The sequence below is a fragment of the Thermobia domestica genome, chromosome 17, assembly GCF_964235325.1.
Source record: "Thermobia domestica chromosome 17, izTheDome1.hap1.1, whole genome shotgun sequence".
NCBI lineage: Eukaryota > Metazoa > Arthropoda > Insecta > Zygentoma > Lepismatidae > Thermobia > Thermobia domestica.
Window position 1 is genome coordinate 88,142,739 of NC_137470.1, and position 144,179 is coordinate 88,286,917.

General features: G+C 37.1%; 1 protein-coding gene across 1 annotated transcript; it reads right to left on the minus strand.

The window, feature by feature from the left end:
- Positions 1-28,723: 28,723 nt before the first annotated feature.
- On the minus strand, positions 28,724-90,590 carry LOC145674565 (uncharacterized). Its single transcript, XM_081744752.1, has 2 exons — positions 90,445-90,590; positions 28,724-30,180 (listed from the first exon to the last, which is right to left on the minus strand). Exons 1-2 carry the CDS (start codon positions 90,503-90,505, stop codon positions 28,907-28,909), a joined length of 1,335 nt encoding a protein of 444 aa, XP_081600878.1. The 5' UTR covers positions 90,506-90,590; the 3' UTR covers positions 28,724-28,906.
- Between the last annotated feature and the right edge of the window lie 53,589 nt (positions 90,591-144,179).

Sequence of the window (144,179 nt, forward strand, 5' to 3'; positions counted from 1 at the left end):
CAATCGTTTGTCCATCCTTTATGCAGAAATGTGTAACGTGTGAAAATGGTGTCAAATCATTGTACGTCATTTCTGCAAAAAGTGAAACACATTTTTTCTGTGTGCAACAATGAACAATATGGAAAAACAAAAACAAACTCGGTGCTGTCAAAACGGAAGTGCTCAACCTTGTCAAAATTGGTCGAAAATGGTGTCAATCATTTGTCCATCATTTGTGCATAAATATGCAGCACAAATTTTGGTTTGTGCAACAAAGATTAGCGACGTAGAAGTAAAACAAAGTGGGCGGCTGTCTAAACGGTAAACCCACCCTGTCAAAATTGTTCGAAAATTGTGTGGAACGTTTGGACATTGTTTAAGCAAAAATGGGTAACATAAATGTTCAACATAAATGGCTACAATGAACAATAAGGTAGCACGGAAAGAAAGTGGGAGCTGTCTAACCCGTAGCCCCCAGCTTGCCAAATTGGTGAAAAATGGTGTCAAAAACCTGGGCGTCTTTTATGCAGAAATGTGCAACACAAATTTTTGTCTTTTCAAGAAAAAACAATGAGGTAGAACTCAAGAATAAACAATGAGGTAGAACCAAAACAAAGTGGGATTGCGTCATAACGATAGCCCCCTACCCTGTCAAGATTAGTCCAAAATGGTCTCAAACATTTGGGCATCGTTTCTGCAAAAGTGTTCAACACAAATTTTCGTTTGCGCAACAATGAACAATGAGCTAGAACCAAACCAAGCGGGGGACATGTCTAAACGTTAGCCTCCCCACTTTGACTAATTTGGTCGAGAATTGTGTGAAACGTTTGGGCATTCTTTGTGCAGAAATGTGTAACACTAATTTTTGCTTCTGTGACAATGGACAATGAGCTAGAACCAAAACAAACTGGGGACATGTCTAAACGTTAGCCTCCCCACTTTGTCTAAATTGGTCGAAAATTGTGTCATATCCTTGTGTATCATTTGTACAGAAAACGCAACACAAATTCTTGTTTGTGCAACAATGAACAATGAGCTTCAACCAAAACAGAGTGGGCGGCTGTCATCACAGTAACCCCTCACATTGTCAAAATCATACGAAAATTTTGTCAATCATTTGTGCATCCTCTGTGCAGAAATATGCAACAAATTATCGTTTGTGCAAAAATGAACAGTGAGCTAGAGCGAAAACAAAGTCGGGGGCTATCACAACGGTAGTAACCCCACCTTGTAAAAATTGGTCGAAAATGCTGTCAATCATTTGTGCATCGTTTGTGCAGAAATGTGCAACACATAGTTTCGTTAGAGCAATAATTAACACTGAGATACAGTGAAAACAAAGTGATGGGCTATCTAAACGGTAGTCCCCACCTTCTCAAAATTGGACGAAAATTGTTTCAAACATTTGTCCATCGTTTGTCCAGAAATGTGCAACAAAAATTTTCGCGTGTGCAACAACGAACAATGAGCTACAAGCAAAACAAAGTGGGAGCTGTCTAACCGTTAGTCCTCTACATTGTCAAAATTTGTAGAAAATGGTGTCAATCTTTTGTGCTTCCTTTGTGCAGAAACGTCCAACACAAATTTTCGTTTGTGCAACAATGAGCAATTAGCTAAAGCGAAATAAAAGTGGGAGGTTGTCTAAACGGTAGCCCCCTTGCAAAATTGGTCGAAAATGGTGTTAAACGTTTGTGCATCGCTTGTGCAGAAATGTGCAACACAAAGTTTCGTTTGTGCAACAACGACCTAGAAGCAAAACAAAGTTGGCGGCTGTCTAAACAGCAAACCCACGCTGTCAAAATCAGTGGAAAATGGTGTCAAACATTTGGGCATCGTTTAAGTAGAAATGGGCAACATAAATATTCCTTTGTTCTACAATGAACAATGAGGTAGAACGAAAACAAAGTAGGAGCTGTCTAAACCGTAACCCCCAGCTTCTCAAAATAGATCGAAAATGGTATCAAACATTTGGGCATCGTTTAAGCAGAAATGGGCAACATAAATGTTCCTTTGTTCTACAATGAACAATGAGGTAGAACGAAAACAAAGTAGGAGCTGTCTAAACCGTAACCCCCAGCTTGTCAAAATAGAACGAAAATGGTGTCAAACATTTGGGCATAAATTGTGCAGAAATGTGCAACACAAATGTTTGTTTTTTAATAATAAACAATGAGATAGAACCAAAACAAAGTTGAATGCTTTCATAATATTATCCCTTCGCCCCGTCAAAATTAGTAGATAATGGTATCAAAAATTTGGACATCGTTTGTGCAGAAGTGTGCAACACAAATTTTCGTTTGTGCAACAATGATCAATGGGCTAGAACCAAACCAAGATGGGGACTGTCTAAACGTTGCCTCGCACTTTGTATAGATTCGTCGAAAATGGTGTCATTTGCTTGTGCTTCATTTGTAGAGAAAAGCGCAACACAAATTCTTGTTTGTGCAGCAATGAAGAATAAGCACGAAACAAAACAAAGTGTGCGTCTGTCTTAAGAGTAACCCCTCATCTTGTTAAAATCGTGCAAAAATTTGTCAATCATTTGTGCATCGTTTGTGCAGAAATGTGCAACACAAATTTTCGTTAGGGCAACAACGAACAATGAGTTACAGTGAAAAGAAATTGGGGGCTATCAAAACGGTAGTACCACCACTTTGTCAAAATTGGTCGGAAACATTGTCAATCGTTTGTGCATCGTTTGTGCAGAAATGTGCAACACAAATGTGAAAACATAGCGGGGAGATATCCAAACGGTAGCCTCCCACCTTCTCAAAATTGGCCGAAGATTATGTCAGTCGTGTGTGCATCGCTTTTGCAGAAATATGCAACACAAATTTTCGTTTGTCCAACAATGAAGAAGGAGCTAGACCGAAAACAATGTGGGGGGCTGTCTAAACGGTAGTTCCTTCATCTCCTCAAAATTGGTCGAAAATGGAGTCAATCGTTTTTGCAGAAATGTGCAACACAAATTTTTGTTTGTACAGCAACGAACAATGAGCTAGAGCTAAAACAAACTGGTGGGCTGTCTAAACGGTAGCCCTCCCACCTTGCAAAATTTGGAGAAAATGGTGTAAAACGTTTGTGCTTAGGTTCTGCTCGAATGTGCTGCACAAATTTTCGTTTTCGCAACAATGGACAATGAGCTAGAACGAAAATGAAGTGGGTCTATATAAACGGTAGCCTTCACCTTCTCAAAATTGGTTGAAAATTGTATCAACCGTTTGTGCATCGTTTGTACAGAAATGCGGAACACAAATTTTCGTTTCTGCAAGTACGAACAATTCGCTAGAGCGAAAACAATGTGCGGGCTATGTAAACGTTAGCCTCTACACTTGGTTCAAATTGGTGGAAAATAATGTGAAAATTTTGGGTATCGTTTGTGCAGAAATGAGCAACACAGACTTTCCTTTGTGCAACAATGAACAATCAGCTACAGCGAAAACAAAAGGGTGGGGCAGTCCAAACGGTAGCCCCCACCGTGTAAAATTAGTCGAAAATTTTGTCAATTATTTGCGCATCGTTTGTGCAGAAATGTCGTACAAAAATTTTTGTTTGTGCAACAACGAACGATGATCTGGAGCCAAAACAAACTGGCGACTGTATCAACGGTAGTCCAAACTTTGTCAAAATTGTTCGCAATTAGTGCCAATCGTTTGTGCATCGTTTGTGCATCGTTTGTGACAACAAATTTAGACAACATGGGGAGGCTAACCTTCAGACAGTCCCCCACTTTATTTTCGCTCCAACTCATTTTTTCTTGTTGCACAAACGAAAATTTGTGTTGCCGATTTCTGAAAACACGATGCCAAAATTTTTGGCACAATTTTCGACCAATTTTACAAGGTTGGAGGCTGCCGTTTAGAAAGACCCTCACCTTGTTGTCGCCCTCGTTCGTTTTTCGTTGTTGCACAAACGAAAATTGCTGTTGCTCACTTCTGCACAAACGATACACAAACGATTGACACCATTATCGACCAATTTTTGCAAGTTAGGGGACTTATGTGTAAACAGCCCCCGCTTTGTTATGGTTCTATCTCATTGTTCATTGTTGCACAAACGAAATCTTCTGTAGTACATTTCTGCACAATCGAAATCTTGTGTAGTACATTTCTGCACAAACGATGCCCAAATTTTAACACCATTTTCGACCAATTTTAAGAGATTGGGTGCTAATGTTTATTCAGCCCCCACTTTCTTTTCGCTCTAGCTCGTTAGTTGATACTAGGGATGGCCAATTCCGGAATTTTTACTTTCCGGAATCCGGAAAGTAAAACCGGAAAATTCCAGAATTCAGAAAAATTTCGGATTTTGGAAAAATTCCGGAAGTCAGAAAAATTCCGGAATTCAGAAAAATTCCGGATTTCGAAAAAAATTCCGGAATTCGAAAAAATTACGGAATTCGGAAAAAATCCGGATTTCAGAAAAAATCCGGATTTCGGAAAAATCCGGAATTCGGAAAAATTCCGGATTTCGGTAAAATTCCGGAATTCGGAAAAATCCGGAATTCAGAAAAATTCCGGAATTCGGAAAAATTATTTTTTCTTTTTGTAATCCTAAGAATTTTGTTCAAATGCAAACGAACAAACTTCCCTTTTGTAATCCTAAGAATGTATGATGCAAGTTAAGCTGAAACTTACATTCTAAAGTATACACTACTCAATCTTCCCATGGTTAATAAGATGTAGTCCAAAAGTACGATGCACTACTAATATTTAATTTTTGTTTTACTGTGATATTGTCCAGAGGTAATACATATATCACACTGAGATAAACAACTTGACATAATGAAGATGTTATCATACGTAGTTTTCCAGAAAATCGTGACAAACGAATTTTTATGAAGTTAAAATATGCGTCGCTTGTTGCCAGTGTGATGCAATTCATAACTTTTATGCTGGAATAGTCTTATTATTATTATTATTATTATTATTATTATTATTATTATTATTATTATTATTATTATTATTATTATTATTATTATTATTATTAATCGTTTATGTACTGTAAAAGAAAAATATGAACCCTTAAGTAGTAGATTTTATATGTTGTTTTTTGATAGCTTCTAACAGTAATAACAAACTGCTTGTAAATACGCAATGATTATCAAGGACAATGGGATATTAATGTAAGGACTACTCTGTAGACTAGCAATAAACAATAAACAATAGTTGCAAAAAAAAGTAACTAACTTGGGCATGTCAGAATGTTCGCGAGAATATAGGGACGCATTGAGACTCTAGCAAAGAGCGTTGTGTTATTATTACTCAAAGGGCCGTACGATGGAGGCATTAACGCTAATGTTAATGGCACTAATGAGCACTTACTTGCTCTAACGGTTAACCTCATTTTTGAGATGACTCTTAGAAGTGGGCGTGTTTGCATGCAGTTAGAAGACTTATATCCATTATTTAAAAAGCACACGTTATCTGTGGAGTACTAACGATTTGCGTCACTATCGAATACTAACATAGCACTAGCGACGTTTAAAGTCGGAATTGGAGTCTGACATAAGTGGCTTGTCAACTTCACGGACATTATATTTTCCTTGAATGCGAGAATTTTGCGCCCGGGAAATTTGCGCCCTACCACAAAAATAGGAAAAAATGCGCTCGCAACAGATTTGCACTGGGATGTTAGCGCCCTACAATTCAACTTATTTTTGTATTGTGTAAAGTAACTTCCACTCACACTTGAACTAGGCTTGCCTCTCATCGTCTCAGTGAGTTACTCCATCCGTTATAATATTCCGAACAAATGAAAAAAATACAATTTTAGTTCACTAAAGGGCAATTCATACAAATACAATTTTTCATTATACTACAAAATTTACAATAAAAGTATAAATGACTGATATATAATTATTTATTAATATAATCAAATTGCATTATTTAATCTACAAAAGGCTGTTTGGCTCTACCCAGATATCTCTGTTCACAATCCTTGCGAGTTGTTTGGCTTTTTAGGACACAAAATATAGAAAAGAAAATGTAAAGTGAATGTAAAATCAGGTCAGTAATATTATCAAGAAAACTATGTACAGTGTGTTTACTTGCTGGAATTACACTTCAAACACACAATTGCGTTCAGTCGTTCTTTCAGAAAAAATGTTCCGGCGGGCACACTTAGTATTCCGGGGGGGTCACTGCTGGTACTATTCTATTTATTATTATATTATAGACGTATTATTTTGATCTCCTCCGAGGGGGCACTCTGAGAGCTCTGGGGAGACCAGTGTTCCCCCAAAATCATCTCTGGAAGAAGCAGTGATTGCGTTGATCCGTTGTGTTCTTTGGCTTATATTGAAGTTTATTCTCCCCTTATATAGCCACAATGAAAATAAATCACAAATGGCATGGTTGTGGGGGGAGGATTGTTTATGCTGTAATGTCAGCCCCTCCGAGCAAATGCGTAAGCTCCAATAGGTTCTTTTATTTCGCAGGGCTCAAACTTCCCGGGGAAGGTACATCGCAGGCGCAATTTTCGCTGTTCTTGAGGTAGGGCGCAAATTTCCCAGACGCAAAATTCTCGACACCGTTCGAATGACCTCGGAAGACGATATCTTTTTCAATACTTTTTAATATATTTTTACTCGAGATTTCTTCATAGCTTCTTATTAAAATACTTACTGATATATCCTCATTTTATTGTCCTAACCAATCAATATGGGTATGTTGTCAGTAAAATATTTAGATTGATCGAGCCTCTGGTGTGTAACCACAGTATTTCATATCATCCCTCCATTAGAAATCTTGGCTAAACGAACCAATATATGTTGCCAATAAAATAGTTTAGAATTATTGAGCCCCTGGTAAATAACCACAGTATTTCGTGACAGACCCCCCCTTCCTATTACCATATTCTAGCTACGTGCCTGACTCAGCTAATTCTCTACATTCTTTACCAAGCACACATTTTCTAAAGCGGAAAATGCTCTCTAAATACCTAAGCTCATTATTTTCAGCAGATGCACAAATTGGGTAACATTCTATCTACATAAATGTTATATATGTCGATTACTGGAAACCGCTTCTCGCTATCTATTACCATATTTACTATATAATGATTAACGTTAAAACCGGAAATGGTTGATTTGTACCGCTTCCGGTTTGAATATTACATTCATCAGGGAATTTGATTCTTAACTATTGACTCTGTACATCGTGGCCAAAATTGATGGTAATCCATCAGATAGTTCTTAGACTGTTTGTTTCACTGACGGACAGAATGAATATATGGCTATAGAGTTTTGATAAACTAAATTCGTTAATGAGTGATGATGGAACAAATATAAGAAAGGGAACCAAGAGTAGGCCTACCACCGGAAAAATTTTCGAACACAAAATTAGCCATCGAAAACCCACTTGTCCTGGGTTAGAATACCATAGATGAAAACTCTACCACTGAGTCATCAATCACCCGCTTATTAGTTTTATTAATTATTAAATTAATATAAATTAATGAATGCCTGCTTATGTTAATTATTGAACAATTAAACTCGTAAAGTCAAAAATTATAAATTTGTATTTACTGTACATACAGTGAGCGCAGAAAGTGTTCGTACACCTATGCTATTGAAACGAGAATGCCTGCGAAAAAGAAACAGAAAATTTAAGAAGTGTAATAACACACACAATATGAATAATGAAAACTAAGCTTTATGAATATATCAATAAAGAACCACAAAGACAAGTTTAATGGTCAGAAAGTAAATAAATTCCGTAGAAAGTGTATAGAGTAGACGCAAAAAGAGATCGTACACCTGACGTACGAATACGAAACAAAGATACCACAACTGGGGTTCACTAGTATTCACCTGAGTATACATCTCTGTCTAGCATGACAAATAACAGAATGAGTTTAGTTGTGAATAGGAGTGAAAAAACTGCACGGTGGGCTGTCAAAATGGGAAGCAACAGAACAGAAACAAATGAGGAGACAAGAAAAGTAATTATTAAATTGCATAAGAAAGGTAAATCTTTGAGAAAGATAGCAAACCTTGCAGACAGGCCTCGTTCAACAGTACAAACAATAACTGCGATGTATAATGTTTCTATCACTGTGCGAAAAAAAAACTAGAAGACCAAGAGTGTTGAGTGAACAAGATAAACGTTACATGGTCGGATACCCAAGAAAATGTTGTGGGTGAACAAGACAAATCGTATAAAGAGACTAAAGTTTGAAAAGGGTATAAAGATAAGGGATCAGGCTTCTTTCTGGAATAGGGTCATATTTTCGGACGAAAGTAAATTTAATCTTATCGAATCCAATGGGAGGCGTATGGTATGACGCGAGGTGAATACAGAGATGAATCCTCAAAATCTCGTCCCTAAAGTAAGACATGGAGAAGGGTCCGTGCTCGTCTGGGGTTGTATGAGTGCCTCAAGAGTGGGTCGTCTCCACTTTATCGATGGAGTGATGATCCACAAAGTGTATATTAACATATTAAAGGAAAATCTCCATACTAGTGCGCAGAAAACAATTTATTGTTCAGCAAGGCAACAACTCCAAACATACAGCGGAAAATACTCGATTGTGTCTACCCTATAATACCTTGAAACAACTTCGCACACCTCCCCAATCCCCAGAAATGAACCCCATAGAACATCTATGGTCTGTTCTGGAGACAAGAATCAGAAGGCACAGCTTCTCTACTAAAGAAGGCCTGAGAAAAGCTATTCAAGAAGAATGGGACATAATCAGTCCCGAAGCTACAGAACTACGAACTACTACAGGTGAAATCAATGCCACGAAGACTACAGACAATCATTAACGCACAGGATAATTACACAAAATATTAAATAACGTAATATACTTTATAAGCATTAATTCAATCATAAGTGTACGGTGACTTTTTGCGTTTACAAAAAAGGAATTCTTTCCTTTCTTCTGAACAAAACAGTGATTGTCTTTGTTTGGCCTTTCTCTTGTATATAGAAATAAAATGTATGAATGTGTAGTCTTAATTCTGGTTATATATATATTTTCCACCTCCCGTTCTCATGCTAGCTGTTTTCAATATAAAGTATGCACGGTGTACGAACACTTTCTGCGCTCACTGTAGGTATGTTGACAATAAGCGAATGTTTTTAGAATATTTGTTGAGATTTCCTTCACTGCATTTCGCCTGGTTAAAAACTAGTTTGCAGTGCTTTTGAGCAGCTGCAGGTGGGAACGCGATAATGTTTGAGACATACCGGCAAATTTTTTGTGTGTGAAAATAAGACCTTCCTCATAAAGCAGTAAATAACTGCAGTAGCAATTGTCTACGTAAGTGATAAAGACATATCCAACTACAAGAAACTAATACAGTATATATATTCATTATTGTGTTTCTCTTTTAACAGCTACTAGCTAGGGATGGCCAATTCCAGAATTTTTACTTTCCGGAATCCGGAAAGTAAAATCGGAAAAATTCCGAATTTTTTCTAAATTCCTGATTTTTTCCGAATGTCGGAATGTACCTGAATTCCGGAATTTTTCCGAAATCCGGATTTTTCCGAATTCCGGAATTTTTCTGAAATCTGGAATTTTTTTGAATTCCGGAATTTTTCCGGATTCCGGAAAGTAAATTTTCCGATTCCGGAAAACAAAATTTCCGGAATCCGGATTCCGGAAAATTTTGGCCATCCCTAGTTGATACGCAAACGAAAATTTGTGGTGCACATTTGTGCACGAACGATGCACAATTGCTTGACATATTTTCGACAAACTTTCACAAGGTAAAGTGCTAACGTTTATTGAATCCCAACTTTGTTTTGGTTCTAGCTCAATGTTCATTTTTGCACAAACGGAAAATTGTGTTGCACATTTCTCCACAGACGACGCCCAAACTTTTGAAACCATTTTTTACAAATTTAGACAAAGTGGGGAGGCTAATGTTTAGACAGCTCCTTACATTGTTTTAGCTTTAGCTCATTGTTTGTTGTTGCTCAAAAGAAAATTTCTGTTGTTCAACTGCATGAACAATTCCCAAATTTTGACACCATTTTCGACCAATTTGAGTATTTAGTAGCTAAGTTTAAAGAGCCCACACTTTCTTTTCGGTCTAGCTCGTTATTCGTTGACTTAAAAACGAAAATTTGTGTTGCACATTTCTGCACAAATGATGCCCAAACTGTTGACACAATTTTCGAGCATATTAGACAAAGTGTGGAGGCTAACGGTTAAACAGCCCCGACTTTCTTTTCGCTCTAGCTCATTGTTCGTTGTTGCAAAAAAAAAGTGTTGCACATTTCTGCACAGACGATGGACAAACGATTGTCACAATTTTCGACAGTTTATGGATGGTTGGGCTACCGTTTAGGCAGGCACTTCACATTATTTTCGCTGTAGCTCATTGTTCATTCGCACATTTATGGACAAACAAAAATTTGTGTTGCACATTTCTGCACGAACAATGCACAAAAGCTTGACACCATTATCGACCAGTTTTGAGAAGATATGGTGCTAACCTTTAGAGACTACCAACTTTGTTTTAGTTCTAGCTCATTGGTCACTGTTGCAGAAACGAAAATTTATCTTCCACATCTTCACAAACGATGCCTAAACTTATGACATAATTTTCGACCAATATAGACACAATGTGGAGGCTAACGTTTAGACGGCTCCTTACATTATTTTCGCTCTAGCTGATTGTTCGGTGCTGCACAAACGACAATTTGTCTTGCACATTTCTGCACAAACAATGCACAAACGATTGACATTATTTTAGACAAATTTTGTGAAGGTGGCGGGCTACCGTTTAGATAGCCATCCGCATTGTTTTCGGTGTAGATGATTGTTCATTGTTGAACAAACAAAATTAGTGTTGCACATCTGCACAAACGATGCCCAGACTTTTCACACAATTTTCGAACAATTTAGTCAAAGTGTGGAGGCTAACGTTTATACAGCCCTCACTTTCTTTACGCTGTACCTCGTTGTTCGTTGATGAACAAACGAAAATTTGTGATTCACATTTCTCCACAGACGATGCACAAACTTTTAAAACCATTTTCGACAAATTTAGACAAAGTGGGGAGGCTAACGTTTAGGCAGCCACCACTTTGTTCATGCTCTAGCTCGTTATTCGTTGATGCACAAACGAAAATTTGTAGTGCACAACTGCATGAACGATGCCCAAACTTTTGACACCATTTTCGACCAATTTTCAGATTTCCGAGGCTAACGTTTAGACAGCCCTCACTTTCTTTTCGGTGTAGCTTGTTGTTCGTTGACGCACAAACGAAAATTTGTGTTGCACATTTCTGCACAAATGATGCCCAAACTTTTGAAACAATTTTCCAGCATATTAGTCAAAATGTGGAGGCTAACGTTTAAACAGCCCCGACTTCCTTTTCGCTCTAGCTCATTGTTCATTGTTGGACAAACGAAATTTTTTGTTGCATATTTCTGCAGAAACGATGCAGAAACAATTGACATCATTTTCCACCAATTTTCACTAGATGGGGACTAACGTTTAGATAGTCCCCACTTTCTTTTCATTCTAGCTCATTGTTCATTTTTGCACAAACGAAAATTTATGTTGCACATTTGTCCACAAACGATGCCCAAACTTTTGAAACCATTTTTTCAAATTTAGACAAAATGGGGAGGCTAATGTTTAGACAGCTCCTTACATTGTTTTAGCTTTAGCTCATTGTTCGTTGTTGCTCAAAAGAAAATTTGTGTTGTTCATCTGCATGAACAATGCCCAAATTTTGACACCATTTTCGACCAATTTTGAGAATTTAGAGGCTAACGATTAAAGAGCCCCGACTTTCTTTTCGCTCTAGCTCATTGTTCGTTGTTGCAAAAAATTTATGTTGCACATTTCTGCACAGACGATGGAGAAACGATTGACACAATTTTCGACATATTTTGGGATTGTTGGGCTACCGTTTAGGCAGGCACCTCACTTTACCTTCGCTGTAGCTCATTGTCCATTTGCATATTTATGGACAAACAAAAATTTGTGTTGCACATTTCTGCACGAACGATGCACAAAAGATAGACACCATTATCGACCAGTCTTGAGAAGGTATGGTGCCAACCTTTAGAGAGCACCAACTTTGTTTTAGTTCTAGCTCATTGCTCACTGTTGCAGAAACCTAAATTTTTGTTGCACATCTTCACAAACGATGCCAAAACTTTTGACATAATTTTCGACCAATTTAGACAAAATGTGGAGGCTAATGTTTAGACGGCCACTTACATTATTTTCGTTCTAGATGATTGTTCGTTGCCGCACAAACGACAATTTGTGTTGCACATTTCTGCACAAACAATGCACAAACGATTGACATTATTTTAGACAAATTTTGAGAAGGTGGCGGGCTACCGTTTAGATACCCACCCGCATTGTTTTCGGTGTAGGTGATTGTTCATTGTTGCACAAACAAAATTTGTGTTGCACATCTGCAAAAACGATGATCAGACTTTGACACAATTTTCGAACAATTTAGTCAAAGTGCGGAGGCTAACGTTTATACAGCCCTCACTTTTTTACGCTGTACCTCGTTGTTCGTTGATGAACAAACGAAAATTTGTGATGCACATTTCTCCACAGACGATGCTCAAACTTTCAAAACCATTTTCGACAAATTTAGACAAAGTGGGGAGCCTAATGTTTATACAGCCACCACATTGTTTACGCTCTAGCTCGTTCTCCGTTGATGCACAAACGAAGATTTGCGTTGAAAATTTCTCCACAGACGATGCACAAATTTTTAAAACCATTCTCGACAAATTTAGACAAAGTGGGGAGGCTAACGTTTAGGCACCCACCACTTTGTTCATGCTCTAGCTCGTTGTTCGTTGATGCACAAACGAAAATTTGTGGTGCACAACTGCATGAACGATGCCCAAACTTTTGACACCATTTTCGAACAATTTTGCGAATTCCGGGTCTAAAGTTTAGACAGCCCCAACATTCTTTTCGGTGTAGCTCGTTGTTCGTTGACACACAAACGAAAATTTGTGTTGCACATTTCTGCACAAATGATGCCCAAACTTTTGAAACAATTTTTGAGCATATTAGTCAAAATGTGGAGGTTAACCTTTAAACAGGACCGAGTTTCTTTTCGCTCTAGCTCATTGTCCATTGTTGCACAAACGAAAATTTGTGTTGCACATTTCTGCAGAAACGATGCACAAACAATTGACATCATTTTTCACCAATTTTCACAAGATGGGGACTAACGTTTAGATAGTCCCCACTTTCTTTTCATTCTAGCTCATTGTTCATTTTTGCACAAACGAAAATTTATGTTGCACATTTGTCCACAAACGATGCCCAAACTTTTGAAACCATTTTTTCAAATTTAGACAAAATGGGGAGGCTAATGTTTAGACAGCTCCTTACATTGTTTTAGCTTTAGCTCATTGTTCGTTGTTGCTCAAAAGAAAACTTGTGTTGTTCATCTGCATGAACAATGCCCAAATTTTGACACCATTTTCGACCAATTTTGAGAATTTAGAGGCTAACGATTAAAGAGCCCCGACTTTCTTTTCGCTCTAGCTCATTGTTCGTTGTTGCAAAAAAATTTATGTTGCACATTTCTGCACAGACGATGGAGAAACGATTGACACAATTTTCGACATATTTTGGGATTGTTGGGCTACCGTTTAGGCAGGCACCTCACTTTACTTTCGCTGTAGCTCATTGTTCATTTGCACATTTATGGATAAACAAAAATTTGTCTTGCACATTTCTGCACAAACAATGCACAAACGATTGACAGTATTTTAGACAAATTTTGAGAAGGTGGCTATCGTTTAGATACCCACCCGCATTGTTTTCGGTGTAGATGTTTGTTCATTTTTGGACAAACAAAATTTGTGTTGCACATCTGCACAAACGATGCCCAGACTTTTCACACAATTTTCGAACAATTTAGTCAAAGTGTGGAGGCTAACGTTTATACAGCCCCCATTTTCTTTACGCTGTACCTCGTTGTTCGTTGATGCACAAACGAAAATTTGTGGTGCACATTTCTCCACAGACGATGTCCAAACTTTTAAAACCATTTTTGACAAATTTAGACAATGTGGGGAGATTAACGTTTAGGCAGCCACCACATTGTTTACGCTCTAGCTCGTTGTTCGTTGATGCACAAACGAAGATTTGCGTTGCAAATTTCTCCACAGACGATGCACAGACTTTTGAAACCATTCTCGACAAATTTTGACAAAGTGGGGAGGCTATCGTTTAGGCAGCCACCACTTTGTTTATGCTCTAGCTCGTTTTTCGTGGATGCACAAACGAAAATTTGTGGTGCACAACTGCATGAACGATGCCCAAACTTTTGACACCATTTTCGACCAATTTTGAGAATTTCAGGGCTAACCATTAGACAGTCCCCACTTTCTTTTCGGTGTAGCTCGTTGTTCGTTGACGCACAAACGAAAATTTGTGTTGCACATTTCTGCACAAATGATGCACAAATGATTCACACCCTTTTCAACCTATTTTCACAAGTTGGGGGGCTATCGTTTAGACAGTCACCACTTTGTTTTGGTTCTAGGTTATTGTTCATTGTTGCGCAAACGAAAATTGGTTTTGCACATTTCTACACAAACGACGCACAAATGATTTACACCATTTTCGACAAATTTTGGGATTCTCGCGCTACGGTTTAGACAAGCCCGTCACTTTATTTTCGCTGTAGCTTATTGTTCATTCTTGCACAAACGAAAATTTGTGTTGCACATTTATGGACAAACCAAAATTTGTGCTGCATATTTCTGCACGAACGATGCGCAAAAGATTGACACCATTATCGACCAGTTTTGACAAGGTATGTTGCTAACGTTTAAACAGAACCAACTTTCTTTACGTTCTAGCTCATTGTTCGTTGTTGCACAAACGAAAATTCGTCTTGCCCATTTCTGCAGAAACGATGCACAAACGATTGACAATATTTTGGTCCAATTTTTGAATGGTGAGTGCTACCGTTTAGATAGCCCCCGGCATTGTTTTCGGTGTAGCTCATTGTTCATTGTTACACAAACGAAAATTTGTGTTCGACGTTTGTGCACAAACGATGTACAAATAATTGACACCATATTTGCGCAATTTTGAGAAGGTGGGTCTATACTTTAGACAGCCTCCCACATTGTTTTGGTTCTAGGTCATTGTCATTGTTGCAAAAACGAAAATTGAGTTGCGCATTTCTGAACAAATGATGCCCAAACTTTTGACACAATTATCGACCAATTTAGAGAGAGTGGGGAGGCTAATGTATAGACAGCCACCCACTTTTTTGTTTCTAGCTCATTGTGCGTTGTTGCACAAACGAAAATTTGTGTGTCATATTTCTGCCCAAGCAACATAGAAACGTTTGACACCATTTTCGACCAATTTTGAGAAGGTGCGGGGACTACCGTTTAGATAGCTTCCACTTTGTTTTCGCTCTAGCTCATTGTTTATTGTTGTACGAACGAAAATTTGTGTTGTACAATTCTGCAGAAACGATGCATATACAATTGGCACCATTTTCCATCAATTTTCACAAGGTGGGGAGCTAACGTTAGGCCAGTGAACTTTGTGGTCGACAAGAATGTGTGTGTGGGTTTTCTCGGGGTTCTCCCGTTTCATCCCACTTTCTTCATTTCAGTCATTACTAATCATCACCGCCTCCTTTCGACTAACCGGTATAATCATGGGACGTAAAACTCAAAAAATTCATTTCGTTTCTCCACAGACGATGCTTACACTTTTGAAACCATTTCCGACAATTTAAGACAAAGTGGGGATGCTAACGTTAGGCAGCCCATTACATTATTTTCGCTCTAGCTCATTGTTCGTTGTTGTACAAACGCAAATTAGTGTTGCACATTTCTGCACAAACGATGCACAAGCGTTTGACTCAATTTTCGACCAATCTTGCAAGAGGGAGGCTACCGTTTAGATATACCCCGACTTTTTTTCTTTAGCTGATTGTTTGTTGTCACACAAACGAAAATTAGTGTTGCACATTTCGGCACAAACGATTGACACCATTTTCGACCAATTATGAGAAGGTGGGGGCTTTGTTTAGATAGCCAAGACATTGTTTTTGCGGTAGCTCATTGTCCATTGTTACACAAACTAAAATTAGTGTTTCACATTTCTGCACAAACGGTGCGATAACGATTGACAACATATTCGACCAATTTTGACAAGGTGGGCAGCTAAAGTTTAGACAGCCTTTCACAACCCTTTGCATCTAGTTCATTATTAATTGTTACATAAACGAAAATTTGTGTTGCACATTTCTGCACAAACGATGTCCAAACGTATGACACCATTTTCGATCAATTTTGAGAAGGTGTGAGGGCTACCGTTAGATAGCCTCAACATTGTTTTCGCTCTAGCTCATTGCTCATTGTTGTACAAACAAAAATTTGAGTTGCACATTTCTGCACGAACGATGCTTACACTTTTGAAAACATTTTCGACAAATTTAGGCAAAGTTGGGAGGCTAACGTTTAGACAGGCTCTTACATTGTTTTCGCTGTAGCTCATTTTTCGTTCTTGCACAAACGAGAATTTGTGTTGCACAATTCTGCACAAATGATGCACAAGCGTTTGACACAATTTTCGACCAATCTTGCAAGGGGGCGGCTAACATTTAGATACACACCCACTTTGTTTTCTCTCTAGCTCATTGTTCATTGTTGCACAAACGAAAATTTATGTTGCAAATTTCAGCAGAAATGATTAACACCATTTTCGACCAATTATGAGCAGGTGGGGGCTACCTTTTACACTGCCCCACCTTATTTTCGCTGTAGCTCAATGTTCATTGTTGCACAAACGAAAATTTGTGTTGCACATTTCTGTGCAAACGATGTACCAAATTTTACAGAAGTAAATCCCCACGTTATCGGGTTTGCATAACCAGGCTCCTAACTATGAAAATATTTACGATCATTCCAACCCCAATCATTTCACAGATTCAACCTGTTGTATATAAGTTATTAGGACGTAAAATTGAATGTAGTTTATACGAAAAAATCTTTTATGCATTGGAAGACCCGTAACGCCCAAATATTCACCACAAACTTATAGTCTTATCCGCATAAACAAACAAAAGTGTTGAGCAGGAAACACTTTACATAAATGTCTAAAGAAGCTCAGTAAAGACGTACAAACTGGTCGAGTGGTTTGGGTCAATAGTCTATCAATCATAAGTTTATGTGTTCAAACCCTGTGTGTAGTATTAGTTTTCTTTCTTTTTTCTTAAAAGTGTGTCCCTATTTTCATCAGAGGACTGAGAACATTTTTTTGAATAAATCTTTGGCTATTACTTTTCTCTCAAACTCAATTACAAGGGAACATTATATGAATTGCAAATCTAAAATCCAAAGTTGAAAACAAAATATTAAGTATGTTCAATATTTCATTATTATCCTTTGATTTGTAATGAAAACTAATTATAAGCATTGATGATTACAGAAGATTCTCCCCGGGTAATGGCCAATATATGAATGAGAGAAAACTGAGAGAACATTATTAGTCCACTTTGAGCATGATCGAAGATATGGTCACAGGAAATTTATGTCGACAGGGTCTCAAATTCTCCCACAGGCCATGCCCTGAAATCATCACTGTTTGAAAGGTTTCCTTAACAAATACCTAGGTAGAATATTACATTTATTTCTCGTTCTACGTTTTGAAATGACAAAATCATAATTTGAAAGATAATTACAATACGATAAGCATAAAGGTTTATAGAACTAATGAAGTAAATAGTATTGTGTAAGTTATGGGTTTCAAATCGGATTAAAGCTCGAATATTCGTTTGCTTCGCACTTTAAAGTAAATCCTCTCTATATATAATTCTTACTGGAAAGCATGTTTAATTCCAATTACTTTATCAATAGTTTTAATAATACATTTTTATTGTAATATTTTTGCTATTGAATGTAATATATTTGCTACGCAATTTTTATCATTTTTATACAACGATTTCAATCAATTTTATGAATACTGAGGAACTGTTACTTGATCACCGATATTTGTTAAGAACGGAAAATTTTCCGGAAAAATATAGAAGAAAATTTTCCATCTCACATCACTGCTAAACACCGATGTAGGAATAAGTGGAGTATGTTATTATGAAGCGGAAAATTTTCAGTTTCAAAATTTTCCGGAAAATTTTCATCACTGTACAGGACAGACAATTCTTCGATTCATGAAAAATTGTTTCACTTGTACCTACATAGCACTGAAAATTGTCTGAGCCATGAAAATTTTCAGATTCTTTAAACAATCTTTCAATTTTTAACATTTCTACACATGATTTTAATCAAATTATGAATACTGAGAAATTGTTACTTGATCACTGATATTTACTAAGAACGGAAAATTTTCCGGAAAAGTATAGAAGAAAATTTTCCACCTCACATCATGGTTATACAACGATGTAGAAATAAGTGGAGTATGTTTTTATGAATCTGAAAATTTACCGGAAAATTTTCCGTTCCAAAATTTTCCGGAAAATTTTCATCACTGCTTGCAATGCATAAAACTCTTTTTGGTATAAACTACGTTCAATTTACGTCCTAATAACTTATATACAACAGGTTGAATCTGTGAAATGATTGGGGTTGGAGTGATCGTAAATGTTTTCATAGTTAGGAGCCTGGATATGCAAATCCGCTAACCGTGGAGATTTACTTCTGTTAAATTTGGTACAAACGATTGACACCATTTTCGACCAATTTAGAGAGAGTGGGGAGGCTAACGTTTAGACAGCCCCCTACTTTTCTTTCTCTCTAGCTCATTGTTCATTGTTGCACAAACGAAAATTTCTGTTGCACATTTCGACATAAACGATGCCCAAACTTTTGACACAATTTTCGACCAATTTTTATAATTTGGTGGCTAACGTTTAGACAGCCCACACTTCCTTTTCGCTGTAGCTCGTTCTTGGTTGACCCACATACAAAAATTTGTGGTGCGCATTTCTGCACGAACAATGCACAAGCGCTTGACACAATATTCGACCAATTTTCCAAGGTGGGGGGCTACCGTTTAGACAAACCCCCACTTTGTTTTCGCTCTAGCTCATTGTTCATTGTTGCACAAACGAAAATTTGTGTTGCACATTTCAGCACAAACGATTCACCCATGTTTCGACCAATTATAAGAAGGTGGGGGTACCGCATAGATAGCCTCACTTTATTTTCGCTACAGCTCATTGTTCATTGTTGCACAAACAAAAATTTGTGTTGCAGATTTCTGTACAAATAATGAACAAGCAATTGACACTATTTTCGACCAATTTTGACAAGGTGGAAGGGCTAACGTTTAGACAGCCTTCAACATTTTTTTGGTTCTAGCTCATTGTTCAATGTTGCACAAAAGAAAATGTGTTGCACATTATTACACAAACAAACAACAAACAATTGACACTGTTTTCGACCAATTTTGACAAGGTGGGGAAGGCTAACGTTTAGACAGCCTTCAACTTTGTTTTCGCTCTAGCCCATTGTTCGTTGTTGCACAAACAAAAATTTGTGTTGCACATTTCTGCACGAACGATGTACAAGCGTTTAACATCATTTTCGACCAATTTTGCAAGGTGGGAGGCTACCGTTTAGACAGACCCCTACTTTGTTTTCTCTCTAGCTCAGTGTTCGCTGTTGCACAATCAAAAATTTGTGTTGCACATATCGGCGCAAACGATTGACACCATTTTCAACCAATTATGAGAAGATGGAGGCTACCGTATAGAAAGCCCTTACTTTATTTTCGCTGTAACTCATTGATCATTGTTGCACAAACAAAAATTTGTGTTGTATATTTCTGTACAAACGATTGACAGAACACAAACAATTTTCACAAGTGCGGGGCTGCCGTTTATACAGCCCCACAAATTATTTTCGCTATAGCTCATGGTTCATTGTTGCACAAAGGAAATTTTGTGCTGCACGTTTCTGAACAAACGATTGACACCATTTATGCCAATTTTGACAACATGGTGTGGCTACCATTCAGACAGTGCCCGCGAGTTTATTTTTGCTTTAGCTCATTGTTCATATTTGCACAAACGAAAATTTGTGTTGCACATTTTAGTACAAACAATACACAAACGATTGACACCATTTTCGTCCAATTTTCGCAAGGTAGGGGGCTACCGTTTAGATAGACCCCTACTTCTTTTTGCTCTAGCTAATTGTTCATTGTTGCACAAACGGAAATTTGCGTTGAACATTTCTGAACAAACAATGCGCAAACTTTTTTCACCATTTTCGACCAATTTAGAGAAAGTGAAGAGGATAATGTTTAGACAGTCACCCACGTCCTTCTGGTTCAACGACATTGTTTATTGTTGCATAAACAAAAATATGTGTTGCACATTTCTGCAGAAACGATGCACAAACGATTGACACCATTTTCGACCAATTTTGACAAGGTTGGGAGGTACCGTTTAGATAGCCCCCACTTTGTTTTCCCTCTAGCTCATTGTTCATTGTTGCACAAACGAAAATTTCCGTTGCATATTTCTGCACAAACGATGCCCAAACTTTTCAAACAATTTTTGACCAATTTAGACAAAGTGGGGAGGCTAACGTTTATACAGCCACCCACGTTGTTTTGGTTCTAGCTCATTGTTCACTGTTGCACAAACGAGAATTTGTGTTGCGCATTTCTGCACAAACGATGCGCAGATGTTTGACACCATTTTCGACCAATTTTGCAAGGTGGGAGGCTACCGTTTGAACAGCCTCCACTTAATTTTCGCTGTAGCTCATTGTTCGTTGTAGCACAAACGAAAGTTTGTGTTGCACATTTCTGTACAAACGATGGTCGATTATAGGACGAATATCGTAGCTGGGGAGTGGTGACGGTTGGTCAGGTCCTGTAAGGGCAGCTTCTTTGGCAACATGGTCCGCACGCTCGTTCCCTGGAATACCAGCATGGTCAGGCACCCAACAAAATTAGAGATCGCAACCTGCAACACGTAAAGAATGGCAGGAGAGTAGAATTTGCTTAACTATAGCGTGCACAGTTGACACATTAGTGAGACTATATAAAGCGCTGCTGCGATCAGAGAACAGGAGAACTTGTTGAAGGTGGCGTCGACGAATATAATGCAGAGTTTCCAGAATAGCAACCAATTCAGCAGTGAACACAGTGGAAGTAGGATGGAGCTTGAAGCCAGCGCTATGATCATCCGTGACGAAGGAACAGCCAACAGAATCTTCATGCTTCGAACCATCTGTGTAGAAGATAGCGTAGGTACTTTACGCATCCAGAAAAGTGAAAAACTCCTGACAAAATTGTTGATTGCTGGTGACAGACTTCTTAAATTGTTAGATGAAAGCTGATAACTGGTGGAAGAAAAGTCCACGGAGGAATGGGCAGGAAGCCCAATGGACAGACGGCAGGGCACCCAGTCCAAGAGAAGCCACAAGGACTATAGCGCGAATGCCAAAAGGACGAGTAGCAGTAGGTCGTGTTTGATATCTGTCATAGCGAGCACCAGCCTCAAGGACAAAGGCTGAAGGATGATCTGGTACGGCACGGATATGAATGTAATAGCGTAGGAGCAGGCAGTCCCGACGGTGGGAAAGAGGTGGTTCATGAGCCTCGACATAGAGACTAGGAATAGGGCTGGTTCGGAAAGCTCCAAGCGCCAAACGAAAGCCAAGATGATGGACAGAATCCAGATGACGTAGGATCGAAGGTCGAGCAGAACCATATGCAACACAGCCATAATCAAATTGGGAGTGGATAGGGCTACGATATGGACGCAGCATCACCACACAATCAGCACCCCACGAAAGATGAGACAGCAAACGTAGTAAATTCATAGAGCGGAGACAGCGGTACTTCAGGTCTCGAACGTGAAAAGCCCAGGCAAATCTTCGGTCAAACTCCAAGCCCAGAAAACGAACATGATCCACATATAACAATCAAGAACAGCCAAGGAACAGCTCAGAATCATAGGCACAGTGACGAAGGCGACGAAAATCTACCCAGTGTGTTTTATGAGAGAAAAGCTGAAACCAGTAGTGGGAGACCATCGGTGAAGGCGGTTGAGCGCTAACGGCAACTGTCAAGTAACTATATGGAGATCACGTGAGCGACAGTAGCTACTAAAGTCATCCACATAAAGCAGCCCATTAACACAAGGGGAGAGTTGCGACATTACACTGTTCACTACTACGACAAACAATGTGACACTCAACACACTGCCCTGTGGAACGCCATTCTCCTGTGGAAACGGAGCAGAAATAGTAGTTCCAAGCTTGACTGTAAAAGAACTTTGTTGGAGAAATTTCTGGATGAAGAGAGCCAAGTGGCCACGTAAGCCTCAGAGATGGAGTTGGCGTAAAATGTCATAACGCCAAGCGGTGTTGTAGGCCTTTTCAAGGTCAAAGAAGACTGCTATCAGATGTTCTTGATGACGAAAGTCATCCTGAATAGCACTTTCAAGATGAGCCAGATGATCAATAGTGGAACGGAAGCGCCGAAAGCCACACTGAAGATTGAAAATGATGTCATGGTGTTCAAGAAACCAGACTAAGCGGGTATTGATCATCTTCTCCAAAAGTTTACACAGACAGCTAGTCAAGGCGATCGGGCGGTAGGGTCCACTGGATGTGGCAGGTTTGGCAGGCTTCAAAATAAGAATAATGTATGCTTCACACCAAGCAACAGGGAAGGATTCTTCAAGCCAGATACGATTGTACAGGTCAAGAAGATGTTGCTTGGCATCGTCAGGAAGGTGCCTGAGCATAGCATAACATATGCCATCAGGGCCAGGTGCCGTGTCCTTTGTAGAATCCAAACCAGCAGGAAGTTCAGCAGTAGTAAATGGCACAATAAGGTTCAGCGGTCTGGGAGGGGGGCCTGAATTGGCGTACGTTCGGTGCGTTGTTTATGAGTGAAGAATTCAGCTGAGTAGTGAGTAGAAGTGGATACATCCGCAAAATGACGTCCTAATTCAGCAACAATTCTATCCTGATCAGTGACCATTACACCATCTATGACAAGGGATGGAACCGCAACGGAGGAAACATGGAGAGTACGAATCTGCGACCAGACCGCTGTCATGGAGCACCCAGCAGTAAGGAAAGAAACATAAGTGCGTCAGCTATGGCCTTTAGCTTGCTTAATCAGATAGCGGGCGCGAGCACGAAGAAGACTTAATTGAGCCAAATTATCAGATGTAGGAGCACGATGAAAAGCACGGAGTGCTCGACGCGGGGCCAGAATATCGTCACGAATCTCCTCAGACCACCAGGGAATGGGTACGTTTACACCGGGAACCAGCATAGATGGGAAGAGAGTCCTCTGCAGCTGCCAGGATACTCTGCTGAATGGCCTTACAATGATCATCAACAGTATAAAGTGGTTATAAAGTGAAATGAAAAGTTGCGGGAAAATGACCTCAGTCTCCTTTACGTAGATTATAGGCAGTGAACGGAGCGGAATGGATGATCGGAAGGTCATTGACAATAATAGGAAAGTGATCACTGCCACAGATATCGTCACGCACGCGCCAAGTAAGATGGGCACCAAGTTGAGGACTACAAATTGAGAGGTCCAAATGATAGTAGGTACCAGTGGCAGTAATAAAATGTGTGGGACTGCCATCGTTTGGGAGCAATGAGTTAGTTTCAAGGAAAGTGGCAATCTCTTGACCTCTAGGCTCATTACGAGGTGAGCCCCACAGTGCATAGTAGGAGTTAAAGTCACCCACAAACAGAATTGGGGATGGAAGCTCTCGGGCAGTCAATTCAAGATCGATAGCAGTAAAGGCGTCATGGCGCGTAAGGTAGACACAATAAAAAGTAAAAGGTTGTCTTAAGAAGACATGAATAGTTATAAGCTGGAAAGCACTTTTCACATGTATGAGACCAGAGTGGTAGGCATCAGAGACACCGACTGCCACACCACGTGCTGCACGACCTGCAGTAAGCTGATGATGACGATATACAGTGTAACCGGAGAGAACTGTGTTGATAGTAGAGATAAAAAGCGTTTCCTGAAGCCAGAATATGTTAGGATGAAACAATGTCAATAACTGCTTAAATTTCTCGTAGTGAGTGGAATAGCCATTCAAATTCCATTGACGAAGAGACATATTCAACAAGCGTTGAGAACAAGAAGCGAGGCACTGCGCTTTCCTTTTTCATGGCCTTCCACGGGGGTAAAATTATCGAGATTCTCATCCACCATATCACCCATAACAAATTCATCATCACGAGATGGACTGCGTGATATATGCTTCTATTTCTTCGGCCCAGAAGGGCTAAAAGACTGGGTGCGTGAAGATTTCTTCGGTGGCTTGGCAGAAGTAGCTGTGGGGGAGGTGGAGGCAGAATTGGAAGCCTGAGCCTGGAGCTGTTTTTCCGTTCCTTCTTAGTGAGTGGTTTGGTAGGAGGCTGGCTGATTGACTGCTTAAAAAGCTGAGCTATGGATTGACTAGGGGCAGACGAGGTAGAGCCAGCAGCCGGAGCGGCAGAAGGCTGAGAAGCAGGAATTGACTTAATGATTCGTGAAGGCGAAGGATCAGTCAATGGAGGCTTAGGCTTCGAAGCGGTTGATGACCTTTGCTTCGTGTGGGATAGTCCTGAGTTCACAGAAGAAGCAGTGGCACGGGTCGCCTTGGAAGAGACGGGCACACTGGAAGCCTCAACATCAGTCAGATTAGAAGAATCTACTGTCTGAGTACCTTGTGATCTGCTGGTCTTCAGAAGAGAAGAGAAACTAGTGCCAAAGGTAATCTTCGGCTGTATCCTTTGTTTAGCCTCGGCTGCTGATATCTTCTCTATTACCATCATTTCACGGATCTTCTTCTCAGCCACAAAATGAGGACAATCACTTGACAAAGCTGGGTGACCACCTTTACAGTTAGTGCACTTCGGCGGGGCCGCACATAGAGCCTGGCCATGAGCTGCGGAACTACAATTGCCACAGATGGCAGAGGCATTAAAAGAAGGGCTGAGTGGTAAAAATGTTGGCAGTTAAAGCATCGTAAGGGTAATGGTATGTACGGCCGGACCTTCAAGCGGTAGTAAGCGACGTTCAAATGCGTTGGAAGGTCAGGTAGAGCAGAAGCAAGGATATATGAATCCGTGGGCTGCACCGTACCATTTTTCTTCGTGGTAATTCGATGGACGTCAGTAACATGACCATCCTTAAGTTCGGAACATATTTCCGCCTCTGGTAACTACCTCAAATCGAAACATGTGATAACTCCTTTGCTGGTATTTAATTGCCGATGAGCCTCAACCAGAATAGGAACAGGTCCTAACTGTATACTAGTTAATAGTAATTTAGATTGTTTATCTGAGGTAGTTTGGACAAGTGACGTCCCATTTCGTAATTCGCGAATATGTCCAGAAGGAAACGTTCGTGTGGCAATATGATGTAGCTGACGATGTATTACAAATGGTGTCAATTTACATAACGCTCCAACTGTGTCATTTGATTTGTCCTTTATAATTAAATATCTTTGTGCAAGACCAAGCTATTCCTCTCTCTGCTGCATGCCAGTATCCTGGAAGGGTGGTTGATGCAGATCCATAGTTTAAGAAAGCTCAAAATGCTCTCGGCTTCCCCGTCTTGGTTTGAAGCGGCCAGCGAGGCTGGCAGGTTCTACCTGCATGACCCTTGTCAGCAAGCTGAGCTGTGACACCAAGTCAAAACGACAAGGAGGCAGAACCAATTGCACCGCCGACTGACGAGTACTTTTGAGAGGACCTACATCCCACCGTGTAGGGGGAGGAACCAATGGTTCATTGGAGATCCCCACACCGCAGACTCCCAGCATTCCCTTTCAGGGCATCACTCCTTGCGGTCCTACTGGATGCGTATGCGCTTCACTCCTCCGTCCCATGGCCCCGGGTCCAGCGTCATCCAATCAAATCCAAGAGCAAAACAAAGTCCATAGCAACGTTGTCTTCTAGGAAGAGCAGTCCATATCCGGGGGTTATATTTTAACGACGCTCGATCGCAGGTTTTATATGCCGGATGATCGGCCCGGCACAACTCTCAACCTGGAGGACTCGTGGCTGATTGCAGTTCCGAAGAACTGGGCGATCGGGCGAACTTAATTAAGAAAAGCAAGTCTGATCACAGGTATACGCGAACCCAACTGAGAGAAGTAAACCTGAGCGCGAGTAAGCGCGAGCTCAATTGAAAGAAATGAGTCCAAGCGCGAGTGTCTGTGAGCGAAATTAAAACTAGTAAGTCCGAACTCCAGCTCAGAGTCGAATTGAAATTTGTCAGCGTTAGCCCAACTGAAATTTCTGAACACAAATCCTAGACAGCAAAACCCCAATTGAAGCTAGAGAGAAATGAAATGAAATCTATATATGCCGGTTAGGCTAAAGGAGACGGTGATGATGAGAGATGAGTGAAATGGTGAAATGAAGAAAGTGGGAGGAGAGGGGAGAACCCCGAGAAAACCCACGAGCACAGTGTTTTTCCACCACAAAGTCCACACGGAACGAACTGGGATCAAACCAGGGACCCCAAGCGCCAGAGGTGAACGCTCTACCACTGAGCCACCGCGTCCCTCTGAAGCTAGTGTGTGCAAACCCGAGAGAGAGGAAGAGTTCAATTGACAGAAATGAGCCCGAGCAGGAGTGATTGAGAGTCAAGGTGAGATTACTGACTGCAAACTAATAATGCGATTTGCTTTGAAATAAGCATATCACGTGAAACATTCTTGTGAAAATAGATCTTCACTAAAAAGCTTTCGGGGAAAATTAGGAGCATTCTAGCTAGTTCTAAGAAGCTCTTAACTAATAATATTTGGTCGATTGATTAATTTTAGCGTCATTTTCTGCAGCGAGGTTATCTGAGACGTAGATCTACAGCTCAACATGGGATCTGCACCAAATGAGCTTCACAAGAAATTGAACCAAGTCTTCCGCTTCAAAGACCATTACCCTAATCTCATGGCAACAAGAAAGCCAAAAAGGTAGCAGTGGCTCAATTTAGGCGTTCATCACAGGTGTGTTGAGTGCCTGGTTTGCTTTAAGCCCATGGCAATTGAAATTTCTGGTGGACAAACACCATGTGTGGGGTATTCTTAAAATTCTCTCGTTTCTTCCCACTTACTTCATTACACTGTTATCATCTATCTCACCACCATGGTCTTCTTTACCCTGGGTATATAGTCCTGGGCCAAACTCAAAAAGAGAAAATACGAAAGAGCTCAATATACTGCATATGTAGTGTATCAAAGAAATGTGTTTAAAACTGTTCTTCCAAATTTAATATTACAGTAACTTTAAAAGTCTTATTAACAATTTAGTTTCACTAATATAGAGTAAACAACGACCTTTACAGGACTTTAGTATTAATGGAGTTAACAATTTTAGCTTTTTGGAAATGAATGATTATTAAACTAATTTCTTTCTGAATTATAATATACGTGTAGTTCAATATATTCCTTGTAAAATTATCAAATTAATGAAAAAATTCTAGATGAAAAAAAAACAGAAATTTTACTTTTCCAAAATAATTTAAGGAAATATTACATTACACACTTAACACAATAAATCTTACATTATATACGGAATTCGCTTTACATTACGCATATAACTGAACAAAGCTCATATTATGTACTTAACACAATAAATCTTGTAGAAATTATATTTGGGGAAGGGAACAATTTCTATAATATTCAAATTTTCAATTAAAAATTATAATTGTTACATAATTTGACACTATATCACAGTATGACTGAAAAATAATATATCAGCAGGATATGTGAAAATTACTTTATAAATTATTATTATTTTATTATTATTAATTTAGCCAAGAAAACTTTTATTTTTGAAGTTAATTCGTGTTATACTTTAGTTGTTATGGAACTATTTGTTTATGAAATACAGACCAAATTGTATGAGTCTTTTCCGGGAAAACCGTCCGAAAATATCACAAGTATAAATTACTCCACGTAGATTTATCAGGAGAAATGATTTATGCCATATTGCAGCCTTGTTAATTTAACATTTATTTATGAATATGAACAAAATCGCCCCGGAAGTTCTTGAGAAATTATTCGAAATGGACTTACCTCCAAATCAAAGTTACCACTTCTGGATTTTTTCCAGGGGATGACATCAAATTAAAGGATTAATTATTGATTTATAAAATATGAACAAAATTATTAGAGCTGTTTTCAAGAAATTAAAAATGTTCCACCCTTTAGCAAAGTGTTCTTATTTTGGGTGATAAGAAGAAAAGTGTGAAAAAAAACTTGAGGAATCATATGATAACCTTAAATAATTTGTTCTGGATACGTTGAATGGGTGTACATGCCTCTCGATACGCCTCTAGGTGAGTGTACATACATTGAGAGGAAAAAAAAACAAACATACAGATCAAAAAAGGAATTGTATGTAGACTCAAACTCGATTAGCTTTCACGATTATCACACTTTCTTCTTTCCTATCGTCGCTGTAAAATATTAAAAAAATGGAATATTTTTTCTCTTCTTCTACCCAAATACTTGTTCGAGTCGCCACAAGTAATATCATATATAGATATTGCTGATAGATTGCTTTGTCAATCTAGTAATGAAAGCATTCTTGTAATTTCTGTATGTTCGGAACTACCCAAGAAATGTGTCTGACTTAAAATGTAAGATGTAATGCAAAACATGAAATATAATTGAGTTAATGAACTGGTCAATCTTCAAACATATTTATTAGATATTATCAGTTAAATTGTTAACAAAATATGTTGCTAAAATGCATAACCAACGAAATTTCAGCCAATTTCAATTATTAAACATTTTGGTTGTAGTATAGTTTAAGGGTAAGTTTATCGTATTGTATCTCAATTGATTAAAGGAATAACAAATTGATTTATCTCAAGTATAATCAGTTCAACATCCCGCAGCTAGAGAAAGAACACATTAGACAGATCAAAAACACAAAAACAATTTTAAATAATATATATGTGTATATAGTTGTTCATTTTATATTATTCCGAGGTTATATTATCATCTGTTGAGATACCACTATCTGAAAGCTTTCCCTCGCGATCACCAAACGCAGACACCTTCTGGCACATAGCAAATACTCGCGTCTTAATAGCTTCACTTTCATTTTTTTGCTGTTGTAGTTGCTCCTCAAGTAATTTATTTTTCCCTTCCAAACTTAAGCTTTTCTTGCGTTCTTCATTAAGACATCTAGAATTTTTCAATGACTCCTCAGCAGCTTTTTTCAACCAGGCTTGTATCTGTAATCTTCTGTTATGCTCCTCCACCTTCTCTTTCCTTAGTATATTTGTCTCTTCTTGTAGTTTTTTTATTTGTTTAGTTAGAGACTGCTTTATACGTCCGTCGTTCATAACTTGTCTTTTCAAGAGTTCTTTAACTGCTGTCATTGTCTCTAAAGTGCTCCTCATGTTCTCAACTCGCTCTTGCCACTCTTTGAAATTTGCAAGTTGTTTCTCCATTTCTAACAACTCATTAGTGGCCAGTGTTCGTTCATGTTCAGCCTTATCTAGAGTTGATTTTAGTTGTTCAATTTTCGTTTGGACATTATTAAAACCTTCGGCGTCATCTAGAGTTGATTTTAGTTGCTCAGCTTTTGTTTGCACATTATTAGAATCTTCAGCCTTATCTGGAGTTAATTTTAGGTGCTCAACTTTTGTTTGTACATTATTAGAACCTTCAACCTCATCTAAAGTTGATTTTAGGTTCTCAACTTTTGTTTGAACATTATTGGAATCTTCAGCTTTATCTAGAGTTGATTCTAGTTGTTCAACTTTCGTTTGCACATTACTAGAACCTTCAGCCTTATCTAGAGTTGATTTTAATTCCTCAACTTTCGTTTGCACATTATTAGAACCTTGAGCGTCATATACATTTGATTTTAGTTTTTCAACTTTCGTTTGGACATTATTAGAACTTTCATCGTGAATAATTTTGTCCGGTTTCTCGGAGTCTCCACTATTATCTAAGGGCTCTGAAACATTCTTCCTTGTTTGATCAATTCCTTCTAAACTGTTTTGTAAACAAAACCTCGCTCTCACAAGTTCATTTAGTACTTGGATAATTTCTCTCTGAATATTGTCATTTGATTGTTGCCATTCCTTCTCCTGTGATTTCGATGCTGCAACCAAATCAAAATAGCCTTGAAGCTTTAAGATAGGGCTTAGTTCAAAATAAGAATTAACCATATAAGTCATAATAAATATAGCAAGTGGTAAGGTATACATGATTACAGTCTTAGCGTCCAGTGCAGAAATTCCTGGAAAAAATCATCAATATACTATTAATGACATAAAACAGGTTATTTAATGGAAAAGCCAATAGTTATTGCTGAAGTAACTACTATCATTCCACTTAAGCTAAAACAATCAAAATAAACTCCATTATCCTTCCCCTCTTTGCAAATCAATAAGATTATTCTTTCCCTTCCAAAACATCAGAGAGGACTTTTGCAGATACATTACCTTATAAAATCTAAATTTCCATCCCAATTAATTCGTATTTGATCTTAAGAAGGCATTCCTATTCCATTTAACCAATATCAAACTGTGCTACCAACAATAACTATATTTAACACTCGTTTAAATTAATCATTTATTATTTATGTACAGTGCAAAAGATCATATTTTAGTCTATTTTAAAATAGAATTTCTAGAAAGAAAGAATCATATATGAAAAAGTTAATTTCACTGTTTCTTTCGTGTATATGTGTAGCTGAGATTCTGCTTTTGTTTCAAATTTTAAAAAAGGTACAATATGAATTGAATCAAAGATAAAATCTCAAACGAATGTATAGTGACAGGGGTGCCAACTAGGAATCGAAAATCGAATCCTGACCATTGGAACAGAACAAAAAGATGTGCACAAACTGCTGAAAGTAATTCGTGACATAAAACTAGTTAAATGTGGCTATGAACATCAGCAAAATGGTACAGTAGGCATTTACGCAAACAGAGCTGACTCAGCCAGCAGGATCAGCCTTGTAGTTGATGGTACTGCATCCTGGCTAAGATTATACGTGCCTCAGGCACAGTTATTGCGCATAAGAATGAAACGGGAGAAATACGATGAAGAAGCAGAAAGCCAATGACTGAACAGAAAGGAAAGACAACCAACGCACACTGATGGGCGATTTCAAGTGATACGCACTGTGCACGAATGATGCTATGTGCAGTAATGATGATCAATAATGTAAACGCCGGTCAGAATACGAGTAACCGATAGCAAATATACGTACACACAGCACACTGCACATTATGCTTACCTCAAGTGGACCCAGAGTAGATGTTCGAAATGTGTGCATGTACCTCCCCAGAACAGCATGTTGACTTGCGAGGATATTGTCAAACACGTGACGCCAAAGATATTCTCTGTTACATCAAGTGGTCCCGGGAACATAATCCGTTCGAGAGATCATCCCAAGTTGCATCAATATCTACTGGTTTGCTATCTGATGAAAATGTAAATTGTGATTAGGCATTGTAAGTTCAACTTGCTGCAAAGAAAACGATTGAGGTAAAGCAATTCAGTGAACTTCATCTGAAACACAAGTCAAGTGTGAAGTCTTTGGGCAGCTTAACAAAATCAGTGACTGTGCGTAATGAAGCGATCTGTGTAAGCCCAATCCAGCTTCTACAACATATGGTATGCACACTTAGGTCTGAAAAACAATTGTTTGAGATCTTCAAATGTGAACTATCTGCGTATCTTCCATCCTTATTTGATGGATGAGGAAAGGTACAAAATCATCGATAATATCCATTTTGTCCAGAACTTCGACCCAGAAGACAAGCAACGCCTCAAAACAGGGTGTATCCTACATAATTGATGGTGAGCATCTCCTGCATCGTGTTGTAAAGCAGCGCCCAGCTACTTTCAAAGAAATATGTCAACAATATACTGCTTGTGTTGTTACACATTACCAGAAAACTCTCGTGGATTTCGATGGATATAGACCAAGTATAAGCATAAAAGGTGAAGAGCATCTGCGACGTGCAAAAAAGACTTGCCACGTAGATATAAAAGTAGAAGATAATGTTATTGTAGGACAGACTGAATTTCTCCTCAATGACAGCAACAAAAAAAAAAAGATTTATCCATCTTTTGAGTAAGCATTTCCAGAAATCAGGATAGAAGGTACTCGAGGCCAAGGCAGATGTTAATGTGGTTATTGTAGTCACGGCTATTAAAGAGGCCAAAGAAAGCGTTGAAGTTACTTTGATTGGTGAAAACACAGATTTGTTGGTTCTTCTAGTTGCCCTTGGTCCATCAGACACATCTTTCAAAATGATGATACCAGGAACGAAGACTTGCCCAGATAAGATTCACCACCTTGGAGCTATTCAAGATGTTATATAGTAGGTGATATGAAGGACTTTCTTTTAACTGTATTCGGCTTCACAGGTTGCAATTCAGTTTCGACAATTTACTGAAAAAGTAAAATATCTGCTTTCAAAAATTTCAGAGTAATAAGGAACTGAGAGAACAACTAAATTTTTCAATAATTCTCGAGTGTCAGCTGACGCTGTAGCTAAAGCTGGCGAATCTTTCTTTCTGTCACTGTATGGTCAAAAGAAATCGGAAATTTGGACATCTTATGTCACCAACTGTATGTACAATATAAAGCATGTGAAGACAATTTCCAAGCAGCCTATATATTTGCAGTTTAACTTAGCTGTACTTCTGCCTACAACAGCAGCCGCTCGCGAGCATTCACTCCGAGTCTTTCATCATGTACAGAATGCCGTGGTGTTAACATTGATCCTTTACGCTGGAGTTGTAAGATCGAAGTTGGTATGGGACGTACATAACCATTGACTAAGTCCACTGCTCCTGAAGACCTGCTGCATCTTATCTATTGTACCTGCACTGACGACTGTGAGTCAAACTTTCGGATTTTTTTCCTTTTCCCTTTCCAAACACAGCGTACGCGTCTTTGGCGTAGGAGACCCGGTTTGATTCCCGGCGGGAGCTCATGTGGTTAGGATTTCACGTTAATCAGTAGATCCCGTCCCATATGGCCTCGTTACTGAACGGGACGTTAAACTCAAAATCAACTCAACTCAACCTTTCCAAACACAGTCAACGCCTGGGTTTGTAAGATATATTAAAACCTTTTCAAATGCCTATCCATTGATAACTTCACTCAAAACTTGTAGATGTAAAGGTGAAAATTATACAATATTTGGCCAAGACGGAATTTAATGCATTACGTGAATCTAATTTTAAAATCCCAGCTTTAGAATATATTATGTATCGTTAATGTTTTACTGAGAATGGTTTAGCCAAAAGTTTTCACATATTTTATCTTTCTTCTTCCTACAATATTGTAAGAAGGATACAAAAACTCAATTTTTCACTTCCATCCTGGGAAATTTTGTGGAAGTTCCCCTTTTTCCCTTTCGAGAAACTGTAAATTTCCTCAATTTTTGCACAATACGAACAATTTATTAAATACCTTTTCAAAAAGGTATAGTTTATATTTCTGCTGTGTTCACAGTCTGTATTATAGTGAGTTAAAGTAAATGTTATGGTTTTCGCGAAAACTATTGGCATTGAAAATAAGCTACCCAATATGGCCGTCATAGTGACCAAACCCGATGTGGGATTTTTTGAGACTTTCTGTGAGTTGATGAATAGAGTATCATGATCATTTTAGAAAAGGTTTCAGCTTGTTTCTTTGAATGTCCGGGTTTAAACCTAATTGCACTGTACTAGGTCAACACCAATATGCTTACATCATCCTCTATTTAAAATTACTAACAATGCATTGGTAGATTTACCGGCCCTTAGTAATATGTCATACTGATGTAATTTTGGTTCTCTTCTTGGTCTATGCTTAGTTATCCAAATTGCCACAGGTTTATTTCTAGCAATACATTATGTCTCAAGAATTGAATTAGCCTTTCATAGAGTAATTCACACTTGTCGAGATCTTAACTTTGGGTGATTACTTCGCACGCTACACGCCAATAGCGCACCCTTCTTCTTTAGTTGCCTCTATCTGCATGTCGGACGAATGATATTTATGTTTTTTTATGTTTATCTTCCATGCTGTTTTCTAGAGACTGAGCAAAGGATGGTGTCCCGAGCACATAGGAAGAGAAACGAAAACCCAATATAAACCCTGGATAACAGCATAAATATTGGAAATGATGGAGAAGAGAAGACATTTCAAGATAACAGACAAAGAAGAGGAATACAGAAGGTGCAGAAATCACATCAACAGAGAAGTAAAGAAAGCCAGAGAAAACTGGATAAACAACTTGTGCAAAGAAATTGAGGAAAATATAGTCAAACGCAATTCAGAAACGTCATATAGAAAGGTTAGAAAACAGTTCGGTGAGAAAAAAATCACAGACATTATCATAGACAAAGACGGCACATCGCTAATAGAAGAGGAGCAGATAATAAGAAGATGGAAGGAATACATTGAAGAACTCTACAAAGGAGACAGAGTGAACGAAGAAGAGATAGACAAGGAAGAATACGTCGACGAAAAAGAATTAGGACCATCAATTTTACAGTGCGAATTTAACAATGCTTTGGAGAAAATGCAAGATGGTAGAGCCCCAGGAATAGATCAAATACAAACGGAAGTGATTAAGAATCTCGGAACAGCAACAAAGAAGAAACTATTTAATCTTATTAATGAAATATACATCTGAGGAAAAATACCAAGAGGCTTCCAGAAAAACATGCTGGTACACATCCCGAAAAGAAGAGGCGCACGGAAATGCGAAGAACACAGAACGTTCAGTTTGCTTTCCCGTGCATCAAAAATAATGTACCAAATTATCGTACAACGAATAGACGGGAAAATCGAAGAACGGTTATCGGAGGACCAGTTTGGATTCAGGAGGAAATGGGAAACAAGGGAAGCAATGCTGAGTCTAAGGTTGATCATGGAACAGCACGTCAGAAAAAACGAACCAATTGTGATAGGATTTGTAGATATAGAGAAACCTTTTCACAACGTACATTGGAATATCATGTTCAGAGCGTTGAAGAATTTGAAAGTGGATTACAGAGACGGAAAAATATGCCAACTTTATAGGAACCAGACAACTGTTATAGGAAGAAATCAGAAGGAAGCAAGAATACGTAAAGGAGTGAGGCAAGGATGTGGACTTTCACCTCTCCCGTTCAACGTCTATATAGAAGAGGCTATGAAAGAATTCTTTGAGAAAAACGAGAAAGGCGTAAAAGCAAATGGTCAGGCTTTTAGCACAATAATGTTTGCTGATGACATAGCATTGATAGCGGAGAACGATGAAGACTTGTACGAAGCACTTTCAAACTTGAACAACCAACTGGAAAAAAAATGCAAAATGAAGATAAATAACAAGGAAACGAAAGTGATAAAGTGCACAAGAGCATCACAGTAAGAGGCAAATGTATGGCTAGATGGAGAGAAAATCGAAGACGTTAAGACATTCCCCTGTTTAGGAACTCTAATATCCTAGGACGGAAGAAGTGAAAAAGACGTAAGATCCGGAATAGCGCAGGCTAAATAAGCATTCTAAAAGAAAAGAGGACTACTAACATCAAGAAATGTGTCGTTTCACGTTCATAAACGATTTATTAAGACACTGGTACGGTGCTTTACGGATCAGATACGTGGACATTGAGAAAAGCTGAAATATCCAAGCTGGAAGCATTTGAAATGTGGTGTTGGCGCAGAATGCTGAACATAACATGGACCGAAAGGAAAAGGAATGAAGACGTACTAAGTGAAGCTAATAAAGGACGACAGATCACGAACGTAATAGGAAAAAGAAGAAACAGCATGCTTGGCCATCTTATTCGGCACTCCGATTGGATCACCGTGTTGATAGAGGGAAAGGCAGAAGGAAAACTAGGAAGAGGAAGACCAAGGATAGAACATCTAGATCCACTTACGAAGAAGAGACCTTATCAAAGTATAAAACAGCTCTCCCCAGGGGGAGAAAAGTTTTAATATTTCCATGTTGCCCACCAACCTATGGTTCAGGTGAACAAGATCTTTATCTTTATACTTGAACAGTTGAAGTTGCCATTCTACTCTTACTCATATCAACAGCCTTTGTGGGATATGTTCTCCCCTGAGGGCAGATATCATTATGTGGAGCAACAATTATTACAAACCTACTACCAGCAATTCCCTACTTAGGAACAATACTAGTACAGTGAATTTCGGGAGAATTTGCCGTAGGTAATGCTACCTAAAATCGATTCTTTGCCTTCCACTTCCTCTTATTTTTCATGGTAGTAGCTATATCTATAGGGTAGCTGTTAATTTTCCACCAAACAGGCTCTAATAATCCCCGGTCGATGTGTGCAGCTGGCCACATAAATTCTTGAGATCAAAATCCGTGAGATAGGCAACCCAACTACGCCCGCTCCAATATTTACTACGCCTGGTAGAACAGCAGCATGAAATTGCCCCCACCTGTTAAAAGAACAAATTGTAAAGTGTGTTTTTGTGCAGGAATGAGGCAAAACGCTGACTGACGAAATGAGGAAAGGGAATTTTTGGATACTTGTACTCTCATTACATAGCACAGTACTAGAAAAAATACACGGACATCAGAGGCGCCGAGAGAAGATAACAGTCGGGGAATTTAATAATCTAACTCAAATGAGGGACTGTATATATATCATATCTTCAAATGACTACATATATATGCGTATCAAATAATATACGGATAGATTATGCGGTATATGTAGTAGGTTATTTTTTTAAGTAAACTCAAATTCTCGCGCTGAGTTATGAAACTATTAACAGTAGTCCTACCTGAAAACCAATTAAAGTATGGATGGATGATTAAGGGGAAGAACCCAGCCCCCAATGAAAATTTTGGGGTCTAACAGGGCCTGAGCTCCTATGTTCCGGTGCCACTGATTGATACGTAATACTAAGTGGAGAAAAGAACTTGTCCGATTTCATTATTTGTTAAATGAGTTTTCAAAATGCTAAATATTGGTATGCAGTAATTTATTTGTAAATATAAAAATGCAAATTTCAATAACACTCAAACGAGTTGAAGAACTTATCCGTACTAAGCGTATTTCCCCTTAGGTTGCAAATATAACTCAAGGTTCCTGATTTGTATAATATTTGTGAAAATTTACACGTTGAGAACCAAGGAGAAAAGGAGAAAATATAGTGTCAATAAAGAACAATTTAAAAATGCACGAAATTAACGGATAATATCAAATATAGAACCATTAAAGGAACTAACTTGGTTACTCATTCCCTCCATTCATTTTTCTTCCTTTATTTTCAGGATTATATCATCACTGAATTTCTCCACTGGAAATTATCTTCATCTAGCAGTATCCAACTGGAGCTCAGCCTTGTAAATAAAACATTTTAAAAAGTGTAAAGAATGAGGGGAAAAATAAAACCCGGTTCGCGCGATTAGAAAACCACAACGCTAACCATTCATCTAAAGCGTTACTTATGCCGGCTCACGTAAATAAAGAGCCTTTTCTGTTTGCTCAAAACAGTAGCTTGTTAATAGTCAAATTGATTTGCAAAACGCAGGAATATGTAATTGAGGACTAACAGGGCGTTATATCATTGCATTCACTACATTATCAACATTACAGATTTTTTTAAAAACAAAAAACAAATTCCTTTATTTTGAATCAAATACGGCTTTTATATTATACACATAAACAAACTGAAGACGAAGGAATTAACGCGTAGTAATCGTAAGCTGAGTAGTCAAGGCGCTCGATCACTAATCTGAAGGTCCGGGGAGACCTTTTTGTTTTCAATGAATGGAAACATTTCCTTAAATATAGAATTCTGTTTTGAAGTGCTTGCAGAAAGAAAATCATGTCGTTTCGTCACGTTTCAAAGCTCAGTCACGTTTACTCACAATGTCCAATTTTTATATACAAGGACGCTGAAATGAGGAACGTTAAAATTCTTATAATGGGAACAGATTTCTGAATTGAATACCAACCGTAAAAAAAACACGTCCAAAGTGAAAATTATTCATGTTCTTGACGCCTATAGCAATATTCAGGTGTATATGTAGAGAAAGAGAGACAGATTGTGTGAGAGAGTATATGAGAGAGATAAAAACTACATATTCTTGTATTTTTAATTACAACGTAAAAGGTTATTGTAATTCATAATCTGGATTGTTATAAAGCGATTTTAACGTTTGAAGCGACTTAATGTTTATAAAGTGTTTTTTATTAAAGCTTTTGTAATTAATTTCGCAGATAGTGCGATGCTTTGTAATATATGTGAAAGAAATAAATGTATGTTTAGCAGGATTGTAGCGTTTACCCCTTGCTTCCATTGATGGTATAAAAATAATATTGAGTTGATGTTGAGTTTAACGTCCCCTTTAGCAGCGAGGCTATATGAGACGTTTACCTACTGATTAGCCTGGAATCCAAACCACATGAGCTCACACCGGGAATCGAACCGGGTCTCTTACGTCAAAGGTGTGTACGCTAACCGCCTAGCCACGAAAGAACTCGATATAAAAATAGAATACCACACATTACCCCATATTACTTCACCGACAGTTTTATGTTTTATTATCAGTTAAAATAGTATTTCTGGACACCGTACCGAAAAATGTATTAGCTTTTCCATGCACTATACGAAAAATACAAAGAATAAACACAATAAAAACAAAACAAGGAAAAGGATTCAATGTAAAGTGCTTTGGCTCTCTCGAGTAAATCACTCAGTCTCTTCCAAGTGCATATCTCGAGCATTTCTAGTAGAACTATTAAAACGCTATGGTTTTATAACTTGCCTATGTGGTTTAGAGGCTAGCACGTGCATCTGTGGCGTACGGGGTGTGGGATTCGATTCCCGGTGGAAGAACTTTTGCAATTTTAAATGTTCTCGATATCTCTATGTTCGTGTCCCTGTCGTTCAAGGTTACTGGAAATAACTGTAAAACCTGAAAACCGAGTAGGAAATATACCCAACTTACTGACAAGTGGAAAGCAGATTGGTAAATGAACTACGGGGCCAATTTTCGCGAGGTACTAGTGCACAGTTAAAGAGTCAATATTACAAACTGCTAGAGCCCAATAGCCAAAAAACATGTCTTAGTTTCTAACTCTCCACATATATAAGACGCGTTATCAAGTGGCGGAGTGAGGAGTACCTACACCTTACCCACAAAAGTTCTCACATTCCATTCCCGCTTGAGTTTTTTTTTTTTTTTTTTTTTTTGGTTTTAATCAATAAAGTAGCCATTTGCAACTACAAGTAATATATTAACTCCCTATGTGTTTATAACAATACAACAATAGAATTCTTCTAATCAGTTGTGTCCGTAAATATATTGATATCACTGGATATAGTATGGTTACCACAGTCGTTGTGCAAAAAATGTTTTTGACGCCTCGTATCCATGTCTGAGGACAGTGCGAATTACAAGAGATATGAGGAGGAAATCCCATTTGGTAATACTGGATTATGCTAAAACTAGGAGCATCATTTCAAACTTCGCTTGAAGGGGGCACGAGCACAACCGACATAAGACTTTCACGTCTTTTACTGGTATACTAGTAGACAATCGATTAATGTATATGTATTCCTCAAACTCTTGGGGGTAGTTGTCCTCCCTTGCTCTCCCAGATCGCGCCCCTGGCTACAACTGTCAAAGTTTCCCATGCTATTGTCGTCTGAAATGACGACCCTGTTTATAGCATACATCCAGTATTACCAAAGGGGATTTCCACTCTTGTAATTCACCCACTGTAGACAGATATAGTCATGAAGCGAAAAGAACATTTTTTACACAACCACTGTGGTAACCATAATATAACTCCTGATATCAATATATTTACAGAATAAACTAAATTTTGTTGCTAGTTAACATGGAACATTGCAAGGTTTTACAACTGATTTGAACATTTTATTGCTTTATGTGTTACAAACATATGGTGAATTAATATTTTACTTGTAGTTACAAATGGCTACTTCATTGGTTAAAGCAAAAACCAAGAATGACTCGAGCGGGAATTCAACCCAGAACCCTTTGTAAGTGAGTTGTAGATGTTCTTTATTCTGCTACGCCGTCATTTGATAATTTAAAGCGTTCTATCATTTATGAGACGGGTTGGAAAATTTAAGACTCCTTTTCTTCGCTATTTCTGGTTGTTGTACTCTCCCAGTTTGCACTATTAACACTTTAAATGTGTACAACTACCTCACAAAACATGGCCCCGAAGTTCCTTTATCATTGCCTGTTCTCCCCTTATGAGATACGTTCGGTGAATCACATAACTTAAAAAGGAAATAAGTGGGATTAGCGAGGCATTTGAAATTACAGTAATGATGTTTGACGGTTCTGTTCCAACTCTGGTTTTCTTTCAATATTAGAATATTTGATTTTTTCTAAATATAAAGTTATATATTGAACATTTGAAGTCAGGGGTGGACTGGCTATGTAAAAAGGGCGCGGTCACATACTCTGGGAGGACACCGTCCATCTGAGGCTTTCGCTTGTATGGAATACGCCCTCCTAATAAAAGAAAGTGCCGGGGGCTTTCCTCGGAAAATTAGTACACAAAAAACAACAAAAGATTAAGTAGCTATTGCAGTTAATCACGATAGAATTATACAAGTTTAATATTTTCATAAACAAACAAAGAGACTGAGTACTAAATACGAGGTGTGTTTTTTAAGTAAGGTCCGTTTTGTTGTAGACACTAGTAGTTCGCGCGCATACCGGAACTAGCGTGTGCGTCGTGTACCGGCATGCCTCGGGAACAACTGTGCTCAGTTTCAACTCTGTAGCTGACCTGTACGGTTGTGTTCTGTGCTTTCACAATGTTTAAGACTATCAAGTCGCCCGCCGCATGTGAGGTTCGTTCAGTGATACGGTTTTTGTCAGCAAGTAACCTGTCTGCTGCAGAAATTCAACGACAGATTTGCGAAGTGTATGGTGATACTGTTATGAGTGCAAGCAAAGTGCGTAAGTGGGTACGAGAATTCAAAAATGGCCGTGACAACGTCCATGATGAGGACCGCTCCGGTCGCCCTTCTTCGATTACAGACGATTTGGTGGCTTCAGTTGAAGCGAGGGTTCGTGAGAACAGGCGCTTCACAATAACAGGTCTCTCAAACGAATTTCCTGACGTGTCGAGATCAGTGTTTTACAAAATTGTTTCTGAACCCCTAAAGTTTAGGAAACTGTGCTCCCGTTGGGTCCCGAAACTCTTAAAGAGGACCACAAAAACCAAAGATTTGAGTGTGCCATGAAGTTCTTGACTTGTTATCACGAAGAAGGTGACGACTTCTTGAGTCAGATCGTAACTGGAGACGAAACATGGGTTTCGCAAATCACGCCTGAATCGAAGCAACAGAGCATGGAATGGAGACACACACACTCGCCTGTAAACGTGAAGGCCAAACAGACTCTGTCCCAGCGCAAAATCACGGCGTCGGCGTTTTGGAATAGGCATGGTGTTTTGTTGTTCGACTTCATGCAACGAGGAACCACTATCAATGCAGAAGCATACTGCCAAACCCTGTGAAAGCTACGCAGAGTGATTCAAAACAAACGACGCGGCATGCTGACAAAGGGCATTGTTCTTCTCCATGGCAATGCAAGACCTCACACTGCAGGTCAGACCCACGATTTGTTGGACAGTTTTGGCTGCGAAGTTTTAGACCACCCACCCTACAGTCGTGATCTTGCGCCGAGCGATTACCATCTGTTCCTCCACCTCAAACAACACCTCAGTGGCAACCGTTACAATGATGACGACGATGTGAAAACGGCAGTGAACTCTTGGTTATCGGAGCAGGCGGCAAGTTTTTATGAAGAGGGTATTTTGAAATTGGTTGAGAGGTATGATAAGTGTTTGAACAAACTTGGCAACTATGTCGAAAAATAGAGTAAAGTATGTACTTTCTGAAAATACATTGACTTTTTTTTGAAATAACCTTTCGTTGTGTACTTATGTTCAAACGGCCTTACTTAAAAAACACGCCTCGTATATTAGGCCTATATAAATCTGCACACTTTAACTGAGACTACAAAAATCACTCCAGTTGTTTAAATTCTTCGGCTACATTAGTTAACAGCCTAATTATAACTGAAGATTTGAGTTAAGTTTGGGGCTTATGCTATTTTTCATACTTCTGTTCTTTTAAAGCTATGTTCATCATAACATTAACTTATTTTTCATCTATTTTTAAAATCATTGATAAAAAGTATACATGAAACATTTATTACAAATTAACAAAAGAAAATTTAGAATTATATATCTACCTAGCGAAAAAAGAAATTCAAAAACAAAACTGGAAAATGAAAGTCAAGTCACTGGTTTATGCTTGAAGGAGCCTTCGCATCTCCTTGCTTTTTTCACACATTTTGTCAATAATAAGATTGTTGTCTATTTTGGTCAGAATGTCTCTTTCTGAGTTCATCAAGAACAATGATTTCAGATGTTCATCTGTAAGTCTTGAACAGAATCTTGTTTTTATGTAACGCCACTAACGCTTCTAACGGTGGGAGTGGGAGGGAGAGACATGTAAAAATGATCCAAAATGACCGAGATTAGAGTCAAATCAATATATTTCGAAGTCGCTGAGATCATTAATGATACCACCAAAGCCTAAAACAGAAAGGGCACGGCCGTAAGCCGAGTAAAGACGGGATCGGGGGGCGGAGCAGTGGGTGTGGGAGGGTTGATATATAAAAATCATCCAAAATGACCGATATTAGAGTCAAATCTTTAAATTTCAGGGTCCCTAAGATCATTATAATGACATTCCCAAAGCCAAAAACAGAAAGAGCGAGGCCGCAGGCCGAGCAAATACTGGGATTTGGGGCGGAGCGTGGGGTTGGTAAGGGGGATATGTAAAAATCGTCTAAAATGACCGATATTAGAGTCAAATCTATATATTTAGGGATAAATCTAATATCATTAATAGCATTCCCACGCCGAAAACAGAAAGAGCGAGGCCGTAGGCCGAGCAAATACCGGGGTCTGGGGTGGAGCCGTAGCTGGCCAAAGGCTAGCGAATTTATAAAATAATTATGTAGCTTTGTTTTTTTCTTTTTTTAAAAAAAATTGTGTTCAGAGAGGAAATTGTGCGCCTTCCCGAGGCTAAGACGGGTCTTAGCCCCTCCCGAGGAGGGCACAAATGCACTGATGTGAGGAGGGCGCAGCGGCCATCGGGCCGGTACTTGATTATGGCCAGTCCACCCCTGTTTGAAGTGGTTATAAAAACAAAATCAGATAAACTGTCAGCTTTCAAACCTCTTACTTTTATTCACCACCCGTTTGTATACGAGAATGACGCAATGGAAATGCCAGCACTACCAAAGTTGAAATAGATTTCTAAGTTAATATCAAATTAAAACCACACGTCCAAAATAAGAATCCATGTTTCTGCTATATATGTGTATACTTGGTTTTCGTTTAAAAATAGCTATTGTAATTAATAATTTAGTCTTTTTAATTATAAAGCAATACGATCAATCATATAGAAAAGTACTGCTTAAGATAAAATTAAATCGCAATACTAAAAATTGTATTACCATGTTTTCTGTTCTAGTTTTATAGTATTATTTCTAATACATTTTTATACATTTCTTAACATGTCATTCCAGGAAAACTGTTTCAGTTGTACATGCATACCAACATATTTTTAAACAATATGACGGAGTGTTTTTTTTTTTTAAACATTAGTTATAGCATATTTGTTCCAAAATAAACATCGGACAGCTTGACAACAATATCTTTCGGGTCTTGATCGATTTTGAGCAACAAAGTAAAATCTGTAATTAATGTTGCTACCACTTCCAAATTTACCGGTATTAGCCATGACTTCCAAGAATTTATATTTATCCAAACTGGATTCAAAACATTCTTCATGAACGTAGTCAAAGTGGTTGTCAGCCTCCTAGGATGTCTCTACTTCTGTCTTATTGTGTGTTATAGAAGAAAAATCTCGTCCAGTTCTTTACCAGGAGGTAATGTGCCTAAGATCGATGACACATTCCCGCGCTGGATGGCGATGCTGATACGTTGGGAAAAAAAAGAGTAGCTCGGGAGTCACCAGTTTTGATTGCTATTCGATGACCAACTTTATTAATGAAATTAGATCCTTCGTGACCCCAAGACCCACTGGTTTCTATTGCTACTGTTACAAACCAATATTTGTCCAATAGGTTTGAGTATTTTAATCTTTTGTCTGATTCTCTGTGATCTATCTGTAATAACCATTGTTCCTGTTTCTTTTTTAGAATATTTTAGTATATATACAGTGTGTACTATCTGATACGTAAAATACAATCAATTATAAATTGAATTTAATAATTAAGTAACTCTATTTAGGTTGTACACAGAAGAAGTTTGAGAATAAAGGTTGTATTTTAAATAGATTTTTCAAGAGCTATTTATCCTACCACCAAGGGAATATATAAGAATAATGCTATGAAAAATGCAAGAACTATTAGAGTGATAATAGGTTGCTGATATCAATATCAACCTGAAACCAACTGGCTATACTATAGGTAAATATACATGGGCAGATCCACGAATGTATAGGGGTTTTAGCTTCTACACCATTAGCTCCGCGTCCATATGATCAGCCTCTCTCTCTGTATATCTATATTTATCTATCTAGCTATCAGTATATGTATGTATATACAGGGATAACGTCCTTCGTTAAAAGCATTGGAAACGAGTCTACTTGGGGTCTATAAGTTAGATAGAATTCCGACATTTTCCTGGTGCGAATTAGGAAAACCCTCTCTTAGGATAGCTGATCTGCAAAGGCTATTTTACACCTTCTTGACCCATTTATTATTATTATTATTATTATTATTATTATTATTATTATTATTATTATTATTATTATTATTATTATTATTATTATTATTATTATCTATAAATTAATAGCGGTGTCTGCAAACAAAAATTTCAGATCCAAATTGAAAGTGACTGTACTTGTGACTCCTAATCTCTTGAACCACCTTAATCTTCATGAACCTTAATCTTCTTGACGTAGATGCAGTTCTGGCCTGGAAGTGTTTTTAGCTATTCATTTTGACAGTAGAACTTAGGGGAGAGAGAGGAGGGGAAATATAAAAAATAAATCAAACTTAATAACTCTTGAACCAAACGACCAATTTCGATCAAATTTTCAACATAGATGACGTTCGAGCATGGGATGGATTTTACCATTTCACTTTGACGGAACAACCTAGGGTTTGGCTAGGAAAGGGATATATACAAATATCAATAAATATAAAAATAAAACTGACCATGTTGGTGAGTTAATAACTCTTAAACGACCGGATTGATCTCAATCAAATTTTCAACATAGATGAAGTTCAAAGCTGCAAACTTTTTTTTATTATTTCATTTTGATGGTAGAACTTAGGAAAGGGGAGGGGAGGAGGGTAAATATGTGAAAATGAATAAAACTTAACTCTTGAACCACCCGACCGATCTCGATCAAACTTTCAACATAGATAAGGTTTGGACCTGGGATGTTTTTGTCATTTTACTTCTTATGTAGAAATTTTATTTCTTATGTAGAAATAATTTCTAAGTTGATAACACGGACATTTTTTTATCTTTTTCCTACCTTTTGTTTTTAATCTGATATACCTTCAAAGTAGTTCATCTACTTTATATTTTGATGTGTAATATCATATTGAATTGTTGTTTCTTATATATGTATTTGTCTTCTTGTCTTAATTCATATAAATGTCGTGTTTTGAACATGAGCGGATTTAGAGATTGTCTGCTGTGCGTGCGGATCTTCCGGAGGTTTTGAATACTCCTCACTCGAGTAAGGAGCCGGGAGCTTTATCACAGGAAATTGTTAATATAAAAACTGAATCTTTCAGCATTTTCGTAAGTACAACATGAGGGGATTTTTACTTTTTTCTTTCAAAAAGTTGTTGGTGAGGGATCAAAGTCGCTCCATGTCCCTTCCCCCCGTAACCAAAGAGAAACTCTCCAGTGGTTTTCAGTCATTATGTAAATGAAAATGCAATTTTTTTAGACAACATACGTTACTATATTTCAGCATTTAGATAGCAGGTATGTCGACTAGAGATGCAAAAAAGCCGCCTTTTTTGAATCGATGTTTTTTTTTTACATAAAAAGCCGGCTTTTTTGGGAAAAAACGAGAATTTTGGAAATTTTGGCTTTTTTCATTTTCATGATTTTTCTACCTAAATAGCTTTCTTATAGTATATTCTATAGTTAGATAAGAATTCCATGATCTAAATGCCATATTTCGCTCTAAAATTCACCAGCAAGATGGATGGAGCACATGTTTTACGAATTAAATCTAACATGAAGAATAATTTTCCGGGTACAACCTTGAATACTAATTTATACAAATAATCACTAGCGGATTTAGAAAAGTATTTTGGGAGTTTTTTTCTTACTAATGTTTAGTTTTTCTAAACATTCGTAATTTTTATTTGACGGGAGCTTAAAGTTTATGAGTAAAGGCATGACTAATAGATATTTTGTTTGTTTTAGACATTAAGTAATTTTGGGAAACAGGCTTCAGTCCAAAAGACCGCCCCCCTAACCTTCGCAAAACCGTCACTGCTGGTTATTAGTAATAATAACGATTTAAAAACAATAAGAAAGGAAGCCGGCCAACTCACAGTACACGCACTATTTCTACTTCACAGATGGAATGAAGAAAAGCTTTGTCAGAATGGTCGAATACTGAGTTGAATCCCGGATAGAAGAGCAAAAGCTCCACTCAGTCTTGTTTGTTTTGCAGTTGTATTTATCTTAAGTTAAATATATTCCGTAGTCCTTTTCTTTTGGGTGGTGGTGGGGTGAGGAGAGTTCCATAATGATATGAAGTGTGTGAGCCAAGAACATGATAACTAACAAATTTTCAATTGCTAAGTTATGCAGCACCAGATAGACAGCAACGCATACCGCTTCGTTTAATCCTTCATGTATAGTCTTCTGTGAAAAATTAGCTTTCCGACTTTCGAAATGGATTGTGCAGCAGAAAATCTCTAATTTCTTAAAATAGTAAAATTGTGAGTTATGTTCTTGCCTCATACCCTTCATATGTTGAATCCCTCTTGTTAAAAATTCAGAAAACTTGAGGACTGAGTAAACCGTGATGGTGGTTATATAAAACTGTAGAATTTCAAGAATATACAAAACCAAAAGCTCTAGATGTGCAGCCTTTAAATGTATCATATAAATCTAAGTATATTTTATGTTTTATTTTAATTTTATTTTGTTCCAAAAAGAGGGTATGGAATATTTTGAAAAATACTACATAGAATTTTGCTAGTTATTTGTGTATTTTTTTAAAAAAAATAAGTATTTCCTTTTAGGGTTGGCTGGTTTACACCACCTGGTTTTTTTTTCTTTTTTTAAATAAACAAATGGTTTAAACCAAAAAAAAATAAAAAGAACGAATAATGCGAATCGTGTGAACTTCAAGGTGACGTTTCCCCACATCAAAGCATCTGCATTAGTTTTATTTCCTTTTCACCTTTTAATCAAGGTGTCCCATGTTCAATTCTCGGTCGAACCACAACCCTTTTTTCATGCGTAAACAAAGTAGCGGTTCGGATGTCATTTTAAGCGAAACTCTTCTTCTTGATAACCTCGGTATTTCGTAAGGATGTTAAGCCTGAACATACGAAACGAAACCAAATTGTATATTTCTGCATGCCTAAATGCCTGTTGTTTTATAAAGAAGCCAAGATTACTTAAATATATTGATAGAAATTGGCAAAATTTATCGATTCTCTACGTAGCTTCCAACATTAGCTTAGATTGGACTTTCAATGATATGTACGTACTAAATTTGTAATTTAATTAATCAGTTTTAGCGTACTGAATATGATATGTTGAACTTTAAATTTTACATGCAAAGCAATAACAGGATTTTTCCGTTATTGTTTTACATTTAGAGTAATGACGGGATTTTCCCGATGGCTAGGGCGGGAGTTTCCCAATTTAAGAAATTTACTGACCGGACTTCTTTAAGCTTATGTGACCTCTTCCAGCATAACCCCATTGTTGCATAATAACACCAAGGCGAAACAAACTTATTTCTGTCGATATGTAATATAAATACATAAAGTAAAATATCTAAACCCAAAAAAGCCTGGTTTAAACCAAAAAAACCTAGTTTAAACTCCCCCCAAAAAACGGGGTTTTGGCATTTTCAAAAACAACCGTGGTTCTTGCCAATCCTGCTTACTTTTGTATGTAGGAGGTTTAAAAAATCTTATTATATATATTGGTTAATCCTTTGGAATTCATAATGTAAATATGTTGAGAAGTAGAACTGTTTGAAATATCTTTTCGAAATTCATGGTTTATTTTCGAGGTTTTATATTATTATCGACATCAACCACTAATTAAATGACTTTTTGTGTTATAGAGAAGCGAAACAAAATCTGGTTTATCAATTTCAAGCAGAATTTTGAAAAAAGCCCAAAATTTCCCAAGCAAAAAAGCGAAGCAGAAAAAACCGAGTTTTTTTTTCAAAAAAGCCGTTTTTTTCGAGCCCTTGCATCTCTAATGTCGACTTAAAGTGGTAATAAATCACACCGGCTCTGCTTTTTTTCCAATTCGAACAGTGTTCTATTCAAATATTTTGTCTGACAGTGTGCTCAAGGCTTAATAATTTAATAAGCAGTGGTGGAAAACCTTTCAATATGTGAGAAAATGTCTGATCACGGAAATTATGATCTACCTAGAAGAGCTAGATTTGCGGGTTTTCTTATTTGCTTCTTCGCAAATAGAAATTTAAAATTTGGAAAGGATCCGTTTTTTAGTTTACAACTTTTGTTGGTTTTAGGAAAGACTTTAAGGAGGAAAACGTTATTTTTGGTTTCGTCCTTGTCTATTTTTCCTTTTTCCAGGTCGAGTATTTGTTTTATTTTATTTACTTAACAATCACCAGATTCAGCTCAGAGGCCATTTTATACTAGATGTTTAAAAACAACAATGAAAAGGATTTTGGAAGGTATTGGCCAGGGACTGTCTAGTAGGTACAATCCCGGTATTGCCTGGTAGGACTGAAGAAAACCCTGGAAGAAACCTTCTCAGGATGCTCGGCAGCGGGAATCGAACGCACGACCTCCCGAACGCAAAGCCAACGCACTTGAGCTACTTCGCTCGGTAACATTGTCATTTGTGATTTTTCTTTATGAATCGTTCCTGATGGGAAACCTAAGTCTCGAAACATCTTCAATGTGGCATTTTTCGAAAACACAAGTATGGTTTCCTCTGAAATTCACGATACCACTTCCTCTAATACTACAAACAAACCTGCACGTCCTGCGCAAGCACAGGACACTATTGCTGTCTGAAAGATTGAATATGATACAAAAATAAAAATATTTATGGCTAGCAAAGTAGTTTTAATAACACGTTAATAATATCTTTCATTAGGAATTTTTCGATAATTACTCAAATTTAAGACGTCCTCGAATCTAACCCCGATTTCGCTGGGTTAAGGAAAAATAGTAATATGTTCCATTTTTACTATTACTAAAGCGCTCTTTGATATTGGTCATTTTCGGTGATTTTTATATATCCCTCTCCCCTTCCCATGTTGGCGGGCAGAGCATCGGAAGTATCATTGTTCATCTCAGCGACCCCAAAAACTACAGAGTCGACTCTAATATCGGTCATTTTCGATAATTTTCAAATGTCTGTCCCCCTACCTTAAGTTACACGTCAACGTGATGTGACAGAAACCATCTCAGAATCGAACTTCATCTAGGTTGATGAAAATTTGATCAAGATCGGTCACACTGGGAAAAAATCCATTATCCAGACAGCGGTATATTGTACAAATACAAGGATTCGTTATGTTTACTAAGGAAATCTGTACGGAGAACACTTTATCCATATACTACACAGGTACTGCCTTTTACCCGCTTAGATGTTATATCATGTCGCTGCAGGATGTCTGACATCTAACAATCTTCTGTATTTTACATACGTATACAAATGTTTCATACGTCAGCTATATGTTATATAAGTCAATCTGTATGTGAGATCCTGACCGCCTATAGACACCTCTTTCTTGCACTATAGATGACGTCATGAAACAACTGTCGTTTGCTTGTGAGTTGGTTTATAAACGAGGTTGCTTACAAACGGAAAAGAAGAGAGGAAGGAAACAAAAGCCTGGATAAGTACAACAGTAAACTATCACTTTAGTTAAATATTCCATTAATTATATATCCCTTTAGTATAACTTGCTTTAATATAGTACTATACAAGTAATGTGGTTTATGACTACAATTCTTACTATTGTAACTCGTTAATGGTTGAGGAGAAAGGAATGGGTGAATCTGAATTTTGAGAAAGCTTTGAATATTAATGTTTTGTAACTTTTTACATTTCAAGGTACGCAAAATGAATGTTATGTATTTATTCATTCCTTTTTATATGTGACGGTTTATTACTTGATGGAGATTTACTACAGGACTACTTAATATAATTGCTAAGAAACCGTTTTCAGCGTGAACATTTTCTTGTGTAGTAAAGATTTAGGATTTAGATTTCTAGGCTTTCATCATCAATTACCTTGTTAACCCGTCACATATGAGTTATGACGTCCTTCGGTGAGCACACTATCCGGGGAAAGGGAAGGAAGCAAACGGCCTGGGACCTATATGTTAGGTACCACCCGGCATTTGCCTGGTGTGAAATGAGGAAAACCCAAGAAAACCTCATTCAGGATGCCTGGACTTAAAAGCTTTTGATACTTTTTCGTTAGGAAAGGATACGGAATCGAACACAGGACGTAGCGAAGGCGAAAGCGTTAGAAACTACGCTACGCGAAGTTTGTTGCAAATATCCTAGTAAAAATAGGTTTTCTAGACTACACAAGTAGGTTTAGTTCACTTCTTTCTTTCTTTTTATTGTTCTTTTTCTTTTTCTTTTTGTTTCTGTTTTTAGTTTAACGCCCCATGATTGTACATCAATGTAAGGGAGAAGGTGACGACGAGATACATGATAATCTTGGAATGAAGAAAATGGGAGAAAACGGGAGAATATTAACAATAACGACATCTACAGTGTTTGTCGGGAGCAGGAGCCGAACCAGGGATCCAACAAGTCAGAGGTAAGTGCTCTACTGCAGAACCTCCTTTTGTTTAAATAACTCTACATTGAAATATAGAAAATTTACGAAGATTTTGAATGTTCTCTAATCTGATTTTCACGAAGCTTTACACTCCTTGTAAACAATGCAGACTGCAGTTCACAAATGTTGCCAACTAATTAAACAAAAAATGTTATATGCAATTTTGTGCTAAGAAATGAATAAACAAACTGAAGGGGGAAAAACAATGAGATTAAAAATAAAATGGCATGGGCTTGTGATAAGAGAATCAGGAACCATTTTCTCTCGTTTGCAGTGGCGTACGCGCTGCTCTCCTGAATCTTTGATCTACTATATAAACGCATACATGCATCAGGAGGAAGAAGGGCAGAACGTTGAATTTCTTCTACCAGTGTAAATTACAACTAAAACTTACTATCCCCACTCCTAACGTATCCTCTAGCTGAGAATCTACTTAAAATGTTAGGATTCAGAGCCACTATTACATGATGACTTAGTGTTCCTACTAGCAGATCTATGGTTGGATGGATGGATTAAAGTTTATAGTCCCCTTCAACAACAAGGTTCTATAAGATTTGGACCTACAGCCGAACTAGTGATCCGAACTACATGAACTTCCTCCGGAAATCGAACGCGGGTCTCCCGCCCGATGACGAGTACGCGGATCATAAAGCCACAAAGGAATTAATTATCAGATCTAGAAACATGTCCAGTTGTACTCACGACTTCTATTCAAAATTGAGCTTTTGGGGGGCCGCAGTGGCTCAGTGGTAGAGCGTTCACCTCTGGCACATAGGATTCCTGCTTCGATTCCAGTTCGCACCAAGTGAACCTGTGGTAGATAAACACCGTGTGCGTGGGTTTCCTCTGGGTCCTTCAGTTTCCTCCCACTTTCTTCATTCCAACATTTCATTCATGTTTTCATCATCACCGTATCCTTTAGCCTAGCCTGCATAATCGTGGGACGTAAAACTCGAAAAATGTCATTTCATTTCATTTCAAAATTGAGCTCCTTGTACGTTTCCATTATAAGCGAGCGAGTGTTTGGAACAAGCAATTGTTCATTCTGCAAGAACTTGAAAACTACTGAGTTTACTTATTTATTGAATAGAGGATTTATTATTTTATTTCCTTTCTTATATGTAATAAAATACCTATAAAATATATTTTGAATCCTCGTGACATCCTTTCATTTGATATCTAACAGAAAAGTTACGCCATAAACTAATATCAGTCATGAGAGTATGAAGACTCTATCGACATCTTATTCAACAAATTCCAAGAATTTTTTTAGATTCTACATAGGAATAAAGACACATTATTTAACATGCACATAGTACCTCCTCTTAATTTCACTGCAGCCAGAAAAAAAAAATAAAACTCAAAAGTTATGAACATTCCTATCCAATATTATAAAAATTCTTAAATGTTGAAGATTCCTTTGTACATTATTTCATTTCTGGCACCGAATATTCGATTTTTGCATCTTTTAAATGGTCATTTATTCTGATCGCATTTTAAAAAGCTGATATACAAACTATAACTGAAAAAATTAGCCTCATATTACTTCGTAGTGAATCACTAAAACAGGTTTTATCCTTTTTAACTTCTCTCTGTCTCCCTCATGCTCTCTCTCTCTCTCTTTTTTTTAATTGACTCATCTCTAATGAAAGGTCAAACAAAGATCTGAAATACTATAAGGAACTATGTAGTATCTTCAATAAGAACAGCGAGTTCACTTGATTTCTCTTTTTCATTTTCTTAGCCCGTTTTCGTGAAATGACACAACTGTTTGACAACTATTCTTTGTGAAAAACTGAAAAATAACTATGAGTTAGCAATATTGAAAATGAGACTAATAACAGCTTATTCTTCCATGAGCAAATAGTACACAACAAATGCAATGTATTATGGTAATTCATGTATTGTTAAGGCACAGTAAGAACATTTAGGTTTCGACTCAAAGTATGTATCTATATGGGATCGAAATCTTGAACCAAAATCGAATTTCTAAGGGAAAACTGTTACAACAAATGACAAAACACAAGAAGTGCGCGCCACAATTTAAAGATGTCGCCCAAGGAAGCGATCAGGTTACCTGCTGCTCCGAGTTATTCTGTTAAACATAAACAAGGCAAACCCGTAAGTGCAGAAGAAAAGCAAATACTTTATCAAACGATATCAACGTTGTTCAAATCACTTGAAGAAAATTAAGACCTATAATAGCTAATTTTCATGTTCTCATAGAATATTTATTTACTTACTTTGTAGTACTGAAGTTAGTATTTGTACATTCGCATGCTAAGAAAGCACATCAATAAATTGAACTAAAGGGGAAAAAGCACCATCTGTTTTTCATGGATATGCTTAATGATTTAAGTAATAGATGAAAAAGAAATAATCTCCCATAATGATAAATATGCTTGCTGTTACATACCAGCGCCATCTCTTTATCGTTCAGTTGATAATTTGACATAACTCATTGTAATTTCATCTATTACAGTTTGGAGAAAAATAACAATGTTCAGTTGCTCTTAAAGGAGGGGGGATTATATAGTATTGGGTATTTTGCCCTATATCACGGTAATGGTGTGAGTTTGAGACGAGTAATGCACATCACAGTAGTAGAAATACATGCACGTGCTGCAGCAGAAATATTGCGGGAAACAGACGAAATAATTTCCTCTTCACCAATCAGCAAATAGTCGTGTGCGCAGTGATACAACATCAAGTTACGCGGTTTGTTTTTGAAAGGTGCAAAGGACTGTGAAAAACGCTTTAGTTAATTAATGTTTGGGTTACTGAGAATTAAAACCTTTTTGTTATTGTTATTTCATCATTTTGGAAACAAAAAATTAGATTTTTTTCTTGTGTTGTCTTCTTATAAGAAGTTACGTTGTTTGTGCCTTGGCATTGATTTCTTTACTAAAACATAGTTGAAAGTCATAAGTTGCAGGCCACGTGAAACAGCTATAGCACAGATCCAACAGCTTCGAGTGCCAGGCGTTTGAATTTCAGTTTTCGTTACAGCTTCTCTATTTCACGACTCGACTGGGTGCATATCAGGGGCGGATCCAAGAAGATGAAACTTTCTTATTTTTATATATATAAAAAAACCCATCCCAAAGTTTGGAGCCCTTAAAAGTAGCAGTATGACAACCCCCCCAGGTCCTGGATCCGCCCCTGGTGCACATTCGATGACTGGTAAAAACAGTATATCGCTTTCGTGGTATGGAAACAAATACAGTGTAAAGTTAGGTATAGTATATATAACTAGTTTAATCAGTCGGAAATTACTATGTTCCTTTAGTTTATGTAGTGTTTCTTCATAGTATTGTTTCACTATTTATAGAAGGAATTAAGTATTAACAAAGTAATGAATAAGCAGAAACCCACTTTGATTCACGTTTACTATTTCTCGACTTTGACGTTTACTCCATTGAGAATGTTTTGATCCCTAGTTGCCCAAATATTTTTTTAGTGTGTGTGCGCTTTTTCTTTCTTTTTTGCTTACATCGATTTACAGATGAGCTCCTTCGTGGCTAAGCAGTTAGTGTACGCGCCTTTGGCGTTGAAGACCACACTTCTGTAATGACCTGTATTCCGATTGAATGGTAATATAACGTAATGTACTCCCATGCGCAAAAAAAAAAAAAAAAAAATGCGCGTATACTGTAACTGAAGATTTTTCGTATTTATTCCATTTTCCTTACGTTTATAGGTAAAATTCAGTTATTAGTATGTGGAGATAGTAGAAAGCAATCCATCTAAGGAGATATTTCCAAAAAATATAATAAAATAATAAAAATATAAGCAAAAAACAAAATTATGCTCGGTTTTGTGTATACTGGCAACGATGATTTCTAGGGATTTTTTCAGTAGCAGAGCATGATTGCGGAGGGAATTCAGTAGGGGAGTCGAGGAGTTGGATCAAGGAACTGGATAGTGGACTAAAATGTTGCATTTATTGGTTAAAACCTAGTGTGTAGATTGCCTGCCAAATATAAATTAGCTTCTCTAACTAAGATGTCGTACGAAAATATAGAATTAAACAGAAAAACTCTTATCTTAAGGTTCGAAGCAATATGCACCATGGCTATGAAGATTATTTCTTTAAAAAAAGAGCTAATACAACGTAACCTAAGTGGTTAGGTGGATAGAGTGGCGGACTTATAGTTTCTTTTATTACACACCACATCGAATCCCATCCCATCCCATTCTTTTTTTTTTACAAAACATTATAATTTTCATGTTAATAAGAACCGAAGCAATATAATAAGGACAACTTACTGATATTTTGCTGTAATGACGTATTTATCCAGGATTGGAGAACTATTGTTAATAGCTATTGTTTTCTGTTCATGCTGTTGTATAGCGTCTCTCATCCTGTTTTCTTGGGGAAAGAACAATTTTGTCACCAACAAAGTGTGAAGGAATATACGGACAGAAAAAGACATCTTAGTACCAAAAGTGATTTATCGTGATGAAATGGACAAGTTTGTCATTATTATTAAAAAAAACTAAATTATTGAAGTTGGCTTTTCTTTAGGTTTTAGCTAATAAAAAAATATTTTTTCTTTATAAGACTATACTTTATGAGGCAAGGTGTGTGATCATACCCACAAATTTAGCTAGGGAGTGAAAAATAATTGTTTATACAAACATTTTACAGGTTTAGGTGCGTGAAACACCAATACACCATGGTCTCGCTTATCCGACCATCCTTTGTTCCACATACCGTATGATCCGATATATCATTGCAAATAGCACCAATCGGGAAGAAGAACTGCAAGTTGTGGTCTTAATCTATTTTTCATGCTCTGGAGTCTATCGCCTAGCGCGCCCTCTACACCTTGACTCATACGTCTATCATTCAGTACAGACACGTATCCAGGTTTTCTATTCGGAGTGGGCCCAACACGTATGATTCTAATTACGTAGAATTACGTCCTCGTAAGCACGTAATTCTAATCTTTTAAAAATATCAATATTAATATCAATAATAATAATAATAATAATAATAATAATAATAATAATAATAATAATAATAATGCAACAGTTCTGTACTTCTCTTAAACTTTTTCCTACTTTTCATTTATAAACCGGTTTACTTTGGAAACTGCATTGTAGCACAAACAAAATGAAACATATTTTCGAGAAAAATGTAACTAAAGAAAACTGTCTGCTACGTATATCGCATAACAAAAATAGCAAGAAGACATTGAGTGTATCGTTCTAATATATTAAAGTTAAAAACAGAACGGAAAAGAAATGTTAATCCTATTTAAAACTGTTCTTTAATTCCACCTGGTATAATGGCATTATAGTATGTTCTTAGAATTATAACCAGACAACAGCACATTGCCCAAAGTTTGGACACTGACTACTAGTAAACTGATATAAAAGAACCTCAAAAGGGTAAAAAAAAAAAAATAAATAAAAGTTTATTAAAAAGTGCTTGAGTTTCGGAGAGGGACAGCCCTCAGGCTCTCACGCTGGATACGTTCCTGATTCAGTACAATGCAGTTATTTGTTATAAAACATTATTATTAGATGCGTAATATGTAAAATTATATCATAAGTTTTACTTTTAATAGGTCTTTTCTTAACACATCCATATTATCCAGCGTTCTACCATCCTGTTTATGTCGGATAAGCGATACTCTGCTGTATTTCCAAAGCTAGCATATACATGAACTAGAATTGTATCATCCTAGAACAGACAATAGTGTGAAATGCTTATATTAAAAGGCTGGAATAAAAAAAAAAGCGTAAGTGCTGTTTTAATAGCGTGAGAACAAATTAAAAACAATTGAATATATTTCCTAGGTATCAGATTATCATCTTATTGTGTCGATGTGTATTCTTTTTTAAACATTGTTTTAAGTCATACCATTCGCAATATTCCTAAGGAAATCGAAAGAAAAACTCCTATGTGCCTCTTATGGCAAAGCGGCTTAAGTGCATGGTCCGAAACCGATTCCCACGTTAAGGTATAGATAAAGTTCCCGTACTTCAAAAATGCAAATCCGGGATGCTACTAAATTACGAGAATCTTTGAAATGCTTAAAATTGAAAGAAGTGTTGAATACTAATTTACTTTCCTCCATTAGATAGGGTTATTCAAGTATTACGTTATCACATTTTTATTCATTTCACTAGACCTTCCAAGGACGCCAATTTCTCTGTAAATTTGAGGGGGGGGGGCATTCAAATGCAGAAGATATATATGAGGATTTTAAGACAAATTACACTCAAATTATGCCAAATATTGTATATTCATAAATACAAAGGAGGCCTACATGAGCTTTGGGCGGGCCCGGCCCCCCAGGATCGGCGCCCTTGCCTTCTTCCTAGTTAAGAAAACGTATGCAGATGATTTACACCCTCCCCCTGTTAAGCAAATTTTTTTTCACTCAAGATCTCTTGTGTTTCGTGAAATAACAGCAGGAATTTTCTGATTACTTAACCATCTAAATGAATGTTTTCACTTAGAGCCATCCCGTCGATTCGCGTTGCCTAGGACTAAAATAAATTAAGGGTCAATAATGAAGATGAGACTTCCATATCAAACATGAAGAGACATGTGGATCGAAGATCTTTCTTTGTTCCAACTTTGATTTTTTCAAATCCATGATGGGAAATTATATATAGTATGAGTACAATTTTCGAAATTAATAGTATACAATCGTAAAAATATCTTACAAAATGATGGTTTATTGTAAAATACTTTGACTCAAAGAATGAATTACAAGTAATATACTTGTTACTTTTCCTGAAGAGTCTAAGTCTTGAATGAGACGGAAACTCTCGAGCGTAGTGCTTGGAACGATTGCCTCACTTGTTCTACCTTCCCGTGGCGCAGCCTTGATTCGACTTGATCCTAAACGTATTATTCAGAAGTCGAAGTCGGAAGATGTTTCCCATTTTTCCAAAACACTCTTGGTCGATTACAATCTGCCTCACTCGTGAGGGGAAAATCCCATGCAGTAAGCGTCGGTGGACCACCGATAGGCAACTAGTGACATGTCCCCAAAAATTGGCGGTCCCGCAGCCAAAAATTGGTAACACTTCCGTTTTGAAAATTATACTACCACCGGCAGAGAAGCGACGGGACGCCAACGAACCACAAAATTATTCCCATAAAATACGTTAAATCGCCTATATGCGTAATTTCTTTGCATCAAGGTGTCTAAAAACATTTTTTAAAAAATAAAACAAAAGTGCCGTGAGCTGGGCGTGAACCATCAACCTTAGGGTTACTAGTTGCATAATCTTCCGAACTCGCCACGGAGGCGACTATGAACACACAGCTTGTAGAGTGATAAATCGTTGATGTCTTTTTAATATTTCTAATCAGAGTGCTCCTTTAACCGTGTATATTTGACAATAACTGTTTGGAATCAGATCAAATGCACTCGCCATGTAATTTTATAACAAAATGGCAAGCGTCTATTTACTTTTTTCATAGTTCTCCCATATTCACTTGCTAGTGATCGGCGAGAGTTGCCAACTAAATTCATACAATTATACGCACCCATCTCAAGATTTTTCACTTCATGATGTAAAGGCAGGAGTTACTCTTGACCCCCGGAGTTCAAGTATTCTCCTTATAATAACAATTCGTCAGCGAAAAATAATATATAATAATAACCGCATGCACATGACTGGTGATAGTTCATGTTGGCCCCTTTACGATTCTCCGTGACAAATCAAACGAGCGCGGACCAAAATGAAGTTCTCGTTCTTACGTGGTGGTAACTTCAATACCCCCATTTTTTTTATTTTTTTTTTATGCTCAGATCTGCCTCTTCAGTTTCGGCATCTGAAGACTTTAACCGAAACGGGCTATCATCATCGCATTTTGTTTTTCTTTAGCCTTTTTCATCATCCTTTATTTGCAATAATTGCAAAGAAGACAGGGAACAAGGAAAACTGTGGGAAGGACGAGACCACAACACTCAACATCCAACAACAATGAACAACAAATAAAACAAAACAAAATTTTAAAAACAAAAAGAAAAACGAAAAGAAAACAAAAGAACTTGAGCTATCTAATCAATATTAACTAACTAAACAAGAATTAAATTACTATCTAATTCCTACCTAATTTTATTATCGTATTACATTACAAATTTGATTGCTATCTAGCTACTACCTAAATTGTCATATATAGTAAGTTGACAATTGTTTAATATTTCCAAAACATACATTTTCTTTTTTCGTCTTATTGATTTTAAGAGTTTATTAAATAACAAGAAAAATTCCTGTTATCACACTCTGATAATTTCGGTGTCTGCTTACTGCTGACTGCTGTTACCCTTCCTAATCTTGGTTTCTGACCTAAATGATTTTCACCTGTATGTGCGTTCCTCTCCTGTGTCACGGTTTTCCCTGTGTGGTTAATAATCACTATATACACATCACTTCACTAAACACTACACTACACATCACTTCACTAACACACCACTTTTCTATAATGCATTTAAGTGTCATATCGATAAAGTTGGTTCACTGATTTTTTTTTTAAATTTTGATTATGGCTGATTGATTATGGATTTTGAATTTGTTGATGTTGCTGTATTATTCATTGATCTCGGTTCATCCTACACATCAGAAACGGACCGTGAGTATCGACATGAGGCCCAGGACACACTCGGAGCACTTAGTGCGGGCCCTGGTCAGTTGTGTCCCGCCGCCGCGTACCCACGGACCGAAAGTCGCACGCTATCGTAACCGAATCGCGAAGCGGCTTCGAGATGATGCTCTATTTCCGAGTCTTCATGTCAAAATTGGGATATTTTTATATGATTGTTTCTATTACATATTAGTGTATATTTATTCCCACTGCTCTAGATTTAACACTCATTCCGTCACCATCGCATCACACATACGCTCCCAGAGCATCCGGAGTTCCTTACCAGTCAAAGACCGAGAATGCTCTAGGCACTCACACACCATCACTCAACCTCCTTCCTGGGAGCGCGGAGATCCAGCGCTTCCAGAAGTTTCCTTCGGTCCAGGAGGGACGAATCCTCATTCATTCTGTTTTCCATATTTTATGTTCATTTAGTTTGTGTTTTCTCTGTAAAATGTTTTCTGCATAGTTCTGAGTATTCCTCTGCTACATGTGCCAGGATTCTATAATCCTCTTCATTTTCCAAGATAGCTTTTACATCTTTCTGTCTAATTTCGTCACGAATTCGCAAGTACTCCTCCAGGAACGGGCACCACAGAACACTGTGTTCAGGTGTCCCTTGTTCTCCACATTCACAGCTATCATGTTCTTTTTTGTTGATTCTATAAAGATGGGTTGGAAACGGACCATGTCCTGTTAGGAAATGAATTAGTCCTTTGTTGGGATTAAAGTAATTCCATTTGAGTCGCGTTCCAACGTCTGGAATAAACGTGAATAATCTTCTTGATGTTTTGTCTACTTGCCAGTCCTGTATCCATTTGTGTTGAATTTGTCTTTCTATTTCATCGAGTTTTTGTGCTTTGGTCCCTAAAAGTTCTTTCGTCTAATTTAAATTTCCTTTTTTATACCAATACGTTGCCGCTCTCTGGATTACTGTTAAATACATTGGTTTGAAACCCATCAAAATACACAACGCGCTGTGCGGTGTCGTGCTGAAGGCACCAATGAGCCGAATTAAAAGGTTTCTTTGTGGGCGATTTATTTTTGCTTCTAAGGAGTTATTCTCTAATAATCGATGTGCCCATACGCTGGAAGCATAGTTCATCGAGGCGCTTAGGATTACCTCCTGATAAGTCTTAATTAATTTTCTCGGTAGCCTATAATTTGTTTGAGCCAATGAAATGAGTTTATGAGTTACTTTATGACCCTTTTGAGAAACATAATTAATATGCTCTCCAAAATTCAGTTTATCGTCTATCATAATCCCTAAATATTTAAATACTGATACCCTCTCGATCTTACTGTTGCCTATTTTAATTATTGATCCTCTTAATAATTTACTTCCAAAAATCATGTATTTCGTTTTCCTCTCAGAGATTTTTAGCTTAGACTTTCCACAACAATCAAGTAATTCGTTTATAATTCGTGCTGATTTTCTTTCCAATTCTATTCTAGAGTTTGCTGAGATTATTACAGCCAAATCATCAGCAAAAGCAATTACTCGTTCAGTTTCCTCTAATTGGTTTAGCCTTTCTAAACACGGCTGGTATTCCAAATCCCACATCAATGGTCCTAAGATCGATCCTTGCGGACATCCCTTTTGTGCAGTAACTTTGATATTTCCCAGGTTTTCATGGATGATGATCTGTCTATTCAAGAAGTAATCCCTAACTATATTTACTAAATATTGTGATAAATTTAGCTCTTTTAACCTTTCAATGAGAGATGGTGTCCATAAGTTATCAAACGCTCCCTCTATGTCAAAAAACAGGGCCAGTGCATATTTTCTTTCCATGCTACTTTCCTTAACTGGATACACAAATGCATTTAAGGCATCTTCCGTAGATTTGCCCTTTCTGAAACCATATTGTAAACTATCATCTTCGATATTCCTATGCTTTCGTCGAATTCTATTTGCTATTATCCTTTCTAATAATTTTGAGATGTTTCTCAAAAGGCAGATTGGACGGTAAGAACTCACTTCTGTTAAATCATTATCCTGACTTTTTAACAAAATTAGCAATTTCGATTCTTTCCACAACGAGGGAAATATCTGCTTCTTAAGTAGGGTGTTGAACAATTTTGTTAGATATGGAGTCCAAATATCCTTTTTATTTTTGTAGATCTCATTTACTATACCATCTAATCCTGGAGCTTTTTTAGTTTTTAGTTTCTTAATTATTGTTTCAACTTCCTCGTTGTCCGTTAGTTCGATATCTTCCTCTGCTATCAATGCGATGGGTTGCAAATATTTTCTTCTCGACAGCCCCGATTCTAGATATCTGCTTTGACTTGACGAAACCCTGCCACTAGTGGCACACTAGCGGCAATCCTTCGACGCGTCGCTATATCGACGATCGCCATTTACCGGCAAGTGGGCCACTAGTAGTTGGCGACGTTCACGGCATGGGGAGCTAATCAACAAACAAAAAAATAAATCTAAAACCTTTTAAAAAAGTTTTCCGAAAATTTACATCTAGCAAAATCATTTGTTGGTATTCCAGAACTGTGAATTCACCTTTATTCATAATTTATTTCTATCGTAGTTTTGATATGAGAATGATATGTCTGAAACTGTAACACAGGTCATTAATACTTTTTTTTTTTTTTTTTTGCTTTACTCAGATTTAGCAGTTTTACTTAACAGTCAGTCAATTTGGATCTGTGATATCAGAGTTTTAGAGATTTCCTTAAATTTTTCATTTCTAAAACAGTTTGAAACTAACACCATTAACGTATCTCTTTCGATATTTCCATATGTAATGGCTTGGTCACTACCAGTATATTTCAAACAATAAACTATTTACGGTGTCTTACTCCATTAATCCGAACTACATTTTATATCCTACAACTCTGTGCATTTTCCCTTAAATCTGCAAACTTTCTGTTAGGTTAAAACTCAGTATTTTCTATTTTCTTCCTTTCTTGCTAGAACGAAAGTGTTCTTTAGGCAACCTGAAATGATGACTCTATACTACATTATGTTGCATAGGGCATTTTATGTAGCATATCATTTGAAAGTTGGACACTTTCTTCGTATATTGAAAGCAACAGGGATTTGGTCCTTCTACACTTACATGAGAAGTATACACATTCTTTTTAATTCGTGGAATTGTGCCAATGCACTAGATCCAGAGAGTTTTTAATTTAAGCTAATTAAAAATAATAATAATAATAATAGTTATTATTATTATTATTATTATTATTTTATTGACAGGTTTTTCCGAATATTAAGCAATATTTCTCAAAAAGCTGGTATTTTTAAACAAATGTGTTCGATATCAAGTTTTCACAAAGTAGTCACTCTCTCCTATAAATAATTTCAGAGGGGCCGCGGTGGCTCAGTGATAAAGCGTTCACCTTTGGTGCATGGGATCCTTGGTTCGACCCCAGCTCGCACCAAGTGAATTTTGTGGTGGAGAAACACCCTATGCACGGGTTTTCTCGGGGTTCTCCCGTTTTCTCCCACTTTTTTCATTCCACCATTGAATTCATTTCTCATCACCGTGTCCTTTAGCCTAGCCGGTATAACCGTGGGTCGTAAAACTTAAAGATTTGACTTCAAATAATTCCAACCCAAACAGTTGCAGGAAGTATGTCATTTCAAATAAAACAAACTACTCTATAAAATTCTGAGCATTATTATTTTTATATATATACAATTTTAGCGGACCTTATTTCTAAATCGAAGGGTAAGAAGATTAAATTCACTCTCTTATTACTATAAATTCATTTCAGTTGCAGCAGTTAAAATAGTTGGGAAAAAGTAGAAAGCCATACCCTATATTCCAGTGTGCCACAACCGGATAACGGGGCACACTGGCGTGCCCATCAAAATGAAGAGTGTGACGCAAACTTTATTTACAAGAATATTTGTCGAGTTTATTTTATTTATTATTATGAACGATTCTTTCACGGATCACGGATCAACTGTCTGTATACAGTTAAACAAACAACTGTCACATTGAGGGAATGAGTGTAATTATTTACTTTAATAGTAATAGAAATGTATATTTTCTTGTATTTTCTACCGGGAATAACTGTATCCGGTCTAGAAAGCTGCGACTAACAACAAAGGAACCCGATGTGCCAAACACACGCCACCTACGCACTTCAATACACCAACAAAAGGTGCAGACTATTCATGAGTTAAAGTCTCTCACCCAATGTATGCTCCTAACATGTCTCTCAGCGATTACAACATTTTTTGGTATCTCAATCACTTCCTAGTAGGATAGCTTTACCTAGAGACCACTGATTAACCTGGTACTGGATGTTTCACTTTTTTATCTTTGGAGTTGACAGTCACCGTTTGGATATCTCACACGCAAATATCTAATATTAACAACGTTTCTTCTATAATTTCGTAATATTGTATTATTTCTTTGTATTATTCATTAGCTTGGTTAAGCTTGTTTAAACACTTTTCTCTTTGCACCTACTTATTACCTATACTTTAGCGTTGTATAAAAATACACTAACTCTCACCGGGAATCAAATCCAGAACCAATGCACTTGAACCATTTGGCCACAACAAGGCACATTTAAATAGAAGTTTCGATTTTGTTAGGAAAATTGTGATTAGGTGTAACATTTAAAAATATATTTAAGAATGAAAATGAAATGAAATCTTTGAGTTTTACGTCCCACGGTTATGAAGATTAGGCTAAAGGAGACGGTGATAATGAGAGATGAGTGAAATGGTGGAATGAAGAAAGTGGGAGGAAACGAGAGAACCCCGAGAAAACCCACGAGCACGGAGTTTGTCCACCACAAAGTTCACTTGGCGGGGGCTGGGATCGAACCCGGGACCCCAAGCACCAGAGGTTAGGTTAGGTTAGCACCACTTAGCACTTAGTGGTTAGCACTAAGCGCTTAGCACTTAGTGGTTAGCACTTAGTGGTGTAGGGTAATCGTAGGGTAATTACTTGCTCCGAAAAGTAATATACCACTTCTAGCTTTTTAGGATGATGGAATTATACCATATCGTTAGGTTATTTATGTAACATTTATTTATGAAATATGAACAAAATTGCGTCAGGCATTAATGAGAAAATCGTCGGAGAAGAGTAAACTAAGAGTAAACTACCCCCTTCTGAATGTTTACAGGACGAACGAGTTGTGTCATATTGTTAGGTTATTAATGCTATATTTAATTATGAAATGTGATTGAAAAAATTGTTCGAAAAAACGCATCCTATACAGTAAATTACACCTTATGTATTTTTTTCAGAGCAATGATTCATACTATACTTGTAAAAAAAAGCAAAATCTTTACAGCTGTTTTTGAAACAATTTAATTATTTTGAATTTTCAATCATCAGTAAACTACCCTTATTTTTAGGTGTCGGAGGATATAGAATTCGGAACGATAAAGTATTATAAAAAATTCATGTCTAGAATTCGGTCCAGATACGTCGAACAGTATGACCTCTATTTGAATGCATGTAAAAGCGTGACGAACCGACAAACGAACAGATGGACAGACATCAAAATAACTTTTTCGATATGTGGGGACGTGAAACTTGAAGTCATTGAAATCTCGAATTCAAATTTTTATCACTATTACTACAATTTCTTCTTTCGCCGCTTGAACGTGAAAAAGAATAGGAATACAACGACACGTAAGGTGATAATTTGTAATTCCCAAAATTTAATGAGTTACGTTTAATGTGTTGCCATGCTAGAAAAAAGCTTATGCCTGTTTGTTATATCATTTTAATATCAGTTTTTCACGCTACTATATAATGTAGAAATATGGTATGATTATCGTTCATATTTATGCTATCTTTTGGAAATATTCGTGATCCGCATACATAGATCTGTATAATTTAGTTACGTTCAACGAAAGCATTCTTGCACTTGTGGATATGAAAAAAAGAGATAGAGAAAGTCAATACTCTAAAAAGCAAAAAACACAAGCACACACACACATAAACGATAATTTAACATCAGGTCGATGTAACAAAGGGTAAGACTGGATAGGCTGTCAAGGTCGCGTATGTTCTTTTTCCTGTTACAGACACACAAACCCGACGTGAGTTGTCTGCTGTTCAAGAACCGGAAGTAACATACAACACTATAAACTGAAAACAATAACTATTTCCAATAGTACACGCATTCTAATACAAAATAAATACGTCGATTAAAGGATACTATCAATAAATTATTTCCTTACTATATTGTTTCGGTTCTTATTAACATCAAAATTATACACTTCCTATAATGTTTTGTAAAAAAAAAATGGGATGGGATGGGATTCGATGTGGTGTCAAAATAGTGAAATAACTACAAGTCCGCCACTCTATCCTCCTAACCATGGAGGTTACGTGGTGTTGGCTCTTTTTTTTAAAGAAATAATCTTCATAACCATGGTGCGTATCGCTTCGAACTTTAAGATAAGAGTTTTTCTGTTTAATTCTATATTTTCGTACGACATCTTAGTTAGAGAAGCTAATTTATATTTGGCAGGCAATCTACACACTAGGTTTTAACCAATAAATGCAACATTTTAGTCCACTATCCAGTTCCTTGATCCAACTCCTCGACTCCCCTACTGAATTCCCTCCGCAATCATGCTCTGCTACTGAAAAAATCCCTAGAAATCATCGTTGCCAGTATACACAAAACCGAGCATAATTTTGTTTTTTGCTTATATTATTATTATTTTATTATATATTTTGGAAATATCTCCTTAAATGGATTGCTTTCTACTATCTCCACATACTAATAACTGAATTTTACCTATAAACGTAAGGAAAATGGAATAAATACGAAAAATCTTCAGTTACTTTATACGCGCAATTTTTTTGCGCATGGGAGTACAATATGTGCATTTTCTAGATTATATAAAATTATAATTTTAGTTAAACATTCCAGGATTATGTACTTCAGGTTAAAGGAGATTGGTGATTAATGGAAGTGAATAATCGAGGGAGTGATTCTCAATCTTCTTGACCTACTTGACTAAGCCCCAACGACAGCGATATATTTGTTTATTTTTTGGATTAATTTCCGAAAAGTCCAGCCGCGCCAAACTTGTGTAGGCATGGCTATAAAATTTTCTCAGCGCCTCTCATTTATCTATCTATCTATGTTAAATACAAATAAAAGGGACTACCTTTGTGACAAAAACTCTTGAACCATCCGACCGAACGTGATCAAATTTGTAATATAAATGAGCTTTGCGAATGGGATGTTTTTTTATCATTTCACTTTGACGGTGCATCTTAGACGAGGAGGAGAGGGAGGGGGAATATTCAAAAATGTTTGAAATTGACCGATAGTAGTGTCGAATCCATTGGTTTCTGGGTCGCTGAGATGAATAGTGCCACTTCCAATCTGTTTAAGCCCAAATTCAGCCCCGCAACCGGGGGAGGGGAAGAGGGGAGATAGATAATAAAAATGATCGAAAATAACCGATATCAGAAAGCGCTTCAGTAATAGTAAAAAGTGACTGACTAACGGTACATATTACTAATTTCCTTATTTTAACCCAAGTGACGCTTGTACTAGGTATGTGTAGACCAAATGAGGTGATTTGCTTCGTGACCCTTCGAACAATGTACGAAGCGGATGCAAGCAGTTAGTATATGGAGTTAGCTTAACTAAATTAAAATTTCGTTTTCCGAAATCTTCATGGACGTATTAAGTGATTTCGTTTTTTACATTCTCAATCTAAATACAATGTTTCGAAACTCACATTTTCGATTCCAAACTATGACTCTGCTAGACAAAGAAAGCATAGGCCAATGTAGGTTTTATTTCATTTACATGCACGTGCTTGTAGGTTTCTTCGGGGTACTTCCGTTTTCTCCCACTTTCTCAATCCACCAATTATTCCGTAATTATTCACTTAGTTTTAATCATCGTTTTCCTTAGCCTAACCGGCATATCACATTAAACTCAAAGATTTTATTTTTATTTTCCTGTCATTACAACTTTCTTCTCCCTTATTTAAATTTAATTTATTTTCTCTTTCAAGTTCCTTCTTTCAGGAACATGAATTCGCATTTTTTTCCTCATTATAATAAAACTACTATAAGTCCCATATGCAGCTCACCACTTTAGAACCCAGCGGAAACAAATGAACAACGAATATTGACGGAAATACTTCTTGCTTACAGCGGCGTAGCGAACATTACAAGATTTAGGGGGGATGAAATTTAAAATTGCCATTTCTTGATTTTAAAATATACCAAGTCTTGATAAAATATTGCCAAGTGTTTCAAAAATCTCAACCGCACTTTTACCAACCCTGTGGAAAACTATTACAGCAACCTTATTTTCATATTCGTCCCATTCTTTGCCCCGTCTGAGACACGAATAAGAACAGCCCTTGTTCTGCTTTCGATTTTAATTTAACACCTAAACTCAGGATCATTATCATCACCCACTATGCACAACTGTTAATGTGATAACTCATGGCTATACATTATTCGGCGTAAGCTCTAAACTGCGATAAACAAAGCCACGTGAAACTAAATCTCGCTGATTTGCTGTTGTCCTACCGACGCTTGTACTCCTCCGCAAAATAGTTCATGTGATTGCATTATGAAGCTTCATATAAAACTGCTATATTATTATAAATGACAAAAAACATCATACGGATTATCTAATAATACTGCAATCGAGTGTGGCTAATGAAACAATAGAAATAAACACTAAGCATGCGCAGTAATTATGGCGCCAACTCAACTGTGGACGTGTGTTTTGCTTTTAAAGTCTGAAAGATGACTGGCATGAATCCCGGTTCCGCGAGTGTTGTGGTGAAACACCAACAAGGCAAAGCTTTACTCACTAAGCAACAATAGTTTACGAGCGAAATTCAAATACGGTTGTTTTTTTTTTTTTAATGTTTCGAGTTTCTTTTCTTTCTTTTCTGCTGCTGCTGTAAGTATCTGGACAACACGAGACAGTATTGTCAAAATGCACGTGTATAATTTGCTCCTCCCCGTGGGGAGTGGGAGTGATACATCACTAGCCAATCGTATTTGTGACAAGCGGAAGGATACAAATATTTTGTTTATCGGAGTTTAGAGCTTACGCTGTATAATGTTTAGGTTAGGTAAGCCCGCCAGCTAATCTTCACGAAAACCTTTAAAGCTACAATCAGTTGTAGAAATGCATTAAAAACCGAAGAGTAGGGTAGAGTATATTTACTGCTTGTGATGTAGGGATATCTAATTTACATAAACATTCAATTGAGGCTTCCAGTGAGAAACCAGGCTAACTAACACCCTGGTCAAGATTGAGATTTGGACAGAACAGCATACTAATGTCATTAATTTACCTTTGCCTGATCCAATTGTTGGCGTGGCTTGTCCTGAGACAGGGGCGGATCCATGGAGGAGCGATCGCCTCCCAAGAAGAGGAAACTATTTGTATTTTAAATATAAAATAAAACCCATCAACAGTTGGAACTCTTAAAAGTAGCTCAAACTTGTAAGTAGCAGTATTACAACCCTCCGTTCCCCACAAGTCCGTCCTCAGGGACGTCGTTAAGGGGGGTGCCACCCCTTCCAAAATTACCAATTTCTTGACAAGTTGGCAAATTAAAATACATAGTTGGAAATTTGAAGAATGACGTTTTGTTCGATTGACTTATACGGTTTAACATTTTCTTAGGTACCCAGATGCTGCAAATTATCATCAGTTCTTCTATAGACTTGGCATAAATTTTGTGTAGTTTCCTATCTTGAAATAAATAGATATATTCGTTTAAAGTTACTTTATTTGTTGCAAGTGATCACCACTTTTGTTCATTTCATATTCCTAAAGATTTTGAAGAATCTTTAATGAGAAATCGGGAATTGTACTACTGACAAAAACAGAATAGAGCTGGCATGCAAAAGACAGACAGAAGAAGCGTTTCGGTGGCAAGTAGAGCATTAGACGCAAAAGCATTTGATACAAGAGCGTATAGAAGGCAACAGGTAATGACTGGCAGAATTGATATTAATAAAACAAGAACAAGGCAGTGACTGGTTAGTATTAAGCCTGTCATACGTCCCGTAAAAAACGGGACAGTCCCGCTTTTGAGCCCGAGTGTCCCGCGTCCCCGTAAATTTACTTGGGACAGGAAAATATCTCATATTTTAATTTCATCCTATTTCTGCTATCAATATAAGCTTATTCGAAAAGTGAAAAATCAAAAATTCTGACATTGGCTGGGATAATGTGAATGAAGAATAAAGTGTAGCATGTAACATTTTGGAGCAAGTTATCACAATACCCTGTTCGACTTGATAGCGAGCGAAATTTGCAATGCTACTTTTTCCATTGTACCTGATGGAAACTCGGACACTCTCTAACTTAAAAAAAAAAAGAAAAAACGTTAAGATTGCTTTGAGTGTTTCTACATGTAAAAGCACAGGAAAGATGAGCGACTTTTTCTTCAGAGAGACATTAGATAAATAACAAGAATTATAATATTTTTGAAAGGCTATGGGCACAGAATGGTGCTTGGTCCCGGGCTTAGAAATATGTAAATCTGGTCCTGACAATTATACACGACACAAAGAGAAAAATAAACTTTTCATCAGATTAAACTGACAAACATAATTTTGGCAAATACTACCATGTAAATAAATATTGCTAAAATCGCGAAGTATATTGAATGTAGATTGTATCACTGATTTAAACCATTTGCATACTGTTTTTCTGTAAAGCATTTTTATAAGACATTATCTTAAGTCTTTAAGGTGATTCCTTTGTAGTTGGGTTGTAAACATCTTCAGTTCGTAAAGTTAATTGCAGGGAAAGACAAAAGAAAAGTGGCTGCAACTTAGGGAACTTCCGCCTATTATATTGTTGAAAAAAATAAATTTCGGTTAGGCTAAAGGAGGCGGTGATGAAAAATGAATGAAATGGTGGAATAAAGAAAGTGGGAGGAAACGGGAGAACCCCGAGAAAACACACGCACACGGTGTTTTTCCACTACAGACCTCACTTGAAGCGAGCTGGGATCGAACCAAGGACCCCACGCACCAGAAGTGAACGCTATACCACTGAGCCATCGCAGCCACATCAAGAGTGGCTGGCAACATTGCATTTTCATTTAACATTGGGCGCATAAGGAGTGTAGAGCCCAAAAGGTTCATCCGGTTTTTAATATTCCTTCACTTTAGATTGAAAACGTCATATTTGGAGATTCCTCTTACATTTTGTTGTTACTCTAATAATAACATTTACCCTTTATCAGGGGACTTTTGAGACACCCTGCATATCTTATGAAATATATGTTTGATGTCACTATAACTGTAGTATAATTTAATTTGTTTAAATTTACAGTTTAATACGTGTTAATAGATTCGGACTTACATGCGTAGAATTTTCTATGCAACTAATGAATTATATTTAATGAAATTTACATTGTAATATTTAACACAAATTCTTTTATATTCAAGCTTAACTTGGTGACTTGGCTTTGGACTGCAACTGATTATTGTAACTCATTATTGCTTGAAAAGAAAAAAGATGTCCGAATCTTCAATTGGAGAAATCAAAGTTCTATTGGTAAGTTGGTGATTACAAACATTAGTTTCTACATTTCAAGGTGCGTAAATTATATATCCTGTCTTTATTATTTATTCTTATAATTGCTATTACTATAATTGGGTTTAGAAACAATCAAGCACTTCATGATATTTTAGGAGGATCAAGATGGCTGCCGGGTAAATAAGTATTTGAGTGTCAGGCTCTTATTTATTTTCAAATTTATATTTAATCACTGTATATTTTTCTCCCACATTATTCCACCAAATTGTATTCCATATTAATCAATTCTTATTACTCATTTGTGACCGTCAGAGTACATAGCATACTCGTAGGACGTAAAACAAGGATTTCTCTTTACTTTTTGTTTCCATGTCTTTTCTTCATAGGTGTGTAAAACAATGCTTTGAAATCATAAATTTGTATGCTACTTGCCTGCAGTGGCGGATGTAGGCCGGAGCCGGGGAGGCCTGGGCCCCCCAGTTTTTTGAGTGAAACAAATAAATTAACCTATTTTTTATATATTTTTGTAAGTTTATAGTAAAGATAATATGCCTATCATATTCTGAGTTCTGACAGCCCCCCCCCCCAGTTTTTACCTTCTAGATCCGCCTCTGCTTGCCTGCATTCGTTTACTCTTCGGACATCACGAAGTAAAGCAGGTCTACTTTGCAGTTGACATAGTTTTGAAAGGATGTGACATAATGTTATTGGCGTTGTGGTGTTCAGTACCGTAGATAATTAAACAGTGCTAGTAAATAAATCGAGTAGCAATTGTATTGCTGTTTTATTTACTTGCCCTCCAGATCGGCCTTTTCTTTTACAAAGTATTTTTTATTTCTACTCTATATGAAGTATGTTCTGAGGTTGTGTTTTGGAGGACGTGGTAGCTCAGTGGTAGAGCGTTCACTTCTCCTGCGTGGAGTTCCTGGATCGATCCCAGCACGTGCGAAATGGCCTTTGTGTTGGACAAACACTGTGTGGTTTTCTCGGGGTTTTCCTGTTTTCTATCACATTTTCATTCTACTATTTCATTAATTCTAATTATTATCGTCTCCTTTAGCATACCTGGCAATATCGTGGGACGTAAAAGTCAGATTTCATATCATTTTATTTCATATAAGCTTTGGTGCAAAGTAACCCTATAGGTGAAGATACTTAGCACCACATAAAAAAAAGTATGTTCAATATACGAACATAATGTTTCTGTGCAACGTTTTCTCCCATGTATTTATACATTTCACTTCCTACACAAAACTGCATGCAGTCTACAAATATTGATGTTGGAATGACGGTACCGGTATTAGTACTTAGTATGAATTATCGATATTTGTAAAGAAAATGATGTATTTTCTAGTACCGACATAGGAACCACATTCAGATAGTTTAGCATGTCCCGCAAAAATGGCAACTCAAGAACAGAAAATATCTCCGTGAACTGATTTGCCTTGGCTGCCCTTTATATCCAACAATATCATCCCTACCGTAATCAGTGAAAGATTTACGGGGTTTGGGGCTTTCAGAATGAAGCTTACCCAAATTGCGGGATTTCTTTTCCGTAAGTCTAATGTTAGTCATTCCTGTGCGTATACACTTCAAGCCTTTCAAAAAGTCTAGTGATTTATAAATAAACGAAGTCTTTTCGTGTGAATTCCCTCTCAAAGTACTTTTCTGAATCTATTCTTCCGCTATTCGTAATTTATTTTCCAACAAGAAATCCATTTCGGTATCTACATAAATAGGAAATTTTCCTAAAGTTAGACGGCAGGAGATACCAGTAGTAATAATTTCCTATCTAAGCGTTATGTTGGACCGGTTCAAAGTAACCCCGATTAGAGGCTGAAACAGCCTTCTGCCAGTTTTATTTCTTCTGTGACTTTAAAACGTTTTACACTTCAGTTTCAACTATTGTTTGAAACTCTCATAATACTCAGTAGTATGCTACGAAACTGACCTAACTTTGACGGAAATTCTTGTAGGTGATATCTTTCACATTTTGTCGGCCTTTACAGTAACTGCCTTCCATACCCTACAACAAACCCTTCAGGTAATTAGAACTGATGTTAGTTGCAAACATTATAAGCAAACTCCAGTTAGATGTTCTATCTTACGTTGGCAGTTAAAACTTTCTCCTTTCAGTTCTCGGACAGAGGACTATGCCACTTGTTTCGTATTTTGTACAAAGTTAACCCTAAATTGCAAAGTAACCCCGTCTTACCTTACTTACAGAAGATTAGTTAGCAATTTTCACATTAATTTTAAAGGTGGTAACAGTTGGAGCCTAGGGCTGTGCGATATTTCGATCGAACCATTGATATTTTCAAATATCATAATATCGAAATTTTTGATCGATATATCGATATTTTCGACCTTTTTCATATTTCTATATTTTCGATTTTTGATATTGCTTATATTTCGATATTGCTGTATTTTTCGATATTTCGAACAACTTTCGATAGTTTGTCGATATCCATTATCTATATCTAAGTTCGGATATCGCAAAGCCCTATCGAATCCAATCTGAAATGAAGTTCTTGGCTATGGGCCTGATTAGGAATGGGCACGAGACGAGACGAGACAGAATTTTTGTTACGAAATTCGACATAAGGCAGAGCTCTTCCAATAGAAACAGATACAGTTTTTGAGATGAGACAACTTTAGCGGCACCTTTTCGAGAGGAGATAGCCTCAAATCTTTTCTCCTGCGCATCCCTACGCCAGATCGTGAGTTATCAAAAAACCATGTTAATGAGAAATAATAACATGTAAATACAATATAGGTAGCTAAAAACATTTTTTGTTTTAATTCTTCAGTGCTTAAAGTAGTGCATTATTATTAATCTCAGTATTTTATAGTGTATTCGTATGCTTAAGGTGATGTATAATTAAATTTTGAATTCACTCAACTTATTTTGTTTCTTAAATTGTTTTAAAAACGTATGTACAAACATATTTATTTTCATTACTGAGTCTTAAAGTGGCGTATAGTTATTAAACATAGAATTTAAAATTGTACTCATAACGCTAAAGTGATATACAGTTAACTTTTGAATTCAGTTACCATTTTTCTTTCTGAAATTGCTTTAGAAAGTATCTGAAAGCGTTTTTATTTTCTCTCTTGAGTGCTAAAAGTGATGCACAGTTATTAAGCTTAGTACTTTATACTCCATTCTTAACCTTAAACTGATAAACAATGCTTTTTTGTATAAATTATCTCAAGTTATGACGAACACTAGTACAAAACCCTGACGACAACTAGAACATTTTGATTTTGGGGTGCAATACAAGGGATTTAAAAACATTGTTTTTCTTCAACGGCTACTCGATTTTGAATTCTGACTACATGGTCATATACAGTGTGTTTCAAAACAACACCAACAATGTTTGCGAGGTGATTCCTGACACCAAGAAAAGACGAAAAGTATAGACCAACCTGAGTGCACAAATGGTTCCTTTCGGAATTATAGGCTGCCGAAAACATGACAAAATGAACTTGAAAGGTTCATAGCTCTAAAAGCCTGGGACCTACCGTAGTCGGATCAAGACTTCGCTTAGGAAATAATATGTGTCCCATCCAAGTATCCAAGTTTCAGAATACTGCGGCACTTCCGCAACAGTTTTCATAGAGGTAGTTGGTGGTACTTCAAATCATATGCCCGTAGGCAAACTTGTTCCATAAAAATTGTTGCGTGAGTACCGCAGGATTCTGAAACATGTATTTTTGGATAGCACTAGAGATGCAAGGGATCGGAAAAAATCCGGCTTTTTTGGAAAAAAAAACGGTTTTTTCTGCTTCGCTTTTTTGCTTGGGAAATTTTGGGCTTTTTTCAAAATTCTGCTTTAAATTGATAAAGCAGACTTTGTTTCGCTTCTATGTAACACAAAAAGTCATTTAATTAGTGCTTGATGCTGATAATAATATAAAACCTCGAAAATAAACTATGAATTTCGAAAAGATATTTCAAACAATTTTTCTTCAACATATTTACATTATGAATTCCACAGGATTAACCAATGAATATAATAAGAATTTTTTAACCTCCTATTTACAAAAGTAAGCAGAGTTGGCAAAAAACATGGTTGTTTCTGAAAATGCCAAAAACCCGTTTTTTGGGGGATGTTTAAATCAGGCTTTTTTGATTTAGATTTTTGCTTTATGTATTTATATTACCTATTCACAGAAATAAGTTTGTTTCGCCTTGGTGTTATTATGCAACAGCGGGGTTATGCCGGAAGAACTCGCATAAGCTTAAAGAAGTCCGGTCAGTAAATTTCTTAAATTGAGAATCTCCCGCCCTAGCCATCGGGAAAATATCGTCATTACTTGAAATGTAAGACAATAACGGGAAAATCCTGTTATTGCTTTGCATGTAAAAATTAAAGGTCAACGTATCATAATCAGTACGCTAAAACTGAGGTATTAAATTACAAATTTAGTACGTAGATACCATTGAAAATCCAATCCGAGCTAATGTTGGAAGCTACGAAGGCAATCGATAAATTTTGCCAATTTCTATCAATATATTTAAGCAATCTTGGCTTCTTTATAAAACAACAGGCATTTAGGCATGCAGAAATATACAATTTGGTTTCGTTTCGTATGTTTAGGCTTAACATCCTTACGAAATACCGAGGTTATCAAGGAGAAGACTTTCGCTCAAACTGACATCCGAACCGCTACTTGGTTTACGCATGAAAGAAGGGGTGTGGTTCGACCAAGAATTGAACATGGGACACCTTGATTAAAAGGTGAAAGTGAACTAAAACTATTGCAGGTGGTTTGATATCTGGAAACGTCACCATGAAGTTCACACGATTCGCATTTTTCATTTTTTTTTTTGTTTAAACCAGTTATTACAAAAAAAAAGTTGGTGTAAACCAGCCAACCCTAAAAGTAAACACTTCTTTTTAAAAAAATACACAAATAACTAGCAAAATAGTATGTAGTATTTTACTTCAAAATATTCCATACCCTCTTTTTGAAACAAAATAAAATTAAAGTAAAACATCAGAGAAATACTTAGATTTATATGATACACATAAAGGCTGCACATCTAGAGCTTTTGGTTCTGTATATTCTTGAAATTCTGCAGTTAAGTTTTATATAACCACCATCACGGTTTACCCAATCCTCAAGCTTTCTGAATTTTTAACAAGAGGGATTCAACATATCATTACGGACCCCCCCCCCCCCAAATAAAGGACTACGGAATATATTTAAGTTAAGATAAATACAACTGCAAAACAAACATGACTGAGTGATTAGCTTTTGCGCTTCTATCGGAATGTCCGGGATTCAACCAGCATTCAACCATTCTGACAAAGCTTTTCTTCATTCCATTTGTGAATGTAGAAATAGTGCGTGTACTGTGAGTTGGCCGACTTCCTTTCTTATTGTTTTTAAATCGTTATTATTATTAATTACCAGCAGTGACGGTTTTGCGAAGGTTAGGGGGCGGTCTTTCGGTCTGAAGCCCGTTCCCCAAAGTTACGGAATGTCTGCAACAAACGAAATATCTATTAGTTATGCCTTTACTCATAAACTTTAAGCTCCCGTCAAATAAAAATTACGAATGTTTAGAAAAACTAAACATTAGTAAGAAAAACCCTTCCCAAAATACTTTTCTAAATCCGCCACTGATTCTCAGTATAAAATGATTTTTAACGTTGTATCCGGAAGATTATTGCTAAACATATGAACGAAACGAAATATTAGTTATGCCTGTACTCATAAACTTCAAGCACCTCCCAAATAAAATTACGACTTTTTAGGAAACGAAACAATCAGACCGCCCCCAAAGTACTTTTCTAAATCCGCTACTGATTATTTGCATAAATTTGTATTCAAGGTTGTGTCCGGAAAATTATTGCTAAATCACTTCACAGCTACAGTATAACAGAAATGTGGAAGTACGGCTTGACGATATATTGAAAAACGTACGCTTTGACGGATAAATAGAAAAACGGGCAAGTTTAACTTTTGCGCTAGAAGCTAGAGTACTAAAAGCACTTAGAAATGAAACACGGATGACAAACTAAAATGATCTAGAGAAGAAAAAAGATGTCGATAACTCAAATGTTAAAATAAAGTTAAATAGCCTCTAAAATTGCCCTCAAATACTACATTCTTCATGTTAGCTTTAATTTGTAAAACATGTGCTCCATCCATCTTGATGGTGAATTTCAAAGCGAAATATCGCATTTAGGTCATGGAATTCTTATCTAACTATAGAATATACTATAAGAAAGCTATTTAGATAGAAAAATCATGAAAATGAAAAAAGCCAAAATTTCCAAAATTCTCGTTTTTTTTCCAAAAAAGCCGGCTTTTTATGTGAAAAAAACCATCGATTCAAAAAAGCAGGCTTTTTTGCATCTCTAGATAGCACACATATTAGTTTCTAAGTGAAGTCTTCACCCGATTACGGTAGGTATCATAATTTTTGGAGCTATGGATTTTAAAAGTTCATTTTTCCATATTTTCGGTAGCCTATAACTTCGAAAGGAAGTATTTGTGCACCCAGGTTGGTCTGTTTTTTGTCTTATCTTGGTGTCAGGAATCACCTCCCAAACGTTGTCGGTGTTGTTTTGAAACACCCTGTATAGGAAGGTTCCAACTATGGTATAGCTCGGACAGATTCACGATTCTCACAGAAGAGACAAAAGAGTAAGTTTTCAACCTTAAAATGACGAACACTGATGGTTTCACTCTACTATGCGAAAGTAAGGGGGTACCCGAATGGGGCTCAGGGGTACCATGCGGTACCTAATTTCTGCATTTTAGATATATGGAAATACATCTCTAAAATGTAAAGAACTGATATTTGTTTAACGAAAACTGCAACTCGGTAAGCCTTATGAATACCGAGGTATGGGAAAATAAAGAGCGATTCCATAGGTATGTGGGGATTGTATACTTGACTGTACAATTTGGAAAATGGATTAAAATATGACTAACGGCTATTAAGGTATTGTCAAATAAAGGGAGGACCAATACAGTTATGGGGTCTTCGTGTTAGATGGTAAAATTTTCGAAATCGGTCATGGAAAGTTAATAAGCACCAGTAGCAATTTCATCCTAAAGTAATTAGATATCTCTATGGGGTGTTAGAACATATTAGAGTCTACCAAGAATAAATATTAAAAGCTTTTGAAAATATAACTTGACATTTGTAAAGAGTATATTACCCAAAACTTCCAGCAGGTACATCTAAGATCTAGGGAAACACCGTGAAATAAAAGCGTATGAGATCTTGAAATTTCGGAAACAATTACTGGTCCCAACAAAATTAAATAAGATGGTACTTCTATGGGTTAAATGAGTACCTCAGTACACTTTCGGTCGAAAGATTAGTTCAGTTCTAGGTTTTCTTCGGGTAATTCCAAGGGTTATCGAGCTGTGTAAAAGAGTGAAAATTCCCTGTCATTATGTAATCTAGTAACCAAGATACAAGGAATTATATATTTTATGACGTATAAATAGAGCTTTATGGATTTGTACTTTTGGGTCTTTGCTATAAGAAGAAAATATTCAGAAAACTACTGTATATACCTTAATAGACAATTAAATGGACGGGGGCACAGTAGCTTGTGGTAGGGTTTTATCTAATCTTTTTTTGCAGAAACTATACTGGAGTATTCACTTAATCCATAGTGATATGATCATATCTAACTACCCATTTAATTTTAAAATGAAATAAAAGGAAATATTTCAGTGTAGTGACCTACGATTGTGCCTTTTAATCTAAGGGAAACGATGATTAAGGCAAGTCAATGCTGATGACGGAATTGATGGAGTGCAAAGGTGGGAGGAAACGGGAGTACCCCGAGAAAACCCACGAATACGATATTCACTACAAAGTGACTTCGCCGCGGATCAAACCAGGAACCCAATACACGAGAAGTAAGCACTCAACCACTAAGCCACTGTGCCTCCGCCCATTTAGTTGTCTATTAAGGTATATACAGTAGTTTTCTGAAATTTCTTCTTCTTACAGCAAAGATCCAAAAGTACAAATCCATGTGGGTCTCTATATTTACGACGTCATAAAATATATAATTCCTTATATATCGGTTGTTACATTAGATATTGATAAAGAATTTTCACTCTTTTTCAGGGCTCGGTGAACGCTTGGATTTGTCCGAAGAAAACTTAGAGCTGAACTAATCTTTCGATTGAAATTGTACTGAGGAGTGTGAGGTACTCCCTTAACCCACAGAATTACAATCTTAAAGCTTTTAAAATTTAATCTTGGTAGACACCATGATGTTCTAAAACCCCATGGAAATACCTAATTTCTTTAAGATGAAATTGCTATTGGTGCCCTTTAACATTCCATGACCAGTTTCGAAACTTTTACCACTTAACAGGAAAACCCCATAACTGTATTTATCTTCCCTTTATTTGACAATGTCTTGATAGTCGTTAGTCATATTTTAATTAATTTTCTAAATTTTACTGTCTAGTATGCAAACCCCACACACCTATGGTGTCACTTTTTACTTCACAATATTTCGGTAACTGTTAGGCGTACCGACTTGCGATTTCGGTAAACGCACACCTGTAAAGTTCTTTAAAACTTTATTAAGACATATTTTAGAATGTTTAGAAATGGGAGTTCTGCGAATGCCATGGTACCCCAAAGTCCCCATAAGGGCGTGTGTGTAGTGTATTGAATTGAAACTACTTTCGAGGTTGTTTTAGCCATCAGTAATTACGTTTCCGAAACTGCACCATCTAGTGCGAAAACCCCAGACATCTATGCTGTCACTCTTTATTTTCACATATCTCGGTATCCATAAGGCTTACCGAGTTGCGGTTTCCGGTAAACATATATAAGTTCTTTACATTCTAGAGATATATATTTCCAGATCATACTGAGTTAGCTGATTGTTTACGTTTGGCTACACTATATGTAGTTCTCCACATATAAGGCATACAAGAGAATGTTTGAATTCAATGAAATATATCGAGTTTTTTGGATCGGGGACCACAAAATTTTTGAATGACCCCTAAATCAAGTTTTATATCCTTTACGGAGTAAGCACATCATACTGAGTAAATTGTTAGTTTTGATTTGCCTTCACTACATGTAGTTCTCCACATATAAGGCGTACAAGAAAATGTTTGACTTATTGAATTCTTTGTATCAGGGGCCACATAATTTTTGAACGGCCCCTATATCAAGTTTTCATATCTTTTTACGGAATGAGCACATCATATTGAGTAAATTGTTAGTTTTGGTTTGACTACACTATATGCAGTTCTCAAATTATGGGGCGTAGAAGAAAATGTTTGATTTAACGAAATATATTGAATTCTTTCTATCAGGAGCCACAAAATTTCTGAACGGTCCCAAAATCGAGTTTTCATATTTTTGCGGAATAAACACATCATACAGAGTGAATTGTGAATTTCGGTTTGGCTACACTACATGTAGTTATCTTAATATAAGTCGTACAAGAAAATGTTTGATTCAGTGAAATATATAGAATTTTTTGTATCAGGCGCCACAAAGTTTTTGAACAGCTCCTAAATCAAGTTTTCATATTTTTAAAGGAATAAGCTCACCATATTGAGTAAATTGTTAGTTTTGGTTTGGCTTCACTAACGTACTTCTCCACATACAAGGCGTACAAGAAAACGTTTAATTCAATGAAATATATTGAATTTTTTGTTTTAGGCGCCAAGTTTTTTAACGGCCCCTAAATCAAGTTCTCGTATTTTTTACGGAATAAGAACATCACACTGAGTAAGTTCTTAGTTTTTATTCGGCTACACTATATGTAGTTCTCAAAATATGGGGCGTACAAGAAAATGTTTGATTCAATGAAATATATTGAATTTTTTTGCTCAGTGGCCACAAAATTTTTGAATGGTCCCTAAATCAAGTTTTCGTATTTTTTTGCTGAATAAGTACGTCATACTTTGTAAATTATTTGTTTTATTTTGGCTACACTACATGTACTTCTCCACATATAAGGCGTACAAGAGAATTTTTGATTCAATATATTTTTTGTATCAGGTGGCACATAATTTTTGAACGAATACTAAATCGAGTTTTCATTTTTTTACGGAATAAGCACATCATATTGAGTAAATTGTTAGTTTTGGTTTGGCTGCACTATATGTAGTTCTCAAAATACGAGGCGTATAATAAAATATTTGATTGAATGAAATATTTTTAATTTTTGGTAATAGGGCTACAAAATTTTTGAACGACCCCTAAATCTAGTTTTCGTATTTTTTACTTAATAAGCACATCATACTGAGTTAAATAATGGTTTTGGTTTGGCTAATCTATATATAATTCTCGAGATCTAAGGCCTAAAAGAAAATATTTGCCTGAAATATATTGGAACTTTTGATCCAAAAAGGGACTTTAAAGTAGACTAGATAGACTCTATGACCAATTTTCAGTGTTAACAGTTTGAAAATTATATTTGCAGAAGATATTAATATATGTTTAAAATGATATTATAGACCACCACTAGGTCGAGGATTCAATCCCATAGTGACCTGATAATTCGACTGAAAGTCGGTAACCCAGAGGATGAAAAAAGATTTCACTTATTATCTTGCGTTTTAACAGTATTTCTGTCAGAGATGACCAAGACTGGAGATGTTATCCCCAGAGCTCGAAAAATACGACAAGGAAGTTTCCAGATAATTAGATTTTCCAGACCAGGTATATCGGGCTCTTGCTCCGTTTTAATTTTGGAACGCGCACGCTCACATGAAGTGCATGTGTGTGTGAGAGAGAGAGGAGGGGGAAGTAAAAGATGCAAAGACAGGATAGGGAAACGTCAAGAAAGAGAGAGAGGTGGACGAATATAAATATGAAACATACTTATCGTTGCAGTGTATGATGTAGAACGCACACACTGTTTACTTGAATTATCGCCAGTGATGCCTTGTAAGTCCTCCAACAGAAGATGAATCTCTGTTTGCAGCCATTATTTTATGCGAAAAAATCATACTACCTGATGAGGAATCGAACCAAGATTTTCTATTTGGAAGTCTAGCAGTTTACCACTACACCACCGATTGCTTTACTCAAACTTTGTTTAACAAATGGTTTAGTGTTTCTTTCTGAGAACGATAACATGAAAAGTGTATACTGTAGATCAATGATGTGTTTGGAATGTCCTGGTAATTCTCCTGGCCTTTCCCAACCAATATTCGTAAATCGTCTATCATGATACAGGTGTTTGCTTCCACATTCTTACGTATTGCTTGTCCAGTATGATGAGTCAATTCTTCACAATCACTTTGCAAAAAAATCAACTTTGGCGTGAACAGAATTTGAACTTATGTTAAGTAGGTGTGTTATTCATAAGGCCATTCCGTTACCCCTACACTATCATGACACAGTCAATTACAACCCAAATATTACTTACTTTAGCCCTGATCTTTGAAACGAACCGGCTTCTTCCTCTAAGGTAATTTGCACCAAAGTGTACAATGAAATTCATTTATTCGACGGGTTAGAGAGAAATTAGTGCCCACTAATAAAGGAAAAACATACAATCCAGGAAAAGTTACAGAAATAAAACATATTTTGCAGTAATTTCGCTGTGCAAGTTCAAAAGTACATGAATAATAATAATAATAATAATAATAATAATAATAATAATAATAATAATAATAATAATAATAATAATAAATGTTTTCATTCACAGTATAGCTGTCAGTTATTATTATTATTATTATTATTATTATTATTATTATTATTATTATTATTATTATTATTATTATTATTATTCACGTACTTTTGAACTTTTTTTGTTCAGTTTGCATTAGTAGTCTGAAATGGAGGATATGACGAACTTGGTTTATTAGAATGTAGTTTTTATCAGTACGTCCACTGAACACTACCAAATTTGCAATCGAACCACTCGGAAACAAAGCAAGTGTGTTAAACTTTTGACATTATCCTAGATGTGTGTCGGAGATCTACAGTTCTACTGGAAATTGAGTATGCTATCGTTTATGAAAGTGACATAATGAATGTTTAAAGCATCCTCTATATCTTCGAATATTTCCGGAAAAATACGTAAAAAAAAAACATTAATTCCATATTACTGTTGGATGTCTGGAAATGGAACATTATAATGGTAGGTTCTTTCCTTACTACTTTTCAATTCCACATTTTTATCTGTTCTCCCTTTTCGTTTCCTTCTTCTCTCCTCTTCTCTCAATATTTCTTTCTTTCTTTTTCTTTCTGTTCATTTCTGAATCTGTGTGTAATAGACATCCATTCATTTCAATTTTTCATTGTGTGTGTTTCAGTTGCTCCCTACATCAACTTATGAATCTTGTTTGGTCTCGGTTTTGTTATTTCGTTTTATCGAAAGTAATACATGTGTAGTTTGAAATTAGAATTGCACTCACGTTGTTAGCAAATTTTAGTATGGGAGAGAAGTAAAGAGGAGAGAGAGGGGGTTTCTTTACCTGACACGATTATAGGATAAGCAGGTGTATATTGGGTGTCCTAACTGCACGGCGTTAGCTGTCGCAATTTTTTTGATACGGAGTGTACCACCAATAGCCAATAAGCAGTGATGTAATACTAGAATGTTACACTAACAGACTACACTTTCAGTAGGTAGACTACACTTTCAACAGTTTTCAAAAATGTAACGTACTCTCACCTACCAATAAGCTCGATCTCTCGTAAATTTATGGTGAGTGTTCGTTAGGAGGGTTAATGTCATCGTACTCTCATGTACGGCCACTAAATCCCTGATAAAATTTCACTTCCTGTAGGCTGCGAGTGCAGTGTTGCTCCGGACATATAAATTTGCCATCGAAATAAAGTGCAAAGGGGTATGAACTTAGAAAAACCAATAGGGAGAGAATAAGAAAGGACTGCCGGTACCTTTGCAACGTGCGTTTCATTTAATGTAGCAGCCAATATTCCGACAGATATTCGGGGACACATCACGATGAAGAAACACGTCCTCGTCAATGAATAAATGAACAACAAGTTTCTCTGTTCACGATAAAATTTGTCCTTCATTGACTTTTTATACCAAACATGTATTCTAAAAGGTGAAAGTTGCGGAGTTTGGACCAGTTCCACACATTTCTCGTTTACACCGCAAATAAAGTATTGAAGCAACAAAATAATTACTGAAATAAGAACCTCATTAATTTCAGCTTTATGGGACGTATTTAGAATCAAAGAGTCACGAGGTAAATTTATATTACAGAAACATGAAACTAGTACCATCAGACCGCCCTTTTTTTATTTAGAATGGGTCATTTTCAAAATCAGATGAACATTTTATTTTGACTTCGTACAGAAAAGCGAATCAATCCGAAACAAATTTCCCAGGCTGCTGAGTATTTGCTGTGTAACGTGTTAGTCAAGCTACAGGCGGATTTTATTATTTCTTGCACCGGCCCAGTGCAGGAAACACTTGATGTTAAAATACTTTTAAATTTTGTGTCTTGTATTCTACTGATGCAATCTCACTTACAGTAACACGATGAAACCCATACATTCGCCGTTCTCAGCTGTACTGCATACGCTTGACTACATACTGTTCTCGAAACATGTTTTTTCTCCCCTGGGGGCAACGTAGCCTGCAACTATCTTTTCAATATTACGCAGTCTGATCCAAATGAAATGAAATCTTTCAGTTTATAGTCCAACGTTTATGTTTTGCAGGATAAGGGAAGCGATTATTAAAGCAAGTGAATGATGATGGAGGAATTGGTAGAATGAGAAAGTGGAAGGAAACGGGAATACGCGAGAAAACTCATGGATACGATGTTATCCACCGCAAACTTTCTTGGTCAGGAATCGAACTGTGGATCTCACGTACTAATGGTAGGAATTCTACCATTGGTCCGCCGTACCCCCGTGTAGTCTGATCCAAAACCGATCTAAATTCGGGGTCGCGGTGGCTCAGTGGTAGAGAGTTCAAGTCTGGTGCACGGGGTCCGTGTTTCGATCCCAGCTCACGCCAAGTGAGCTTTGTGGTGGACAAACACCATGTGCGTGGGTTTTCTGAGGGTTCTCCTGTTTCCTCACACTTTCTTCATTCCACAATTTCATTCATTTCTCATCATCACCGTCTCCTTTAGCCGAGCCAGCATAATCGTGGGACGTAAAACGCGTACGAGTTCATTTCACTTTCCGATCTAAATTAGGCAACTCCCCTTACACACTGCATTTAGAACCCTCATAGATCATCGTCATTTACTTTTTATGCATCAAATTAACTTTTAGTGTCAGGTTTGATCCATTTATCTTTTAAATGTACCAATTAGAGAAATTTATCTCAACTTCGAATGGAAAATAAGGGCACGCAAAAATGGCAAAGGAATTTGTACATTTTTATGTGAAGAAACCTGAGAAACCTCGAATCCGTTTCCTAACAACGTTGTATTGTTGTTGGTACTTTAATAGCCTGAAAGAACAGCCTGCTAAACTGCTAATGTAGCTTTTCTTTATTAATATATGGCGCCATACCAATGTGGAGCCCAAAGGCTGCTGCGATTGAAAAAAGAAACTGTTGATTTTAGATTGAAAACCATCTATTTCCAACAGCTTTCGTTTAAGAAGTAAGATATTTGGGTTCGCTACGGGCAGGCGGTGTCCACAGCGCCGGGATATTAACGGCGGTGTATTAGGGCAAACTCTGTACTACGTGAGAAGGAGTAGAGCAGCAATGTGCAATGAACTGAACAGACGATGATAGTGTAAAATGGGAAGCCTCTTTGATTTCCGAGCTCAAATTATTGATGTTCGGTTGTCCCGAGAAACAGTTAGGGATGCGCTCGAGTCGAGTCGAGTCGAGATTTAAGCCTGTCTCGACTCGACTCGAGAAAATGTTGTCTCGACTCGAAAATATGTCTCTGTCTCGACTCGTGTCTCGACTCGAAAATATGTCTCTGTCTCGACTCGTGTCTCGACTCGACAGTATCTGTCTCGACTCGACTCGAATTCGAGTCGAGACGTCTCGAAATTCGAGTCGAGACAAAATATACAAGTTAAAATATACGCACACATCAGCCAGAACATTATGACTACCTACCTAATTGTCAGTATGTCTACCTTTGGCACGGATAACAACGGCGAATGCTCTTGGCATGGACGTAAATCCTTTGTAGGTCGCTGGAGAGAGTTGCCACCACATGTGCACACAGGTCACCTAATTCCGGGGAGGGGGGCGATGTGTTCTGACGTCACGTTCATTCAAATCCCAGATGTGTTCGATTGGGTTCAGATCCGGCGAGTTGGGGGGCCAACACATCACTTGGAACGCCTCTCTGTGTTCCTCGAACCACTCTATCACACTCCTGGCCTTGTGATATGGTGCATTATCTTGTCGGAAAATGCCACTACCGTTGGGAAACATGGTCGTCATGAAGGCGTGTACGTAGTCTGCAAGCAGTGTGCGATACGCCTCAGCCGTCATGGTGCTTTACTCGAGCTCCACTAGACACATGGATGCATAAGCATAACCTTGGCCCATATGGTTGAGAGGGAACATTCGTGGACACACACACACACACACACATATATATATATATATAATTCTCAACCTTTGCCGACCCACTTCTGGATGAAGGTTTCTCCAATTCTATTTCACACGTATCTATTTTTGGCAGTTCGTTTCCACGTTACTCCACAGTGCTTCCTAATTTCGTCACACCACATTGTATTACAATGTTTTCTGGATCGTTTTCGTTCCCTTAGGATGCAGTCAAGGATTGCTTTTGTCCACCTATCGTCAGTTCTTCTTGCAATATGACCAGCTCACTGACACTTGAGTCCTTTTATTTTCGCGATGATATCGGTCACTCCTGTCATCTTCCTTATCCATGTATTTCTTTTTCTATCTCTCCGGGTTATTCCAAGCATACATCTCTCTATGCTTCTTTGAGTTGTATATGCTCTCTCCCTTTGGAAGAAAGAGCATTATACATTAACAACTGATCACAGAAAGTTGTGAATTCAACCAAGCGTAGATTTTAATTCCTACTTTTTGATTGGAAGCGGCAACATATTTCACATTATTGCTTTTGGTATAAAAATCGATTATAAAGTTTTAATTTGCGGTGGCAGCTACATGGCATGAGTGTGAACTGCGATTCTTCTTTTCTTTCATTATTAAGAGACAACAAGTTTTATTTATTGACTTTAAGATTCACAAGCTGTAATTAGAAGTATATAATATACATTACTCACTTGTGCACGTTAAAGTTTTCTTTGTTTCGACACAAATATATTCACAAATTTCCACTTGGGCAGGTAGTCTTCGACCTTTGAAACCAACCATACATTTGCTTCTAATGTTTTAACCAAATATTTAGTATCGTAGTTTCGAGAAACCCTCTCTGATTTTGGATCACCATTGTGTAGTTGGAGTGTGTGAATGATATAAATACTACTCAAGCAGATATCCAGCCTAATTTTACGTCAGGTTTTGAAGATGAGACCTAAAATTAAGCCTTTGCCTCTATGTTAAAAATTGTTTTAGTCAATATCCGGAACGCCTTTCCCTAGAATAATTTCGTGGAACACAATGACGCAGATCGAAAAGTTCTAGACTATTTCTTTATCATGCTTTTAATAGGGTATTTATCTGCTTAAAAATATGACAATAATAAACTTAAAATATACAAATTTGGAGCGAGACAAGTACAGCACAGGAACTGAATTCGGACAACACACTGACTTACTGAAACGCAGAACTGGTGCGTTCCGGCCCATTTTAAGCCCCGCTTAGCCAATCTTTCCCTGATCTTTGCCTAATCCCTCATATTGACCTGAGCCTTAAATGTTGTTAAGGAATTACCTGGAACAACCTATCAGCACAACATCCACATATTCATTTACCCCAGCTCATTAATAGTGTTTCTTTCAGAAAAAATCTCCAAAGAGGGTATTTTAAAAGTAAAGAGGGGAATTATAGTTAAACAAATGTTTCTTGATATCCTGATTTTCCCTGAAAATTTGCCTGAAGCGTATTTTGCACTTGACTGTGTGTGTATAAAGGGGAAAGCCCCGGCTCACCCTCTGAAAGAAATACTGCTGATCAATAATACAAGGAAATCACAATATTAGGAAATCCAAATATTAGCCAGTAAATATCACATTTATAATTTTGATTTAATAAGTTAATATTTCACTTACCACTAAATGTAATGATATGGAAACTGGACTTGAACTGTTAATGGAGCCGCAGCCCATCAAATTCGTCGATAATCTGAGAAACGTTCATGTCGTAAGACCTTTCTATGCACAACACAGCTAAACTACGAAATTTTTCTTGACCCATAGTGCTACCAACGTATGTTTCTAGCCGTCTCAGGCACGAAAAGAAACGTTCATTGGTTGCGGAACTGACAGGCACGGTTAGAAAAGTCTTATTAACTTGGTTCAAGTTCGGGAAGCATGCGTAAAGGTTCAATTTTTAAAACAAATTTAGAAGCGATGAAAAATCATTTTCAGTCTATCTCTCTGCACACAAATTGGAGAAAACTGTTAACTCTGATGTCAGCTCAACTTTAGGGATTTTGTAGGTGTTGCTGACAATTGTGATACTTTCTGCTGATGGCTTGTGTTGATTCAACACGTCGTGCAGGGAATGAAGAACCTGCATATCATTTTCTTTGAACTTTTATTGCTAATATCCGCTCCCGCAAGATTGTCAATAACGGAATAATACACTTCGCGTCTGTAATATTCAGCTGCTGTCTCACACTCGAAGAAGTATCACCACCATACAATTCTCGTGGGATTCGTCTTCGCGGAACGTTCGGTGCACTGAATCCCGTCAATGCATGCGGTACCTACCGCGATGCGATTTTGCGTAGTTGCAGCTCATTACGCAATATCCTGTGGACGGTGTGTTTCTCGATGCCACTTGCCTCCGCAAACTCCAGTAGCGTCCATCGTCTGTCTTCATCTAGGAGCTGCTCAATGACGGCACGTGCCACGTCGGTCCGCACACTGACAGGTCGTCCCGAACGTTGCTCATCATTGGTTGACACACGTCCATGCTGAAACTTCCCTACCCACCGTGCTACTGTCCGGTATGGTACGGCATTATTCCCAAGGGCTTCCACTAATTCACTGCGACATTCCATCGCATTTTTTCCTCGGAGAACGGCTATTTTGATGTAAGCGCGCTGCTCAACACGGGTCACCTCCATCTCGCACGACACTCACCAACTGGCTGGTTTCACAGCCCTTGCTGTGCTACTACCAGCTATCACAGCGCAATCTGTTGTGCTGGATACACACTATGCCTGCAGAACTTCCACACGACACATATAAGTTTGTGATCCGCTCACATATCTATAAGAAAAAAATAGTTGCCATACCTTTTGCCCAAACCTCGTATATATATATATATATATATATATAACGCAGCGGCTGAAATGCGTGGGGCAGGGGGCCTTTATGAGTAAATTGATCATCGATTGCTCCAGGGCGCAGTAAAATTAGTTACGCCACTGGTCATATCTCTTTATTTGTCTTCTCTCTACATCATGTCTGGAGATGAATGTTGTGGCTAATAGGCTACAGCGGCAAAAAGTAAGACTATATACGCGTCAATGATAAATGTTATGACTTTTAACTTAACATATAAAGGGCAATAAAACGAAAAACACTATATCGGTCTTTTGCCCCCGTGGAAAAAATCTTGCGGCGTTAGTGATTATCATGTTTCTTACTTACTGTATTATATTGTGCTATACACGGAATAAATGCTTCAGTGTTTTAAATGATAATAAGAACCGTATTTACATTTATTACTGCCCTTGCTTTACGGCAGCGAAACATATTTACGTTCAGCGTAATCAATTTCTATTCTCAAATAAGGACAGTGAGGCGAATGAAATACTCGTAATTCACGCCCACATTTAGAAAAGTGTTCTGCGAACATGCCGTAGTAAATTCCTAGAGAGTGAAAAGCGCTAGTAGTAGTTATTAACTCAATCGGTTCCTATTGTAACACCCTGTGCCTTTACTACCTACACCTACGTTATTTTCCTAGTCAATATTAAAACTCTTCAAAATTAATCACAAATTCTTGTGCAACCATTCCTTCCTTGGAGTACTGCGCGGTCACATACCCGACACGGCGATGTAAAGGCACTTTTGGCGACGACGATACAACAGTAATAACACCCAAGTGAGACGGACGGCGCAATGCACATAAAAACTGCACACGGTTCCCAAGAACCAAAGAGATAACTAAATGTACACATACTCTTTATGAAAATTAACAAGTAGAAGCAAAGTTTACGTATAAATAATAATAAGATATAGGACTTACCAAGTTTTATCAAAAGCCCAGCGCCTAGGCGAGAAATAATTTCGATACAATATTCCCACATATCGGAAAGAAACGTCGTTTAAAACTCTTATTTCTGGCTGTAATCCGACATTTCACAATTAAAACCAAAATTATTATTTATCCTATTGTTTACCATCGTTACAAAAACAACAATATGTCAATCTTTATCGTTTAAAAATTCATTTGCATAGTTATAATTTATATTGCATAGATGAAATTCTTGTAACATAACCCAAAACAAATATGCTCAATTTTATTTATATTTCTAGAGATTTCATTATGTTATTTTTATTTCAAAAATTCTTTATTAATTCCATTTTAGTAATTCTACTTTTATATATTGATTTCTGTCCAATTGAGTTATTTCTAATTATTTATTGTTTCGAGTATATTGTTTGTGAATTTATGTGTCATATTTTAAACACGATTTATGTATAGCGATTTAAAACTATGTACGTTTGAGGTAATCAAAAATAGTGGATAATATGAAATTGTAACTACTTACATTAGGAAATTCTGATTACTCTGGAAATTTATAATGGTTTTGAAATTTAGGAATCCCTTTAAAGAAAATGAATATATTGGTATAACTCGTACAGTGTGAAGTAAAATAATACAAATTAGACTAACAAACAGAGAAGGGATATATTAAAATTGAAATATTTATGTAGTTTCCTTTTTGAAAAAATGGCTACCCCCAAAATCTACAACACACAGCAGTAATGTTAGTTGCAGACAGTAATGTGTTTCTCCCCATTATATGCTTAAGAATCATTATTTCATGTGATAATTTCTGAGTAACATTTATATAAGAAAGTAATTAACCACATGCAACTGAAGTGAATTTTGAATTACTTATTCAATTAACTTATTAACTTAACTACTATTTTATGTTGAACTACAAAATTCCATATATACAGGGTCTATCAGACCACACGTGCCAGGCATTTTTCTCGACTCGTAGTGCACGTAGATACTTCAAAAAATACAATGACCAAATAGTATGTGAGGATTCAAATGGTGGTGCTTTCATATCCAGTGGCGTAGCGAGAATATTTTCACGGGAGGTCAACTGGAAAATTTCAAACGGAAAGTATCAATTTCGATTTCTTTAGAAGTATTATTGGAAAAGAAACAACTTTTACAAGAAACCCTTTTCGTTAAATTCTAGGTTTGGCATGTACGTGTGTTATGTGTTGTTGAATTGCTACTATCAGACCACCACCCATTCCAACATTTTTCTCGGCTCGTAGTGCAAGTAGATACTTCAAATAAAAATCCAATTACCAAATCGTATATAAGGAATCAACTGGTGATACTTCCATATCCAGTGGCGTAGCTAGAATACGTCCATGGGGATCAACTTCAAAATTTCAAATGGAAAATGGTATAAATTTCGATTTCTTTTGAAGTATTATTGAAAAAGAAACACCTTTCATAGGAAACACTTTTCGTTAACTCCTGCGATTTGTAATACAGCAATGTGTATGTTCATAATGAACTGCATGCATATAAATAAGGTTTAATAGATAGAATGGAGAGACTAAACGTGGTAACGCTGTAAACTGAGACATACTCATGTAGTGTAACACCAAGAGTTGCAGATTCTTGGTCAACCTTGTCAAGAAACGAGTATTCAGTACTGTATTCATTTTTAGAATGTAGTATGAGTAGGCAAGTAATTTTTTGTTGCATACCCCTTCAAATGCTGTCTTCCCAAAAAATGCTTCAGGAAAATAGAATGGATGATACAATAATACGTGGCGTTTGTTATTCTACCAAATTCCCCTAACAACCATTGGTGACGAAACAAAATACTTCATATGGTCGCCGCATAATTTTATTCCAACTTTACGACACCATTTTCTTTTAAATCAAGGCATTAAAAGGAATACAGAATACAAAGACCGGAAAGAAGCACTGTTTACGTTGCGGCAGGATTCCCAGAAGAAACGCTTTAATCGAAGTTTATACCACCCTCACACAGCCATATAACTTCGTGATTTTCTCCAACTCACAATCGTGGTGCAACATAGAACTGTAAGAGTGTGAATTAATGTTCGCACGTTTAACTTGCTAGATTTGTTTTCGGAAAATGTTTTACAATCTTCAGTTCGTAAATAATTTGCACAACATAAAGTTGGACGCCTTCAGACTCTCCATCTGAAATTAATGGAGGCGACATTCCCTTACATCCCCCTTCCATCTTGTTACGCTACTACGAGTTTTATGATTTCTCGATCGCAATATGATGTTTTCGAATATCGAAGCTTTTGACATATTAACGATGTTGGGTGAATGTCAGCAGAATTATCGCAAGGCCGCGTGGCTATATGGTGAACGGTTTTCCTATCGTGCAGTGTATGAGCGCCATAAACTCATGTTTTCACCAGAACATTCTGTGCAAGGATAAGGCGATCTTCAAAAGTAATGGATACAGAACGCTCATTACGGGTCCAGCGAGAATCCTCACTGGGTACGTGAAATTGAAAATCAACATATCTGGAGTCTGAATGTCTGGTGTGGTATATTGAGTGACCAAATAATTGGCCCCCATTTCTTCGAAGGTACTGTAACAGGGGTATGATACTCTAATCTTTTGTCGGATGCTCTTTGTGAGCTCTTGGAAGATGTCCCACTAGCAACTTGTGAAATGATGAGGCTACAACACGACGATTGCCCTGCTCATTTTGCGAGTGTTTATCTGCAAACAGGTGGATCGGAAGAGGAAGCCCGGTTTCCTGGCCAACTGATTCCCCGGACCTGACTCCGCTCGATTATTTGTTTTGGGGACGTCAAGGAGTTGGTATATCCTACTACAAGGGAGAACATGATGGACAGGATTCGTAATTTCTGCCATCGACTAAGTGCAAATGAACTGTTAAGAGCAGTCAATAATGACTCGGCACGCATTCGCATGTGAATCGCAGGTGCTGGACTATCCTCTGAGCATTTATTGTGAGTTCTTTTAGGACTAAGTACGACATATTGATGTGAATGTGCAGAACTTACAACTCACTTTATTTATTTTTTTATTATCTTTAGTTTGTTTATTTGTACTATTCTTGAACAATTATTTGTGCAATGAGGTCCGAAAAGTAACTTCTATTAAAATGTTTATGCAAGTGATTTTGAGTTTAAAAGTCCGAGAGAGTGGCAGTGATTTCAAATTTTGGGTTTGTTTGGATGATATGTTGGTGGGACTTTACATCGAAAATTGTTTCTTACTTAGCTTTACTTAAAACCAAAGAAATGAAATCTTTAAGTTTTACGTCTCACGGTTATGCCGGCTAGGCTAAAGGAGATGGTGATGATGAGAAGCAAACGAAATAGTGGAATGAAGAAGGCGGGAAAATCCCGAGAGCCCTGAGAAAACCCATCCACAAGTGGGTTGTCCACCACAAAGTAAACTTGGCGCGAGCTGAGATCGAACCAAGGACCCTATGCACCAGACATAAACGCTCTAACACTGAGCCACCACGGCCCATTATAACAAAAGTGTGTTTTCTATGTTTTTCTGTTTTAACCCTTTGGGGATCCTATGGTACAATTTTGTACCATACGCGTTTTTCATGGTACATTGCGTTATTTCTCTTCTATTTGAGCTTTTTCGTCCGGTTTTTTTTTCCAAGTCCAGAGGCCTTGTAGAAGACATTACGTATGGTTTCAGACCTTCCTGCGTCCAGACATAGGAGGTGATGACGTCATAAGTCAAAAATTTATTTTCTCATTTTCTAAGCCTATGTTCAATATTTTTTGGCGGGCTTATTTTTCCACGTAGAAGATTGAAATTTTGCACAAACATTCCGTCCACCGAGTAGTATTTACCAGATTTTTTGTTCCGATGTCAGTGCTAAAACAGGGGGGAACCAGATTGGCAAAAGGGTGAAAAAAGGAATATTTTTACCCCCAAAATCCCGTTTCTCGTCATTTTCCCGCCTCACATACATGATGGAGACACATGAGTCATACCGTCTGAAAGGCAGTTCCATTCTGAAGAAAATGACGTTCGAATCATTGTCCTAGGGTAATTAGGGACGTCTCAGGAATTTTTTGAAAAATATACTTCTATATAGGGAAAAATGGGACATGGTAGGTATATTTTTTTTGGGCGGGCTTACTTTTGGACCTAGAAGATTGAAATTGTGCACAAACATTCAGCCTACCTAGTAGTATTTATCAGATTTTTTTTCAGATCTCTGCGTTAAAACAGGGGGGTCCAGAGGGGAAAAAACTGAAAAAAGGGATTTTTAGACCAAAAAAATCCCATTTTTCAGGATTTTCCCGCCTCACATACATGATGGAGACACGTGAGTCATACCGTCTGAAAGGCAGTTAAATTCTGAAGAAAATGACGGTCGAATTATTATTCTAGGGTAATTAGGGACGTCTCAGTGAATTTTTTTTCAAAATATACTTATGTATAGGGTAACATGGGGAAATTTCTGAATTTTATCTGGCGGGCTTATTTTTGCACCTAGAAGATTGAAATAGTGCACAAACATTCAGTCCACCGAGTAGTATTTAACAGATTTTCTTTCAGATTTCTGCGTTAAAACAGGGGGGTCCAGAGGGCCTAAAAGTTGAAAAAAGGGAAATTTAGACCAAAAAAATCCCTTTTTTCTGCAATTTCCCGCCTTAGATACATGATGGAGACATGTGAATGGTACCGCCTGAAAGGCAGTTCTATTCAGAAGAGAATATGGGCGACACATGACCCTAGGGTAATTAGGGATGTCTCAGGAATTTTTTCCCTGAGATCATAGTGTTTTGTGGTAATTTGGGGCATGGTGGGAAATTTTGATAAAATTTCTCCCTCCCCTACTATTCAAGATAGAAACTTGAAATTTGGCACACACATTCAGTATACCAAGTACTATTTCTCAGATTTTTTTAGATGGCTACGTTCACACAGGGGGGGTCCAGGGGGGGCCAAAATTCTAGAAAAAAATTTTCCTCCGAATCTTTCACTTTGACATTTTTTCCCGCTTCTGGTATATGGTATGAGCATGCAAGTGGTACCATTTGAAAGCCAGCTCCATTCTGAAGAGAATGAGGTATGAACCATGATTCTAGGATAAATAGTGTCGATACAGTAGCTGCTTGACTGAAAGTCTAAAAAATAGCCCAAAAAGCCAGGATCCGGAAAGGGTTAAATTGGTTGCGATGCCAGAATTTAAACTACGTAATATCCTGTAATATTGTTTCTCTTTGTTGATACGTACAAGAGATATATGTATGCCATAACGTTTGATACTAAATGCTGTAAAGAGATTTCATCAACAGTACTTTTTGATAAATCACGTGATATCTGGTGTTGCTTTGGAGTCATTGCCAACTGAAACTGTTGTTCTGTAGTAGCAATTTAACAACAAATAACAGACGTAGATGCCAAACACGTAGAATTCAACGAGAAGTGTTTCCTGTAAAAGTTGTTTCTCCTTTAATAATACTTCTAAAGAAATCGAAATTGGTACCATTTTCCACTTGATATTTTACAGTTGACCCCTGTGTAAGTATTCTTATTACGCCACTGGGTATGGTATTATCACCATTCCATTCCTCACATACGATTTGGTCATTGATTTTTTTTAATGTCTACATGCAATACGAATCGAGAAAACTGCCTTGCACGGGTGGTCTGATAGTAGGAATTCAACAACAAATAACAGAAGTAGATGTACACCTTGTTGAGCGCATTCTTTATTGGTGTTTTGAGGCAAAAATTTTCTAAGTCCAGCTTCGGGTATCTTCGGAAAAAAGTAAACCAGGTTCGAACCTCCAAGCCAGCCTTTGCAATCGGGAAAAAGTTTGCAGATGTCTTTTTCTTCTTTTAAATATAATAAGACTTGTTTCCAAGTGTAGAAAAAAAGCAACATTGATAGAAATACCTAATGATCCAATATTTCGAAACCTTGTATTAATGTCAGCACATTCTTGTTTGTCATTTAGCTCTCCATACGTAATGGAATATTTAGATACGTTAAAGAATCTTTCCATATGTAAAAGAATGCTCAAAGTTAAGACATAGAACATAATTATCGCCTGAGTACTAAAATAAAAGTCAAAGGAGTACAAAAACAGTGTTTGTATGGATATGAATGTCATAATTATCTTGAGAAACGTTATACATGTTTCGCTAGAAGCATGTTTCCGTAAATCCTTGTGTTAGCTCACTGGTAAGGTGACGGATTTCAAATCTTAAGTTTACGAGTTCGATTCCCATCTGGGTCAGTGATTTTTTATGAAATTGTATTTTCCGCAATGCATGAAAAATTATATAAAATAATTACATTAAAATACTTCAGTTGTATATATATCACATAATCATTGCAGAACATAATAATTATTATGTTTAAAATATAACATCTGAGATAGGTAGGTGTTCACAGTAGGTCGGTATTATATATGAGAATGTTAAATACAAGTTAGGAAAATCGTTCAATAGAAATAAATAAATTATGTAGTGTATTTATTTGCAGCTATTTGTCATACAGATGTAACTTCTCAATATTCTCATTACAGCATGTTTTTACATTCGTGAAATACAGTATATTCCTACGGATATAGAAAGTGTATAAACAGAGTATCCAAAGTCTGGTCCTGCTTGAAGACACATAATTTTTCCCGATCCCCTTAACGTCACGGGAAGAAACACAAATTCTCTTTAGAACGGAGTGTCGTTATTTAGAGGCTCATTCGAATACGTTGAATATGCTTTTGTATATTCCTCTCTCTCTTTCCCTCTCTCTCTCTCTCTCGTTTTGTTTATGTGTGTGTGTGTGTGTTGCGGAATATCCCAAGTTGAATACACCATTTGCAAAGTATATGAACATCATTGTCATCGAATACCAGAAACTGAAAATCGTATTTGGGTTGCGTGTTCATGTTAGCTCACTGGTAGAGTACGGGGTTGGTAATGAAGAGGTCTTGAGTTCAAAGCCTGCAGCTATTTATCGTTTTTTTTTGTTAGTAGAATTGCACTGAAATCGGATACAAGGAGTGGTTTACTTCCAGAAATATTTTCAGAAGCATTTAGGTAGCCCTGAAAAGGGCTGTTTTCGGGAGTTAAGGCGGGGACATTAATAGTGTGTCCAAGACCCTTCTGAATTTATTACACGCTCCATTCTTCTGCGATCTATTAAATGGGTGACAAATCTATCTCCTTCCCCTACCTCCAGCCATGCTCCGGAAACAAGATGCCACAGGTCATCCTGAGTTCTTGGTGGATCTGCCTCAGGCCAACTGTCCCTTAGAATACACTTCACTTCTGCCCACATATTTTCTATGGGATTGAGGTCTGCTCCACGAGGCGGCCAGTCAATTAAATCAATCTCAGGCTGCCTTGCGAACCATTGCTGAACCACACGGGAAGTATGTATTGGCGACTGGTCTTGCTGGAACTGAATTACACCATCAGGCTGAAATACTCGTACAGATGGCACCGTGATATTACTCATAATGTCTAAGTACTGAGCACTGTCCAGATGTCCTTCAATTCTGTGAAGCTGTCCTGCTCCGCGACTGGAAATCCATCCCCAACATGAAATAGATACATGGCCACTGCGATTGCAAGCAGCCACATATCCAGGGTCATATCGGGTGCCTCTCGGACGATACACAAAACGGCGTCCCTCATTTGATGTTGTGAATATGGATTCATCTGAGAAAACTACGTTTTCCCAATTGCGACCCACATTCGCCTGTGCAAACGCGAGACGGTAAATTGTGTGGTCGTCTGAGAGTTTTTCCTTCACGGCAGCAACACAGCCACGTAACCCAGCATGACGAAGCCTTCGCAGAGCTGTATGCTTACTACCAGGAAAGAGAGAAGCTTGCCTTAGCTGTCTAGACGTCCTTAGTGGGTCTAACCGGGCTTCGTTTACTAATCTCGCATCTTCGGCTTCGGTTGACACATGCGGACGACCAGGAGATCGTAAATTACCAGTCTGACCAGTAGCACCATATTTCCGAATCCATCGCCTTCCTGTAGAGGCCGGGACTCGCCTGCTAGCTGCAGTTGCGGAATAGCCTTCCAACTCCCATAAAGCAATTACTGCTGTACGTCTATCCATAGTTACCAATGTTCTGAGCTGTGAGCAGGAAGCAATAGGTAAAAGCTAGTACCTGACGTGTGATTGGTTACTTGCACGACACGCCTATTGTGGGGAACGACTTGGTCAACGACTCGCAAAAGAAATCTGAAAATGGTGCGCCGTAATAATAATATTAAAAACAGTTTTTATAAAGGAATATTAATACATATGAAAAGCTGTTTAAAGAATAAATTGTTATACTGACTTTATACGTATAAAAACATATACCATATACCAAACAGATTGAGCGATATGATGATAGCTGTTTTGAGACGAACACTTTCGAAGTCCAACTTCGAGTATCTTCGGAAAACAGTAAACTAACGCTGCTGGTTTGAACCTCCAAGCCAACCTTAGCAATCGGGAAAAAATGTAGAGATATGTTTTTCCTTCTGTTAAATATAATAAGACATGTTGAAATGGTATTAAGTGTAGAAAAAAAGAACATTGATTGAAATACTTAATGATACAATATTTCGAAACTATGTATTCGCACTCTTGCTTCGTCATTGTGATTTCTATACGGAAAAGAGCATTTACGTATGAGCTCAGTTATATTTCAGAAGCAGATTCCGAAAAGCGGTAATGTTAGCTCAGTGGTACACCCCGAGCGTTTAAATCGTGAGTTCGATACCCGTTCAGGTGAGATTCTTTTATGATATTCTACTTTCCTCAATGCATGAAAATTAGTTACATTACAATTCATCAGTTGTATATATATATATATATATATATATATATATATATATATATATATATATATATATATATATATCAGTTGAATATATATATTCATATCAATTCACGGCATAATTAATACTGATCTTTAAAATATAAAATCTGAGGTATTGACAGAACGTCGGTATGTTATATGTGAATATTAAATACAAATTAAGAAAATCGTGTAATAGCAATAAATAAGTTATGTAATGTATTTATTTGCAGCTATTTTCATATGCAAGAATTGTGGCGACTATGCTATGAAATATATGAAACAGGAGAATGGCCAAGAGACTTTCTGAAAACGATCATGATACCGATGGCTAAGAAATCGAACCCAAAGAGATGTGAGGATTATATCTCATGCAGCTAAAATTCTGCTCCGAATACTGAACAGAAGGTTATATGGAAGAACAAATAAAGATGTTGAGGAAGAGCAGTTCGGGTTCAGAAGAGGCAAGGGCACAAGAGATGCTATTGGAGTATTAAGGGTGATCGGTGAAAGGTTTATAGAAAAAGGGAAAGAGGTGTATGTTGTATTTATTGATCTAGAAAAGGCTATTGACCGCGTGAATTGGGAATTGTTGTTGGGAGTTCTAACGAAGATAGGGTTGGAATGGAAAGATAGAAGACTCATAAGAAACTTATTCATGAACCAACAAGTAAGTGTTAAGATAGGGGAAGAACTGACGGAAGAGAGTGCAATTGGAAGGGGAGTTTGACAAGGATGCTGCCTCTCGCCAACACTATTTAATGTCTATCTAGAAGAAATAGTGAAAAAGAGCCTACATGATGATGATGGCATTTCGGTAGGAGGTAGAATGATTAGATGTATAAGATTTGCAGGCGATATGGCGCTTGTTGCAGAATCTGAAAAGAAAATCAATAAAATGTTAGAAAAAATGAGAAAGGGCTTTGAGGAATATGGGATGAAAATAAATGTTAGAAAGACAAAAGCCATGGTGATTGGAACGAAGGGGTCTGTGTCAAATATAAAAGCAGGAGGGGAGAAAATAGAACAAGTGAATAGTTTTCGATACCTGGGTAGTGTTCTTAGTAATGACATGAAATGCGAACGTGAAATAAAAGCAAGGACAGGAATGGCGAAAGAAGCCTTTAAAAGAAAGAAAAGTCTGTTTTGTGGGACCTTGAACAAAGAGTTGAGAAAAAGACTCATAAAATGCTTCGTGTGGAGTGTTGTACTGTATGGGGCGGAAACGTGGACATTACGTAAAGGTGACGAAAATCGACTGGAAGCCTTCGAAATGTCGGTGTGGAGAAGAATGGAAAGAATTAGTTGGGTCGAGAGGAAAACGAATGAGAGAGTGTTAGAAATGGTGGGTGAGAAAAGAACACATTTAGATATTATTAGGAAGAGGAAGAGAAACTGGTTGGGACATTGCCTAAGAAGAGATTCTATCATGAGGGACGTCCTAAAGGGTATGGTGGTGGGAAAGAGAGGGAGGGGGCGAAAGAGACTACAATTAATGGATGATATTAAAACAGAAAGATTACACGCGAAGACGAAAAGGTTAGCGGAGGACCGTGGAGCATGGAAGCTTCTCAGCTGCAGCAAATGACCTGCCAATAAAGGCAGAATACCTATGATGATGATGATGATGATGATTTTCATACGCAGGTATCTTCTCAATATTCGCATTACAGCATTTAGGTAGAGCATATCGAAAATCGGATCGTGGTTCAAGACAAAAAACTAGCTAGCCCCAAACTGTCACGTAAGAAATTTACGAATCGCAAAAGTAAAGTGAAAAGATTGAGAGCGGTAATACCTTAATCGCTCTCTCTCAACCCTCTCTTATCTGTATTTATACATATAAAAGTGTATGTATGTATGTTCCAACATAACTCATGTATGCCTAGAGCAGGGTTTCTCAACCTGGGAGTCGCGGCCCCTAGGGAGTCGCGAAGATAAGCGGAAGAGATAAATATAGTTAGAATCTAATACCAGAAATTATTTTTAAATATTATTTTGAATTTTGTTCTGATAGGCATACTTTAATTTTTATTCATAGGCCTACTGTAAAGCACGATAAAAAATAAGTCTACTGAACATTTTCAAAGGGTGCAGAGTTGTTTAAAAATGTATTTAAATGAAAGGGGTATGATATGAAACTAATGATAATTGTATATACAAATGCTAGAAAAATACACAAGGAACAAAACCTGCACATTGAAATACAATTAAAATTGAAACCTAATGAGATACCTAAGCATGGTGTAATTTCACTAGTACAGCAATGCCCGGTTCAATCTTCGTGACGAACATTATCAAGCCATTTTCAACTGATAATCGATTTCTTGTCTTTGTTTTAATGTTTACCATGAAATAAAACACACACACCCACTTTCGCACAAGTACGATGTAGCAAATGGAATTATTACTTTTAAAGCAGCAGATACCAGACCACGATATTCTTTTCCCCTCATCAGGCAGAACTTGTTCGTTACAGAAAACCAGTTGCAAAGACTTGTCGCATGATCATTCGATTATTTGGTCAAGAAGTTGTGGGCTTAGATCAGATACGTTAATGACCTCTTCAATGAAGGAGTTTAACATCCATCTTGAAGCAACACCTTCGTCGTTGGGAATATAGATATTACAGTTACTGAATCCACTGTCAGTGCCGGGCGCCGAAATAAGGGGGCACAAATTTCGGAGGAAGTGTGTTACTCATGTTAGGAAGGTGCATGTGGACATGTATAAAATAGAAGGAAAAAGTAATAAAATGTGCTCAAAATCAAGGAAATGCAGGGTTTACTTTTGAAAATTGTATTGAGTTTCGTGCCAACCATGGTGGCGCTTCGCAGTTAGTCTGTCGACCTCACTCATATGTACGGAGACATCGTCATATACTCTCGCCCCGGGCGCTGATTTTCCATGCCACGGCTCTGTTTACTATAAACAAGAAATGGATTCTACTATTATAGAAATAGGTATGTTAAAAATCCCATACAAGCTTATTATAAAACTCAAATTATAAAAGGGTCGCTGGCAAGAGGATGTGATAAAAGGGGATCGTGATAGGAATTAGATTGAGAACCACTGGCCTAAAGTAATTTTAACCACATTTCTTATAGTCTGAAAAAGAGTGCTGTTGGGTTACCTATGGTGAATGGGAGGGGGATACATATAAAAGAACGATAGAAAATGATCGATATTAGTGTCGAATTCATAGTTTTCGGGGTCGCTTAGAGAAATAGTGTGAATTTCGATTTCCCTTAACTCCGATTAGCTCTCATTAGTTAGAATGGGCACGAGCGACTTTCCTTTGAAACTCGATTCGACTCGAAACAGAAATCTTTGAGGTCTACTCTAGGACTCGGCGCGAAAAATTTCCTCCAACTCGACTCGGATTAGAGTCGAGTCGAACCAAAACGAGCCAAATCCTGTGTGTAGCCCTACCGAGACAATACATAGACAATATAATTATTCTATTATCAATTATACTACTATTACTACAAATAATAATAATAATAATAATAATAATAATAATAATAATAATAATAATAATAATAATAATAATAACTCGGTAGTCATGAAGTCTACAAGGCAAAGACATCGTTCATTACTCTAAGCTGTAAGCGTCGGTGGACTACAGATGGTCAACTATTGACCTCTCGCCAAAACGTTTCAGCATTCTTGCCAATTTGATGTCGAGAACAGAACCCAAACAACCCCTGCGGGGCTTGTAACCCGTTCCTACTACTACTACAACTACTACTACATTAGCTGTGGATCTATATAGTACAAGGGCAACGTATTACTACTACATTTTCTGTGGATCTATGTAGTACAAGGGCAAACTTGTTTTAATGAAAGAAGTTTAATGAAAATTTTTTAAAAAATGATCGTTAAATCACTTTTTTAATATTATTTTTAATCTTATTTTAACGAAAGAAGTGTTATAAAAATTTTAAAAGTAGTAAAAAAACTGTCCGTAGGCAGGATTTGAACCCACGCCAAAAATATTTTCTTTATTAGCATGTTGCGCTAACCCACTCCACTACCAGAGGCGACACCACTTGCCGTTTACTTTGCGCTATATCTAGATCATGTCTTGTGATATCGTATCTGTATCGACCAATCAGATCAGAGGATTTCTGAAACGTTTGGGATCCGCAAATATGCGTCCCGCAGTGACGATAAGCTGTGGCACCAGTTCCATTTTGAAAACTTTACTACCATTGGCAGAGACGCGATGAAACGCCAACGAACCACAAAATTACTCTCCCAAAATATGTTAAATTGCCTATATCTGTGATTTGTTTATACTTAGGTGAGTCAGAAAAACACTAAACAAATACCCCGGGGTGGACGCGAACTATCAATATTACGATTACTAGGCACGTGTTCTTCTGACTTCCCCACGGAAACGATCATAAAAAGATTGCTTGTTGAAGGATAAATCATTGAGGTCTTAATTTAGCCAATCAGACAAACCCCTACATCTCGAGTTCTAGGACGTGGTACCGTGAACCATTTCAGATTTATTGCTTTCTGGTGGGGTACTATCTATGTGCAAAATTTGAGCATAATAGCCGACATACATCTTCGGTGCCTCTTCTCTTTAGTACAATTTTAACCAGAGATGGTGTGGGTCAATGAAAATTTGATCCACGACCCACCATGACCTACTATCACCCAATACCCAAATGACCCATTGACCCACTCTGACCCATCATCCATCGTGATCCACTCTGACCTACCACCAACTATGAACTACTCTGAACCATTGCGACCAACTCCGACCGACCAAAACCCATCGTCATCAACTCTGACCCATGATCCACGTCCCTCTCTCCATTGACTAAAGAGGTTACACTTGTAATAAAAGAAGACTATGAAATTATCACTTATCGGAGTTTGAATTTCTACCGTCAATGGCTCATTGCACCTCTCTGGTACAATATTGGTGTATCTGACCTTTAAGATATACAATGGTAAAGTGTTTCTCATCTTCCGAATTAAAATGAATTTAAATTTATCATATATACACCGTGTAATTATTTCTTTGTTGCCTTACATACACATTTCAGTAGAAAATAGGATGAAATTTAAAAGTCTCAAATCAAGTAAAAGTAGACGAACGTAAACAAGAAAGAAAAACTGATTTTCTATATAATTAAGCATGCCGTACTAATTGAAAATGCCCATGTAGTTAAGTTCAGAATACCAATTTTATGGCCATTTTCTCTCAACTTTATGGCATGATTGCCTTATGTTCTGAACGCTCCATATATTAAACACCAGCTTCTGCAATTATAAATAGAAAGCAGTGGGTATAAAATTCGAAGAACTGTAGTTTTCATTACTCAATTTCTTTCTCAACTAATATCAAACGTTTTCGATTATTTTCACAAATCAACCCACTACCAATTTGCAATATATAGAAAATGCCCCCCCCCCCGCTCATAAAAAAATTTAAAAAAATGTCAGGACATATGCTGTTTATTTTTATTAAAGAGTTATATGCTGAATTTCAGCTCTTTGTTCAACGACTTGTGAGATACTCAATTTTTCGCAAAAATTCGGACTTCTTCTCCCCCCTAAGGATATGTATTATAATTGTTAGGTTTGTTCATTTTTGGTACCTTCAGTGAAGCAAAGTATTACTTTAATTAACTTCTCAAATCTACTAGAGTTTACAAATGGATTATACCATTTTCTTTTCACTGTCAACCTTTAATTGACTTACACCAATACACTCAATTAAACAGGAGCCTTTCTGAATCCCAAAAACTATAACAATAACTATGATCCCACTTGGCGTTACCATAAGCCACTCTTGGCTCATCAACCTACCATAACAGTGTCCACTCTCGGCTCTTCGACCTTATTATCAACAGCCACGCTTGGCTCATAAACCCTAAAATATCAATTGCCACACTAGCTCTAACTTTCCTTAACACAAAAAAGACTTCAGCCACTTATATGGCTCCATTTCTACATCAACACGATTACACATTATTTATTTCTACATAGTAACATCCTTCATTTGTTGTTTCTATTTTCCTACACTTTGTCCGATTATTCAAAATCAACACCTTGTCCGGCTAACTAATATAACCCAATACTCTCCCGTGTATTGCCAAAAACAAATTGTCAAAAGCACAGTCTCATCCCAATATTCTCCCGGGGATTACCGAAATAAAACAGCAAAAGAATTCAAGGTCTACATAACTACAACAAAAGATGATCTCTAATTCACGGCTAAACATACGCACTTTTGCTCTCGTCGTCCCCAATAATTACATATTTCTCCGCCCCTTCATCCCTAACTTAAAAATAAAACTTAATTCGAATATGCTTAATTAGTGAATTTATTACAATTAAATACCACTCACTAGATGCTACAGCTACAACTACGTAACAAAAAATAACAAATGTGAAACATGTTCTGAATTATTTTTAGATTTTTAACGCTAATATTAAACATATTACAATAGTAAAAGAGGATTGTTCATGAAATAGTATATTTGCTCTTGATTTTTAGCTTTTTTCATAAGGAAAAAATTAAGATATTATTCAAGTTTTAAACTTCGCACGCTGCAAATATGTTGCCCTCTAGGCAATGGGACTAATGTGAAATGTGGACTAATGTGGACTAATGGGAAATGCGGCACTGTTAGCGGCGCTGAAAACTTACGATTCGATTCTAATATCGGTTGACGTCGATATTTTTATGTCGCTACGTAGCCATCCTGGGTGCTAATGGGAGCTTAATTGGACTTGAATTGAAAGTAGAACTATTCATCTAAGCGACCACGAAACTATGAATTCGATACTAATTTCGGCCCGTTTCTAGCATTTTTGATATGTATCCCGACAGTACTCTTTTCCAGACTGTAAGAAATATAGTTAAAATTGCTCTAGATATATCAGAATTATGTTGAAACACACACATACATCCACTTTTATATTCTGTATAAATAGAGAGTGAGCGAGTGAGCGACTCAAGGCATCACCACTTCCATATTGCAAAAGCATATATCAGGAATTGGCATAGGTGGAACTAGAAAGGGTCCAGGGGGTGCGAGGCGAAGCAAAGCTGGCCCTCCCCAGAATTTTTATACTGGATGAAAATAATGTTATTAATTTACCTCAATTTACGCATAACAATTTTAATGATGCTTCCATTCGACATGTTTAATAGTGTCTATATTCGTCCAACTATCGACTTTTTTTTTAAATATGAGTCTATGGTCTTGTGCCTGAACGTAATAAAATACCTGGACTAATGTGATAGTGGGCAGTATAGTGACCTCTCGACTTGAGCTGTATGCGACTTTTTTTATTTGATAGCTTCATTAATGTAAATTATTTTTGTATTCTTTCAAGTAATTCACTTATTGACGTAGTAATTTTTTCTTGTTTATAATTGTGTGATAAATCAGTCTTATTGTTATTATTTTATTTATAGCATACTGTAGTAATGTTTGAACAGTTACGATTCTCAGAGCAAATTATTAAGGTACACTAAAAAAACAGAAAGGAAAGAAAAAAAGAAGCAGAACTCTTGAACTGCTAAACTGAAGCAATTACGCATATAATACCCATTCAAAAGTCACTATTCAATATCGTTTGTTGCTTTTCCTCCTTCTTCTTAGTATTAGTATTATTTTTGAACTGAAGTTTGTAGTTACATTCTTAAGGTATAAACTGTAATCAGGTGCGCACCCAGAAATTTTTGTTCAGTGTGTCGAAAGTTGGGAGGGGTACAATATTGCAAGACACAGACATGACGTTATTCTGCGTCCGAGTAAACCATAAAAAATTTCCAAGTAGCGTAAGTTGTGCACCACATGAACAATTTTTATAGTTTGCTTTCGAAAAGGGAGTGTATTTGTGCTATGCTAAAGAAAAAAATATGTTCCTGATAACCTGATATTGTAGTTTCATGCTGTAAAAGTTACATGGGTATCGCAGCAATAACAAGCAGTGTTCGTAGTTTGAGGGAAATTTCCCTAATCTAGAGAAATTCTTGCGCTTACTGATTAGCCAATATAAATATTTAAGTTTTTCTTTGTTCATCGGAAATAAACCAATAATAATTTCACTGTTAAGTCAAGTATACTTTTATTAAGGAAGTGCACATATGTATGTCAAGTCACTAAGATTTCATGCGATCCAAATTGGATGGACTTTCCATGAGTGCTCCCTGGTACAGACAAAACACAATCATTAAAAATATATATATATTTTTTTTGAGGGTTCGGGTCCGGTGGACCTCTTTGTGGGTGTCCCCTGGCTGTAATGATATTTCCCAACGGTTGACGCTAACGATGTAACTACAACAATACGCTTAAAAGCTCATAATGTAATTCAGGAATATTATAAGTGTTGATATATTTTCTCTCTCTCTTAAAATATTGTGATCAACATTATTATCAATCAATTCTGCTGGTTGAATCTTTGTTTCATTAAATGTTTGTTGTTTTAATTTTTACAATCACATCTGCTTGTCCATCAGGGCCACTTATCATACGTCCTCCCGAAAATTGTAAGGTGTGTAATTTAATATTTAATTGAAAAGATAATGGGAAACATCTTTTATAGGAAAACGGGTCCCTCAAGTCCGTCTACATGTCTTCTCCTCTCGTATTGTTGATCTGCTTCACTCTAATTGTATTTTTTTTTTAATATTTAAGTTGTTCGGGAGTTAGCCAACTATATTTCTACCATTATTTTGTATACCATTGTTTCTGTTTTTTTTTTAGTTAAAAATGTTTTGTGTATAAAAATTTATTGCATTTCTTTGTTCGCAAAGATTTATGTAATTAAACTGCAACATTAGTAAACGACAATGAATAGCCCATGACTGATTTTTGAAAAGTTATAACTTTAAATTATGTCACTTCTTGTATATTTATTTGTGTTTCTAAAAGATGTAAGAGCAGGAGTAAAAGTAAAGGGGAACACAGGAGGACACCCTTCTCCCACTTCCAAAACTATCTACGGTGCCCCTCCAATTCCTAAAAAATGCAATGGGCAAAGATAAGCACGGAAGACGGCGTGACGTCAACCGTCCCACTATCTTTTCAGACCCACTTTTACCCTTGTGTAAGAGCAAACTGAGAGCATGACAGTTAACGTTTACGAATAATGTATTTTCGCTCAGAATTGCTCGAGTAAAACAGTAATAGAACATTATGAGTTTTCATAATTAGAGTAGATTTAAGGTAGTTATTTAGTAGCATCAGAATATAGGGAATATACAATTTTAAGTAAATTTCAAAAAAATAAATTTTCACTGAAATGTTACATGACAGTGTCGTGTTAGAACTAAATGAGTGTGGGGGTAAGGGAGACTATATATAACATCATAACAAGGTCTTCTAAAAGATTCTTCCAATTTTTCAGAACTAATGGACCATGCCCCCCCCCCCTTAGGAAAATATCCTAGTTACGCCAATGGGAATTGAATTGAAAATCTATGTAAAGACTTTCTGCTGTGGCATGCTTCATAAGGACAATTCCAGTCTGCTCACGTGACCTTTGGGGTTCATGAATTTCTTGCGAGCGTTCCGACTTTGGATTCTCTGTTTATACCCTCTTTATGCATCGAATAATTTTTTAAGAACATAAATGATATGCTGTAATATGAATATTGAGAAGTTACATCTATATGACAAATAGCTGCAAATAAATACACTACATAATTTATTTATTGCTATTGAACGATTTTCCTAACTTGTATTTAACATTCTCACATATAATACCGACCTGCTGTGAACACCTACCTATCTCAGATGTTATATTTTAAACATAATAATTACTATGCTCTGCAATGATTATGTTATATATATATATATATATATATATATATATATATATAACTGATGTATTTTAATGTAATTTTTCATGCATTGCGGAAAATATAATTTTAAAAAACCGTTGACCGAGATGAGAATCGAACTCACAACCTTACGATTTGAAACCCGACAGCTTACTAGTGAGCTAATACAAGGATTTACAGAAACATGCTTCTAGCGAAACATGTGTAACTGTTCTCAAGAAAACTATGACATTCATATCCACTACAAACGCTGTTTTTGAGGCGATAATTACGTTCTATGTCTTAATTTTGAGCATTCTTTTACATATGGAAAGGTTCTTTTACGTATCTAAATGTTCAATTACGTATGGATAGCTAAATGGCAAACAAGAATGTGCTGACATTAATACATGGTTTCGAAATATTGGATCATTAAGTATTTCAATCAATGTTTTTTTTTTCTACACTTGGTAACAAGTCTTATTATATTTAAAAGAAGAAAAACACATCTGTAAACTTTTTCCCGATTGCAAAGGCTGGCTTGGGGGTTCGAACCTGGTTTACTTTTTTCCGAAGATACCCGAAGCTGGACTTAGAAAATTTTTGCCTCAAAACACCAATAAAGAATGCGCTCAACCTTTTTGAGACAAGGTGTACAACCTAGAATTTAACGGAAAGTGTTTCCTAAAAAAAGTTGTTTCTTTTCCAATAATACTTCTAAAGAAATCAAAATTGATACCACTTTCCATTTGAAATTTTGTAGTCGACCCCCGTGGAAGTATGCTCGCTACCACTGGATATGGAAGCATCACCATTTGATTTCTCACATACGATTTGGTCAAGGAGTTTATTTGTTTGAAGTGTCTACGTGCACTTCGAATCAAGAAAAATGCCTGCCATGGGTGGTCTGATACACCCGATATATATATATATATATATATATATATATATATATATATATATATATATATATATATATATATATAATAGGAGAGACCGAGGTATTCACGAACACTTATGCTTTAATTGTAAATAACTCTTTCGTTTTTGCAGATAAAATTAAGATTTTTTGTGTGTACAGAACGTTTGTAGTTTTTCCCGTTTAGTAAAGTGCAGAAGAAAGTGAAAATTAACATTTTTCAACAAATCAGTGAGATGTTTTAAAAATGTACCTATGTTTACTTTAAACTTTCCTTTACAAAACAAGTGAAATGCATTAAAATACATTAAAAATATACCTAATTTAATATTTAAATCTTTAATAAGAATTATAATTACAGACATAACTAATAAATATAGCAAATAATAAATATAACGAACTATTCTAATTAATAAAGCTAACAACGCTTATTACCAAGATATGATCTATTTCCCAAACTAATTTCATTAACTTATTACGTACTTTTCAATGAAAAAAAACATTTTTTTATAATTTACTTCACACCATGATGGAATCCCGAACACTCCGGGGTAAAAGCGAACATTCTGTCTAGCATTTCCCCATGAGACACCATTTTATTGTTGAAGTTGAAACTAATTGTTGACTGCATATAGGCTAGTAAGATTACAAAGAACTAATGCTCAAATATAGGGGAATATATAGTCTCATCTGTAACAATATAGATAAGATTCAACTTACTTTGCCCACATTGTTGAGTCAACGTTATATTTTCATCACGTATGAAGAGGGATCGGAGTAATCTAAGACTTATAGTACAATGGCTGAATAAACATCAACCTTTTTCAGTGTACGCCTCATCGTTGTGTAATGTAGTCATGGGCGTTATAGCAGAAGTTGGTGACAAAGTGAACTGTGACGTTGTAGAGGTTGTTGGTAATGGAATACAACAGACATTGGATGACAAACCTTGGAATGCCGTTAGATTGAAGACTGACCAAGCAAAAGCATCACAGCATGTAGGAAAAGGAGTTCACATTGGTAATAGTATTCACTATTTCGACAAGTCAACTCTTCTGACGACTTGCTAGACTCGTTGAGCTCGAGCACACACCATTCCAGTATTTCGCACATGAACTCACTCCCACACCACCAAACACTGCACTAATTCATTCACTTCTAAAAGGATTTGAAAGCCTTATACCGCAGGCGTCTGAGGAACCCGAGCTATCGGAGTCATTCGTTATTGATGGGGGATGTTGCTTCGACACGTAGTATGATCTAAACTCCATTTATGGATGGATGTTTTTCAGTCATATTGCAAAATTTTTCTGTCAGCACTTTCATGTTTCATGCATAGTATTATTTGACTGTTGCCCTCCATCAAAGACCATGAGCATCAATGAGCATCAACGCCGAAGGATTCATCCTGCAGCACCCAATGTGAAAATTTCATTGAGCGCACCAGCATACGATAACAAACATGCGTTCCTCTCAAATGAAAAGAACATTAATCATCTAATAGATTTGTTGTCTACATAGTTGAGATCAAATGGCCCCATCATCTACAGAGCACAGAATGATGATGACACGTTAATTATTTAGAGTGCAATTAGCATGGCTCGTAGGAAGAACAAGTTACAGATGTGGCTTATGACACAGATGTACTGGCGATGGTGCTGTATCATGCTGATGATTCACTGGTAAAATTTTCATGAAATCACTTGCAAAGGGAAAGAGACATGAGCAGGAATCACTCTATGATGTCAGAAGTACCCAGCGTCACATTGGACCACAAGTTTGCAGGCATCTCCTGTTCATTCATGCAGTTAGCGGGCCTAACAATGTCAGCACCAAGGAAAGGCAAAAGTTCTGAAGACAATTCAAAAGAACGTAACCTCTCAAGAATGTACAAAAGTACAGTATTTCTTTCAGATAATTCGTCACTTGATTCAGTCTCAAAAGCAGGCAAGCAATTTCTCGTAATTTTGTATGGCGGTACACAAACTGACGATATCCCTCTATCCCTACATGCGAGTGACAGCAATAGCGTCGGGACAGTTTCCTAGTAGCTCCCACCCAAAGCCGTGCATTTTCACTCTTTAAGAAATTACATGCAAGTACCCCAATGAAAAACTTTATCAACGACAGAAATAGATCCTCTTGAATGGGGTACGGTACAAAAAGATCAGCAGCTTTATACGGAAACTACTGATGGGGGTTTTGAACCTCCAGCACCTGATTCTATCTTAAAAATTGTACGTTGTCTGTGCAAAACACTAGGAAGAAAATTATGTAGTCGCACGAGCTGCTCCTGCGGAAAACATACATTAAAGTTTATGTCTGCATGTCTATACTGCTACGGCGAAGGCTGCACTAATGGTCGTGAAAGCATAAAAATTTCCGTAGACGATTCATATTGCGAAGAAAACTTCTAATTAGAAAAAAAAACATGAAAAATACCCTTAAATTCACAATCAAACATTGTGCTGATGTGCGTCGGTATACCGGAGCACTGAAGTGTGCGTACCGTAAACTCTGAATTCGTGAACTAATCTGCAAGGATCGCAGGGGGTCGTGTGTGAATGCGTATATACCTAGGTAATGCAAAGAAGTATGTGGTGTAACAACAAGAATTCATAAAAAGTAGTGCTTATATTAAAGTAAATACACAAACTTAGAAGCCTCTAGGAAGAAAAGTGATCAAAATTTGTTTTATTAGTGAAACAAACACAGAACGCGTCATTACGACTTGCATGTACAGAGGTCAAGGAGAAATGAATACTGGCAAGGAATGCAATCAAGACAGCGTATAGAAAACAACTTCACAAACAAAATAAATAATAACTGATCATTGCGTTGCAGTTACTTGCATACAAGGCTCAGAAACAAAAAATTAAACATTGAAATTAAGCAAACATAAAGTTATAAGATAATTCAAAGTATTATTTTGTGTTTAAATAAAATAATAAAGAATTCATGCAGTGTAGAAAATGGCTACTTAATATAAATTACACTGAAACGAAAATTCATACAGATATATTTTAATTATTTTTATAATAAGGAGTCAGAAAACAACAATTCGAATTTTTAAAGTTGAGTCAGGGGCAATATGTTGAAAGTTTTGTGGAGACTTTCTTTTCACAAAATTGCAAACTACGTTTGAAAATATTGAACTTTTATTCTCATCCATGTTTACCTCGCGCCTCAGATGCAAATTTTACTCATTTGTCTTATCGCACCGGACTTTTGAGTCACCTTGTGTATAACCATCTGTACCAATATTGAAATTTCGACACATTTTTACTATAAATTGCCACTGTCTTATTACGAACGAAATATATATTGCATTGCATGCATACAACAACTTTTGTGTGTACTAACTGATATTACTTCAATAGCAGCATTTGTTTCAAAACGCAATTTTGAGTTACAACTTCAACCTGGAATTTCTCGAATTTCGCAAACTTCCAGATTTTAGCATTCACTGGTTAATTCACTCATAGCTACCTGATCTCATATCCCAAAGATTATTTCAATAGTATTTAGTTCCGGGTCAACTTCTAATTTTACCCTACTAACTACCGTGCAACAAAATCGCCTGTTTACTAACAAGCTTCCTTGGGCGTAAACTTGAGTGTTCGCATTACCTCAGTGTTCGCGAATACCCCGGTTTCCCCTATATAACACTAAGTCTCGTCCCCTGAAGAAGCCAAGGGAGATATAAACATGAAATCATTTTTAACCTTCTACGGACATAAAAGACATTATGCTGATAAAAAGAACTCCTCATGAGAGAGACCCAAAGGAGTTACTGGGGTAACTCCAACATTTTAAATAGCAACTCCCATTGTGTGGTACCTGGTTTGAAAGGCAATCACGTGTAGAGACCAGTTCTGGGAACTGCATTTCGTAGCGTGTCCCTAGCCAACATGGCGGCCATCCGTTACGTACGATCGAAGTGCTTTCCACGCTTAACATTAAGACTCATTTACTGAAGAAACCAAGCCAGATAGAAACATGAAATCTTTGTAACCTTCAAGGCACATTAAAGACAACATTATGCTGATAAGGAGAATCCCCCATGAGAGAGGCCCAAGGGGGTTCCGGGGTTAACTCCAAAAATTTAAATAGAAACCTCCATCGTGTGATACTTCATTTGAAAGATAATCACGGGTAGAAACCTGGCCGTGTTCAAAACCAAGTCTAAAGTCTAACGTAGGCTTAGTTCAGAACGAACCCAAAATACACGTATCACACGTTTAGCACTATAACAGTATTGCAAATACAAAACATGCAACTTGAACTGAAACGGATAGAAAAGAAAGTACCATAATATTAACGAAGAATGAACCCTCCGAGGCTCGAACCCGGACCGCACATGACTGAATGTATGCATTACCAATGTGCTACCGTCGAACTGCTACTCTTGCTGGCGAGGAGATGTAGTTCATGAGAACGAGTTACCCGTGGTGGCGCTTTCGTATTGGGCACACGCACTTGAGCAAAGTCACTCTGTTTACTCGTGCACAACTATCACATGTGTTTTTCCGACCAACAGTGCGCTACATTACAACCTGGAGCAGTAGGCCTGAAGGCCGTACACGTGTGTTTGTGCTGGTGCGTTTGACCCTCCAACATTGCAAACATAATATGGTCTCTAGAACAAACCATTGAAATTGTGTTACTCTTTGGTGCTACGAATCGTTCGTGCAGTGCAACAGCGCGGTCGTTCAATGAGCAAAACGTTCGTAACCTGATTAGTGTTTCTTCTGTACACCATTTATAACTCAAATTCTTTACGACAGGCAGTATGACCAATGCCCCAAAGCCTCGAAACGCTAGTGTTGCTACGAGGGAGACGCAGATACAAGTGTTGGCGGAGCTGACTCTGAATCTTCAACAGTCCATAACAACGGTGGCTCAAACGTTGAGGTGTATCACGCACAATGACACACAGAATCATAAAAACACATAATTTCCATCCATACAAAGTACGTATGGTCCAAGAGTTAAGTGGACATCATCGCGAAATGCGTATCGAGTTTTTTGAGCAGATGTGTGAAGCATTAGCGCGTGGGACCATTGTGCTGACAAACGTGTGTTTCAACAATGAGAGTACGTTTTACTTGAATGGCAAGGTCAAAAGGCATAACTGCCGATACTGGTTGACACAAATTCCCATGTATTTTGTGAAGGCAGCACGCAACACCCACAGTCGCTGAATGTCTGGGCGGGTATATTCGGTAACCACATAATCGAGTCCCTCTTCATCGATGGAATATTAACAGGTAAGAAGTACCTGACGATGGTGCAAGACTTGATTGTACCGTTGATTGTGGAGGCAGTGGAAGAGATACCGCAAGAATTTGGAGAGATTCAGCCTGCTTTTCAGCATGATGGCTGTCCTGCCCATAGGCGGTGTGTTTCCGCGACTATGGATTTGTCGTCGCGGCACCATTGAATGGCCAGCACGTTCGCCAGATCTTACTCCACCTGACTTTTTTCTCTGGGGCAATTTGAAGACTATGATGTTCCACACACAGCCCAACAGCATTGCGGAGTTGCGCCAACGCATAGTTGATATCTGTCATTCCATACCGGTAATGACTTACCCGTTTTTGAGAGGAGTTCGTCCAACGTTTACATTAATGCTAAAGGGTGGACGGTGCACACTTCGAGCATCTCCTGTATTAATGTGGTATGTCCCAAACGATACCATGTTTCTCTCTGCTTACAGCTTACCATGTTTCTCTCTGCAATTTTTGTTCGACCGTACTTTACGGATAGTCGCCATGTTGGCTAGGGACACGCTGGCGACATGAAGTTTCCAGAATTGGTCTCTACACTTGATTTCCTTTCAAACGAGGTACCACACAATGTGGGTTGCTATTCAAAAATTAAGAGTCACCTCCCGGAATCCCTTTGGGATTTCCGGTGCTTGGGGTCCCTGGTTCGATCCCAGCTCGCGCCATGTGGTCTTTGTGGTGGACAAACACTGTGCTCGTGGTTTTCTCGGGGTTCTCCCGTTTCCTCCCACTTTCTTCATTTCACCATTTCATTCATTTCTCATCATCACCGTCTCCTTTAGCCTAACCGGCATAACCGTGGGACGTAAAACTTAAAGATTTCCCTTTGGAATCTCATGGGGGATTCTACTTATTAACATAACTTTGCTTTTATGTCCCTTGAAGGTTACAAAGGTTTCATGTTTCTATCTGTGCCGGTGCTGTGTCATCAGTTATAGCTCAGAATATGAAATAAATAAATGCAATCAAATGGGGATGGAACTGATGCACAACACGGTACTTAACTGTAAAATTGTGGTTGAATTTAAATAAAATTCAAATGTTTTTAATTTAGAAAATGACTAGTTGGGGAAAAGGGTAAGAGAAAGAGAAAGGTTGTAATTAAAGAATAGGAATGAGCACTAGCCTGATTGATCCATCAAGACTGGCGTCGTCCTGGTCATCTGGCACGATGAAAGGTTTGCCGCGAAGGAACCTGGATCTTCTGGTAACAGCCAACAACTGGAATTCAATCCTGCTGGACTGCTAGGGGCGTCGAACTCTCTCTCTGTGATGCGTCTCTACGATATCCTTTTACATTCCCATTTTACTAATCGTAACCAACAAATGTATCTGCGGCGATGAACCAGCAGAATGGTATTCTTTGAACTTGGAGTCGGTGGTCCTCCAATGGTGGGATCCGCTTCTCTCCGATGATCCTGCACCTCTCTTGATCGCGTGTCGAATACCCCTTGTTGTTCTGTTCCTCCTAGTTTTGTCTAACTCAAGAATGATGACTTAATCGGGAAGTATCAGGCTGTGCTCGAAGGTATGCGGAAAGGAAAGAAGGAAGCTAGTCGAGTTTATTTAACAAATATGAATTTACAACAAGTGTCTGAGAATGTACACTTCTAGTCAAAGTTTTCTTTCATAAGTTTTCAAAAGTTCTTGTTTCTTTATATCAAATACACAGTCACTTCATTTCCAATAGATGTATCCTTCACACCCCCTCCTCGAAATCAAATTACACGAAAATTTTAATTTTCCGTAGTAGAAAAAGAAAAAATAAAAATATTGAAGAAAGTCCAAAAAAAAAATTGTTCGTTAAAGGTAAGAGAGTTCTTTGTGTAACATATTGTTTGTTTTGAATTAATCCTTGACCACAAACTGCAAAATGCTGAGTGTGCGTTCCTGAAACAATTCATATAGTTCACTTGGTAACCTGAAGATATGACGACAGCGTCTCTGGGAAAATGGAAAATAAGAAAAAGAAAAATAAACATTAGTGCTTGCATAATATCATTGTGAGTGACATGTGTTAGTTTGGAGTTCCGTTAAGTGCTCAGGGAAGGGAAGTGAAAGGTAGGAATAATACTAAATTTAATTATCACTTACACAGATTATCAAAACTTAGATACGTATAATAAAAAAAATCATAATCAAATAAATAAATATTTCATAATCCAATGTAGACCTCTATATATATATGTTCCTCTAATGCAGAAAAAAAAAATAACTTCAATATCAAACGTAACTAATACGCGAAAAGAAAAAACGGTGTAATACTATCTAGCTAACCAAAGATAGTAAAGTTAGACTGCACAAGAAGGGTACTGATTTCAGTTTGAGAAAAATGAGCTTTAAGTTATTTAGGCTTAAAGCGTCCGTAGACTGGAAAAGAATTCCAAGATATGGTTATAGCCCCATATACTGGCTGTAATCAAACTATATGAAATCAGCACGATAGAACTATTCACCACATATAACCTACAACCCTAACTAACATATAAATTCTTCTTATCTTCATCTTCTTTCTTCTTAAATCTTGTCCTCTTCGGGCATCGAATACTGGACATCTAAAGGATGGAGCATGGTTCTTGCGATCTTGATTTCAATCTTCTTACATCTTCTTAATATATCCATCGAAATATCTATCCATACGCGTGTCGTTGATTTTCTTCATTCTTCACATACTCACATTTGAAAAAAAATAAAAGGAAGTTCTGTAGTGATACGCTGTCCAATCAAACAAAATGGTACAATTCTTGAAGATACCAACGTGTTCCAAAATTCGAAGTATTCCAAGTTTCAAAGTGTTCTAAATTTTCGAAGTGTTCTACCGGTAGATTTGGATGCACAAATCAAAACCAAGATAAACTAACTTCTAAGCGTGGCCAGTGCTAAAAGAAAGTTCATCATCCATCTACAAGGTGTTCCTATGCACAATCCAATCTTCAAGAAAAGTAATCCACATACAAGTTACGTACGGACAGACGGACTAACAGATTCTTCATCAATGGGAAAATATATGGGGAGTAATCGCTGATAAATGTCCCAATTCTCTCTATCATAAACACAGAATACGACACGGTTTACGTCATCAAGATGTTCCTCTAAAAATATTCTTGTTGTAGCCAAGGCAATTTTGGCAGCTTCTAACTTCGGAAATTTAAATGCTCCAGTTGAAATATTAGGTAATACAATTGTAGATAGGTCATTCTCCAACATCACTTTAAAACAATTTTTGTACGTCTCTCGTAAAATCTTCTTGTCTGAATTCCGTGGTCCACATGTCATAATTACATAATTAGCTGGTAGACGATAACCATTGGCAATCTTCGCTTCTCCTGGCTTCAATGATGATATGGTCAAACATTCTTCTAAAAATTCAGATCCAGCTGCGTCTTGAATGGCTTTATCTGCACCACCTAAAGGAGTTAAGGTTTCATTCGTTGGATTTACTAAGGCATCTGCTTTTATATCCACTATGTTACCTTTATAAATACTAATCTTCTGATTGATGGCAGTATTACAGGCAAATTTCGGTTTTTCTTCTGTAGAATTCTTCCCTATAGTTGCCCACGTTGGTAGATTTTCGGCAATTACAACATCCTTAATATGAAGAGAAGGGATGAAAACTTCTTCTTCCAAACACTGTTTCTTGGGGTTGAAAATCTCTTCAGTTGGTGGTCCTTGATGGTCTTGGCGTCTCGTCTTCTTCTTTTTCATCGTATGGTCTTCCGTGCAGACGTTGATAGGCATCTCTTCGTCAGAGTCTTCAAGGTGGTCTTCCTCTTCCGGGTTTTCCTTCTCATAAAACTTCTTCAATCTCTGAACTGCTATGCTGTCTATCTTGTATGATCCTCGGGCGGTCTTATACTTAACAAAATACGAATTTGGATTTTCCACACGTTCAATTATGCCTGGACCAATAAACTTTCCGCTGAATGCTTTGGCGTGACCTTTCTTTCTTGTGGTGTCTAATATCCAAACTTTTTCTCCTTCTTTAAAAGCTGGTTTCGTATGTCTCTTGTCAAAAAATTTTGTCGCCGTTTTATGACGTTTGTAAAGATTTTCTTGCGCTTTATCTCTAATCTCTTGTAATTGCTGTAAACGAATGGCATTATCCTCGTATTGACACGGGGTATTTAAAATTGCCTGATGAAGTAACCTAGGTTTGAAGCCAAAAAGACATTCAAATGGTGACATTTGAGACGATAAGTTCTTGGTGACGTTAAGCGAAAAAACTATGGGCTGTAATAAGTCAATCCATTCTCCTAAATCTTTGTCACATAAAGCTATTTCAATCGTTGTTCTATGTTTCTAATACTAATTTCACAAACACCATTACTATAATGCCCATGTACATTTACAAAACGCATGTTAGCACCAATCATAGCACATAATTCTTTAAAAAGTCCACTAGTGAATGCACTGCCTTTGTCTAAGACAATTTCATAGAAAATTCCAAACTTTAAAATTACTTTGTGATAAAGAAATGAAGCCAAAGTACTTGCTGTAACATCAGGAAGGGAATCTGCAATTATGTATCTAGTACAACTGTCTACTACAACTATCATATATTTGTGATTTAACATATTATTGGGAGAATAATTCCCAGCTACATCTATGTGGATGCAATAGAAGGGGGGAACGGAGGGATATGTAAGCAATGTACCATACGGAGAACCAATTTTCGATTTCGATACTTGACAAATCGTACATTCTTTACATTTCTGATATATATATATTTCTTCATGTTGGGAAAATACACTGTTTTTACTAACATATCATAGGTTTTAGAATAACCAGAATGAGATGATCCCAATGCAGACGTGTGACAAGCATTAAAAACTTTATAACGCAAAGAAGTAGGAACTGCAACTAAAAATTTTATACCTTGAGAAGTTTTCTGCTTTCTATACAAAATTCCATCTTTAATAGTAAAATATAATGCTTGGCGTTCTATTTTAGGATTTCTATTTTCCTTCTGTTCCAACCAAGAAAAAATATCTTTAAAAAACGGATCTTTACGCTGTTCTGTTGCCAGATTTGGCTCATTTAAAATTGAAAATGAATTTGTGGTCTGAGTAAACAAAATTTTCGGATCTTCTTGATTCTTTTTCTCGTCTTCCAAATCTCTAGGGGGGTTAGAAAAACGTGAGATGGCGTCTGCCTCTACGTTACTGGAGCCACTGATATGTGAAATAGTGAAATTATACGATTCGATCTCACTCATCCATCTAGAAATTTTACTTACATTCTTTGTTTGCTTCAAATAAATTAAACTATGACAATCTGTCTTCAAATAAAAATGACGCCCCAAAAGAAAATACCTAAATGAACGTAATGAGTACAATAATGCTAGTAATTCAAGCTGATATGGGTGTAATTTTTTCTCGCTAGGAGACGTTGCACGACTACAATAACTAATGGGAACTAGATTTGTGTCGTCAGGTGAATTTTGAGGTTGTTTGATTAGTCCAGAAAGAGCGACTTTGCTGGCATCAAAATAGAGATACAGAGGATAATCAGGCTTGTATCTCATGAGACAAGGTGCTGAAATGATGGCTTGTTTAATATTATTGAATGCTGTCTCCTGTGCGTCCTTCCAACGAAAAGGAGCGTCTTTTTTCAACAAAGAAAGTAACGCTTCTGCTAATTGACTGAAATTAGGTAAATACGAACGAACAAAAGAAGATAATCCTAAAAAACTTTTGACCTGTTTCTTTGTTTTGGGACGTTGATAGTTGGAAATTGAGTTAATTATTCGTTTCGAAATAGACAAACCATCTTTACTAACAGTGTGACCTAAAACATCTAATGAAAAATATCCCAATTTTGTTTTTTCTGGGGAAAGCTTTAAACCAATTTCTTTTATTCTTTGAAGCAACATACGAGTTAACTGCAAAATTTCATCAAAACTATCACTAGACCAAAAATAATCGTCAACATAGGCAAATATTTTATCTTGTGGAAGACCTTCCAAGGTGAGTTTCACTAATCTGTTCATACCGCTAGTAGATGTCTTGACACCCTGAGGCAAAAAATTAAAATGGTACGATCCCACGCCCGGAATCGAAAAAGCTGTAATAGGTTTTGATTCTTCAGTGAGGGGAATATTAAAGAAAGCTCCAAAAACGTCACTAGAACATAGATATTTGCGTCCTGCCAAATTAGTCAAAATATCCTGGATAGGAGGAACCGGAAAACTGTCAGGAACCATTTTTTTGTTCAAAAATCTCGCATCCTGTATAAATCTATACTGTCCATTCTTCTTTTTAACAAGCATTACCGGAGAATTATACGGACTAATACTAGGTTCAATGATCTTACTTTTCAATAAAATATCTACTTGTTTTTTGATCTCATCCCGTAGATGAAATGGTATCGAAAATTGGGGTCGATTCACTGGGATATTGTCTACTAATTCAATTTTATGCTTATATCCTTTAGCACAACCGTAGTCAAATTCATTCCAAGAAAAACTAGAATAAAATTCCTCTATTAAATCATATAATTGCTGCTGTTGATGTGGCAACAATTCAGGGTTAACATTTAGTCTATATTTATCATAACCTTCAGGAAAAGATTTCGTATCTACTGCATTAACTTGATGAACCTTATTGTTAGTGCTATTTTGTTTCTTGAAGTTGGTATCACTGATAACATTTTCGGCAGAACCCAAAACAACATCTTTTTTTAAGTAAAGTTTACTTTTGGTAGGATTAATCACAGATATTACTGGATGAATTTCGTCTACAACTGATTTACGCACAAAAATTTCTGCCTGCGTATCTATTAACTCATTGGGAACTAATAAATTGCGATTTCCTGCAAGATCATTTACTTTTTTCAATGTAACTTGAACACTTGAATTTGGAGGCAAAACAACAGAGCGAGCCACTAAAAATTGAGGTTTATATAATTTTGCTATATGGTTAGAAATATCTTCAAAAGAAACGTATGGCGGCAATTCAATTCTTGGAGGAATACCAAATTTAACAAAACTAAAAGAATTCTTATTGTGATCAACCATTGCAAGATGATTTTTCAAAAAATCTTGGCCAATTATGCTATTATACGGAAAATTATTATACACTCGAAAAGGATGCGTAAAATACTGTCCTCCTAATTTAAATTTCACTAAAGCGATTTGATCACTTCCTTGAGAATTTCCAGTGATACCACGAATAAAAGTAGTTCCTTTAAGTATTTTATGCTTATTGCTTAAACTATTACCAGAAATTAAGCTAACAGTACTGCCTGAATCCAATAGAAATAAATGCGGCTTATTATCAATATATGCTTTAACATGAGGCAAATCAGCTTCATATTGAATAGGAACATAATATCGCTTACTATTTCTAACATTATTACACATATTATTGTCTACTTTATTCCTATTATTCGATTTAACATTCTCATTTACATTGCCTGCATTGTCGGAAGCAAAACACTGTGAGTGAAAGAAAGATGCGTTGGATGGATTTCTTCGCTCCAAACGCGAACGCTCATAAGATTGTATACACACAGATTTTCCTTTGTGTGCGTGAGAAACTTTTGCGGCCGCTGTTCGTTGCACGAGATCTTGTAACTGGACTTTGATACCGTCCAACTGAGCTATCAATGTATTTTTTTCTTCAGGCTGACTTACAATTTCATTTTCGTTCTGAATATTAACATCTAAAGTATTTTCTTTTTGCTGTATAGCATTATTACTAACAGGATGTATATTGTATTCGTTTGTTATTGCCAAGGACTTCAATTGCTGACTACGCATTCTAACAAGAACATTAACTCTTTCCTCTAGACCTAAGGATTTTGCTAACTCAATAATAGTCTTATATGATTTTCTTACAACTACAGAATAAAATGAAGGCAATAACCCATCGATTATCAAGTTAATTTGTTCGGTCACTGGCATCTTCGGATCGTACTCGAGTATTAATTTCCACTTATGAAAAATGTAATCTAAAACAGATTCAGAATCTAACTGTTCTCTATTTCTCATTTCTTGCTCTAAAACTTGCGAAACTATATTATCTTCATAAGCCTCTATTAATTTCTTCTTAATGTGTACATACATGAGATTATCATATTCTGCGGTCGATTGTAAAGCTAGCAGATAAGCACGAGCCCCGTTTTCTAAACAATACGGCAACAAATGACGTTTCTGTACATCACGTAGGTTATGAAGGACAGAAAAATCCTCAAAATGACTAAAAAATGATTGAACTGACTCGTTCAATTTGCCGGAAAATTTGGGGGGTTCTACTAAACGATCTATAGCAGAAGACATAACACTAGTATTCTCCATTATATCTATTTTCAAAATCACACTTATAATAAATATCTTACACTACTATGTATATATATCCAACACCAAAATGTAAATAACACTTTTTCTTATGTACTAACACAAAAAAACAAAATATAATAACTTGGCAAAATTTTCTCTTCTCACCCACTTATCATTGGATTAAAATACAACAAAAACAAAAAATTACTCTAACAGAGCAAATGAATAAAGTAGCGAGGGTGGACGGGTGGGTTAAAAATAACTCTACTTAATTTCTCTCGACAAACTAAAATTACACAGTACAAATTACTCAAAATTTGGGATCTTAAAGCATCTACCGAATATTTAGAATCTTAATTTATCGAAATTTTAGGATCGTAACAAAGGCGTAAGCCTCACAACATCTCCACCATGTGCCGGTGCTGTGTCATCAGTTATAGCTCAGAATATGAAATAAATAAATGCAATCAAATGGGGATGGAACTGATGCACAACACGGTACTTAACTGTAAAATTGTGGTTGAATTTAAATAAAATTCAAATGTTTTTAATTTAGAAAATGACTAGTTGGGGAAAAGGGTAAGAGAAAGAGAAAGGTTGTAATTAAAGAATAGGAATGAGCACTAGCCTGATTGATCCATCAAGACTGGCGTCGTCCTGGTCATCTGGCACGATGAAAGGTTTGCCGCGAAGGAACCTGGGTCTTCTGGTAACAGCCAACAACTGGAATTCAATTCTGCTGGACTGCTAGGGGCGTCGAACTCTCTCTCTGTGATGCGTCTCTATGATATCCTTTTACATTCCCATTTTACTAATCGTAACCAACAAATGTATCTGCGGCGATGAACCAGCAGAATGGTATTCTTTGAACTTGGAGTCGGTGGTCCTCCAATGGTGGGATCCGCTTCTCTCCGATGATCCTGCACCTCTCTTGATCGCGTGTCGAATACCCCTTGTTGTTCTGTTCCTCCTAGTTTTGTCTAACTCAAGAATGATGACTTAATCGGGAAGTATCAGGCTGTGCTCGAAGGTATGCGGAAAGGAAAGAAGGAAGCTAGTCGAGTTTATTTAACAAATATGCATTTACAACAAGTGTCTGAGAATGTACACTTCTAGTCAAAGTTTTCTTTCATAAGTTTTCAAAAGTTCTTGTTTCTTTATATCAAATACACAGTCACTTCATTTCCAATAGATGTATCCTTCACATATCTGCCTTGGTTTCTTTAAGAGACAGGCCTTAATATTATTCGTGGAACGCACTGTGTACATATACAGATAGTTAATAACAAGTAGACTTCGGATTTTGGGATAATTCCATGTTTTCTACCTGATGTAATATATATATGCTCTTTGAACAGAAATTCATTTTAGCCGTTTTGGGGTAAAATGTCGAAGTTTTGTAGTGTATGTATGTGCATATTTTGGAGGTTAGTGTATGTTTATGTCGTTACTGCATATAAATGCGTATCTAAAGAAATGATCAAATTGATAACTTTCGACGTCCAACAGCTTTCTTCATAAATGGAATTTTAAGTTTGTAATAAAAATAGACTCAAAACCTTGAAAATAGTTCATTGCTGTCAGTTTAGAATACCTTTCAAGGTCATGTGAAGGGAGAATAAGAAAGGAATGAGTGATTAATCCTCTTGGCAATGATGCATGATTGTCATTTGTTTGGAAGAAGATATAAATAATGGTGTCAATCCACCAACAACAAAATTTCCACGTCACCGATCTCGGAAGTTTAAGTTGCTACTGATGTACGTGTCTAGAAATTGTGTGGTTTGTGACAGTATAAGAATTCCGAAAAGAAAATCTTCTGAAATAATAGATTGAAGGCGATAAGACATTAACAATTCAAAGAGAAAGTGTGCAAATGAGAAGTATATTTTGCAAAGTGTGTGCTAAACAGGTAAATATTTTCAGAACACAGTAATTATAGAAACAAGCAAGCTTATTTTCATAAGAGGACATTTCCATTTTGTTCGACAGAGTAAAACTCAAACTTCAGCACCGCCCTGTTTTCTCGCCTTCATTTTCATAGCAGTTTGAAATCGATTCACTGTAAAAAGGCAGGCGGGCGGAAAAAATGGCAAGGTAGTTTTTAGAGCGGAAAAAATGGCAGCAGGAAACATGGCAGGGAGGAAAAAATGGCAGAAAGGAAAAACAATTTGTAAGCACGTAACATACACACGTATGAAAACATTTTCAAATATATTACTCAAACTTATCTCCTACGTGTATTAGTTGAAAAATTTCTAGCCTTGTAGATAAATTACGTAACCTGATAGGAAAAAGAAGTTTTTCCACCACCACGCTCAAGTACAGGTGAGTGTTGGTGTTCCGTCTTCCACCTTCAGCCCCCGCAAACGTAGGTATAGAGCGTATCTAAATATATCTAAGTAATAAATTACAACTTTCATAATAACACTACGTATTTTAAAACACTTAATTACTTTGCATGTATTAGTGAGGTAAGTAACACGTGTTATTCTAATGGAAATTTTATTGAACAGTTGTCCTTCTTTTTGGCCGTCGGGGTTGTGACATAATGTTGGAATGGCCAGGGATGGCAGGGTCGGTAACAGATGGGTATTTACTTATTGATACAAGAATATCATAATATAAAATCGAAAACCGAAAACGTGGGACGTAAAACTCAAAGATTTCATTTCATTTTTCAAAAACCAAAAATGAAATCTTTATAAGTTTTACGTCTCACGCTTATGCCGGTTAGGCTAAAAGAGACGGGAATGATGAGAAATGAATTAAATGGTGGAATGAAGAAAGTGGGAGGAAACGGTGGAACACGAGAAAACCCTCTCACACGGTGTAAAATCAAACACCATATACAATATGAATGCACCGCAAAAATGTTCGTTTGTACCACTTCCGGTACGAAGTTATAAGGGTTTTGAAGTGGGGGGCTGGGGAAACGGCAGCCCCCCCAATTAAAGATTTCAAAACAAAACCTATGCCAATCGTTTGTGCTACGTTTGTGCCGGAATGTACCGCAAAAATTTTCGTTTGTACCGCTTCCTGTACGAAGTTATAAGGGTTTTAAAGTGGGGTGGCTGGAGAAACGGCAGCCTCCAAACTTGGAATTTCAAAACAAAACCTATGCCAATCGTTTGTGCTACGTTTGTGCCGGAATGTACCGCAAAAATTTTCGTTTGTACCGCTTCCGGTACGAAGTTATAAGGGTTTTAAAGTGGGAGGGCTGGAGAAAGGGCAGCCTCTAAACTTGGAATTTCGAAACAAAACCTATGCCAATCGTGTGTGCTACGTTTGTGCCGGAATGTACCGCAAAAAGTAGCGTTTGTTCCACTTTCGGTACGAAGTTATATGAGTTTTCAAGAGGGGTTGTGGAAACGGCAGCCCCGCACCCACGAATTTCGAAATGAAACCTATGCCCACTCTTTGCACTACTTTTGAACATGAACATTTCGCTAAACTCTTTTCTGTGGCACTTCCGGTACAAAGATACGAGAGTTTCAAACTACGGGGCTGCCGTTTTCATACCCCCCGCGGAATTTCGAAACGAGACTTATGCAAATCGTTTAGCAACATTTGTGTCGGAATGTATCGCAAACATTTTTGTTTGTATCACTTCCAGTACAAAAGTATGCAGTTTTAACTAGAGAGCAGCCATTTCCAGAACCCCCCACCTTGGTATTTCGAGATAAGACTATGTCAATTGTTTGTGGTACGTTTTTACCGGAATGTACCGCAAAAAAAAAAAAAAAAATACGTGCCTGAAGTTGGCCCCCCACCTCCCCCAAATTACACCATACGTTGCACATCGTTAATGCATGGTTAGTGCACGTTAGTGCATTTAGAACTAACGTTAGTGCTATCAGCATTTACGAGATATTGAAGATTTTGGTGGGGGACCAACTTCATATGAAGTTAGCCCCCCACCCATCTTTATGCAGACAGATTTTCACAAAACTTAGCGCATCGTTAGTGCATCGTTAGTGCACTTAAACACACTAAGCACTACCGTAAGTGCTACCATATTTTGGGATTATTCAACATTTTCGGTGGGGGGGCCAACTTCAGAAATATCAAATTCTATACAAATAGAGGTAGAAACATGGGGTTGACGGTAATCGTTAGTGCATCGTTAGTGCACTTAAAAGCACTAAGCACTAACGTTAGTGCTACCATATTTTGGGATTTATTCAAGATTTTTGGTGGGGGGGGGCCAACTTCAGAAATATCAAATTCTATACAAATAGAGGTAGAAACATAGTGTTAGCGGCAATCATTAGTGCATCATTAGTGCACTTAAACGCACTAAGCACTAACGTCAGTGCTACCATATTTTGAGATTTATTCAATATTTTTGTTGAAGGGGCCAACTTCAGAAATATCAAATTCTATACAAATAGAGGTAGAAACATAGTGTTAACGGCAATCGTTAGTGCATCGTTTGTGTACTTAAACGCACTAAGGACTAATGTCAGTTCTACAATATTTTGGTATTTATTCAAGATTTTTGGTTAGGAGTCAACGTCAGAAATATCAAATTCCATACAATTGATGTATAAATATGGGGTTAACGGCAATCGTTAGTGCATTGTTAGTGCACTTAAACGCAATAAGCACTAACGTTAGTGCTACCATATTTTGGGATTTATTCAAGATCTTTGGTGGGGGGCCAACTTCAAAAATATCAAATTTTATACAAATAGAGGTAGAAACATGGAGTTAACGGCAATCGTTAGAGCGTGATTAGTGCACTTAAATGCACTAAGCACTAACGTTAGTGTTACCACATTTTAAGATTTATTCAAAATTTTTGTTGGGGGCCAACTTCAGAAATATCAAATTCTATACAAAGTGTCAGTATTTTCAGGAATCAGTAACGAATGCACTAATTACTTTGTTAGTGCTTGAAGAGGGCGCAAATTCACGCTGACCACCAAAGATATTTTACTTGTAGCACCTACACTAATTAATCACTAACGTTAGGGGTTGGTGCACGAAGAAGCACTAACGATGCACTAAAGATTGTACTGGAAATGATCATTATTAGTGCTTTTTAATTTGGCAGAAATTTGACACAGTGAAAAACTCCCCTTAAATTTCTTATGTGAGTTTCCTGAGATGTAACTGGCCATAACTACACTAACAGTGAAGCACTAACGAAAACGGCTCTAATTTTTTCGTTATTGGTTGAAGTGGGGCGCCAAGTTCATGAAAGCTTCCAAAGGTTTTTTTACTTTTAGGACCTACATTAATGAAGAACTAATGTTAAGTGTTAATGCACTAAGAAGCACTAACGATTTCAGTAGAAGAGGTCATTAGTGCTTTTGTTTTTTGCGGAAATTTGACGCAATGAAAAATTCCACATGAATCTCTTATGGGATTTTTGTGGCATATAATTGGACATATCTACATCAATAGTTAAGCATTAACGGAACTATGAGTGTTATGCAGAAGCGCTAACGATACATTAACGAATTGACTTATTTTTCGTTACTGCTTGAAGTGGGAACCAAGTTCACGCTGGCCCGCAAAGGTTTCTTACTTGTAGCACCTATACTAATGAAGCACGAAATTTAGGTGTTGGTGCACTAGGAAGCACTAATGTTACAAGGAAAGAAAACTTTCGAAATTATCATGAACTTAGCCCCCACTACAAGCACTAACGAAAAAATTAGTTTTATACGTTAGAGCATTGTTAGTACTTCTAGAAGATACAAGTAGTTTCGTTAGTGTTTCACCATTAGTGTAGAAATGGCCAATTATAAGTCTCAAAACTCCCATAAGAAACACATGGAGAATTATTCATTGTATCAAATTCCCATCGCATTCAAAAGCACTAATTACCTCTGTTAGTGCAATTGTTAGTGCATCGTAATTGCTTCTTAGAGCACAAACACCTAACGTTAGTGCTTCATTAGTGTAGGTGTTACAAGTAAAAAAAAAACTATGGGGAAGTCAGCGTGAATTTCGCACCGACACTTTAAGCACTAACGGAAAAAATAGTCCAATTCGTTAGTGCTTCTATAAAGCACTAACAATTTCGTTAGTGCTTCACCATTAGTGTACTTATGGTCAATTACATATCACGAGACTCACAAAAATTTAGGCAAATTTTTCATTGAATCAAATTTCCGCCAAATTCAAAATCACAAATGATCTCTTCTAGAGCGATCGTTAGTGCATTGTTAGTGCTTCTTAGTGCATCTACATCTAAGGTTAGTGCGTCATTAGTAAATGTCCTACAATTAAAATACCTTTTGAGGCCAGAGTGAACTTAGCGCCTCCACTTCAAGCACTAACTAAAAACTTAGTGCCATTCGTTAGTGCATTGGTAGTGCTTCTGGAAAACACTAACAATTTAGTTAGAACTTCAATATTAGTTTAGTTATGGCCAATTACATGTAACGAAACACATAATAAATTTATGGGAAATTTTTCATTGCATCAAATTTCCGTCAAATTCAAGAGTACTAATGATCTATTCTAGTGCAATCGTTAGTGCATCGTTAGTGCTTCTAGAAAACACTAACAGTTTCGTTTGTCCTTCAATATTAGTGTAGTTATGGACAATTAAATGTCACTAAACTCCTATAAGACATTTATTGGGAATTTTTAATTGCATCAAATTTCCGCCATATTCAAAAGCACTAATGATATCTTCTAGTGCAATTGTTAGTGGTTCTTAGTGCACCAACCCCTAACTTTAGTACTTCATTAGTATAGGTGCTACAGGTACAATATCTTTGGAGGGCACGGTGAACTTGCGTCAACTTCAAGCACTAACAAAAAATTAATGCCATTCATTAGTGTATGGTTAGTGCTTCTAGAAAGCACTAAATGTTTGTATGGAATTTGATATTTCTGAAGTTGGCCCCACCAAAAATCTTGAATAAATCCCAAAATATGGTAATGCTAACCTTAATGCTTAGTGCATTTAAGTGCACTAACGATGCAATAACGATTGTCTTTAACTGCATGTTTCTACCTCTATTTGTATAGAATTTGATATTTCTGACGTTGGCCCCCATCTAAAATCTTGAATAAATCCCAAAATATTGTAGCACTAACGTCAGTGTTTAGTATTTTAAGTGCACTAACGATGACCTAACGATTGCCGTTAACTCTATGTTCCTATCTCTATTTGTATAGAATTTGAAATTACTGAACTTGCCCATCCCACCGAAAATCTTGAATGAATTCCAAAATACGGTAGCACCAACGATAGTGCTTAGTACGTTTAAGTGCACTAACGATGCACTAACGTTTGCAATTAACCCCATGTTTCTATCCCTATTTGTATAGAATTTGATATTTCTGAAGTTGACCACCCCACCAAATTTTTTGAATAAGTCTCAAAATATAGTAGCACTAACATTAGTGCTTAGTGCGTTTAAGTGCACTAATGATGCACTAATGATTGTCGTTAACACTATGTTTCTACCTTTATTTGTATAGAATTTGATATTTCTGAAGTTGCCCCCCCCCCCAAAAAAAAATCTTGAATAAATCCCAAAATATGATAGCACTAACTTAGTACTTAGTGCTTTTAAGTGCACTAACGATTGCCGTTAACTTTATGTTTCTATCTCTATTTGTATAAAATTTGATGTTTCTGAAGTTTGCCCCCCACTTTAAAACTATTATAACTTCGTACCGGAAGTGGTAGAAACGAAAATTTTTGCGGGATACAAACGTAGCACAAACAATTGGCATAGGTTTTGTTTGTTTCGAAATTCCAAGGTAGGGGGTTGCCGTTTCGCCAGCCCCCGCATTAAAACTCTTAAAACTTCGTACCTGAAGTGGTAGAAACGAAATTTTTTGCGGTACATTCCGGCACAAACGTAGCACAAACGATTGGCATAGGTGTTGTTTTGAAATTCCAAGGTTGGAGGCTGCCGTTTCTCCAGCACCCCCACTTTAAAACCCTTATAACTTCGTACCGGAAGTGGTACAGCGGGGGACACTTCTAAATGGTACACCTTAGCCGTAAATCTCCATATGGCTGTACCATTTAGAAGTGTCCCCCGCTGTACAAACGAAACTTTTTGCGGTACATTCCGGCACAAACGTAGCACAAACGATTGGCATAGGTTTTGTTTCGAAATTCCAAGGTAGGGGGTTGCCGTTTCCCCAGCCCCCACATTAAAACTCTTAAAACTTCGTACCGGAAGTAGTACAAACGAAAATTTTTGTGGTACATTCCGGCACAAACGTAGCACAAATGATTGGCATAGGTTTTGTTTCGAAATTCCAAGGTTGGAGTCTGCCATTTCTCCAGCCCCCACTTTAAAACCCTTATAACTTCGTACCGGAAGTGGTACAAACGAAAATTTTTGTGGCACATTACGGCACAAACGTAGCACAAACGATTGGCATAAGTTTTGTTTTGAAATTCCTAGGTGGGGGGCTGCCGCTTCCCCAGCCCCCACTTTAAAACCTTTATAACTTCGTACCGGAAGTGGTAGTAACGAAAATTTTTGCGGTACATTCCGGCACAAACGTAGCACAAACGATTGCCATAGGTTTTGTTTCGAAATTCCAAGTTTGGAGGCTGCCGTTTCTCCAGCCCCCCACTTTAAAACCGTTATAACTTCGTACCGGAAGTGGTACAAACGAAACTTTTAGCGGTACATTCCGGCACAAATGTAGCACAAACGATTGGCATAGGTTTTGTTTCGAAATTCCAAGTTTGGAGGCTGACGTTTCTCCAGCCACCCCACTTTAAAACCCTTATAACTTCGTACCGGAAGTGGTAGAAACGAAAATTTTTGCGGTACATTCCGGCACAAACGATTGCCATAGGTTTTGTTTCGAAATTCCAAGTTTGGAGGCTGCCGTTTCTCCAGCCCCCCACTTTAAAACCCTTATAACTTCGTACCGGAAGTGGTACAAACGAAAATTTTTGCGGTACATTCCGGCACAAACGTAGCACAAACGATTGGCATAGGTTTCGTTTTGAAATTCCAAGGTGGGGGGCTGCCGTTTCCCCAGCCCCCCACTTTAAAACTGTTATAACTTTGTATCTTAAGTGGTACAAACGAAACTTTTTGCGGTACATTCCGGCACAAACGTAGCACAAACGATTGGCATAGGTTTTGTTTCGAAACTCCAAGGTGGGGGGGGGTGGCGAAATGCACCTACGATAAATACGTGTTCGTTCAATTGTACAGAAATAATGAACGCTTTGGCTTAAAGAGCTCAAAGGCTCATCGTAGCAGAAACAAACCTTTCCATTAGATTTTAACCTGTGAAAAATCAATGTACCATGTTTGTTATCAACCATCCTTCAAAGATCCTGCTTTACATTGTCCGGGAGCCTTCTCTTTCGCCCAGGTAATAGACTCCTTCTCCTAGGCTTTTTGAATAGGATTTGGTGACTTGGTTCGTATTTCCCCTACAAGCAACGTGTCATGCTTATCTTATACGTATTAACTTTATTATTTCTATAATACTCGGTGACCTGCATTTGTTGTGAAATAAACGCTTGTATAGCGTTCAAATTCACCTGAATGTATGTCTCTTTTGCTCCAAATATTTTTACAAACATTGTATTGTCGAAAACCCGCAGTTCCCGTTCTTGTAATCGTGTTAGGGATCAACTTCCACATTCATACCAAATTGGGCAGATTAAGCTCTTTTTGATCTTAATGTTTTCGATATTTGTTAAGACAATAGAATGTTTTACAGTAGGGTAAACTTTAGTATATACATAATATGCAATATTTATCTCCAAGATAAAAATTAAAAACAGTAATTGTTTGTTATGTAGGGTTGATAGCTGGAAAGAACAGCAATGCTTTCTCAACATCAGGTGCGAGTGAATCGACGTACGAATTTATGGAGTTTACACGATTCTGTTTATTAGAAAAGCTTCCATCACTGTGAAGGTCAACGACTTGCCTTAACCTTCTGCAGTGGTAAGTGGTGAGAGGTAAAGGAGTTTCCTATCAGAGCTCTGTACGGGCCGGGCGCGCCCGATTCGGCCCGGCCCGGCCCGACCAGGCCCGACCCGTTTCAAGTAATATCAAACTGGACCGGGCCCTAACCGGGCCGGGCACATTTCGGGCCGAATCGGGCCGAACCGGCTCGGCCCGATACTCTGAAAGACGGTTCGGAAACTAATGTTGTCAGCCTATTTGTTTTTTTAATGTCCTCCACTACCTCTATTTTTGCCGTGTTTGTACGGTCTTACTGTCAGCCTATGTTAATCGTAATGTGTTTGGGAAACTGACTTTATTCAAGACTGTGATGTACTGGTAATACTATTACTATTACTACTTCTACTACTACTATTACTACTTCTACTATTACTACTACGACCACTGCTAATACTACTACAAGTGCTACGAATTCGCGTCAGAGTTGACATGTCTGGTGGTACCGAATTTACCTTCTAAGTACAGAATAAAATTGAGAAATGCTAGTTATTATGGCCGGTCTGCGTAGAATGTGAACCGATGCTTGATCTACGAGGAAGAATAGTGGCTCAATAGAAAAAACACTCACATCTGGTGCTAGAGGTCGTCGGATCAATCCCTGCTCATGCTATGTGAGCTTTGTTGTGGACAAACATCGTGTGCATGCGAGTTTCTGGGGTGGTCCCGCTTCCTCTCACTGTTTTCTTTCCACCAATTCATCCCATCATCATCCATTCAGCCTGAGCCGTAGTTACCTAAAGAACGTATGGTAAAGTCAAGTACTTGACCTAGTAAGTAGAATTTGGTACGCTACCATTGGACCACGGAGGGCAAAACCATAAACTGACGTGCTCATAAGATCAGTGCAATTTGTAGTAATGTTCAATTAGCAAGGCAAATATCGAATGGTGTTACATGTTCATGTATTGTTTATAGTATGATGCTACAAATATAACAAAATATAATGATCAAATAAATCACCAAATCGCCAGGGTCGATTAGGTGTTCCTGGAACGGTGGCTCAGTGGTGGAGCGTTCACCTCTGGTGTATGGGGTCCCTGGTTTGATCCGAGCTCTCGCCAAGTGAACTTTGTGGTGGACAAACACCGTGTGGGGGGTTCGCGGCGTTCTCCTGTTTCCTTCCACTTTCTTTACTCCACTATTTCATTTATTTCTCACCATCGTCTCCTTTAGGCTAGTTGGCATAACTTGGAACCACCTACCAAGAAGAATAAACTAATGGATTGGGAAGATAGACATTCAGTCTCTGGTGAATTTGATGATGAAGTAGACATCTACCTCAACAATTCATCATGTGTAAGAGAACTAGATATACTGCAGTGGTGGAAGCAACAAGAACAAACATTACCAAAATTGTGTAAATTAACGCGTCAGTATCTCGTCATCCCTGCTTCTAGTGCGTCTACTGAAAGAGATTTTAGTACTCAGGAACGGAGAAATGCTCTAAAGCCTGAAACTGTTGAATCTGTTTCCGTGCTATTCGATGCGTACAAGGACATACAGTAAAGCGATGTTCATTTTGCACTATTGGTTTCTTAGGAAACCTTATATTTTCATTTTCTTAATATCAACTATCCCTTCTATTATATGTGATGTTAAGAGGCATTTTTGATAGCTGATACCTATACATTTTTCATTCAGGAGACTTTTGAGGTATTTTTTGATCAACAATGATATGTGTGGATTTTGTTTTGATTTACTGCCTCGCATTCCGTCATATAGCTCTGTTATTTAATTGTTACGCACCGTTCCAGGAACACTTCATCGATCCTGGGGTCTGGGTGATTTATTTGATCATTGTTTTTTGTTATTATTATTGTAGCATCGAATTATAAAGAATACAGGAACATGTAATATGATTTGGAATCTGCCGTGCTAATTGAACATTACTACAAATTGCGCTAATCTTATGAACACGCCAGTTCATGGTTTCGGTCTCCGTGGTCTAATGGTAGCGGAACAAATTCTAATTAGTAGGTCAAGGACTTGACTTTCTCATATGTTCTTTAGGCAATTACGGCTCAAGACATATGGATGATGATGGATGAATTGGTGGAATGAAGACAGTGGACGAAAACGGGCTAATCCAAAAACTCCCACGCTCACGATGTTTGTCCACCACAAAGCTCACATAACACGAGGAGGGATCGATCCGACGACCTCTAGCACCAGATGTGAATGCATTCTACTGGCCAGACTACGCAGACTGGCCATAATAACTAGTATTTCTTCGATTTTTTCTGTACTTAGATTGTAAAGTATGTACCACCAGACATGTCAACTCTGACGCTCGTAGCAGTTGTAGTAGTAGAAGTAGTAGTGGTAATAATAATAATAATAATAATAATAATAATAATAATAATAATAATAATAGCAGTAGCAGTAGTAGTAGTAATAAGAGTAGTAGAAGTACAGTACTTTACAGTCTTGAATAAAGAGTTAATTTCCCGAATACCAGTGGCGGCGGTTGGACGTTAAAAGTGAGGGGGCAAGACATGATCTGAATATTTGTATATAAATGTTAGTTTTCCTGGTTGTTTCTAACATTTTGTTTGACGAAAGGTTGTATAACTAATAGGATACTACATTTTCAGTTAAAATACCGTATATCGTATATAATAGTTTATTAAGTAAATTGAGAAGAACAACGCAAGTAGATACCGGTACTAGCCCTTTGTACTCTTAAACAACGAAAGTGTAAGAAGAGATTTGATTCTTTGCTCATGAACATCTTAAAATTCTGTCTGGAAAATTGTGTGATCAGATTATTTAATAAATTTGCAAAACAAATAAATAGAAAGGATAATATTAATCATAGTAATGAATAATGATGCTTGTTTTGCAAAAGTTATATTGAAACTGAGGATTAATGAAAAACTTAATATTTAATTCCACACATGCTATTAAATGTATGTTATTACTCTTAGAAAATGAAAGGCAGTAAAATACTACAAGCATATGCTACGACATTTAAAGAAATATTTGCTTTTGCAACTTCTTGAAATATGTTCGTTGCCATTAGGTGCAGTTTTCACTTTCTTGGAACACATCAAAACACAACAACACTTAGAATCAATCCACACTTCAGTTATACAAAATAAACTTAAAACCTAGAATTATGTTCAATTTACTAAATTTTATTGTATATACACTCGTACATCCTTAAACACAACACTTCACTCGGATATTACAGTACAAAACAATGGACAAGGTAGAAGTTGTTTCTTATCACGCTTTTTTGATCGATATTCCTTACTCTAGAAAGAAGAAAAGACATTTTAGGAGCTGTCAATTTTTGTGCAATTAAAGAATAACTTGTGAAATAGGCCCTACTTTTTTGCATGATGTTCTTTCGATTAGCTTCAAAGCGGCTCACTAACATATCGAGCCCTTGTAAGAAGAAATGAAAGTATGCTGAAATTGTGCTCCAATAGGTTATTTTTGGGGGTTATTTTCTGTGGCGATTAAAACGCAATTACTGTAGCTTTCTTTACTCCACGGGAAGACAACCAATACGTATTCACGCAACAGCAAATATTATATGGCAGCATTTTTTCCTATTAATCAGTAACAATACAAAATCGTTACATTTCCAAATGAAACTATATACATTAATTGGTTACTTCAAAAAAGTGCGGGGGCAACTGACCCCCTTTGCCCCCCTAATCGCCGCCCATGCCAAACACATTACGATTAACACAGGCTGCCAACATTAGTTTCCGATCCGTCTTTCACAGTGTTCGGGCCGAGTCGGGTCCTATACAAAGCTGCACGGCGCCGTCATCATTGGTTAGCATCCCATGAACCGATTTCAAAACAGCCGAAACAGCAGTGTACCAGAAGAAGGTCCTTCTGTGTGTTTCGCGCATCGTGCATCTGGAACTGCTACCAGCCGGTCAGAGTATCAATGCAACTGTGTAGTGTCAGCAGTTGAGCTGTGCTTGCAAACGGGTCCTCGTTTACGGAACAACGCTAAGTCCCACGTGGCTAGGATGGCTCAGGACACCATTCTACGCCTTGGGAAACAATATTGCAACCACTATATTCCCCGGGTATTGCACTGTCCGATTATCACCTGTTCCTTTCTTTGGACAATCACATTAGAGGACGCCAGTTCAAATCCCTAGTAAAAGTCCAAAATGCACCTGATACTTTTTTCGTTTCACGACCCACCACGTTCTACCGCGATGGATTCCATGGCCTTCCAGAACGTTTTCAGAAAATCGTCGATGCTGATGGGGACTATTTTTGATCTTCCAGGTTAGGTGACATATCGATGTTCGAAGGTGGTGGGTGAAAAAGCAACAAAACTTTTCTTGGTTACCTTTATATTTAAATTTAAGACCTTGTATACAGAACCCATCTACACAAGATTGATTTTCTTTGAAATTTCACTTAATTTCTTTACGGTTTCCTGACAAAAACATTTATTTATTATTCGTGACTAAAAAAACATAATTATTTTATTACACTGAGTAGAAATAAAAGAGAGAGCGAATGAAATCCAAATTGAGTAAAAGCATTGTTTCTCACCAAATTTTCCATTCTCTATGCCTTTTAAAACAGTTGTTAAAGAATACAAAAATATACTGTACTTATAAATCAGTTTAGTGCCTTTGTTTTATGGCTGCATTTGTAGTACCTTGTAAAAACGTTTGTCTTCAAACTGTCAAATATAAATCGCAGTAAATTGTGTAATCGGCTGTTGTAACCAACTGCAGTTCGGGTCGCTGTTCGGGCAGCCATTTATTTGTAACCGCCTGGAGTTCGAGTCACTGTTCGGGCAGACATTTGTTTGTAACCGGCAGGAGTTCTGGTCGCTGTTCGTGGTTCGTGGTCCTACCAATAAGTATTCTCCTGAGACTGGAACTTACCTGGACAGGACGATGAAGGACCTCTCCAAGAAGAGTTACAAACTGTTCCCAAATCGCTCGTCGGTCTCAATAATGAGATGAGCATTAGACGCCGAGAGGTTCAGGTGTCTCGTCTCGAAAACCTCACGGACGATCAGACGGTCATCCAGACCATAGCGCACACAAACATCACTCATACAAACAACGAAAGCACACTGGATTAAATGACACTATACTTATTTATTAGAACACTATCATATATATATATATATATATATATATATATATATATATATATATATATATATATATATATATATATATATATATATATATATATATATATAAAATAAAATAGCGAAGAGGAATGAACACAACACTGAACACTGAATATGTAAAATAATTTTCGTCACTGAAATCACACTTTGCCTTTTCAGTGCGCGATAGCAATTTAAATATATAAGATTATCATTTGGATTTCACAGTAAATGCTTCTCTCACGCCATTGACACACTTGGGGGATTAGCACTGGGGAAAGGTTGTCTGGATCGTCTCACGATGAATCCAGTTGCTGCGCTAACGATCCTGCAGCGTAAAGATGAGTCTTCAGCAAATTAGAAAAAGTAGAATGCTGATGTTGGAGGGCGCGTGTATAACTTACATGTACGCACAAGGTCTGCGGACCTGGGACTTCACTAGTTGGGGCTAGCCGTAAGAAAACGTCCTTCACCGGCTAAATAGCTTGTGCCCCTTAACAAAAAGTTAGACTTGAAGCTCGACGCGAGATGCGTGGTTACGGCTTCCAGACCTGGAGTCAAACTCCCTGAGCACCGAAGCTCAAGGTACGGGTTGCAATGGTCAACTAAAAAGGGTTGACAGTTCATTTCAAAAATCACTCAGTTAACTCACCTGTATGCACATACAAACAGAATATAGAAAACAATTTATGTTCATTTTAGTCAACTGCCCATAATGCACTAGACACGGCGATAACTTTGGCGTGAGAAAGTACAGATAACGAGTACGAAACAACGCAGTTGGTGCCACTTTGGTTGCTGGAACATCTGGTCAGCCCGTATTTCTCTAATCTATTATAATGTTTCCATAAGCGATTAAAGAAAGCACTTAACTCAGCTCCCAATAACTATAGAAACACTGAAATGGTTCGTCACCAACTGAAATGTTCTCACTAAAAGCAATGTTTTAAATATATATATGAGAAAACGATGAAAGACTTCTTTGTCCAATTGTGTGGGAAAGAAGCAATTCCCACCGAAGAAAGAACTTATATGCGTTGCAGCATAAAGTACAAATCGAAAATAATGATCACTGTCTTTACGAAATATACAGAGTGTCCACAAAAAATCCTTCTATAACCTGGTAGCGGTTATACTGTCACAAAAGAGTGTCCTGTTTTTCGATCGGTATAAGGAAGAGATACTATACTATTTTTCGATCGGTATGGGAAAACAATATTTATACATACTATTTTACCATAAATTATTAATTGTCAATAAACTTTGTTACTTTTAAATGAATGAAGCGAGATAATTTTACTATGAAGTTTTAAAAGCTGGTTATTTGGGGGGCAGGAAACCATTTGGGGGGGCCTGGCCCCGATTGGCTCCCCCTTGGCTACACCCCTGAGAATAACTTATATGCAACAACAATAACTAAACTATTATATAAATTTGTATTGTCTAATTATATAAATTTCGTATAATGGAAATCCACACTTAGCTTCGTTGTACTATAGCGTCATAAATTACTCTTACATGTAACAACAATAACCACCTTGTACTCTATCATGTTTAAAATCTCAAATTGTGAGCGACTGTATGTAAGAAGTATTCAAGTCAATGTAATCCAAACACTAATTCCTCAGCCTGTTCTGCAAATCAGCATACACTCATTTTGTCTTCTTTTTCGGGCCTTGCCCCCTTTCATACTGGAGCATCACTGTCTCCACTGACGCGCAGTCCTGTTGCAGGCACTCAACCAACTTCCATATTGTTGGATGGTTGTACCCAGTAATTCGGGAAAACTTATTGTTCCAACTGTTCTAAATTCTTTGTGCGTGGTTTCTCTCCAAGAGTAGCTGATGCAAATTCTAATTTTGGGTAGGAAATGGTGGCGGAATGCGTCGTACACTCAGTTTCTTCCCCTCCTAATTTCCTGTATGAACCGGATACATATATTGAATTAAAGTAATAAATTAGCTCTTCTCCTTCTGGAGGAGCTATCCTTTTTCTTAAGTATTCCACGTTTTGCAACACATTTTCACATGGAAGAAACGACAGTGAATCAACTTGGTTGCAGAACTTAGAAAACTCTACATCTTCTTTGTAAAGTTCTGACAAATGCAATTCTTGAATTTTACAATAAGTACTTTGTCGTAGACGGAAGAAACATCCCTGTATAGAAACATCATGTCAAACTTATTTCAAACTACGTTGTTTACTGCTACTTCAAAGTCACATGCAACCGTTGAAGCAATGCATAAGCAACCGTTATAGCTATTTTCCCTATCGGGACCATTATTACATATAACTGAATAAATAATCGAGATACCATTGCAATAAACAAAACAGGTACTTGAGAAGGGGCAGCCGGTTAAATGCCTTATGAAAATGCTTTCTTACGTGCATACGCTACATGTTTACATATTGTTTTTCCTCCCTGCCATTTTTCCACCTGCCATCTTCTGCTCTCTAAAAATGACCTTGCCATTTCTCCTTCTGCCATTTTTACCGCGCACCATAATCATCTGCTTTGTTAAGTAATTTGCATAATGCAATTAGTATGCATCTGCGATTTTAAAAATCAGCAAAAGATACTTAAACCCTATTGGTGTGGTAATTTATTACAGCTTTGTTTAACATTCAGACACACCTCCATGGCGCGCCACTGGGTTTAGAAAATAAAGAGAATCAATGAGAAACCAGAGGTAAAAATCGAAATCATTTAAAATATATTTACTGTAAATTTATAGCGATACAATTATTGCTAATACAAATGTACTTTGTACTAATCTTTTCGTTGAATACGAAAAAAAAAGATAAGTTGAATCTCAAAACATGGAAGCAAAGATCCCTCCACTTTTGGGGTTTATTTATGTTTATTTAATACGTTGGAAATACAATTTTCTTATTAGTCCCCACTATATTATTTTTAGAATTTAAGAGCTCCCTCGTGGCTAAGCGGTTAGCGTACGTGCCTTTGGCGTGGAAGACCCGGGTTCGATTCCCGGCGGGAGCTCATGTGGTTCGGATTCCACGTTAATCAGTAGGTCCACGTCTCATATAGCCTCGCTGCTGAAAGGGACGCTAAACTAAAATCAATTTTTAGAATTTAACCTTAAACTCTGTCCTTTTCCATTTTGATTTGGGGACGAAAAGTTAACATTTTTTTGGGATAGGCTGTCCCATACTTTACGCAAGAAGAACAATATGCTAGGAGCGTGACGCAGTTGCGTAAGCCTAGTTATATTTCAATTCAGAAAAATGAAATGTTATTTTATATAAAAGTGTATGTTTACATGTTTCATATATGTTATATTTTATGTTGCTTATTATTTATGAACGAAACAGAATTATAGTGTTATAATTCATTACTTCCCTGAATTCATTCTGACATTATATATGTCAGAATTTATACATTTTTATCATGTGTTATTGTGTATTATTAGTTATAAAAGGGCATACACGATAGTTGCATCTTTCATTCAATATACGATATTTGCATTTTTTATTACATATGTAATCTCTAATATTTCATTAAGTGTCTGAGTCATAATATTTCATTGAATTGTTTATTAATTTTGGATAATATGTCGTGTTAAGTATAATAGAATTATGTATATGTTTACTAATTATGAAATAATTGAAATATATATACTAAATCGTCGAATTATTGAATTGAAAAAAATTAATAAGTCACTTGTGTGTTAGCATTTAATAAAATGTGATATTTACTCCCATCTAAATAATTAAGTATCTAGAGGAAAGTACCTAAATATGGAATACCGTTCCATTTTTTGGCAACTGTAGCTCATCTTACACGATTCTACATACGAAAAAAACGTGTGTGCATTCTGTATACATATGGTAATAACTTCTGCCATTTAAAGTCAGTCAATAACAAAATAGAGATCCCAAAAATAAATGAAAATCAAAACAGTACAAAATTGTTACTCGAAAAAAGTGCCCTAAATATGGAATACCATAATCAACTCTCATGAAGTATACCAGAATGTTTACATGCTTCTAATATAGGTGTGCTAAGTAAAACAAAGGAAGTTGCCAATAGAAATATTTTAATTACATGATATAAAGATGCAAATATTCCAAAGATTGTTTGAAAAATGCAAAAAAATGCAGTAAATGGGCTGTAAAGTTCCAAAAAGCATAGAAGCAAAATTTGCAAGGAGACATTGTAAACTTAGGTAAAAGGAAGAATATTATTAGATATGCTGCCTAGTGTTAAATATGCTGCTAAATGTCCAGTGAGAAATCTATGTCTATTTTCAGAAGTCACAGATATAAACACCTTTGTCATATCCAGCATATCCATTGTGAACCCAGGATTGGCACATCATACACATCACGCACTTTTCACCACCTTTATCTTCAGAAAATTTTGATGAGCAGAAAAGGCACTTAGCGTCTTCTCCTCTCTCTGATTGATCATTATCGGGAATGCTACTAAATGTTAATGATTGATCATCATATGCGCTGATACACATAGATGTTTCGGAATCTGAAGTTTCACTTTGGGGACGACTGTCATCACATTTTTTTCGTGCATTTGTTTGTGCTTTTCATGCATTTCTTAGTTAATTTTACCTTTTCTTCTGTTGCATTCTTCTGTTTCTCACCCTTGTTTTTTGCACCTTTCTTCATTTTTATTTTTCCCACTATCGACAGCTTTCACAGACTTCTCTAACTGATTTTTGTAAGGTGATGAAGTAATTATGACTGCAGAGCCAGCCTTTCTTCCTCAACTGCCTTCCCTCTTCTTCACTGCGGGCACTGGGGATATTTGCCATGGGGTTATACTGCTGCCAGATGATCTACTTGCTGAAGCTTCAATGGTGATTGGACAAGCAGAGGTAGGAGAAAGGTCATCTGAAGTATATGGGAGAGAAGTATTTGATATGATTGATGTAGGAGGAGGGAGTTGAGGTGAAGGTTCAGAGCCTAGTAGCGGTGTAGGAGGGAAAGAGAGATCTCGTGAATGTTCAAAGCCAGGTACTGATCTACATTGTTGTGCGTACTTTGCTTCAAGAAAGTCACTATCATTGAAAATGGGGGATTGAGGGGCCAAATTCCTGTCACTCGTTTGAAGCAGTTTGTGCTTTCACGTACGCTTTTCCAAAGAGTTCTGCTACCTCAAATGCAGAGAGAGACAGCACACAACCGTCTTCTGTTCTAACAGTTCTCATTCAAATCCTGATCTCATCACTGTAGTGCGTTTTTAAGGGATTCATGAAGGTTCTGTCAAGAGGCTGCAGTTTGTGCGACGAATGTGGAGGAATACAAGGTATGGAGACATTATTGCTTCTCGCCAAATATAAAACTTCTAAATTCCTTGAGTGGGGATAATGGCCATCAAGAATAAGCAACTCAGATGGCCTTGTGTGTTTAATAAAATGTCTGAACCATTCAGTGAACAGATTACTTTACACCCACCCAGAAGGATGACACGCTCCAATAGATCCTTTAGGAGCACCGCGCATGAGGTGATTTGATCACTTTTTCCTTGGAAATATTAGCATGGGAGGAACATAAATACTCGTGGCGCTCATACACGTTATTACGGTCACTAAA

Coding starts and splice junctions, on each gene's coding strand:
- LOC145674565 (XM_081744752.1), bottom strand. CDS start 90,505: ATGTGGGAATATTGTATCGAAATTATTTCTCGCCTAGGCGCTGGGCTT. Junction 30,181..90,444: donor TGGGCTTTTGATAAAACTTG/GTAAGTCCTATA, acceptor GATTTTTTCCAG/GAATTTCTGCACTGGACGCT.